General features: G+C 37.4%; 20 protein-coding genes across 34 annotated transcripts in view; 11 read left to right on the top strand and 9 right to left on the bottom strand.

Annotated features, from left to right (window-relative positions):
- The first annotated feature begins 22,051 nt into the window (after positions 1-22,051).
- LOC143152285 (transmembrane protein 209) lies at positions 22,052-24,997 on the top strand. Its single transcript, XM_076322233.1, has 8 exons — positions 22,052-22,191; positions 22,276-22,401; positions 22,470-22,771; positions 22,845-23,165; positions 23,241-23,374; positions 23,456-23,782; positions 23,840-24,061; positions 24,156-24,997. Exons 1-8 carry the CDS (start codon positions 22,145-22,147, stop codon positions 24,282-24,284), a joined length of 1,608 nt encoding a protein of 535 aa, XP_076178348.1. The 5' UTR covers positions 22,052-22,144; the 3' UTR covers positions 24,285-24,997.
- On the bottom strand, positions 24,506-31,066 carry LOC143152257 (uncharacterized). The gene is made up of 4 exons (XM_076322175.1): positions 30,398-31,066; positions 29,798-30,140; positions 28,225-29,731; positions 24,506-28,139 (listed from the first exon to the last, which is right to left on the bottom strand). Exons 1-4 carry the CDS (start codon positions 30,572-30,574, stop codon positions 26,150-26,152), a joined length of 4,017 nt encoding a protein of 1,338 aa, XP_076178290.1. The 5' UTR covers positions 30,575-31,066; the 3' UTR covers positions 24,506-26,149.
- A 2,077-nt stretch (positions 31,067-33,143) lies between these two features.
- Positions 33,144-35,582, bottom strand: LOC143152291 (lariat debranching enzyme). The gene is made up of 5 exons (XM_076322247.1): positions 35,103-35,582; positions 34,681-34,972; positions 34,470-34,570; positions 33,513-34,351; positions 33,144-33,436 (listed from the first exon to the last, which is right to left on the bottom strand). Exons 1-5 carry the CDS (start codon positions 35,297-35,299, stop codon positions 33,354-33,356), a joined length of 1,512 nt encoding a protein of 503 aa, XP_076178362.1. The 5' UTR covers positions 35,300-35,582; the 3' UTR covers positions 33,144-33,353.
- Mettl4 (Methyltransferase like 4) lies at positions 35,249-37,895 on the top strand. Its single transcript, XM_076322259.1, has 5 exons — positions 35,249-35,813; positions 35,897-36,261; positions 36,591-36,765; positions 36,852-37,023; positions 37,101-37,895. The coding sequence occupies exons 1-5, from the start codon at positions 35,559-35,561 to the stop codon at positions 37,289-37,291; spliced, it is 1,158 nt and encodes a 385-aa protein (XP_076178374.1). The 5' UTR covers positions 35,249-35,558; the 3' UTR covers positions 37,292-37,895.
- Positions 37,330-40,635, bottom strand: LOC143152300 (UDP-glucose 4-epimerase). Its single transcript, XM_076322271.1, has 7 exons — positions 40,246-40,635; positions 38,758-39,007; positions 38,531-38,644; positions 38,276-38,452; positions 37,920-38,100; positions 37,547-37,828; positions 37,330-37,485 (listed from the first exon to the last, which is right to left on the bottom strand). The coding sequence occupies exons 2-7, from the start codon at positions 39,001-39,003 to the stop codon at positions 37,391-37,393; spliced, it is 1,095 nt and encodes a 364-aa protein (XP_076178386.1). The 5' UTR covers positions 39,004-39,007; positions 40,246-40,635; the 3' UTR covers positions 37,330-37,390.
- Positions 40,636-40,787: 152 nt separating this feature from the next.
- Positions 40,788-42,686, bottom strand: LOC143152323 (40-kDa huntingtin-associated protein). The gene is made up of 7 exons (XM_076322307.1): positions 42,246-42,686; positions 42,066-42,112; positions 41,785-41,987; positions 41,498-41,699; positions 41,329-41,431; positions 41,141-41,259; positions 40,788-41,069 (listed from the first exon to the last, which is right to left on the bottom strand). Exons 1-7 carry the CDS (start codon positions 42,302-42,304, stop codon positions 40,900-40,902), a joined length of 903 nt encoding a protein of 300 aa, XP_076178422.1. The 5' UTR covers positions 42,305-42,686; the 3' UTR covers positions 40,788-40,899.
- Positions 42,687-42,727: 41 nt separating this feature from the next.
- Positions 42,728-45,849, top strand: LOC143152310 (glycerophosphodiester phosphodiesterase 1). 3 transcript variants are annotated; one of them, XM_076322300.1, is made up of 6 exons: positions 42,728-42,869; positions 43,041-43,623; positions 44,268-44,443; positions 44,516-44,717; positions 44,790-45,015; positions 45,128-45,849. In XM_076322300.1, exons 2-6 carry the CDS (start codon positions 43,288-43,290, stop codon positions 45,166-45,168), a joined length of 981 nt encoding a protein of 326 aa, XP_076178415.1. In that variant the 5' UTR covers positions 42,728-42,869; positions 43,041-43,287; the 3' UTR covers positions 45,169-45,849. The 3 variants fall into 3 exon arrangements, with proteins under 3 accessions (XP_076178415.1, XP_076178396.1, XP_076178406.1); XM_076322281.1 differs by having other exon boundaries at positions 44,790-45,019; XM_076322291.1 differs by having other exon boundaries at positions 42,827-42,935; positions 44,790-45,019.
- Positions 45,786-49,245, bottom strand: LOC143152265 (dystrotelin). 2 transcript variants are annotated; one of them, XM_076322196.1, is made up of 11 exons: positions 49,117-49,245; positions 48,895-49,024; positions 48,564-48,771; positions 48,028-48,259; positions 47,856-47,967; positions 47,605-47,771; positions 47,433-47,548; positions 47,122-47,344; positions 46,716-47,043; positions 46,338-46,637; positions 45,786-46,263 (listed from the first exon to the last, which is right to left on the bottom strand). In XM_076322196.1, the coding sequence occupies exons 2-11, from the start codon at positions 48,992-48,994 to the stop codon at positions 46,142-46,144; spliced, it is 1,908 nt and encodes a 635-aa protein (XP_076178311.1). In that variant the 5' UTR covers positions 48,995-49,024; positions 49,117-49,245; the 3' UTR covers positions 45,786-46,141. The 2 variants fall into 2 exon arrangements, with proteins under 2 accessions (XP_076178311.1, XP_076178302.1); XM_076322187.1 differs by having other exon boundaries at positions 45,788-46,263; positions 48,028-48,271.
- A 570-nt stretch (positions 49,246-49,815) lies between these two features.
- Positions 49,816-52,189, top strand: Riok1 (RIO kinase 1). 2 transcript variants are annotated; one of them, XM_076322220.1, is made up of 5 exons: positions 49,816-50,039; positions 50,097-51,131; positions 51,239-51,450; positions 51,559-51,843; positions 51,963-52,189. In XM_076322220.1, the coding sequence occupies exons 1-5, from the start codon at positions 49,997-49,999 to the stop codon at positions 52,062-52,064; spliced, it is 1,677 nt and encodes a 558-aa protein (XP_076178335.1). In that variant the 5' UTR covers positions 49,816-49,996; the 3' UTR covers positions 52,065-52,189. The 2 variants fall into 2 exon arrangements, with proteins under 2 accessions (XP_076178335.1, XP_076178326.1); XM_076322211.1 differs by having other exon boundaries at positions 49,817-50,039; positions 50,107-51,131.
- A 108-nt stretch (positions 52,190-52,297) lies between these two features.
- On the top strand, positions 52,298-53,753 carry LOC143152332 (DNA repair protein XRCC3). Of its 2 annotated transcripts, none has more exons than XM_076322338.1 (5): positions 52,298-52,493; positions 52,748-52,870; positions 52,968-53,098; positions 53,170-53,379; positions 53,457-53,753. In XM_076322338.1, the coding sequence occupies exons 1-5, from the start codon at positions 52,457-52,459 to the stop codon at positions 53,664-53,666; spliced, it is 711 nt and encodes a 236-aa protein (XP_076178453.1). In that variant the 5' UTR covers positions 52,298-52,456; the 3' UTR covers positions 53,667-53,753. The 2 variants fall into 2 exon arrangements, with proteins under 2 accessions (XP_076178453.1, XP_076178444.1); XM_076322329.1 differs by having other exon boundaries at positions 52,673-52,870.
- LOC143152326 (RNA pseudouridylate synthase domain-containing protein 1) lies at positions 53,687-54,803 on the bottom strand. The gene is made up of 4 exons (XM_076322318.1): positions 54,597-54,803; positions 54,285-54,528; positions 53,945-54,221; positions 53,687-53,857 (listed from the first exon to the last, which is right to left on the bottom strand). Exons 1-4 carry the CDS (start codon positions 54,801-54,803, stop codon positions 53,707-53,709), a joined length of 879 nt encoding a protein of 292 aa, XP_076178433.1. The 3' UTR covers positions 53,687-53,706.
- A 562-nt stretch (positions 54,804-55,365) lies between these two features.
- Positions 55,366-66,846, top strand: LOC143147806 (E3 SUMO-protein ligase RanBP2). Its single transcript, XM_076313418.1, has 11 exons — positions 55,366-55,583; positions 56,117-56,342; positions 57,232-57,408; positions 57,510-57,822; positions 58,005-63,517; positions 63,624-64,442; positions 64,512-64,742; positions 64,831-65,175; positions 66,065-66,456; positions 66,545-66,670; positions 66,745-66,846. Exons 1-11 carry the CDS (start codon positions 55,512-55,514, stop codon positions 66,796-66,798), a joined length of 8,268 nt encoding a protein of 2,755 aa, XP_076169533.1. The 5' UTR covers positions 55,366-55,511; the 3' UTR covers positions 66,799-66,846.
- An 888-nt stretch (positions 66,847-67,734) lies between these two features.
- On the top strand, positions 67,735-70,504 carry Yip2 (yippee interacting protein 2). Its single transcript, XM_076313529.1, has 8 exons — positions 67,735-67,870; positions 68,594-68,760; positions 68,850-68,981; positions 69,067-69,331; positions 69,403-69,578; positions 69,670-69,870; positions 69,944-70,098; positions 70,168-70,504. Exons 1-8 carry the CDS (start codon positions 67,852-67,854, stop codon positions 70,250-70,252), a joined length of 1,200 nt encoding a protein of 399 aa, XP_076169644.1. The 5' UTR covers positions 67,735-67,851; the 3' UTR covers positions 70,253-70,504.
- Positions 68,471-73,450, bottom strand: LOC143147847 (odorant receptor Or2). The gene is made up of 6 exons (XM_076313516.1): positions 72,288-73,450; positions 71,251-71,792; positions 71,064-71,163; positions 70,884-70,991; positions 70,659-70,814; positions 68,471-70,567 (listed from the first exon to the last, which is right to left on the bottom strand). The coding sequence occupies exons 1-6, from the start codon at positions 72,558-72,560 to the stop codon at positions 70,499-70,501; spliced, it is 1,248 nt and encodes a 415-aa protein (XP_076169631.1). The 5' UTR covers positions 72,561-73,450; the 3' UTR covers positions 68,471-70,498.
- A 455-nt stretch (positions 73,451-73,905) lies between these two features.
- On the top strand, positions 73,906-85,253 carry Su(r) (dihydropyrimidine dehydrogenase su(r)). 2 transcript variants are annotated; one of them, XM_076313438.1, is made up of 16 exons: positions 73,909-74,236; positions 74,318-74,428; positions 75,088-75,420; positions 76,174-76,482; positions 77,360-77,683; positions 78,065-78,275; positions 78,360-78,544; positions 78,626-78,841; positions 79,121-79,285; positions 79,359-79,511; positions 79,585-79,705; positions 80,370-80,626; positions 80,719-80,895; positions 80,956-81,180; positions 81,275-81,432; positions 81,506-85,248. In XM_076313438.1, the coding sequence occupies exons 1-16, from the start codon at positions 74,192-74,194 to the stop codon at positions 81,582-81,584; spliced, it is 3,069 nt and encodes a 1,022-aa protein (XP_076169553.1). In that variant the 5' UTR covers positions 73,909-74,191; the 3' UTR covers positions 81,585-85,248. The 2 variants fall into 2 exon arrangements, with proteins under 2 accessions (XP_076169544.1, XP_076169553.1); XM_076313429.1 differs by having other exon boundaries at positions 73,906-74,236; positions 80,719-81,180; positions 81,506-85,253.
- Positions 81,600-83,591, bottom strand: LOC143147855 (phospholipase A2-like). Its single transcript, XM_076313541.1, has 5 exons — positions 83,504-83,591; positions 82,990-83,294; positions 82,654-82,813; positions 81,990-82,142; positions 81,600-81,920 (listed from the first exon to the last, which is right to left on the bottom strand). The coding sequence occupies exons 2-5, from the start codon at positions 83,285-83,287 to the stop codon at positions 81,821-81,823; spliced, it is 711 nt and encodes a 236-aa protein (XP_076169656.1). The 5' UTR covers positions 83,288-83,294; positions 83,504-83,591; the 3' UTR covers positions 81,600-81,820.
- Positions 83,688-86,852, bottom strand: Def8 (differentially expressed in FDCP 8 homolog). Of its 4 annotated transcripts, none has more exons than XM_076313476.1 (8): positions 86,656-86,852; positions 86,132-86,328; positions 85,770-86,061; positions 85,527-85,697; positions 85,313-85,366; positions 84,965-85,203; positions 84,659-84,894; positions 83,688-84,587 (listed from the first exon to the last, which is right to left on the bottom strand). In XM_076313476.1, the coding sequence occupies exons 1-8, from the start codon at positions 86,669-86,671 to the stop codon at positions 84,341-84,343; spliced, it is 1,452 nt and encodes a 483-aa protein (XP_076169591.1). In that variant the 5' UTR covers positions 86,672-86,852; the 3' UTR covers positions 83,688-84,340. The 4 variants fall into 4 exon arrangements, with proteins under 4 accessions (XP_076169591.1, XP_076169610.1, XP_076169618.1 ...); XM_076313495.1 differs by having other exon boundaries at positions 86,132-86,214; positions 86,656-86,851; XM_076313503.1 differs by lacking the exon at positions 85,313-85,366 and having other exon boundaries at positions 84,965-84,987.
- Positions 86,803-89,288, top strand: LOC143147822 (gastrulation defective protein 1 homolog). 2 transcript variants are annotated; one of them, XM_076313451.1, is made up of 2 exons: positions 86,803-87,078; positions 87,166-89,288. In XM_076313451.1, the coding sequence occupies exon 2, from the start codon at positions 87,179-87,181 to the stop codon at positions 89,165-89,167; it is 1,989 nt and encodes a 662-aa protein (XP_076169566.1). In that variant the 5' UTR covers positions 86,803-87,078; positions 87,166-87,178; the 3' UTR covers positions 89,168-89,288. The 2 variants fall into 2 exon arrangements, with proteins under 2 accessions (XP_076169566.1, XP_076169576.1); XM_076313461.1 differs by having other exon boundaries at positions 86,803-87,082.
- A 1,735-nt stretch (positions 89,289-91,023) lies between these two features.
- Positions 91,024-110,926, top strand: LOC143144275 (uncharacterized). Of its 5 annotated transcripts, none has more exons than XM_076306553.1 (12): positions 91,046-91,233; positions 92,149-92,259; positions 93,478-93,629; positions 95,314-95,380; positions 95,968-96,218; positions 97,708-98,020; positions 102,113-102,599; positions 105,696-105,995; positions 106,136-106,194; positions 106,682-106,851; positions 109,371-109,533; positions 110,539-110,926. In XM_076306553.1, exons 2-12 carry the CDS (start codon positions 92,161-92,163, stop codon positions 110,593-110,595), a joined length of 2,118 nt encoding a protein of 705 aa, XP_076162668.1. In that variant the 5' UTR covers positions 91,046-91,233; positions 92,149-92,160; the 3' UTR covers positions 110,596-110,926. The 5 variants fall into 5 exon arrangements, 4 of the variants coding, with proteins under 4 accessions (XP_076162651.1, XP_076162668.1, XP_076162660.1 ...); XM_076306545.1 differs by having other exon boundaries at positions 106,679-106,851; XR_012991390.1 differs by lacking the exons at positions 106,136-106,194; positions 110,539-110,926 and having other exon boundaries at positions 106,679-106,851; positions 109,371-109,511.
- A 4,708-nt stretch (positions 110,927-115,634) lies between these two features.
- The window catches only part of LOC143151706 (PDZ and LIM domain protein Zasp), a 76,570-nt gene continuing 70,308 nt past the window's right edge, over positions 115,635-121,896 (top strand). Inside the window, exons 1-2 of the mRNA XM_076321070.1 lie at positions 115,635-115,942; positions 116,056-116,192. Coding sequence (XP_076177185.1) covers positions 116,088-116,192 — 105 coding nt within the window. The 5' untranslated portion in view covers positions 115,635-115,942; positions 116,056-116,087. The remainder of the gene's footprint in view (positions 115,943-116,055; positions 116,193-121,896) is intronic.

Genomic DNA, 121,896 nt, shown 5'->3' with positions numbered 1-121,896 from the left:
CTTTTTCTTTAAACGCGATCGAGTATTTCCTGGCACTCGTGCGGATTACTCGAAACATTCTAGGTGAAGGGATAGAATAGAATGTTTCGAGAATTAATATTTGGCGAGGTAACTCACATTTTTTACAAGTCTGGGTACTTTGATAAAGATGTTCGAAGGTTTTCTCTTGGCGTGATACTGAACACTTGGGTAGATCGTTTCTTTGCGTTTTTAGTGACTGATTCGATGTAGTTACTGTTTATTTTTAAACGTTGAAATTTTTGTTTATGAAAGTGGATTTTGGGGTGTAAAAATTTGGGAAATTCTGGACGAAGCATCTATAGTGTAGAGCGTAGAGTTAGTTTCAAGGTGCGAGACGTGATTGTTGAGAAGTCGTATTTTCAATTGGTGGGCGTCGATACAAAATTTAAGAGCGACGAGTCATTTTCCAATTGGTAAGAAAATTTAGAAGTAACGAATCATTTTCCATTTGGTGACCAAATTTAGAAGCTAGAAGTCATTTTCCAATTGGTAACCAAATTTAGAAGCTACGAATAATTTTTCAATTGGTAAGAAAATTTAGAAGTAACGAGTCATTTTCCAATTGATAACAGAATTTAAGAGTGATGATTCATTTTCCAATTGGTAACAGAATTTAAGAGCAACGAGTCATTTTCCAATTGGTAAGAAAATTTAGAAGCAACGAATCATTTTCCATTGGTAACCAAATTTAGAAGCTACGAATCATTTTCCATTGGAAACCAAATTTAGAAGCTACGAATAATTTTCCAATTGGTAAGAAAATTTAGAAGTAACGAGTCATTTTCCAATTGGTAACAGAATTTAAGAGCAACGAGTCATTTTCCAATTGACAACAGAATTTAAGAGTGACGAGTCATTTTCCAATTGGTAACAAAATTTAGAAAGTAACGAGTCATTTTCCAATTGGTAACAGAATTTAAAAACAACGACTCAAATGTCCAATTGGTAACAAAATTTAGAAGCAACGAGTCATTTTCCAATTGGTAACAAAATTTAGAAGCAACGAATTATTTTCCAATTGGTAACCAAATTTAAAAGTAACGAGTCATTTCCCAATTGGTAACCAAATTTAAAAGTAACGAGTCATTTCCCAATTGGTAAGAAAATTGATAAGTAACGAATCATTTTCCAATTGGTAACAAAATTTGAAAATGATACGATGATATTTTTTACTGAACTTTCTTTTTATTATAAAATAACCATTGTAAGTGAATAATCGCGAAATTTTACCGTGAAATTTTATTTTCAAAACATTACCTTTTTCAAAAGTGGGTCTTTCTAAAAATTTGCAAAATTTTAATCCAGACAAAACATCCCCACAACAGCCTAAGCTCCCGAGCTAATTTCGAGGTACAGGACGTGATTGTTAACAAGTCATATTTTCAATTGTTACATGTGTCGTCAATCCAAAATTTAAAAGCGACGAATCATTTTCCAATTCCTAACAAAATTTGAAAGCGATACAATAATACATTTTACTCAACCATCTTTTCAAAATAACCATCGTAAGCGAATAATCGCGAAATTTTACCTCAAAGAAACTCCCTATTTCAAAAATAAACCTTCCAAAAAAAATTTGAAAAACGTCAATCCAAAAGAAACATCCCCAAACGCCATAAAGTTCCAAACAGATTCGCGACGAACCAGTTCGCACGAACGTACGCGTTACGTCGTTCGAACGATCCGTATCGTCGGAATTTCTGGATGATCCCCGCGACCGTTCCTCCCGGGTCGCCACAGGGTCCCGGTTCGACGCTTTCGAGTTATTCGTGGAGATCTAAAGATTTGGAACGCACCGCGGCACCGAATTTGCATAGTCTACCGATTCCGATGCTTCCCGCGCCTGGCTCCCTCCATCCAGGACTTAGTTCTTTCCACCGTCTCCGATGCAAATTACAATATTCCCGTGCCATTCGTTCGGATATGAAAATATATGCGTCTCCCGATCGAAAATAACGCCCGTGTCCCCCAACCCCCCACCCCCCACCCACCCCCGTGAACAAAGAACGCGAACGTTTCCTCGTTTGCGTTCTCCTTGGTCGCACCTGTAACACGGTTTACGAAAATTTTCAACGGACAATTCATTATCGATTGTTCGGGTAACGCGATTGGCTATCGTTTCCACGAATTAACCGAGGGGGGTGTGTGTGTTTCCGTATTTTCCGGATCGAAGGGTTCGCTCCCTTTGTGTGTTTTCCGACGAGTCTTCGTCGGTTATCCTCTAATCGCGGAATCGGTCGGACTTTGGGAAATCGGAGGAGGCGATCGTAACCCGCATATTGCAAATCCGGTTAGGTTTCATCGTAGTAGGGGAACGTTGAAGAGGGTGAGGCTCATTATGGTCAGAAATAATATTCCCCGCGGGGCCGCTCTGTGACGTTGCATAGGTGTCCTATCAATTCCTCGTGGCTTGTAATAGAATTTCTTTTTTTTTTTTTTTTTGTATTCAAGGTGTTAACAAAGTATTGGGTTGTTGGGAATGTCATTTCGTTTTCCAAATTGGAGAATGTATAATTTAATAAAATGTGTTTATACACTCTAAAAAAAATCGTGTTTCATTTACACCAAAAAAACGAAATGACTTTCCGAACAACCCAATAACTTCGATATTTTTTGGACTGATAGTACCGATTAAATGGTGGAGAAAAAGTATTGAATGAACGAGAAATGGAAAATTAATCTTAAAACTCTAAAATCTCGTGTTTGCAACAAAAGTATCACGGTGAAAAATTAACATTTCGCGAATTATATCGTTTTTAAGCAATACTTCGTGAGATAAAGTGTGCACTTATTTTATTCGCGTTCGTTTCTTTCTACGAAAGACTCGAAAGAACAAACTGAAATAGACACTAAATACTTTCGTATTTTAATATTTAACACGACCCATACTTTGGGTATACCCCGGTTATAGATACGAAAAAGGTCACAACCTCTACCTCTAAGCAATACTTCGTGAGATAAAGTGTGCACTTATTTTATTCGCGTTCGTTTCTACCTACGAAAAACTCGAAAGAACAAACTTAAATAGACACTAAATACTCTCGTATTTTAATATTTAACACGACCCATACTTCGGGTATACCCCGGTTATAGATACGATAAAGGTCACAACCTCTACCTCTAAGCAATACTTCGTGAGATAAAGTGTGCACTTATTTTATTCGCGTTCGTTTCTATCTACGAAAGACTCGAAAGAACAAACTTAAATAGACACTAAATACTCTCGTATTTTAATATTTAACACGACCCATACTTTGGGTATACCCCGGTTATAGACACGATAAAGGTTCTTCGCGAGCTGTGCCTCGAAGAACCCACTCAAATTTTACGACGAACCAAAATGGGTGGAAATTACATTTTGATGCCGGCGCGGTTGCTTCCTTTGTATCAGAATTAAATTTCGCGGCGTCTCGCGGCTACGGCTCGTCTGTTTCTCGATACTGCGAAGCTGTATACCCCGCTTTATAGATAAGGCAAGACGAGAAAACGATAAATCGATGCGCGACGCTTCCGATAAAATATTTCACGAGTCAAACGAACGTCGCGACACCGTCCAGAATCCATTATCGACTGTAGTCGAGCCTCGTTCGCGGTATCAGTCGTTTCATGGCAGAACAGGTCGGAGAGGAGGATTTATGCTCGGCGCTCGACATCGTAACGAGCCGAACGCGCGATCCGCGTCGCGTAGACGTCACGGTGGGGCCGCGCGCGCGTCCCACACCGTTGCGGAAAAATCGGTAAATCCAATAAAGAGTGAATAATGCTGCGCCAGTCCCTGGATTCGAGCGTCGTCTACTCGCGAAAATGGCGGGAGGTAAGCTCGAGAGAGGAACGCGGCTTCAACAGAGTGAAAAGAACGATCGTACGGGAATAGATGGAAAATTTAAATAGAGATTTTGACCCTTTGCGATCAGTGTTAAATTTGGGCGTGGGTGTGCTACTGGTCGGAATTAATTTCTTTTGAAAAATCAGTGATAGACATCATGTGAGATTACAAAGGACGAACAAGATTTATTGGTTCTTTTGCGAACTTTAAATATATGTTTGTACAACAATGTGTTTCAACGTAATGTTTTTAGGTAAAAATTATATTTTATAATTCTCCATCGTGCGGTATCTTTCAATTAATCTTTCCGTTTGAACATACAGAGCAGTCTTTACTTTCTTGCATCTTCATAGTGCCGCAATATATGCATTTTTTCATTAAGGAAAATCATTAAGCCTTCCCTCTTTACTGGATTTCGTTATCTCTAATAGGAGCACCGTATTGGTTCGTGAACAGATTCTTTAGACACTCAGGTTCGTTCAGAGAAAGTGTAAACTAATACATGGTTGATTAAAGTGTAAGATTAGTGTGGTTTTTTGCTGTGGCGGCTGAGAGCAGACGTACGACCACAAAGGGTCGCAAAGTCATTGGAAATCGAGAAAATTCACAACGATAGGGGACTATACGAAACGAACCGAGTTATTTTTATTAAGAAACTTATCTTTGTGTACTAGTAGAAGAGTTACTGAACAAGACAAGAATAGTTTAACGACCGATCGGTTGTTGATAACTGAAAATTAACCACGAAAGACAAATTTGAGAAATTACCAAGAGGTTGTACAGGTAAAATTGAAAAAAGGACACGAGTTCACAAGGAAGATGTCGAAGAAGGAAACTCGAGGAAGTTCTATTCTCGAGGCTCCCCTCCTGTGGTCGACAGTCGTTTTAAAATTCGGAATACCCTCTCTCCAATCAAATATTGAAAACTTCAAATTTCGAGCTTACCTCCCATCGTTGGAGAGAAAATTTCGAGCTCCGTTCTCTGCTAGAATATTGGAGATGTAAAATATTGTACGCCTCTCTCTTGAACAGAAGCTACGACACTTCAAATGTTTAATCCCTCCTCTTTGCCGGAAGATCAAAGATTAAAAATTTGAAAAGAATCGCAAGCCACCCGATTTTCGAGACAAAGTTTCCGATCGAGAAGACATCGAACGAGAACTCCTCGAAGATCGAGGAGGACGAAGCGGGGACGTTCAACTCTCGAGGTCTCCTACCACCGCGGCTCAGGAGGCAGGAAAACGCGAAATTTGTAATCGAGAGAAACACCCGTGAATATATGGCCGCCTTCCGCAACAGCGACGGGTTTTACTAATAACCGATACCCCAAGCGAACCGTGGAATATTATAATTGATTTATCGCGGGAACGACGCGCGTCGAATTTATCAGCGCCTCCGCTCGGATTCTGCTCGTCGTTGCTCTGTCCGCGGAACCGATCGAACGGAACGACGGCCAACGATAGACCGCATCCGGTTCGGCCATCGTCGGTGGTGTGCATTCATTTCGCGCGTCGTTTTGCGACACGTTCGCTCGTACGCCCCCTCCCCCCCCCCCTCCCACGCTCCGTTCGAACGCGAGCGCACTCGTGACTCGCGACGCGACGTTTCGTTCGGTCACCCGCTTAGGCTACCAAGCGGGAAAGTTCGGGAAGCATTTATTGCCGATAATCGATACCCGAAGCCAACCGTGAAATATTATAATTGATTTATAGCGGTAACAACGTCGGATTTATCAGCCGCTCCGCACCCACTCCGTTCTGCTCTGTTCCACTCCGCTCTGTGCCGCGGAACCGATCGAACGTAACGACGACCGACGATAGACCGCGTCCGGCGATGAAATCGCGGAATGCCCCGGTGCATTCGTTCGACGCTGCGTTTTGATTATGCAATTAGCCATTGTGGCCGAGCAGCCATCGGCCGAGCGAGATTCGTGAAAATCGACGAGCCGTTTGCGATTTTAAGCGAACGCGTCGAGATCGTGCCGCGACCAGACGTTTCGCGAGGGTCGATCGACGACAGGTTTCAGATAGAAACGTGTATCGAGGTGTCTCGGAGAATTACGAGGTATTTACTTTTGCGGTTTGATCGAAGAAAAATGCACTGGAACGTATGTTTTTTTTCTTTTGTATTTAAATTATTCGTTGACGGAATAATGTACACGAAAATAATTCGATTTGCCATTTTGTACGAACCCTTAGAATAGGAATGGATAAATATCCTGAAAATAGAGTATGTAAGTTGTAAAGTTCGCGCAAAAGAAAAAGAAGAGGGAGAAACTGTCTGGGATTAAGGAGAATGTGGTACTACGCGTAAGTAGAATGTGGACAGCGTCGAGTAATTCTGCCTCAGGAAGGCTGACTATAACGTCTGATCCGATACTCCCGTACGGAAGGTTTCTTCTCTCTATAGTACTTCGCAATAGACTTTTTATCGCGTATACATATCGCGAGACTATCGCGAATACATTGTATTTGACACTCGTGTGATTCTACGAATTGCAAACATACATCAAAATACGCAAAGAACACCCACGCACCGTGCTTTCGCTCGAAACGCATAACATTGATAGACGATGCACACGAAAGCGACGCGACTGGGGAACGACTACTTGTATCGGTGCATTTTAGGGAAATTATAGCGAATATCTTGTAGTAGGCACTTATACGATCCTACGAATTGCAAACACGCAAAGAACACCCACGCACCGTGTTTTCGCTCGAAACGAACAAGATTGATACACGGTGCACACGAAAGCGACGCGACTGGAGAACGACTCCGTATATAGATGCATCTTAAGGAAATTATGACGAATACCTTGTATTAAACACTCGTACGATCCTACGAATTGCAAACACGGATCAAAACACGCAAAGAACACCGACACACTGTGTTTCCCCTCGAAACACACGAAAGCGACGCAACCGGGCAACGACCCCGTATACGGGTAAATTTTTGAGAAATTCTGGCGAATATCTTGCATTAGGCACTCGTACGAATTTCGAACACGCGGAGACCCACGGACCGTGTTTTCGCTCGGAACGAACAAGATTGATACACGGTGCACACGAAAGCGACGCGACCGGGGAACGACCCCGTGTATCGGTGCATCTTGGTGAAATTATGGCGAATACTCACGGATTGAATTTCACCGGGGACTGTACTCTGATTTACTTCCGACCGCTTCGCCGGGAAATCGAATTACCTCCGCCGTGAGCGCGGCGGAGAAACCTCGAATTAAGAAACACTGAGACCTGCGGAAAATATCGAGCCGATATAAATCAAGGCCTCCCGGAAACCTTCTTTTTCTCGTCCCGATTCCACATTCATTATCGCCAGGATCGATTCGTTCGTCGCGTCCGCGCTAACAAACAAGCCCTCTCCCCCCCTTCTCCTCCACTTTCCACACCCACCCACCCACCCACCCCCTCGTCCGGTAACGAAAGCACCGCGGTACCAAAACTCTGTGCGAATAAAACGAAAGGAGCGATTTTATTAATTGATCGGCAACGTTCCGCGCGGCAACGTTGGCCCACCGAATATCGCTCGTTCCTCTCTCGTGGACACACGGATATATCCTGGTGGCTTTATGTCCCGGAAAGGAGGAACATCTAGACAGTTAAAAACTTGGTTCGATTACCCATAAAGCCTGCTCGTTCGGCATTCTGTTTCTAAGGTACTTAGAAGCGGAGAATTTTATTTCGTCCCCCGTGCTTTACGACCGCGATATCTCTATCGTGTAAGTTGATTCGGGATTCGAGGATTTTCACGCATACGTCTCTTAGGGCGATCACGAGTGTCCGTAGGACGATTCGTGGAACCGAGGGTTGGGATACTCGGGGTCGTTTACAACGCGCGTGTAAAGAAGTTTACAATACTCCTTTGGGCGAACACGTCGCGGAACTCCGGGCTTCGAAACGCGGTGATTAGACGAACAACGATAACCGATGCGTAGATACGCAAGATGTTGAGTACACAGGGTGTCCGGAAAAGTTCGTGTACAATTACATCCGGAAATGATTTATTGGTAAATTACAAGCGTTTGAAGATGATTATCGATTGTTGTGACAATTGTAACAAATGTTCGAAAGTTCTTTCTTTTTACTTAAACGGTTTACAAATACGGGGTATACGAATACCAATCCCTTTCAGATTTAAAAAATTAAATCTTTGGCGTTAGATTGTTCGCTACAAAGACCTCTCAATTATGCATGAATAACGTGTATCTTGATTATATCGATCCCCAATTTTATATCAACATTCGACAGCCTGTGAAAAATCCTATGTTAATTCGTCGAAAGATCAAAAGATTCTATAAACCAGCGAGCTCTAAACGATAATTAAAGACCCATTTGTCTCGTTTTGAATGTTCGCGTAGCGCCGAACGAGAGAGGTCCAACGCATCTCACTGTCTTTAAAGTCGGCGCCGAGTGTTTTGGCCGCTCAAGGTCACCGGTGCGCAACCCTCTTCCCCCCACTCCTCGACCTTGCGAAGTACCTCTGAATTATAGCACACGGGTTGGTAAAAAGCAACCCCGCGATAAGGGATTGATACGACGGAATTCTTTTGCCGCCAAACCGATCCTCTTTTACCTCTTAGCGGGTTTAAAGACCCGGCCACTCGTGGACGTGCCAAGTTAAGGGAAAGTAAGCGCGCGGGGCGTCCTTCGCAGGATCCTGTGCTTAATGGCGCTGAATCACAGATTGCGCGCACCCCTAAATTTGAATTTATCATCAACCCTTGCCCGGAACGAGCGCTCGTGCCGTCGGTTGGATGGCGATCGTACGGTCGAAAGAATAATTCCCCCGCGTCGTCGATCGAGGCTGGTTTCTCTCGTCTCGCGTTTCGAGCCGGAAGTGCACAAGTTTGCCGCCGAGATCGTTGGTTTCCGGTGGAAGGGTGAACGCTTCGCGTTGTAAACGTTCGAAAATTGTTTTCAACGTTACGAAAGTGGCCACGACGTGCACTTCTTTATTTACTTTACATTAATTTAGGCATACCTCTACACTTAGATACGAGAGATGTCGAATAAGGTTAAAGTCGAAGGCAAAGTCGAGAAAAATAACTGAACCACTCGAAATCGCATTAGAGGGCACTGGGATAAATCTACAGGTCGTTCAAAAATAGTTACAAGCGTAATAGGGGGATATTTATTTACTACAGTCGAGTAACCTTGAACGGCCAATTAATTTTGGTGCGACTGTCCATTAGATAATACTGGAGCAGATCCAGAGGCCAAGCGCTCGTTTATTATTTGTAATATTTCGGAAGTAAACATCACAAACTGTACTTTTTACTTTGCTTACTTTATATTAATTTATGTGTACAATAAATATTCACGCTTGGATAATAAAAACGTTAAATAATTGAAAGGGTAGTCCTTGGACTACGAGAGATTCCAATAGACAACACTAGGGTAGAACGAGAGGTAGTCTGTCGCTCAGAAATAGCTACAAACGCGATAGTAGAATAGTCTTCAGTACAGTTGAGTGACCTTGAGCGGCCAATTGATTTTGCCCCAACCGAGAAAAATTTCTACTCGAGAAGTTGGTCCACGCTCGTCTCCACAGTGTCCAACGCTCGCGCTCGTATTTTCCACGATTTAAGGACAATTTCTGGAAAAACGAGTCCTCCTATAGGTACTGTAGTATTTTCGGTGATCACGGTCTCCAGCGTCCGGATCCATCGCGATACCCTCCATCGCATGTGCTCGCGGATGTTCAGGTCCGAAGGACGTCCGAAACCTTCGTCGCGATGACTCGAAATACGGCGTGAAAGTTTTTACACCACGGTGGCTCGGTTACAGCCATATTCCCGTAAAGGGTCAGGATCGAGTCAAGGGATATCGATACCGGGTGGCTACCTCGCGTGGAACAGCCTCGAGCTGCGGCTGGCTGATAACAAAAACCTCGAGCGAAGCGTTTCGGTCAAGGGAACGAGAGGAACTCTTCCTCGAGGAGGATTCTATTCTAATATAAGGAATAGGAGGATGGAATTCCGTTTTTAATTATCGCGTAAGAAGGTCTACGTGAACTGGAACTGAGGTCCAGGAACCTAGCAGAGTAGTAGTCCTCGAAAAGAACATTGGGAACAAAAAAGTAGCATAGGTGAAGCAATTTGGTTAAAGGAACATAATGAACTCTTCGTCAAGGAGGAATCTATTCTAACACAAGGACTAAGAGGACGAAATTCTTCCTCGAGATGGATTCTACTATAACACCAGGAACATGAAGACAGAACTCTTCCTCGAGAGGGTTTCCATCAGATACACGAAAACAGAAGTTTTCCTCAAAGAGGTTTCTATTCCACTGCGAGAGACCTCTATTGCTAATTACAGCATCGCGCAAGAAGCTCGACGTGAACGAGAATAAAGGTCCTGGGACCAAATGGAGTAGAGCACCTTGGAACAAACGTTCGAAACGAAAGAGTTCCTCGCGCTGAAGTCCGTCCATGAAACTTTCGGGTTTTGAGGATTTCATTCACAGACTTCGAGAGGGTTCGACGGTTCGTTAATTCGTGAGAATTCCCTTAAACACGGGATTCCGTGGCCGGTTAACGATCCGTCAGAAAAAGGAACGCTTGGCAACGTACGCTCCTCTTTTCCCCGGCCCTTAGTATTCCGGTGCGAGGTGATCGTCGAGAAGCGATTTGACCAAGTTTAACGGATCCACTGAGCGGTCCACCCTTGCCCAGGCCCCCCTCGTGCGAGACCATCCCCCCATCCCTTGGCCCTGGTCATCCTCCTTTAGCCTAAGGTGCTCCTTCGCAAATCCGTCTGGCTACCGCGGAGACCGTCAGCGGAATACCAATTCCCAATTTGTCCGGGCATATCGACTGGGCACTCAAGAGCGTGACACAAATGCCAGATGCAATCAGCAGCCTCTGAACGACGCCGCCGAGAGTGCAGTCCTCGTCTTAATCCCCGTAGCGACAGCCGCCGAGCCGCACTACGAAAATCTGGACCTCTCGCGCGGGAAATGCAACAAACGGTTGTACTCTCTTATCTTTCGGGATGGTGAGATTCGTTCGATCGTTCGTAGAGCTGCGAAGGTTGGTATGGGTCTATTACTCTATTGGCTCTATACTTCGTTGGTGTCTGGATGAGACGAAAGAAAGTTTTGGGTTGCGAGGAACGTTATGGATTTAGGGTCTTCGTAGTTGTTGGATGATATACACTTCTACGGAGATTGGATAGGTTTTAACCAGCTTAATCCAAAGTGTGAGGAAGCAATTTTGTATGGAAAGAAACTTTCTATATAATAAAAATGAGCTCTCCTATGTGGGGGATGGTGATATTAGTTTGTTGAACTGTGGAAGTGTTTAAGTCTCTATTAGTGTTTGCATGAAAGAAAGTTTTGGGTTGTAAGAAACGTTATGGATTTAGGGTCTTCGTAGTTGTTGGATGATACACACTTCTACGGAGATTGGATAGGTTTTAACCAGCTTAATCCAAAGTGTGAGGAAGCAATTTTGTATGGAAAGAAACTTTCTATATAATAAAAATGAGCTCTCCTATGTGGGGGATGGTGATATTAGTTTGTTGAACTGTGGAAGTGTTTAAGTCTCTATTAGTGTTTGCATGAAAGAAAGTTTTGGGTTGTAAGAAACGTTATGGATTTAGGGTCTTCGTAGTTGTTGGATGATATACACTTCTACGAAGATTGAATATGAGAAAGAAATTTTGTATGAGAAGAAACTTACTTTCTATATAATAAAAATGAGCTCTCCTATCTGGAGGATGGTGATATTAGTTTGTTGAACTATGGGAGTGTTTGGATCTCCATAAGTGTTTGCTTGCAGTGAAAGAAAGTTTTGCATTGAGAGAAACACAATAAATTTAGAAACTTCGGGGTAGTTAGATTTTAAAGTTACAGTAGAACTTTTGTATACAAAATGAATACTCTGTATCCTCAGAAGATATAACGTACAACTGCTTAAATTTCATTTTGTCAATATTGCACTTACAAAATCGAAGCACCCCCTTACACGCATAGAAACATTGAAGATAACCTTGAAAACTTACAAGAAGAAGAATCAAATATCATTTATTCGTCCACTATTTGCAAACAAAATTGAGCCGAGTCAGATGGTCCACACTCTATACTTCCTTTTACCTCAGATTATAAAATTACTATACCTTCGAAATAGTTGAATCTTCAACCTGGACAGTTATCGATACTCTATCTCGGATTTACGAGTCTCCATTTTCGTCTTTCGTCGATTTCTACATTCCTTAATAAATATTTTCCCCGAAATCAAATAAGCAATCTTTTCTCTTCTAACGTTCAACGTTTACTTTGGATTGTTCACGAAGTCGTTTCGTTTTTTTTTCAGTGAAGACGAAACACGATTTTTTTAGAGCGTATAAACATCTCATTAAATCACATATTCTCCATTTTGGGAAACGAAATGACTTTCCGGACAATCTATTTACACACGTGGCCCACTCCGATAATTCGAAGGAACACGTACCACGACACGGTTCGAAGAAATGGCGAAAAGAAAAGGAGGCCGATGACCCGAAATAGATATCCACTGGCGCGGAGAGGAACGAAATCCAGTTGGTTTTCTTCGAGGCTCCCGCCCGCTTCAATATTGTCGCTATCTCTTGTATACAGTTGCCGCCATATTCCTGCGGGGAAGCCGCCATATTACCAGAAACTTCCACCCCCTTTTATGCGGCTTGCCGCGGAAACCGTCTCCGCGAAAACTACCCCCATAAAAGTTGACGACTTAAATCGCGGGGCGTATGCCCCGGCTGAAGCGGCCGCCGCCGCGGAAACGTCGAACACTCTTACGATCCTGCGAAACGCCTCGAAATATTTCGTCCTACACCGCCCGGAAGCTCCAGCCTTCCCGGATGAAAAAGGAGGGAACGAAGAACCGACCACGGAATTCGAGAAGACTATCTCGATCGAACGAACACTCGGGGATTCCGCGAAACGTTCATAAAAACGAGCCTTAACCATCGTTGAGAATTTTAGGGATCGCTACGTCGTTCTACGGTCTTGAATTATTGTAAAATTTCGACGGAAGGAAATAATTGTAAGGGAAGGCTCGACGATCTTGAAACATTCTAGAAATTTTTATCGTTTGGAGAGAATTAAATATTCTAATCTAAACTGTGATTTTTTTTAATATTTTCTGAGAATTTGAATGCTTTGGCCCGGAAGAAAATAATTATAAGGAAAGACTCGACGATCTTGAAACATTCTAGAAATTTTTAAATATTCTAATCTACACTGTAATTTTTTTTAATATTTTCTGAGATTTTGAATGTTTTTTTCTTAAAGAAAATAATTGTAAGGAAAAACTCGACGATCTTGAAACATTCAACGGAATTTTTATCGTTTGGAGAAAATTAAATATTCTAATCTAAATTGTAATTTTTTTTAAATATTTTCTGAGATTTTAAATGCTTTTATCCAAAAGAAAATAATTTTTAGGAAAGACTCGACGATCTTGAAACATTCTAGAAATTTTTAAATATTCCAATCTACACTGTAATTTTTTTTAATATCTTCTGAGATTTTTAATGCTTTGTTCCAAGTTGTAAGTAACAATAAATGAGGAGCCGTTTGAACGGGTATTTCAATCCAAATTACAATTCTTTAGGCGTTCCTTGAGATTTCTTTCTTAACAAAATCTCTAACACAATTTTTCTACGAGGTTTCTACGTACACTTTCGTCTACATTTCGGAATCGTGCTTGATATTTTTCCTGTGTAAAATTAAAAATTACAAGAGTCACAATTACTTTAGAAAAAATCCAACAATAACCTTCGATGGAAATATTATACTTTTGAAAGAATATACATTGAGCAAATAAAACGAAACAAAACCCGATTCATCGAAAGTACTCCATGCTAGAATACACCTTTACAAGCTCCTACTTCCACTAATTTTACAAATCCAGGTATACATCCATCGACGAAAACATTTTCCAAAAAAATTCAATAAAAGGATCAATTTCTCGAAATATCCACGCTATTATCACTTCCCGAGGAGTCACTCCAGGATTTCTCGAGACATCGACGATCATTTTCCCCGATCGTCTCCCAGCAAGTTCGCGATCGTCATCGTCGCGATTCGTAATTCCCCCTCCAAGCGTCCCTCACGGAATAAGAAGAGTGGGGGTACGAATTCTCTATTCGATCGAGCGAGTCTAACGAATCAAGATATTTTCGATTCCCTCGGAATATTCGCGAGCAGAAAGGACGCAGACGCTTGTGATTTTTGTCGATTCGGGGGGGAGGGTACTCGGGGGGGGGGGGGGTCTGTCGAGTAGGGTTCGAGGGATTCGGAAGCTCACCGAAGGCATTCCGTCTGACATTCAAATGTTCGGTTTCGCAACGTGAAAAAGGATACTCCGTGGCCCGACGGCCGCCTATTCATCGCTCAAAGGGATCATTTATCAACATATTTGATATGCTCCTGGCCGCGTTACTACCGACGCAGAGGAACCTTGCCCGGTCTTTCCACCCGGGGCTCCCATAGAAATAATATGCTAATCGCGCGAAGGAGGAGTTTAAAAAGTGCTCCGATAAATTCTCGAGACTTTTTGACGTAATTTCGCCCTATCCCCCCTCTACCCCCCTTCGCGCAGCCACCGTCTCGAAAGATTCTTTTTGCGGGGTTTCCGACGTCTTAAAAGAGACCAACCGCCCCCCACTCCCCTCTAAACCCCCATCCGCGGTATATCAGACGGCTGAATATATATTTTTTCGCGGATCCCGGCCGGATGCCGCGACCTGCTTCGCGGGTTAAAGGATTTTCAGCTGAGGCTCTCGACCCCCTCGTATGGTTCGCGGAAACCGCAAAAAGACGTTCCTGGTGTACGGGGAGAGTGGGGTGAAGTGGGCGTAGGAATTAGTGTTGAGGGAAATGAAGGTGAATAGAGTTTTTGGGAAATGTTTGATGGAATAATAGAAATAGAGTGACACTGATATATGTGAACTATAAGTTAAGGTATCGAATAGTAAAAGAATGTTCATGGTGTAGGGGAGAGTGGGATGAAGTGGGTGTAGGAATTAGTGTTGAGGGAACTGAAGGTGAATAGAGTTTTTGGGAAATGTTTGATGGAATAATAGAAATAGAGTGACACTGATATATGTGAACTATAAGTTAAGGTATCGAATAGTAAAAGAATGTTCATGGTGTAGGGGAGAGTGGGATGAAGTGGGTGTAGGAATTAGTGTTGAGGGAACTGAAGGTGAATAGAGTTTTTGGGAAATGTTTGATGGAATAATAGAAATAGAGTGACACTGATATATGTGAACTATAAGTTAAGGTATCGAATAGTAAAAGAATGTTCATGGTGTAGGGGAGAGTGGGATGAAGTGGGTGTAGGAATTAGTGTTGAGGGAACTGAAGGTGAATAGAGTTTTTGGGAAATGTTTGATGGAATAATAGAAATAGAGTGACACTGATATATGTGAACTATAAGTTAAGGTATCGAATAGTAAACGAATGTTCATGGTGTAGGGGAGAGTGGGATGAAGTGAGTGTAGGAATTAGTATTGAGGGAAATGAAGGTGAATAGAGTTTTTGGGAAATATTTAATGAAGTAATAAAAATAAAATAACAGTAACATACACAAACTAAAAGTTAAGGTATTGAATAGCAAAAGGATGTTCCTGGTGTAGGGGAGAATGGGGTGAAGTGGGCGTAGGAATTAGTGTTGAGGGAAATGAAAGTGAATAGAGTTTTTGGGAAATATTTAATGGAGTAATAAAAATAAAATAACAGTAACATACACAAACTAGAAGTTATGGTATTGAATAGCAAAAGGATGTTTCTGGTGTAGGGGAGAGTGGGGTGAAATGGGCGTAGGAATTAGTATTGAGGGAAATAAAGGTGAATAGAATTTTTAGAAAATATTTAATGAAGTAATAAAAATAAAATAACAGTAACATACACAAACTAGAAGTTATGGTATTAAATAGCAAGACGATGTTCCTGGTGTAGGGGAGAATGGTTGAAATGGGGTACTGTAGGAATTAGTATTGTGAAATAAAGGTGAATAGACTGTTTAGGAAATATTCAATAGAATAATAGAAATAAAATAACAGTGTCACCAGAAAACGAAATTCGTGGAATCAACAATAATATTATTTAAACTCTAGCGAACTGCCTAAAGTTTCTATCGATAAAAGAACGCGTCGCCTTAATTTTTCGTTTCATTCCTAAAAAAAGAAATATATAACAACATCGAAAAACCAAAGTATCGTCCAGAATCGAAACTGTGTCTCACTCCTTTTCTTGCGCACAATCCTTGTCTTTTACAAAAGAATTAACTTTATCTACTTCCAACGCTAAAGAACTGCATCAATTAATATCTCGTGGATGAGTTTATCCTACTAGTGAAAATACTACGGAATTCGCGATAAAGATATTACCAACAATTAATAACGCCTCGGTTCCTTGCGTTTCGTATTTGTAACAAATCGCTTATCGCGAAGCGGAGATGAAATTTGAACAATTCCGTTGTAACAATTGTACAAACGATGCGGAAGGGTTAAATTTAGCTTCGATTTCACCGATCGAAATCGTACCTCGAGAACTGTACTCCCGATTTTCCGTCACGATTGACGGAAGAGACGTTAAGATCGTTTACAAATCCCCTCATCGGCACTTATGCGTGCGGTGACGCATACGCGCATATTTATGCACCCCTACCCTAAACGTATTCGTGCCCTCGTACATACATCGGTCATATTAGCCGCAAAGCGGACTACCCCGACGGTTCCGTTTATTTAACCCAGAGTCCTCGGTGTCGAGTCGTTACTTACTTACCGGGACTTGGCGCGGAAACGCGTCGTCACTTTCGATGATAAATTGGAATCCACACCCTCGGAGTGCAAGATGGCGTGGAATTTTCTTCGAATCGACGCAGCACAGATCGCCAAAGTAATCGACGCTCGATTCTTCGAAGAAAGAAAGAAGAACCGTGTCGCGAGAATTCGATTACTGCAACACACTTCGAAGCTCTCGAAGCGTCAAACACCTTTCGAAGACAACACGATTTACTTCCGGTCGATTTAACACTGTATGTAAAATTTTGCTATTTATTTTCAACATTTCTCGATATTGTCTTCGCGATTAACCAACGATTGTACTCTCGACGAACAAATCGAAATCCACACCCTCGGGGTGCAAGATGGCGTGGAATTTTCTTCGAATCGACGCAGCACAGATCGCCAAAGTAATCGACGCTCGATTCTTCGAAGAAAGAAAGAAGAACCGTGTCGTGAGAATTCGATTACTGCAACACACTTCGAAGCTCTCGAAGCGTCAAACACCTTTCGAAGACAACACGATTTACTTCCGGTCGATTTAACACTGTATGTAAAATTTTGCTATTTATTTCCAACATTTCTCGATATTGTCTTCGCGATTAACCAACGATTGTACTCTCGACGAACAAATCGAAATCCACACCCTCGGGGTGCAAGATGGCGTGGAATTTTCTTCGAATCGACGCAGCACAGATCGCCAAAGTAATCGACGCTCGATTCTTCGAAGAAAGGAAGAAGAACCGTGTCGCGAGAATTCGATTACTGCAACACACTTCGAAGCTCTCGAAGCGTCAAACACCTTTCGAAGACAACACGATTTACTTCCGGTCGATTTAACACTGTATGTAAAATTTTGCTATTTATTTTCAACATTTCTCGATATTGTCTTCGCGATTAACCAACGATTGTACTCTCGACGAACAAATCGAAATCCACACCCTCGGAGCGTGAGATCGCGTAAAATTTTTATCGTTCGACCACGTCGAATTCGATTTTACGATCCATGGAGCTCTCGAAGTATCGACCCGTTTGAAGACGATGTTATGATTCCCGTCCGATTGATACTGTACTGCGCGTTAAATTTTTTAATTTGTTTTCAACCACTCTCGTACAACCATCGTCGCGATTGACAGCTCAGAATTGTGACGTTCCTTGAGAAAACGAAATCAACTCCTGCGGATGTAAAAATTTTCTCTCTCCGCGATCGTGTCGAATTTTCTTCGTTCGATTCTACGACGCTCAGGGTTCTCCATGTGGTCGGCCATTTTAAAACTGACGCGACGATTCTTTCTCAACTGATACTGCAGTAAAATGTGCATCGATAATTCAACCATTGTTGATTAATTGTTGATTAATTGTGAAAATGTATTATAGAATTTTATCATTTGTTTTCAACTCATTCAGTATCGTTTTCGCGATTGACCAACGATGATACTTTCGATGACAAATCGAAAATCTATCCCTCCGGGTGTAAAAATCGCGTAGAATTTTTATCGTTCGATTTTACAACCCCTAAAGTTCTCAAAATGTCAACTCCTTTGAAAACAACGATTTCCACCCTCCCGGTGTAATATTCAAAAATTTTTCTAACTTTTCTTTCAACTCCTCTCGAACAACCACCGTTAACATTTAACGAGGGTTTACTATAAACGAGAATGATTAAATTATTAATGGATTTAATATACTCGGTACGTACACGTGTTTCTTGTTGTAAATGTTAATCTTACAGACTAAAAACTAACTCACACCGTAGGTTCACTCAACACTCATCCTTACACACACTCATACTTCCACACATGGTACGTAAATAACAAAGGCAAAGATGTACCAACTTTTAAACCTTACACACACATACTCATACTTCCACACTTGATATGTAAATAACAAAGACAAAGATGTACCAACTTTCAAACCTTACACACACATACTCATACTTACACACATGATATGTAAATAACAGACAAGGATGCTACTAACCTACAAACTTTACACACACATACTCATACTTTCACACATAATACGTAATAACAAAGACAAAGATGTATCAACCTTCAAACCTTACACACACATACTCATACTTCCACACTTGATACATAATAACAAAGACAAAGATATACCAACCTTCAAACCTTACACACACACTTTTATATTTCCAAACAAGATACGTAAATAACAAAGACAAGGATGTTACCAACCTACAAATCTTACACACATACTCATACTTCCAAACAAGATACGTAAATAACAAAGACAAAGATGTACCAACCTTCAAACCTTACACACACACTCATACTTCCACACATGCTACATATGATACATACAACATATAAATAACAAAGACCTGTGTTACCAACTTCGAGACGAGTCAACACGAATGTAAACAAACATAAACGATCGACGCACGGATAAGACAACCAACAACAAACTCACGGTTTGTCCCCGGTCTTCTGTTACGCGAACTCCGCGCCCACGTCCCTTTTATTATTTTCTTTACCTATACTCCTCTCTCTCGTTGGACCGAGATGTATTTCTTCGCAGTTGCAATCAACCACCGTGAATTTTCTAAAATATCGAAAAGGAGAATCGGAACACTTCTCTCTTAACTCTCTCCTCGAAGAAAAGTTCCCCCTTTTATTTCGTATCGTCGAACGACGAACGACGTCGAAGACCCAATCCCCTGGACGTTCAATTACGAAACGCCACGTCAGCGAGACACTTTCAAGCATATTGAGGCTGGATCTGTACCCGGTCGCCATTCGCTTTAAGCCCTCCTTTCCATATTTATCTTGGTCTCCTTCGTTACAGGCCACTTCGGATCCACCACCTCTCTCCTCTCCCTCTTCTTTCCCTTTTTATCGTTGGAACATCCACTGGATCCTCCTAGTTTCTCTTCTTCGAGTCTCCGTTACTACTGTTCGAAGAACGAAGACGCAGATTGCTTCGAGCGGGAGGGGGAGGGGGGATTTACGACCGGCTATGATAAACTCCCGACAAGCATAATCGAACGAACGTCTTTCACGATAATTGCCGCGGGGGGTCTGGTTGGATTAATCCGTATTCGCGCGTAGGTGGTTTCTTTCTCGATGCGATTGAAACGCACGGGAAAGAAAATATCGTTTTCATCGAGCGGGTGAAGGAGGGGGGGTTTTTAATTATTTTTGGTCGGTTAAGATTCGGTATTAATTTCCGTCGGGACAATAGAAACGTTAGAAATCTTTGAGAGAATTTTTGCAGAACGATCCAGGACTGGACTTGTAAGTATTTTCGTAATTGAGACTTGGTCCGCAAGAAGAACACCAAGATGCGTATAATATCCTGATCGAGTTTCGTTGCAATATCTTTAAAATTAAAAAAACAGGAGAGAGGAGAGATTTTGTAGTACAACACAACCCTCCTCTCAATATACAAATGTCGAGACTCACTGTTTTCGTTATTATTATTAAAATTTTGGCAGTCGTAATTTTTGGTAATGAAGATAAAGAAAAGAAAGCGAGAACCAAACGTTTTTCATCCTTGCAGGCCCTGCCTTATACGCCGGAACGTTGGGTGATCGGTAAGGGACCGTATATATATCGATCGAAGCAGATACGAGAACTTGCGACAAACGATCGGCGGTCAGTTTCCCTCTGGTGGCAAGTGAGAGTAGTACCACCACATTGTAATCGTTGGAAACTTGTGTATAATAATTGCTCGTAATGAAATGATCAATTTTAACGAATTATTAGTACGTTTATTGTGAACACGATAGAGAACAAATTAATAGGATTTTATTTGATTAGTAAGATATGGAGATTAATGGGATATCGTTGTTTGATATGTTTGTAATTTTTGTAGCGTCAAAAGTAGGTAAAATGATAACGAGCTTGAAGTAACCTTGACCCTTTCGTCTGGAAAAAAGCAAATTATACCGGTAAGTGAGCCTCCTTAAATACGATAACTTTATCCAAGAATAATTTCTTTAATATCGTCAATATTTTCGATGATATTCCGTTGTTACACTTTTGGCGACTCACCTCGTACACTCCACGCAGAGAATGATGTTGAATCAGGTATTCGAGGTTGGAAATGTTTTCACGGATCTCGTTCAAGTATCTCCGGGAGTGAAAAATGGCTTGGTAATTTCACGGAATACCTTTGATCTTAGATTCTGAGTAGAAAAAAAAAGAGAAAAAAAGCGCAACTAGTTCGTGGCAACGGTCACCGATGCAAAACAGTCGGATTTCCGTTCTGCCAATCAGTTCTGACCAACCGCCCTTTGACAATCTCCATACGATTTCACGGTAAACGCGAAGAAAAGAGAAACAGAAGGACACACTTCCAACGTTCGCTGAAAGTTTTTTCACCGATGCTACGCTGTCGATAACTATCGACGAATTAGTGGACGAAACGCGGCGTCGGTCGATAAAGATTTCGAATAAATCGACGGCCCGAAATTGCAAAAATACGGGGAAAATCGAGCGACGCGGTAATATTTTATGGCATTACACCACGTACAGGAAGAGGAAGGGAGAGAATTCGAAATATTTGGGCTCGATGTTTAACAAATTTTATCGTTCGATTGTACTTTACGGGCCGCGAACAATAACGTTCTGGCAATTAACATCATAAAAGGAGAAACACACGTCAGAGAGCATAACGAGAGCAGAATTAATTTTCCGAGCGGCGAAATTAATTGTTAACCAAGCGTTACGAAGGGGGGCGGCTGTAGTATTGATGGCGACAGTAACGCGAAATTCGTCTTCCAATAACGGATCTCTGCATTATTAACGAGGAGAAATCGTCGATTTTATCGTCCGAGACCCCCAAATGCGGAGGAAATGCTACCGGCAGTGGATAAGTTATCGACCGATCGTTTCCACCGATAGATCACGAAGAATTGTACGATCGTATGGAATCACGACATTATGATAATTATTGCGAGCCAGGTGTGCCGCTACCGAATGAAATTTAAGACCGTTGTTACGAATAAACAACAATCGTAATGTTTATTGCCGTAGAGTATGAATCGGAGAATATATTATTGGATTCTTTAATTAATTCAGCAAGTATCAAATAGGTTCGTAAATTTATACAGTATTAATTCCAAAGCAAAACGTTTTATTGTTCTCTTCCAAAACAGAATCCGTGAGTTAGACTCTTTGACAAGACTTTATAAAGTGAATTCAATTTTTAACAAATTTCTTATAAATAGAAATATAGTTCTTTGAATCAACGTTCTTAAACGAACAAGTCGCTTGAAAACCAATAATATTTTACAATGTCGGTATTAACGCGAAGGAACATTACTTACCTGTAAAGTAAAAACTGATAATGGTAATTGGTGGTGCCATCTAGCAATAAAAATTATAATAAATTGTGCTCGTAGCAGAAGTGCTATGTCCACCTGTTGTAAATAACTGAATTGTTTGAATCACAGTTTGTTTGCAATTGGTGAATGCGCGCCAAACAGATCGAACAACAGCAAAATTTTTTTAAACAAATTGATAGAGTAAACCAATGAAAGATGAGTAGTTTTCGGTCTCCAATGCGATGTATTTCTCCCAATGCGAGGTAAAATAGTAAGCTTAAAAGAATGATTTAAAAGAAGGTTAGAAAGCCGGCTGTTTGAGTTTTGTATGATAATTTTATTTATAGAGTTTTAACTGCCAAACCCCAGGTAGAGCAAACATTGGACGTAAGACAAGCACAAAATAAAGCAAGAAATAGTATTACATGGTTTTTCATCAATACTTCTTTATTTAGTATCATCGTTTTTGACATGTAAGAGATTTATAATTCTTTATGAATAGTATAAACGACGTATATATTACATATCGTATATATTACAGATTATATGGAGGTGCAGCCTATAAACCATTTTGTTGGGTTGAATGGTGTTTGGCTTCTATATTTGCATTGAATGCTCTTTATCATATAATAAGATATACATGGGCAAGTTGTACTTTACGACCGGTTATACTAAGTCCTAGACAAAGACGTTTATTGGGAGTGTCCGAGGATGATCCCATTTTTAAGAACGAAGTTCCATCACCTCAGAAGACATCGGAACCAATATTTCCTTTGAACTTGTCATGTATAAACCACAATAGGCGGTTGACGTCTCTTAGTTCTCCAGGATTAAGCGATTCCAGTATGAAAAATTTCATTCTAATGTTTCAATGCTGTTAAAAAACTTTTATATTGTATAGAAATCTTTTTTTAAGAGAATTTTTCAACATCGAGTCCATTCTTTAAGTATGGTAGTCCAACATCTCAGAAATCAACATGCAGTCCCAATGGATCGCTCAATAAGTCTTTTAATACTTCAACAAATGGAAATCTATCTAGCGAGGAATTGATTCAAAGTGAAAAAGAGTTACAAAGTTATATGGACGAAACTCGACAAAGGAAGCATGTTTTATCCACAGACATCGATCAGCCCTCTAATTTGCTTAGTTCGTTTTGGTCGCATCCTGCGATTAGAAGTCCCGGAGAAGTGTCTCCATTGTTGAGGAGATGCGCATACCAACTAGCACCTATTATCGGTAATACTATAATGAAACTTCTTGTACATAAATGAAATACAAGTATGTTACAATATATATATCCTTTGTTAATAGATAAGTCCAAATCAACCAGTCCTGGCACAGAAGAGGGAAACTCGCCCAGAGGTATGTTCGGTGTACCCGACGTTTGGAGAAAATACAGAATCGATCCGAACAAAGTGAACGAGTGGACAGCTAATCTCCGAATGGCAAGTGAAAATGAATCAATTTTAAACGACTGTCAAACTAGAATATTATTAGTCGTTAACGAAAGGTTCTAACTATTTCAGTGGATCAGTAAAACGGTCGTGGAACGAGTAGCTATTGAAATTGATAATGTCTGTTTGGCTCTAGTACGACACGGTTTGAGCGATTCTCAACCAGGACACGTTGGATTAGATAGATTGCGGAAAATTGCTCAGGCACCATTTTTAGTGACCGCTATTCCTACTCTACCAACTTTGGTGCCTTTTCTAGAACTTTCCAACAATCAGGAATATTTGGTCAGTAGAATTAAGGTTCTTGCAAAAGGAGGTTCTATGAGCGAGTTCAAATGGAACAGCGGAGGATCTCATAATGGCAAAGAGTGGGATTCCAGTTTGCCGACTGATTCAGCGGTAAATTGATATCTGTCAAATGAATAGAATGTTATGATAACATTGTTATTTCTGCAGATAATTATGCACTTGGTATCAACGTACATGGACACGCAATTAGAAGCTCCATTGGATCAACCAGATGCTCGGCCTTTTACATCAAGATACATGGCTAGATCTGGAATGACATTACCGCGTAGCAAAGGACCCTTGATAGTGTGCCAATGTATGAATCCCCCGCACTATAGTTTAGCACATTCCGGAGATTCGTCACCTAACGATTATGAAGAAATACAACGGGTAAGTAAATTTAGTGAAATTTGAAACATCGTCGCTTTTCTGTGTTTTCATCATATTTCTTGACCGCTGAATTGAATCTTTTTTTTATTTTCAGGGTAGAAACAACTTGTTTCATACGCTTCTGTTGTTCTTGTACATTATCAAAACGAGAGATAACGGAATGTTAGGTCGCGTTAATTTGGGTACCTCGGGTATAAACGTCTTATGGGTAATCGATAGTTGAATAACACTTTGGAATAAAAACGAAGACATTATGCCATATTGCGAACCAATCATCGAACACATACAATATATTTCTCTTAACAATGTTAAATAGAAAGTTTTTCTTCAGTGTGCATCCCTTTCCTAACAGTTTTTAAATCCTTTTCTTTAATTCCATACAACCATTACAGAAACGCTCGTTTTATTATTACCTAAGTTGGGCCAAAAACAAAAAGAAGCAGAAACGTTTCAATACTACGAATGCTTTATTCACAATACTTACGTCTATGTACAAATAAATCATAAAACACGATCCGCATCTAGTGAAAGTAAATTCTCACTTATTTGATACGCTGCAATATAACAAATGTATGGCCGCTGTTGGCAGGCCCCTTTTTTTTTGTTTCGTTCCTTGTATTTTGCAAATTATTATGTGTTCATATTGTATGTGCGACACGCACAAAAAATAAGACCTGCAGAACGCTTTGCAGGATTTTTAAGAATGGAACGAGTCGATCGAATAAATGCGTAGATGTAACGGATCGCAAAAATATCTGCATTCCTATTCATTGCACTTGCATCGTACCACATTGGGAATGCATTTGTTTCTAGCGTTATTATCGATGCAGTATATTTTTTGTACAATTTTATATCTCGTTTTTATTGTAGTCTAACGACCGAAAGACATGTTTCGTAAAAAATTATTTTACACTTTTCGTGCAATTTATAATACAATCTTTGGATAACGATTCTCGCATGCTTAAAAATCAATCAGTATGTACACCAAAGTCATACATCGTGATACAATTATAATGGCCTATCCAACGTATAATTAAAAACCAGCAAATTCGTTCGCACACGAATTTGCATCTTGTTTTGTTTTTTCTTTTCTTTTGGATCCGAAACAAATCACGATTTCATAAATAGACGATACTTTTTCTTGTTGAATACCAATTCTCGAATTGGTATTTCTTTGCGGTATCAATGAATCGATGCCTTCAGAATGAATTCGGAAGAGAAATTACTGCTATCGAACGCGCCACATTTGAATAACCGTAGATTCGCGCCGTAAAATTTCGCAAATCTTAAACGTTCCAAAGGAAAGACAGCGAAGACGGAAGAGAAATGGAAAAAGAAAAAATAAGTTCCTATAAAAATCCTGTACGATCTTTCGTTCAAACGTATGCATTTACGTGCACACGTTCTACAGTGTGATCATCGGTCGACGCTAATTCCTTTTCTTTTGCAATTAGCCAGGAACGAGAAAAGTCACAGAAAGCCAGCCGAAACAAAACCGGTTCAGTGAACCGATGGAACTCGTGTTATTCTTCGAACAATTAAAGGGAATATCTGTTCGAAGACACGATGTTTGACTCGAGCGATAAACCTTACTCTTGCTATACTCTTCTATCTGAACGCGCGAAATCAAAATAATCGAAATAAAAATTAAAAAAAGAAAAAAGAAGAAGAAGAAGAAGAACATTTCCATTCTCTATCATTTTTGCCGTTTCACAATTTTACTTTACCCCATCCCCATTAATATTTATCGGCTTGTCTCGTATTTAAATATAAACAGAGATATACAACGTATAATACAACATTAAAAACGTTATCTTGGATGTTTTTCGATTTCGCTGTTTATGCGTCTCTCTCTCTCTCTCTCTCTCTCTCTCTCTCTCTCTCTCTCTCTCTCTTTCTCTCACTCACTCTCACTCTCACTCTCACTCTTTCTCTCACATATTTTGATTATCAAGAGAAACGTTTCGCGAGAGGTATCAAGCATGAATCAACGTTAGGGAGAAAACGAATTGATTGAACCGATTTGCTATCGAGAAAGATCGGCGATGCGAATCGCACGAGAACACACCGGACGAAATGTAATCCAAGTTAAGTCGTCGTGTACAATTTGGCCCCCTCCGGCAAGATAACTTCCTCGCTGATGTCGGCGACGGTGACGGTAAGTGGAAAGATCAGGGGCATTATTATCTCCTGATGTTGCGTGACCTGCTGGGTGGAAACGGGATCGGGTTGTCTGGTGATCGTGATAGTTTTAATGTTTTGCGTTTTCACTAGTTGACCTTGCCCGAGAGCAGCCTGCTGCAACACCCTCTGTGGATTCTGTACCGGCTGCACTTGCGTCAACGGTTGACCGCGATTCTGATTCTGAACAAAGTTCTGCTTGCACCTTTTACTGTGAGCGTAACGGCTCCCGTTGTTGTTGAACCGTCGGTCGCAGGTTGGACAAGCGTAAGGCCTCTGACCGGTGTGAATGAAAACGTGCTCCTTGAGGGATTTCAAACGACGGAAGTTCTTCGGGCAATACTTGCAGTGATACTTGGCCTCGCCGGTATGGGACGTTAAATGATTGGCGAGAGTGTCGGCTCTGGCGAACGCGCGTGAACAGTACTGACAGATGTACGGTCGTTCCTGGGTATGCGTTCTCATGTGCATCTTTAGGTACGCGTTTGTCGTGAACGGTCGGGAACAGACCTCGCAGACGTACGGTTTGATACCGTTGTGAGCCCTGAGGTGAGCTATCAGTGTCGTCGACTGGGTGAAACTCTTCGAACAGATCTCGCATAGGAATCTCTTGGAGCTGTCCGTTTCCTTGTTCTTCTTGAAGGTTCGATCGTGTTTCGACAAATGATTGGTCAGTTGTTCCTCCTTGATGAAACGTTTCGAGCAGCGTGTACACTTGTACGGTTTGATCATGTTGTGCTTGGCCACGTGTATCTTCAGATGCTCCCTACGGTAGAATTTCTTCGGGCATATGTCGCAAAGATACTTCTTACCCTCGTGGACTTGAATGTGACGCAGCAGACCTTTCCTCGAAGTGTACTGCTTATTGCACTCGGTGCACTCAAGACCGACGATATCGGTTCTCCTCTTCCTACCGATTTTCTCGCCGGGTTTCTTCTCCTCGGGTCGCGGCTCGATGTCTCGAAGATCCTCCTCGGTGAGAATCCCCTCGGTAACATGTTTCGATCTGTGCTCCCTCAGTATCTCGTTGTTCTCGAAACTGTCGCCGCAGATGTTGCATTTTCTCACCTGGTCCGGGTTCTTCTCCGAGCACTTGTCGTAATGGGCCTTCAGCTTGTCCTTGCGGTAGAATTTCACGTTGCAGATGTCGCACTCGAAGTTCGGTTCCTCATGCAACAGCTGATGCCGCAACAACGACTTCTTCGTACTGTAACGTTTCTTGCACTTCGTACATTCGTGATTGTCCATCGGCCAATCCAAACCACTCTCGAAGTCCGAGTCGTAATGGTCGTCCTTGATCGCATCGTTCGCGTCGATTCCTTCGTTGACGCAGCTCCTCTGTCGTTCTTTTTTCACAACTGGTTGCCGTTGCTTTTCCGACTTGCCCGTTTTCTCATCCTTCACGTGCTGCTCCATATGCTTGGCCAGCGATTGCTTCGAACTGCACTTTTTATTGCAACTCATGCACTCCAGATCCTTCTTGTAAACGTGTTTCTTCTGCGAAGAACTGTCCCGTTTACTTCGACCGTAATTTCGATCCACATGACCGGCAGTACGGTCGAGCATCTTGTCGTCGTTCTCCTCCTCGTCGTCGTAATCCTCCAGGCCGTCCTCCGTTTTAATTTTATCGATGATCTTCTGCGCTGCTTTCGCGGCGACCCGTTTGATACGTTTGTTGGGATCGTACTCTTGCCCGTGAACGTAAGTCTTGTGATCGGTAGCTATAAGATGATTCCGCAGGGTGAGCTCATTACCGAACGTTTTATCGCATTGCGTGCATTTGTAGGATTTAACGCGTTCGTGTTGTTCCGCGTGCCTCTGCAACAGATCCTTTCTGGTGAATCGTTGACAACACACCTTGCAACAATAGTCGAGCCCCGAATGTGTCTCCGTGTTTCTAAATAAGACGATAGACATTGTCAGAACGGTTCGTCGAAACGACCATTTCGCAAAATACTTAAAAATCTTGTCTTCCTACCTACCTGACATTTTTCTTTGACGCGTTCTCTGTCCCTAACGATTCCGCTTTATTCCCCTCCTCCTCCTCTTGACTTCTTTCTTCCTTCTCCTTATCTTCGCTTCCGTAATCATCCGTTTCTTTGCCCGCTGGACACTTTGCATCGGCTTCCAGATCTTGCTCGGTCAACACACCCTCGAGCACGTGCTTTGCTCGATGGTTCCTCAGTTTCTCCAACGAATCGAATTCTTCCTCGCATACGCTACATTTAAGAGTAGCGTGGGATACCGCGTGCTTCCGTAAACCCCGTTTGGTATAGAATTTCTCCGAGCACTTGTCGCACGCAAACGGTTCCGTACGGACGCCACGTTTTTCTCGTTCCCCGATTCTCTTGGAATTATTATGCCGTTCCTCGCTTTCACCGTTCGCTTCCTTCTCGTTCTCCACATCTTCGTTCTCCTCCTCCTGCTCCATAACGTCCCCCCCTTCATCCTCGATATCCAACTGCGATCGCTCCTCCTTCTCCGATTTCGCTCCGTTCGTACCATCTCTTCTCCTAGCTCTTTTTCGATACTCGGAATCGAAATGATTTTTATCCGCGTAATCATCGAGATCCAAACTGTGTTCGTCTTCGTGAAAGGAAATTTCTAATGGCATCGATTCGTCCTTACCCTCGTCTTTCTCCCTCTCGTGTTTCTTCAGATGCTTACTGTACGAGATTATGTATATGTACTGTTTACCGCAATAAGGACATTTGTTCAATCTTTTTCCGGATGGTGGGGATTTAGACATACTGCAGATACTCTTCTGTGACTTTTCTGGAGTTTTTTTTAAAGATAACGCCCTTCTTACTTCCTCGTGTGAGTGCATGTGTTCCCTCAAGACGTTCTTTGATAAAAATTCCTTGTCACAGAGATAGCACATGAAAAATACTTTGTCCGATTTATCAGAGGCTTGAGCTTTCTTTAGCAGCGAACTCAAATTCAAATTCTCAAAATAATTTTCCTCGTCGGAATCTCGCGTCGATTCAATGTTTCGTCGAACCAATTTACGTTTGCTCCTTCTCGTTTTATTCTGACAATCTTGTTCTACCTTAACGTCCGTTTTTATGATATCCGATTTTTCGATTTCCTCTTCACCTTCGACCTCAGCTACGTCTTCGACCTCCTGATTCGTCGCATCGGCAGCTTTCACGAGCAAATTGACATATTCCGCGCAATCTTCGCGCGGAAACGTTTCTTCCGAGATTAACTGTTGCTGTTGCTGTTGCTGTTGTTGCCGCTGTTGCCGTTCTCTTTGACTCTCGTTACCTAATATATATTCCTGTTGCAGTATATAATCATGTTCTATTGTCGGAATATTTTCGATGCAGTTTCCATTGCTACTTATGTGTTTCAGTGTTGCTTCATTCTCAGGTGTATCAGCAACAGATTTAACATCATCCTCTTCCCGATTTGGACAGTTTCCTGACTCTTGTTCCGTAGTAATCACTTGATCGATTGTTTCTTCCATTACCGGACCATTATCCTGCTCTAAACGCAAAAGAACTTTTAGTATGACAAACAAAAATTTAATACTTTAATAACATTTTCATTTACCTCTCATTGACTGTTCTTGTTCATCTAACTTTTTCACTTGCAACAAAGCTAATTGATCCTTCAGAAGGGATTTTTCTTCCCGACATATTGATCCGAGAGTTTCTACGGTAGTCTGATAATCGTGTTCCACGTGTATCTCTCCTATACCACCGCTTTGATCCCCTGCCTCCAAATGTACTTCGACCTCGTTAAAGAACAATTCTTCCTTCATATGCATGGTAACGAATCGTTCTCTGAGAACCGTATCGGCTTGTTCTACCTGCAACTTAAACTCGTATGCGGATTCCAGTTTATCCGCACATATGCAACATACGCGCGTTGGTAAGCCATCCCCAGGTAACATCTAAAAGAACCAAATGATTCGATTAAAGCAATTCTTTTATCGCAACTAACAGTTTACGGAATGACGAAAACGGTAAACAAACTACAGGCGTGAAACTGAGATTGGAGTTAAAATGTATATTTACAAACATTAATTTTCTTTTTTCCTATAATTATGAAACGTGAACAACGTGTACGATGTCGTACCGATATTGTGAATAAAAATTTATTTTAGACGATTTGCGAAATTCAACTTAACCTCTAAATTACGTGTCTAACCTTAACATTGGCAAAACTCATCGCTTTTGCCGAAAGAGAAGCAACCTCGCTTTCTAGAAACAAATCTCGCATCACCAGGTTTCCAAGAAGACATACGCGACATATTTCCACCGTCGCCACAATGCCATCCTCTTCGTTTTGCGGAGAATCGGACGCATTTATTTCTACGGCGTCCATGTTTTGTTTGGTGAACTAGCTGGCTCGTGCCCGTGCTTGCTTCCCGCAGCCCGCAGCCCGCAGCCTGCAGACTACAGTCGCCGCTCGGTCTTTTGCTCCCTCCAGACTGATACCAACCGTCACCCCCGCCCAGACCCCCAAATAACCGCGCTATAACAATCTGTCAAATACAAACTACCGACCCCACGATTAAAACTTAACTGCTACTATTCCTCTACACCATTCTCCGATGCCTCGTCAACCGATACTAATCTAGCGTAGATATATACAGTCGCGACACTTTGAATACCGTTTCACGATTTTCATCCGTATACTCTTTGCCACTCTATACCCGTCACGCGGCTCACATTTCACATTACATTGTCAGCATCGTTTCCTGAAAGTCGAAGTCACTGTCTCAGAATTATTTCAGAACGTTTCGATGAAGCAAGTGTTCGTCAGCCTCGATAGATGGCTATTACAATCATTGAAACCACATCTTACAGTGACCTGTAAATGATGTTTGCAGCAAAGGAAGTAAAAAAAGGAAAGAAATTTGCATTTTGCTGTGTCTGCTACCTAGAATAATAATCGGTAACGTTTACCTGTATATCAGAATTTACCTTAGACCCGGAAACCTTTGGATACGAAAAGATCCATTAGAAGGCTTTAAATTAAATGGACACGAAAGTTGTTCTTGACTTTGATTGGTTTGTATTCTAAAATCTCAACCATTAACTAGTATAACTACACTTTTTTTATTAGACTCTCATCAATAATGTATACTATAAATATTTGAAAATAATGTTGCGTCAAAGGGTTCCATCTGCAGAAAATTAATTAAAAAAAAAAATAATATATATTTATAAACCGAAAATAAACGAAATTAGTTAAAATGAGAGTCCACGCTTTATCAGTATCGTGCACCTGGTACTTCCCACCTAAATGTAAGTTCCGGAGTTTAAGGACCATCTTCCATTCAATCCTACTTCCAAGGTACCAAAATTACAGATAAGATATAAAATAGATGTTTCACTTTACAGAAGTTGGTATCATACAATCTGAATTACCGACATCATAAAATATTAGTGACATATTCGTCTATGATAATTCACCTCCAAAGTCGATAAAGCTGGTAAATGTAAAACACCGTTCTTGTCCATTACATGAGGTTTTACCAAACCTATTTGTCACAGAAAATATAGTAACAATAAATTCCATTTTATTCCACAAATGGAACTTGAAATACTTTACCAACATGAAATTAAGAATATTTTCAAAGCTTCACCTACCTTACAGCTTAATAAAATTGTTTAAATTACATTTACTCACAGACCACTATTTTATGTAATATGCGTATCATATATTGAAAGAAAGTAACGGTCAAACAAAACTTGGAACTGTTATATATCATTCTTTGACTCATAATGTAAAATTACATAAAGAGAATGGAAGTAAAAAAAGGAAAGAAAGAAAGCTACTCGTGTTACTCGAAACGAATTTATTGAAATGTATTAAATATAATTTAAGAAACTAGTCTAAATTCACAGTCGATTAGCTCAACATTACCCGCAACCAATAATGTTTTGTCGCGAGTAATACCGATTACTAGGTCTCACCACGTGGAGGTTGCTGCGAGCGGAGACCCGGAGGGAGATAGATGGAATCAATGTTCCATCGATCTCTCTCGTCGTGCAATACAAACGAAGTTACTAAACCAAGGAGATGGAAGGAATCAAAGTTCCTTCGATCTGTTTGTTTAGTTCTGCCGAGCAATTACATTACGGAAAAAACGAGGTAAAATTGGGAAAGACGCAACACGAACCGTGGAGTTGGTCCTACTAGGTCGATCCCGTTTCCCCTCTGTGAGCCCGATTGAAGAGGATCTTATGCATCTTATTTATGCATTACAAATGATTGATTTGTCTATAAAAATTAATTTTGATCAAGATCCGAAGTAAAAGATGATTTCTGACATGTTTCTTAAAGTTTTAAAACATGAAAAGTAATAATTGTTTATTAGATATATTAATTTCATATTTGTTTAATTCTTATAACTTACACATTACACGTAGAAGTTACATTGTTTACATAAATGTAGCATTTATCATTTCTATAGCACCCGAGTAACAAACGAAAGGCGAACATTAGGATGGCTTGAAAATGCAGAGTTTCATAAAATGGCTGTAACTTCGTAAAAAATCATCATTTTTTCTTACAGTTTGTCTTGTTTTAATAGGAAATAATTATACTTTATGCAACCGTAACTAATAAATTACTAACTTTATTTTTGTTAATACTACGATTGCTTCAATCTCGGACAATTTTTACAATTTGACAGCTCCATTTTCAAGCGGTGATTTCTTTAATTATGATAAATAAACATCAAAATATTGCGAAATCTATGAAGGAAAACTATTTTAGTGAATGTTTACTCTTCTATGCGATTGTTATTAACATTTACAAATGTTCCAAATATTAATGTTACAATGTGTATCTTATTTATGCATTATAAGTAATTAAACAACCTACAGTAATGAATCTTGATTATAATAAAAATATAAACGAGCAATGAATTAAAATGTATTTATTACATTAAAAAAAGGTGATATACAACTATCTTTCTAATATTTTGTTTGTATTAATATAAAATGATTTCCTAAAAGAGACAATATAAGTATTAATTTTATGTACACATTCATTTATCGCACAATTCATCAGAATCCATAACATTTAACAATGTTCTAACTGGAAATACGACATTCCAAACTTAATTGTTTAATAAAATATTCAATTGTATTTAAAGTGTATTTGAATATATAGAATAATTCCGCCGTTTAAATTTCTTGCAATTTGGTTCAATTTGTATAAAATGTTTATTATCTGAAATATAAAGACTATATATTACTGTTTAACTAAAATAATGTTATATATAAATTATAGTCTGTATGTTACTCACTATCATCTGTACAATCAAAATTAACTGCTGATGTTAAACTATTTGAACTTCCATCTAAGGCGTCTTTGCTACTATTTATTTCTAAATCTTGTTCTTCACTATTACTTTTAGGTGATAAATTTAATGGTGATGTTCGATTAAATAAATCACCACTTATACTTCCATCAAATGTGGAGTTTAGAACATTGTCTTCCTCAAATGAAACAGAAATATCATTAGAATCTGATATTTGTTCATATGATGGTTCTGTTACTGATCCATTTGATTTTGATTCTTTTGTGTTATTCATTAATTGTAATAAAACAGACGGATCATCAATACCCAGAGTGTTACAAAACTGTGTAGTTTGATTATTTATTAATAATTTTGGTGGTTCAATTGAAATATCTGAAGCATCAGGACTGTACACCTTCGTGGTCTGTATAAAATTTAGAGGAATTTCTAAATTGCGGTTAAATCTTTTTAAAATATTTTCTTTTTCCTCTATAGTTGGTGTAAATATCCATCTAGTATTGCCATATTGCCCAGGCATATAATGAATACCACTTTTAACGCTTAATAAATGATTTGTCAAATATAATATTGTTAACCACTCTAAATCATAATGTGGTTTCAATGATAAATTTTGATCGTGTTCTAATTCGAGTATTTGAAGAAATTTTCTTTTTGGAAGACATTTATCTAGAGCTAAAAACTTAGTTACTTTTGTTCCTTCCTTCTCAGGAACAAGAGCTGCAAATTTACAATGTAAATGTGCAGAAAACCAATAATTTGGATAATGATGTTCCAAAAGTTCCATACTTGGTGGACTACCAAGCATATTATTCTCAATATCATTTCTGTAATAAAAAATTGAACATGTTTAAAACATTATAAATAATACTGATTAGTGTTTTAAAAATTATGTACCTGTAATGAGATTTACTACGTCTTATACAGTAATTTTAAATAACTTACTTGAAAAAAGGTTTTCCTTTCAACAACATATTTTCATTTCCATATTTTGTTATTCCTGCTGGCCAATCATGAGATAAAAAAATATCAATATTGCCAGTAAGCTACAAAAAAATGTATAGCATAATGAACGAATTTATATAAAATGCAATTGGAGTATTAGAATAAATTCAATACACCTAAAATAAAAACCTGACACAAAGATGGATATTACCTGCTTTAATCTAAATATTTCTAAGTTTCTAATGTGATATACACTTCTGATTGTATTTTCATTATAAGGAGGTTTTTCGTAATGCCCCTGCATCAAATGTTGACCCTTATAAATTCCTGATAGCCCAACGATTCTAATACCACCTATTGTTATTACACCAGCATATCCAAAATAATAAATATTAGGTGCAACCCATCCACCATATGGCAGTTCTTGAAGATAATTTGATGCTTCATGATTTCCTCCAATAAATATTGTTAACACAGGGGCAACTTTTTCCCCAGAGTAATATCTACATTGTATTGTAGAATGAATTTCAATTTTATAGAAAGAAGGATTTTTAAACTTTTGAGAAATATACACATAACTTTAAAACCTGTTAAACGATACCTATTCGAAATAATATAGGCTTCGTAACTTACTTATAAAAAGTACACATATCCTTATATTTATCAGGTACAGCCATACAATTTAAATCGCTCAGATTTCTTGTAGATTGAAAGTCTCCACAACAAATGAGTAAATCTATTTTCTTCCCATCAGCTTTTTCCATTTCTTGGATAGTTTCATAAATAATATCTAATTCACCATGTGCACAACCCTCGACGGCGATTCTCATCTTTACTTTTATAAGTGCTCCTTCACTTTTTACAATAATTAATACGTTTACCTATTCTTGACTTAATTGTCTAATTACTGAAACATTAAGAAAAACAAGTACAACAATCACTTATCCTAACCTAACAACTGTCTGACATAGCCGCCATTTTTTTTATTAATCGAACGTTGTTGTCATAACAACGCTTATACGAGAAAGTTTACTCAAACTTAAGGATCTCATAATTATAAATACATAGTCCGGTACGCCTGAGTTAATTATGAGCTTAATTTTTTCTACCGAAGAAGGATGGATTATATCTCATTTACAATACCTTAACGATATTTACAAAACTGTAAAGAATGGCAATACACAGTGTAGCCTAATTTTTAATGAAACATTATTTGAAATAAATTCTCAATATTTACGTCAAAATCAAGTAACTCAATGTGATCAACATGAAGGAATTCCATTACAACATAAGAGTCGAAAAAGAAAACGGACGAAACTTTTGCCAGAGGAAGATTTAAAAGAGGTATATAGACAAATATAGAAAAAATAAAAAGTGTAATATGTAATAGCTAAGAAAGTTAACATTTATTTTTATGTACAATATAGATAAATTATGTCAAACAAGCATTTAATCAAATAATTTCATCTGCCAAAGCAGGAGGATTATTCTCCTCTAATGTAATGTCTGATAATAATGAAGCTGCACGTTTGGCATCGCAAACATTTTATCAGGATACATTTTCTGGAGAAGAAGAATACTTTTATGGTTGCAATGATATGGATGTAGCTATTATATCAGAAGCAAAAGACAAAAAATATGTATTCCCAAACAAATGTAGCTTTTATTGCTATGATGTGAGAGACGTTGCCAGGAAGTTGGAGTTAAACAATCAATACGATTTTATATTGTTGGATCCTCCTTGGTGGAACAAGTCCATAAGAAGGAAAAAAACCAGATATTTAGAAGCTAGGTGATCTTGTATGGTTCAGTATAAGCCAATAAAAAAGCAAACTCTCTGAACAATTTAATGAGAATAAGGACTTTGATAATAGTATAAGTTTTCCTTGTTCTCAGTTTTGCGAGCATATGGGTAAATAAGTTTTTAGATGCAACTTTTCGACATAAAAAATTCTTGTTGCACAATATTAAAACAGTGTTGATACATTATGGAATCGTTTTAATTTTACCATTTTTTGTCAGAATCATATATTTTTGCATAGAATTGCCGACAGTCATCTTCTATAAATTACACCCCATATATATTGTGTAAATTGTGTTTTATATTCTTATATTAAACAGTTATAAAATGATGTACAACGAGGAGTTAGCCAGGATACCAATTGGGAAATTATTATGTTCAAATGGACTTGTAGCAATTTGGTGCACTAATGCACCCAGTCACCTACATAGTATTTTTCACAATATATTTCCATCATGGGGTATTACATATAGAGCAAAATGGTACTGGATTAAAGTGAGTATATAATAGCTTAAGCTTCATGAACTGCCAGAAAATGTAGTTTGCAGTAAAAACAATTTACAGTTTGATTTATATTTTAGGTCACTCAAGAAGGAGGAACAACTTGCAACTTTAATTTGGCACTGGGTAAACAACCTTATGAATTGCTGGTGTTGGGATCTGTATTAAATGGTAATGAAATAAACATTCCTGATGGGAAATTGTTAATTAGTGTTCCAAGTGCAGTACATTCTCACAAACCACCACTTACAGGTAAGTACCGGTAATAGTAATTTGTATAGAATAAATATGACAAAAAAATTATATAAAATCATTACTTAAAATTCTAGAAGTTCTGCAAGAATACCTCCCAAATGAACCAAAGTGTTTAGAAATATTTGCAAGATATTTACTCCCTAAGTGGACAAGTTGGGGCCTTGAGGTTTTAAAGTTTCAACATTTGTCACTATATACAGTCATAGAAGAAACAAAAGAAGCTCAAAATAGCAATAACATGGATGTAAATAAATTGATTAGTTAGGATTAAACTTTACAAAATAACAAATATTTCAATAGTACTGCTTTTTTTTTTATTTTTATTATAAACTAATCAAGCTTCAATAGCAGTTAAATTATATCATTATGAAGTGCCGTTCACATGGTCGCTTACTCCACTTTTTATGGTAGCACGGTAACCATGTGGATTCATTGTCTGCCACCTCCAAAAATCTTCACCTATATTAAAAATATTATTAGAAATACATCAAATATAGAATGGAAGTACTATTTGACTTACACATTTGTTCAACATTATATTTGGTCCTCCATCCTAATTCTTTTTCTGCTAAATCTGTGTTAGCATACATGGATACTATATCACCCTCTCTTCTATCTTTTATAATATATGGTACTATTGTTCCTGTGATATTCTCAAAGGTTTTAATTAATTCAAGTACAGATACACCCTTGCCAGTACCTAAATTGTAAATTTTTAACCTCAAGTGTTGTTTGCGCAAAGCATTTAAAGCTGCTACATGACCAGCTGCTAAATCCATAACGTGAATGTAATCACGTATACCTATGAAAAAATAAATGTTTTCAAGGCACTGTGTAAATAGTTACAACAATAAACAATTCAGCGCTATATTTAAAAAATTGGTTATATGTACCTGTACCGTCTTTCGTAGGATAATCGCCTCCAAAAATGACGAGTTCAGGTTTGTGCTTCAAAGCCACTTGTGCTATATAAGGCATTAAATTTGTAAATGGCTTTGTAGGATCTTCTCCTATTAAACCACTCGAATGAGCACCTACTGGATTGAAGTATCTTAGGGAGATGATATTCCAATTCTATTGAACGAAAATAACTACGTAGATATTTTGTTTGTAGAATTTTCTTTGTTAGAATGAACTTCTAAATAATACAATTTTTGCGGCGTTCTTGAGTTACTTTAAATGTCAGAGTAACTGTTCAGTCAACTACTCTAAATAGTTAAAATTTGAATTCTTATCGCTTTAAACACACCTTTTCGGCCCTCGATACATCTTTAAGCATTTCTTCGATAAAATATTTTGTTCTACCATATACGTTTGTGATACTGCCAGTCGGATGTTCTTCTGTAATTGGAAGTTCGTTCGGTTCTCCGTAGACGGTACAAGAACTACTGAAAACAAGTTGGAAACACCCAGCAGCTTTCATTACCTGGAAATAATAAAATTTATTTATTTTTATATGACACGAAGTGACGTGGACATAAAAAATTATTAAAATGCTCTTTACCTCTAGTAAATTAATAGCACCGATAATATTATTTCGGTAATAATGAAGTGGTACCTGCATGGATTCTCCGACGGCCTTTATCGCCGCGAAATGGATTACGCAATCTATTTTATGCTAAAATGTAAAACATTGCATTGTTTAACCAATATTTCAAAATTTACTACTTAAACTACATTAACTAGTAAATGTACCACTACATTAAAAGGTGTGTCATTATAATTTGTTACCTTATTGAAGACCGCTTCGAGTTTATCCCGGTCGATGAGATCGCAATTGTAAAAGGTAACTTTCTTCCCTGTTATTTGTTCAACTCTTTTAAGAGCTGCAGATTCACCATCACTGCCAATTACGCTATTAGCAAAATTATCTATCACTACAACATCGTATCCACTTTCCAAAAGTTCTACGATACAGTGGCTACCGATGTAACCGGCTCCTCCGGTTACGAAAATTGTTCTCCAATTTTTGGTCATTATTCTACCAAAACGAAAAAAAGAAAATGTTAAAATTATGTACACTTCTCTGAATTTCTTACAGTTTTCGAAGCCTATCTTACAGGCATCTTTAATTCAGTAATGTTAAAAGGCCAAATATAAAAAAATTCTGTTCTGCCCGCGTGAAGATATAAACGTTCACCCTTCGCTAAATACTTGATATTAATTTTTATACGTTTGTGTTGGTGGTTTCAAATTGAAAATAAATCGTTTTCAAATACACACGATATAAAATTATTGTAATAAACAAAATTATAGTAAACGTATTATAGTAAATATGGTTCTTTACGCAATGTGAAATAAACAGGTGCTTCGGACGTTCACCTGCAATGAACTGTGTAGAGTTCAAGGTCGATAAGACACGTGGTAAATCATTACATTTATGGCACGTGCGATTAGTAACTATTTTTAATATGTATTCACCCAGTTAAAGCGGAACCAAACAAAATCATATCAATCCTTTGAATTGAACGTATTTTGACCAAATAACACTTTCAACTTACCATGTAATATTTTATACACTTCACGATAAACCGAATAAAATGATACGATATTTAAAAAAAAAATTAAGTAAAAAATAAGCGGTAAAAAATACTATTTTTATTACTCTCTGCGCGAAAATAACAATTATTGAAAGTTCAACCAGTACACCGGTATACTTAACGGTACTCGAAGTTCGTTAGACACCTTTGGCGTATTCGAACACTTTTACCGTACTCTACACCATAGAAATTCAAACGAAATATATTCAATTTAAAAAAATTTTTTTTTTTAATTTTTAATTCTTAAGTCGAAAGACAATTCGATTTAATTTTTTGAATCAAAGGATAATTTAATTCTTTTATGCTTTTAATGTGTGAATCTTTTAGAATGTAAAGATACAAAAAATAATTCTTATGAGAAACGTGACCTGCGACCTTTAATATTTAATTACATAACAATACATTAATATTTAACAATACATTACGTTAGCAATCCTCGAAAAGGCAATATCTTTTTTGTTGCCACGATTTTCATTATTTTATAAAACGACCAAAATTTTTATTTTGTATGGTATTATAAAGTGTTTTAAGCAATGTATTCAATAAATATTTAACTTCCTTTGTTAAAGTATATTTTATAATATACGCAATACAAATACACATTTAAAAAAGTATATATATGTATATGAATAAAAAAAAGTATATGTATGATCGTATTTTGAAGACAACTAATTGTTACCTTGATAATGTAAGATTTTGAGTAACGAATACATCAAACAAATTCCGAAGGATTCGAGGACGCGCCGCGTAATCACCGTCTCCGTCCCGATCACTTGTGTTGTCCTCTGGTATAGGAAAGTAGAGTTTAGTATATTCGTGGAACGCGAGTCATCCCCTCTTCTACACACCATCGTTGTATCATTGTGGAGGCACACACACTATATATTTTGACCCTCTCGAGTCTTTGCTTTCTGCTGCAATAAGTTCTTCCTTTCACACAGGCAGTAGGTCTCTACTTGCCCGCCTTATTTGTGGCAGGAATGGGGGAAGGATGGCACACGTTCGAGACTAACAGTTACCGCTTGCATCATCGAACGATTTGTAAAGCAGTGACTCATAAAAGTGTAATTAGTTGAAGCAACACCTATTTCATCAAGGAAACTTACTATAGTATAAAAATGATAAGTGCAATAAATGAGGAAAATGAAATGCAAATACTTTCTTAGAATGTCGTTTTAGTGTGATTAGATTAATTGTAAAAATAAGAAAACATGAATTCGAATAAAAATATTACGAAATTTCAAGAATTTAAGACACTTCAAGTATTTATTAAAATATTTACAAACGTAATGATTGTGTCTTTATTATTTATATACAAAATTGAATTCTTCATTCAATGTGCTGTTAAAACTTGAATTAACTTATGCAATAATTCTTTTTGTTCTGCATCTAAGTAGGGCCACAATTCACCTTCCAGCTCCAGCAATGCTTGATAATCATGAGATTGAGATGCTAATACCAAGGATTGTAACAATAACAATTCATCTTCACTCATATTAAAATCTGCAATACACTTTCTATTAATCTATTGAAGTTTATTTAAATTCGTAGAAGAAAAGTAGAGGAATACTTGCCATTATTTGCAGTTTTTTCTATCCAAGCATATTTCTCCAAAACTTGAGCCAAAGAAGGTGCAAGTCTTTGTGGTAATGGTTGAAGTATAAGTAATAAAAGTATTCTAGTGACTTCATATCTATACGTGAATGTAACTTTTATTATTTTTATTACAACATAATTTTAAACTTTTAATTGTATTCCATACCTATGTAATATAACACTGTAGTTGCCTCTTGCACCAGTATTTATATAAGTCTTAATAAATTCAACAAACTCGTTGAGAATTTGTAGAGCAGATACATAATCACCTAATTAAATAATATTTTTATTAATATTATTTCTAGTTGATTATAATTACTTAAATAAATATTTACCTTGTTTAATGTGATAAGACACCAATGTACTAATAGCTTTTGCAGTTGGAAAAATATCAATAGCTTTACGTAATTGTTGTGTGCCAGCTGGAGTAGAATCTAAAGCTAATGCTAATTCTAATGCTAATCCAGAAGACATAGTGTTGAATCCTGGTTGATTCTGACAACGTGCTAAAGCATGACCAAAACAACTTATAGCAGCCTAAAATAAATGATCATAACTTTAATACTTTGTGTATATAAATTCATATCATTGTCTATGAATCCATGTGGAAAAAGTAATAAACCTGTGTATTTTCTTGTCCTATAGAAGGGCAACCAATATCTTTATCTTTTCTATCGGCTACAAGAAATTCTCTACCTGCTTTTACTAAAAAATTTAATTCAGGAAAAATATTTTCTAATGTGCCTTGACATCTAGCTGCAGCTAATGAACACAAGCCTGCATATTGCCACAGCTCTTTTTGTTCGCATTCAATAGCCAAGGCATCTATAAAGTAATTATTAATTTTATATATTTTAAATTATATATTTATAATAGCCATTGCAACATTTTTATGTAACATACCAAATTGATCACTTGCTTCAGCAACATTTGGTTTCCTCAAAAAACGTCTAAAATAAAGTTAACAGATATAACAAAGGAGACTATTAATAATTATCTTTAAAAGAATAAAATAGTCAAACTAAGTAAAATAAATTGCTCAAAAGAAAGAAAAGATTTACACATATTTAATAATATACTTACTTTTTTAGTTTATTAGATATATTGTGGTACTTTGACAAGAAATCTAATGAATCTCCCATTATCTGTCTTTCATTTAAATATACAATTTTTCAAAATTTTCAATTCGATTTTTATTAATGTATTTTTTCGTTCACATAATTGGTTATACAATATAAAATATGTATTTCTTTTACTAAATAATAATAATTTTTCAATGCGTACAATTGCAAGTAATTAGACTGGCACACTGATTAATTGAACTATTTGTAATTAGCCGAATAATTAATTAATCAATGTAACTTTTGATTTCCTTAATTCAGTACTGTCAGTAAAAACAAACAAATGCTTTATATATTTTGCAACTTTGACATCGTAAGATCGTAAGTAATTTTTAAAATACCCTATTTATACGTACTACGTAATCGGTAATAACGTATGGAAGCCGCTAAGCTTCATCTGACCACACTGTATGGAACATCAGTCGTACCAATGTGCAAGTTCGTATAATATGTAGAGTGTGTTTTTTGTAACAAATAACTGCTTAATGTTGAAACTGACATTTTCCGTGTTGTATTGTAACGATATTTGTAGTTTACAAAAAGCATAGTATTCATCGAGCTTTATTCCGGTTCAAAGTGCAATTTGGTAAAGTGTGTTTTACATCTATCATCGCTGCATTGTGATAAAGAATAAAATAAATAGAACATGATTGTAATTAACGATTTAAGAAAATTAACATACAATAGTTTCATGCTTAATAAATATAAATTTAAGATTTGAATTACGTATTATTATAAACTACATATTATATTTCAGAAGTATAAAAGTATTGAATTATTATTCTATTAAATGTAGACAATACAGTATACAAACGAATATTGTCAAGCACAATTATAGAATACCAAGCTTAAACAGTGTCTACAAAAATATGCAGAATTACATACTTAAGTAATATGCAATGTCGCATGAGAATATCATGATCAATGTTTTTGTATGCGTAGAGATAATTGCTCGCATCTTTTTATAAAAAAAACGTTAACAAGACTAAAAGTTCCCCTAAAAGATGCATGGATTTATTAAACTAATTTTGAGCAGTGCTTTATTGTGGATATTTCTACAAACTATCTGGAGCATTTTAATAAGTGTTTTTTATCATTTCTGCATACCATGGATTGTTTGGGGTTCTATCATTATCACAGTTGGATTAAAAATAGCCAGGATTCCACAACCACATTTACATATTGTACAAGAAGTTCTTGGTGTGAATCCCCTTTCACTGAAAAAAGATAATAATGTGTCCAAGGAACATGGTACTGGAAAACAGTTTTGCATGCGAGTGGTGGCTCATCGTGGTGGAGGATACGATTTTCCTGAGAACAGCTTAACAGCTTTTCGTAATGTAAAATCTTATATATAATAATGGTTTTTTTACATTTAGAAGTTGCTCCAGAAAATATAACAAAGTGACATGTTTCTTATTAGCTAGTTTGGAATACTAGGTACCTTCATAACAGGAACAATTGCTTACTTATTTTATAATGTAAATAAAGATACTAAAATTGATAGCAGCATTATAAGCATTGGCAAAGTTGAATAGGATCTTCGTATCTCAATTGTCTTCTCACAACAAAGTAATTCTGAACATATCTTATGATCAGTGTTTTGTACAATAAATAAGAAGACATAGTTTCATTATAATAAAATAAACTATATTTATTTAAGTGTTTCTTAATAGTCATATTATGAAATTATTTATTACTATTTTCAATAATATTTGCTCAAATTTGTACGAGGCTTTTATTGAGGCTAAATGTAGGTTAACACACTACGAAGTGCTAACAAAAAGCTGACATATATGCTATGAAATAGTAGTGGCTGAAGATGGGTACATGACCAGCAGATACTTACAATGCTGCTCTCAATTATAATGTAGTAGTTACTAACGAAAGATTTAGTGCTTTTTTGCAAAATGAAATTTTACTTTGCTTTTTACGAGCTAAATTACAAGTAAAACAACAATGAATTATGAACTATATTTTATAGAGTAAAAATAGAGGTTGCAATGCAGTTGAACTTGATTTACGGCTTACAAAAGATAATATACCTATAGTATTTCATGATGTAACAATTGATAGAGTTACTGGACAAACTGGAGTTGTTAAAGACATGACATGGGATCAATTAAAGACATTGGATATTACTCACAATCATCCACTTAAGTAAATTAATAATTTTTCTATTACAAAACACTTACAAAATGCAAAATTGAAACAACTTTTTACTTGTTATAGAGACAAATTTGTTGAAGGTGAAAAAATCCCATTACTTAATGATGCTTTAAATGAGTGTCTGAACAATGAACAAAGAATTATTATAGATATAAAAGATACAAGAATTGAAATTGTACAAACAGTTCTGGATGCATATAAGAAGTATCCAAAACTATTTCAAAGAGCAGTTGTATCCTGTTTTAATCCAATTGTTATATACATGGTAATAAAAAAAAAGTTACAAATGATACTGATTAATGTCAAAATTGACTAAAAATAATGAATTTTACTGCAGATTAGAAGAAAAGAACCTCAAATTGTGACAAGTCTTGCTTGGCGACCACAATATTTTTCGAGAACTACATATTTAGGTTTTGATAGTCCAGGGCCAGTACGATTTAGTAATCCATTTAAACACATGGCAGCTTGTTTACTTGATCATATATACGAATGGGCGTTTTACCATTTCGTATACTATGTTGTGGGGATGTCTGTTTTTTTGGCTCATAAAGACACAATAAGTCAGTATGTATACAAATTCCTGTATTATTTATAACAACATATACCTGATTGTTACCTTATCAGGTACAGTATCATAAAGAAGAAAATATTTTTGTGCAATATTTATTTCAGGCGTGTTGTACAAGAATGGAATAATCGTGGTATTCGTGTAATGGCATGGACAGTAAACTTACCATCAGAAAAATTACATTTTTCACGATTACTTAAAGTTACTTACTTAACAGATACATTATTACATGAAAAAGATATGTAATATAACTCAACAAGTTTAATAATATCCTTGAGTTAATGGGCTGGGCATGCAGTATTGAATGATTGGGATGAGACTAAGCAAATAGACTATTGCTTTGACCTATAGTCTAGATAACATATGCCATCTGATAATTTTTATAAAGAGAACTATGGAAAGATAACAAGGACCGACATTGAACCAAAACCAAGGATCTTATTTAAATTGTTGAGCTATTTATGTCATATATTCTATATAACATACACAAGTATATTTTATACTATTGACACACAGACCATTACATTCAATAATCTAGTCTATTCATCAAAATGATGAATTGTATTTATATATTTTGTTACAATTAATTTGGTGTTTATTTTAGATGTAAAGACATTTTTTATTTACATTTCAAATCTGAAAATATGGACACTGATTCTTTTATCAAAAGAAAATACTATTTTTCTGTATTAATTAATATATTGGCTTATTATGTATGCGTTTTTATTACATATATTTAACTTGCATATTAACTTGCATTTAAAGTTATGTAAATAATTTATTCTAATGTTACAAAATTTTTAATAAAAAATTAAGTACGCACAAATTTGAATTATTTAAAAATTAGTATTTTTAAACTACTTATAAGCTTGTATCTAATACTTAGATTTATAATGACATCTCTAATTTTTCAAAAATATGTTAAAAATTATTTTAATGATTGCCAGCATTGCACATTACTCTTACATACTACGTTTACATAATGTTTTTTACTAGCATTGGTATCAATAATTTGTAATTAAACATAATTCAAACTGTTTTACTTCGCGGACGGAAATATTTATTTCATAAATATTTACTTTAAGATTACAAAACATTGATTGTAATTTAGAAATGTATTATACAATAGTGGTGAGCTTACTTTTACGGGATTCCATACCCTGAATAAGTCCTGTTAATAAATCTTCCATTTCTGTTGTAGCACGTTTTAATTTACAATTATCATTAGTAACGTAAGAATCTATAATAATAATTTGTATAAAAATATTTATTTATAATAAGAACAATTTATATCACTATAATGTAATAACTTACCATCAAGTAAACAGTCATCTGCAACCATATTTTGTAATCTATCTAGTATGTCATTTAAGTCTCCCTGAATATTTTGTAAACTACTATGTTGTGAATGTTTATCAGGCCTTTGAAGAGAAGATGGTGTATTATCCCTATGAATGCCCATAAGAGAGTCAGAAATTATTAATGGTGACTCATTTTCAGTGCTAACTGTCATAGTTTTCATTGAATATTTTTCTTTCTTGCACCCAGAATTACTAGGATTCAACCACTGAGAAAAACCACTATCAGTGGGATTTATTTCCGAATTTTTTGTTCCTAGCAATTAAAAATCTTAACAAATTAGTATTACAGTCTACACACATTTCAGAATAAAAATTAATAATGAGAGTGTACCTCCAATCCAAGTACTCAGTTCAATGCGAGTAGGATCTAATGCATTACCGAAACTTGAGCTGGTGGATGCTTCTCCAGAACAAAAAACATCATGGTTTTCTTCAGCAATACATTCTACAGATAATGTTGGATTAAAATTATTTGTTTGCAGTACATCTGTATTGTTCGAATTTGAAATTTGTTCTATATTTTCTTGGCGAATAATTGGACTTAATTCAAAATTTATAGGTAAAGCTGCTAGTCTTGATGATAAAGGTGGAACCATAGGTGTACTCTGCATATGATTAATTACTTGAGGCACGTGAGTTCTATCAGCAAACAAATATTTCTACAAGTAATTCAGCAACATATTTCAGTTATTCATTAAGATTTTCATAATACTGTAAATCATTAAAAAATAATATACTTTTAATAATTTTAGACGTTGTAATTGTGATTCAATAGTAACTCTATGACGCTGAAGTCTTTCTGCTCTGGTACCCTGTATATCAAGCAATTCAATTTGTAATTGTTTATTTTCTTCCTCCAAATGAGTGATTATACTTTGCAATTCTTTTTGTGGATCACTTAAAACTCGTTTTTTCATTGTACCTCTTAATGACTCATTGTCAATATGTGGTACTTCGTTGCTATGATAAATATTTAAAGAAAAAATTAAATACACATAATAAAACATTTCTGTAATCTTTATATGTTATTTTTTGTATGTCTAATAACCTAGTTATATGTGGTATTTGGTCCTCAATATTCATTTCAATTGACCTGGCAGGACACAATCTGAATTTGTTCCTTATTAATTCAATAATTAACTTTGTTACTTCCCGATTTGAAGTCTAAAAACATACTGCATATAATGTTTTGCACAAAAAGATAAAAGATGATAACATACCTTGGTACAAAATTCGCGAACTGGATGCTTCAACTTGTGTTTTCCTGATATTTTACTATATAAAAAGCACTGTTGACACTGATGATACACTGTACATTTTAAGCATGTGTACCGTGGTCCTTGAATAGTTGTTGCTTTGCAGGAAGAGCATCTAACATTATGTATAACTAAAAAGAAGAAAATTTATAAATTTGACAAAATTCTAAATTATGCATTTTAAGATGCATAATAAATTTAATATGAATACATACTGTGTTCTGCTGATTTCATACGATTAAATGTTGTTATCCAAACAAGCAAAGGAGGTTCTTGCATAATCCATGTTGCAAACTCTGATTCAGTAACTCCAAGACAACCTTGAGACTATCATCAAATTTTATCAAATATAAATTAAACATATTTTTAAACTTTGTTTTGTTATACCTTTGAAAAACAACTATCAATGTGCGATTGAATGTTTTGATATCCATATGCTGCACTTTCTTCAAGTATTTCCGTGATTTTACAAATATTTGTTAATAATGTATGCAAACTAGCTTTAGATAAACATGCGTTGTGATCAGCTAGTTGTTGGTAAAGATAGCCATATTTCTCTTGTAATCTTCCGGAGCTCATTAATATTAAAGCAATTTTTACAGAAAATACTGAAACACTTCTAGTACATTGTCTATAATATTTATTAAAATTATAATAGTCAAACAGTATATAATATTACTTGAATTTTCATTAGTAAATATAACATATTCCATGCCATACAATTTTTCAGGTTTTCTATAGAATATTAAAAAGTAACTAAACAGTTAAATTGCAATATTCAATTGGAAAAAGAAAATGATAATACTAAATTCTTTTTAATTTCATATTCTTGTTATCTCATTTACATCATTATAGCTTTACTACATTGGAGTAACCCACATGGCATAGAACATATTAATAGCAAAATATCTGTGATAACATACTTATCAAATGTAGTTAAAATGTAATTCACAGCAAGTTTTGTTGTAAGATCAATATCAAAATTAGTATTATTTTCTTTACATGCTGCAAAATAAATATCAGAAAGAACATCTTCAATTTCACTTGGATCTAAATTTACACAATTTTCTGTAATTGAAAGCCTATGGCGTTCAAAAACCCCAGCAATTAATTCCAATTGAATGTACTGCACTATAAACAATATAAACTTGTTAACTTTCAAATCAACTATTATTGTACAACATAAAATACTATTACAGTATTAGATACTAAGCAATGCTACAATATTAAATACTATTGCAATATTAAACTTACTACTAAGTTCTTTATGTAAGATTTGCAGTTTTGCAGCAGTTCTATACGATGTATATCGAATGGCATTGCATTCTCTTAAAGATTGTATAATACTTTGCATCTTTAGATACTTTTTATTTTAAATAACAACCTATAAGAAATAAAGAATAAATTAATATAGATTATTTTTCTTTGTAGGTTTACATTACAAATTTTATTAATACTTAATAGTTTCTTATGTACTTGTAACAATTGAAAATAATGATGAATTTAAACTAAGTCAGTTCCAACTAACAATATAATTCCTTTTGTTTATAATTTTAATAAACTCTCACAGACTTTTAATGTAGATACATAATGTTTAATTAAAATAGTCATACTTTTAAACATTCTCATAGAAAAGTACAAGCCTATAAAATCTGAAAAAGAAGTTATATTATTTCTATTGTCAAAAGTTTTAAATAAAATTGCTCCTCATAAAATCGAATATTTAATGCCATTAACACTTTAAATTAAAAAAGAAAAATACAATACTTTTATAATTCTTCTGTTCCCCATTTTGTAATTAAACATAACAAGAATGCAAATAAAACTTTCAATTTTGTTTTTTTACATTAAATATATTTCTATGATCTTACTTAATTGTTGTTAAAAACTTAATTGTTCTTGGATGAAAAATTACAATAAATATCTTACTCTCTGTCATTGCAACGTAATTTTACAATTTAAATGGTGATACATGTAAACAAAATGTTTTCACACGTTAATCATAGATAATAAAGACTAAAGATGGACAACTCCTCTGAATAATTATTAATTCTTCTAACACCTAAAAATAAATTAAAAATTTTCTTTAGTATATTATATTTATAGTTAAAACTTATTTATCGTGTAAGAATACATATATTGACAATATCGTATTATGGATCTTCATATCTAAGAAATTATTTTGTTATTTAAAATGCACCTTAATACGTCCAAAGTATAACCCAACTTTTGTTTAAGATTTAAAAAAACGTGACTAATAGTTTCATATTTTGACATTTACCTTCTTGTAAAATATTTGTTAATACTTTAAAAAAAATAAACGTTACAAAACAAACTTTCATTATGTCTGAACAGAATGAAGAAGGTCAATTCAGTGATGCTGATGAAACTGAAATATCGTAAGTATATTATTTAATTATATTATCTTTAAAAATAGATGTATGTTCTGATTATAGTTTATTATAGACAAGAGACATGCAAAGGGCAACCATTGTTTCATTCCGAACTTTTCAAAGATATGAGTCAGTTACATATTTCAAATAGTGAAGAAGAAGAAGAAGAGGATTATAATGATGATCATTTAGATGACAATAATTTCATTTGGAATGTAGATGAGAACAGAATTAGTTCAAAAAATATTGTAAAAAATATTCAATCTCAAAATATTAATGCTCAAAATATTTTTAACAAGATTACTAATTATCAGCCATCTGATAAATTATTTCGTCGCTATGCAAATAAAATCAATATTGAAAAATATGAAGGTCCATCTTTACCAGGACATGCAGCAAATCTTCTTATTGAAAATGATAAACGTATCGAAAAAGAGAGACTTCGAATCAAAGACAAGCATGATCGTGCAACTGTTGAACAAGTTTTAGATCCTCGTACAAGAATGATATTATTTAAACTTTTAAATCAAGGTATAATTGCAGAAATCAATGGGTGTATTTCAACAGGAAAAGAAGCCAATGTTTATCATGCAACTTCAAAGACAGGAGTAGAATTAGCAATAAAAATATATAAGACATCAATTTTACAATTTAAGGATAGAGATAAATATGTTACTGGTGAGTTTCGTTTTCGTCATGGATATTGTCGTCACAATCCACGTAAAATGGTACGAATATGGGCTGAGAAAGAATTTCGAAATTTGGTGCGTCTTCAACAAGGAGGAATAAATGCTCCAAAACCAATTTTATTACGTAGTCATGTACTACTAATGGATTTCATAGGTACCAATGGTTGGCCATCACCTAAATTAAAAGATGTTGTTCTTACTTCTTCTAAACCAAGAAAACTATACAGAGAATGTATTGAAACAATGTGGAAATTGTATAATAAGTGCAAACTTGTTCATGCTGATTTAAGTGAATATAACATGTTATATCATGATGGATCCATTGTAATAATTGATGTATCTCAGGCCGTTGAAAATGATCATCCAATGGCATTCGAGTTTCTTAGAAAAGATTGTACAAATATCACTGGTAAGTAAAAATTAAAATTTACTATAGAAACATCATTAATGTACTTTATAAAGAATATAATGCAAAATTAATATTTTGTTATTAAACAATTCAAACAATGTTTCTAGAATTTTTTAAGAAGAATGAAGTAGGTGTGATGACGGTCAAAGCATTATTTGATTTTATAACAGATCCAACAGTAACTGAAGAGAATATGGATCATTATTTAGATACTATATCAGAACAAATGACACAACAAAATGAACAAGAAGTCGATCCCAAACAAGAAATAGAGGAACAAGTATTTAAGCAAGCTTATATTCCTCAAAATCTAACTCAGGTAATGTGGAAGAACAATAGAATATACACGTGCAGAACGAGAATATACGTGAACTTGTGTATGTATATTAATTTTCACAGGTATACATTTTAATATAAGCATGTTTAGGTAATTGATATTGAACGGGACATAAAGCTTGCAAAATCTGGAAAAAAGGATTTAATATATAAAACCCTTGTTGGCTTAAAAGCAGATTTATCCAAGCCCGTTGATACTCCCGAAATTCTTGCTAAAGATTTTAAGGGAACCAATAATCTAGAAGAAAAGAAAGATTTATCTGAAGAAATTGAATCTGAAGAGGATGAAGATAGTGAAGAAGAAAGTGTATTAGAAAATGAGTCAAAATTTGTGAATTCGGCTCGGCCTCGAAATGAGAGTTTAGAAAGTAAAAAGGTAATGTAATTATATTTTTAGTTTTTTCGTTTTTTAAATATTTATTTGTCTACATTTTTAATGCAATATGTTACTAATAAGAAGCTATATAAAGTGCACTTAAGTAGATATAATTTCAGGCTCGAAAAAAGGCTGTGAAAGAACAGCAAGCTGAAAAAAGAAAGATTAAAATAAAGAAACATACAAAAAAGCGGAAGGAAAAGGTTCTAAAGAAAAAATAATAGCTAAAATGACATTGGTAGAGTAAGGAATACAAAGAAGTCATACAAAAGAATAAACATTTGTTTGTTTTAACTTCGTTTTTATAATACTGTAAAAAAAAATTAATAAAATTATGTTTTCTTTACATTTAGAATAGAAAAAAGTATAACCCATTCCTTGTGTGTATCCCCATTATTATTGTACAAAATTATATAAATTTACACGGAGTATATATTCATTGCTTTCACATATACTTCACAGTTAATGTTTTGAGGAACTGCCATCTACTTAGTTGTTGGTAAACTGAAAATACTCTATAGCATATAGGGTTTAGAATGTATCAAACAATTCGCAAATCTATATTATAATCGAACTTCAAAGTGTTATTAAAGAATAAAAATTATTGACAGATATGTGTGAAACAATTAAATCAATGGAAGATTATTTTGGTATTATTATAAATATACTTATATTTTATGTAGACAATCTAAATTTTCTCTTTTTTTCTCTTTACATGTGTACATTATTGTATATACGAGTATTTTGTGTTTTGTTGTTTTTGATTTTGTAAAGTTTTTGTTTTAACAATAGTATATATTACAATTTTCATATTGTTTTATAAAATCAGAAAGCGCGAAAGTAATGAAGGGACGTGAAAATTTTCTTACAACGGGCTGCTCAAAGTTTGATAAATTCCTTCAAGGTGGTATCTCTACACGCGGGATTACACAAATTTACGGAGCAGCCAGTACAGGAAAAACTCAATTAGCTCTACAATTATGCTTGACCGTACAACTTCCTGTAGCAGAGGGTGGTTTTGCTGCTGGTAATCTTTACAATTCATGTTTTATAATATCTAAGATAAATTTTTAATTCTTGTAATATTGTGTTTTTTAATTATATCCATTTAACAATTAATATAGGTGCTGTATACATTTGTACTGAATCTGTTTTTCCATCAAGACGATTACAGCAATTGATACAAAAATTAGAAGCTACAAAGAAATATGGAATAAATGGTGACTTAATATTTGTGGAACATGTTTCAACTATTGTAATTATAATTTAATTTTCAAGTTAATTTTAGAAGTTTCTAAAATCATACTTAATGTTTTATGCTTACAGGATAAATTGGAAATATGTTTACTTCGTAGAATTCCAATATTAATGTCTACATACAAAATAGGATTAATAGTTGTAGATTCAGTTGCTGCTCCATACAGAGTAGAAGATTGGAAGGATGAATCTAACAATAGGGCAAAAAGTTTAAGAACAATTGGACAACAATTACATAAATTATGTAAAAATGATGTGTGTATAGTTTGTATCAATCAGGTAAAAAGAATTCCAATTTTCATTACAATATTTCACAGCCCAATTTTTATATGACTATATAAAAAGTTTATATACAGGTAACAGCAACTGTTCATAATAGTGTACTGTATGATAACTTGAGTGAGCGGCCATCTTTAGGAACAACATGGCTAAGCATGATAACTAACTCCATACAGTTTTATAGACTAGATTCTCTTAGATATGCTTGTGTCAAATTATCATCAAATTTGCCAGAAATAACTATCCCATTTGAAATACAAGGATCTGGAGTTAAAGCAATTGATTAAATAATACAAAATGCACTGTAAACCAATTAAGATGACAGTTTTATTGCATAAGATTATAAATATCAGAAAATATATTCTCGTCCAAGACTCGAGTAATATTTGTTGGTGACCATTGATTTCTTGGGTCAGAAGCTTGAAATGGATCTGTACTTCTTACATCTAAGTTTTCAATATCATTATTTAGTATCAATCTTAAAGGATGCATAAATATCAATATTATTATGAAAATGAGTAAATATTAATGTACAATACTTAAATGAAATGTACAAATATAATACCTGAAAGAGTGAAGAAATGTCCTGTAAGGTTCTACATCTTTTCTTTCACTATATGTGTAATCTCCTATTACTGTATGACCAATATGACAACAATGTACTCTCAATTGATGCCGCCTACCGGTTTCAGGACATAATAATACTTTAGTAGCTGGTTTTCCATTTCTGAAACCTTGTTCGAGTACTACAAGTATTGTACAAGATTTCCGTGGTTTTTCACAAAAAATGTCATTGCTAATACACATTTTATGGTTTCCTTTTTTTTCTCTTATATCAATTCCTGATAAAAAGACATTTTTTATAAGTTATGCTTTTATTAAAATGTTTTTTTTCAATTACCAACCAATTGCTTTGTCTATTATAAGATAAGGCTCATTAATATGGCCATGAAGTAATGCTAAATAAAATTTCTTTGCTGTTCGGGTTTCAAATGCATTTGAAGCAGCTCTTGCTGCTTTTTTATTTAATGCAATACATATAACACCACTAGTTGCATAATCCAATCTATGTACAAAATGAAATTCATGAAATAAATTTGGATTGGCCAAATTTGGTAAAATTTTTTTCAATTCAGTTTGAAGTGTATCCTATAAATTTAAACATACATCAATGTAACAGATATTTATTCATATTTATAAGTATGACCTTTTCATACCTTTTTTTCTGGATTATTACTATTAATATACATATCATATGGTTTAGATACTACTAAAAAATTTTCACTGCGATGCAATATATCAACATAATTCTTGCGTTTAATTTGCAAGAAATCTTGTAGATGCAATTTTAACAACTTTATAAGTATTTGTGTTAATTTTAGAATAAATATACTACAATTATAGAGTATTTTATTTATATTCATTGTATACAATATTCTATTTTTATACGTGAACTTATACATTTCTAGTTTTGTATTTTGTAAACAAAACACAAAATGTGTACGTGTGCACTCTCTACAAATGTGTATTCATACACACTGGATTAAATTTTAATTGCAAGAATTACATATTCTACATACAATCGAAATAAATTATGATACTGCATTCTGAAGTAAAAAGAATTCATTATTTTTAACGTTATTCTTAAAAGAGTGCATTGAACGAAAGAAAACAAAGATAAATACCGGTTACCATCTGTGGAATACATTTAGTTAAGTTTTTGTGTTGTCTGCCTGTTTTACATTTTATAGTTTGAATTAAACTTATAACTTCACACCGATTGCACTTAATAATGCAATGTCAATTTTCGATACACAACAATTTTAATAAGGTATTTCTAATCCAAAACAATGATTTTAATTTACAAAAAAATTAAATAAAATTCATAGTATGTTAATCATTTTCTACATAAAATTCCATGAAGTTGTATAATTGAAATATATTTCAGAAGGTAGTGCACAAGTTGGCATTCCTGATTTCGATGAGACCGTTTGAAAGAGATCTGCGGTACGGGAGAAGTTTTATCGTGGAGTTTACACCATATAATAGTGTTTGTAATTTCATTTTAATCAAATATTGAACATTAATTTGACACGTAAAAGTTGAGAAAAGCTTCGAATTGACCTCTGAAAATGTTTCGATCGAAGAAGGATGTCGACCGACATGTGAAAGACATTTTTATCAAGCTTAAAAGCTCGGAGGAGGTAAGGTTATTTTTCTACGTAAAAGTCGTTACTGCTAAACATTGCCGGATATCACGGTTCATTATATTGCACTCAATTGTTCTCTGGTATCTTTGTAACAATTATATTGATATTTTGAATGAAGTTCATATAAATATTAACATATAACAGCTTTAATCTAATGTTAAGTGTATTGTATAGTACCGAAGACCTTGACTTGTTTCTGAAAACGATACATACACATATATGTATTAACCTCTATATAACGGTTTAGCGACTTTTTGTGGATCACATAGGAATATGATTTAAAAAAAAATATTGATATTGTATCTTTAGTAAGATATAATTTTTCACCTCATGTTGTTTTCAGTAGTGTTTCAGGAATAAATAAAAGTGTTTATATGTATTAAAACATAATATTTTACCATTTTCTTTTATTTTAAAATATTATATTATAAAGAAGTATATTTGTATATGGAATAGAATTTAAAGATAATATAATAATATTACATTTATGTATAATTGGTATATATTACTTTTATATTAATTTATAGAAAAATCTTCGATCTTATAACATAGCAAAGCTATATTATCAAGTTGGAGACTATGAATCTGCAAGAAAATATGTTTCTAATTATTTGGAAATACGAGATAGATGTGCAGGGGCTTATAAACTATTGGGTCAAGCCCTTGAAGCTTTAAAACACAAGGAAGAAGCTTTCATGCAATATAAAACATCCCTCGAATTAGAACCGAAGCAAGATGATCTTGTTTTGAAAGGTTTAAAAATAAAATTAAAATTGATTGTTAGTTAGAAAACCAAATTAAGTATGAAAATAGTTAGTACAAGGATATTATTGTTTGTTTATAATAAATTTTTTGATCTTGAGTTTAGGTCGTTTTAGTACAAGTGTTTACATATTTAGGAACAAAATTAGACAAGAAACTAAAACAATTATACATGCAAAAATTTAGAATCATAATAAGACTCATAGGTCTGGGTCAAGTGTTTGAATCAAATGGATGTAAAAAATTATAACGTTACAAAAGAATAAAATCAATTTTTTTATATTAAATAATTTATAAGAAATGTTTAAAAATACATAACATAAGATAATTGGAACCAATAAATGAAAATAAAATAATGAATTAATTAGTATATACATCTACACCATAAACAAGAAAGAAGGTAAATATTAATAAGGGAAAAATAAGAATAAACAAGTAACAGAGTATACCTGAGGAGAAAAAAATTATTTCTTATATTTAAGAGACTATTAATATTTTTTCCATTAAAAAGTACTAATGGTAAAAACCACTTATAGGTTCTTGACAGGTAGGAATAGATAAACACAAGCATGTGCTTTTAATCGTTGTAACAACAACAAGTAGCACCAATAACAATATAATGAAATGATCATAGAATAGATTCATTTATCTGATAAACACTTACAAGAAGACTATATAACATGTTATGCATAGATTTTAATAAAACTTTGTATATAGATAGAGAACTATGATATAGTTCTTATCATAAATAAACAATATGATTGTACTAACAATGTTTCTATTTAATTTGATCATAAAAGGAACAACTCAATATTTTAAATTTATATTTTTCTGATAGTAATATATGAACATTAACATTATATTTCATTATTTCAATTAGTTTGTGAGCTTCTGACTAATGAGGATGTCAAAATGGATATGAATATAATTAAATATTGGGTAGAAAGAGCTGATAAAAAATTTCCACATCATTCAATAGTTTTTAAATTGAAAGAGAAAATGTTAACCCGAGAAAAATCAAATGGTAGCAATGAAGATCTGGAGAAACTTATTACTTGTATGTAGAAAAATTTTTATTCTGTACCTATCAATAGTTTGTAGTTTGATTAACATTAACAATTGCTATATTTATTCGTTATATTAATATAATTTTTCTAGCTGAATTATCAGTACGACAGACTGATGTGGATCTTCAAGTTAAATTATTGAAGCACTATGTACGTAATCATAGACTCGAAGATGCGTATAATCATGCTGCTGGAATCGAAGCAAAGCACAGTCATAGAAATAGTATTGATTGGTATCAGTCACTAAGTAAATTACTTGTAGAGTGTAAAGTGAGTAAACAGTCAGATTGGACATTTTGGATATTTTACATTTCTGTATTAGAAAGATATGCAGCACTTTGTTTGAAGGAACAGGGTTATAGAAAGAAAAAAAATATATCAGATGCTACACAAGCAGTATTCAAGTAAGAATGATTTCATTAAGAATGCTATATAAGTAGAATATGACACATAGCTCTCTCTCTCTCTCTCTCTCTCTCTCTCTCTCTCTCTCTCTCTCTCTCTCTCTCTCTCTCTCTCTCTCTCTGTATGTGTGGGTGTGGGTGTGGGTATCTAATATCACTCAATTAAAATATTTATGTTGCAGTTTTGATCAAAGTTTAACTGAATTTAAATCAAAAAACATCTCTAATCATCCTACTTTTATTGAAAACATGTTATTACACATGTGGGGGCAGTTACATTTTCATCTGGCATGTTTATTTTTCCGGAAAACTAAAGCAGGAGAAGATTGTTGGTTTGAAGCAGGACGATTGTGTGCACCTCTTCTTTTAACTGCATTACACATAACACCTATAGATCCCACTGCTGTATGGACTATGCATTTGAAGAATCAACTTAAGAATCAAGTGCACGTATGGTACAGAGAAGGATCATATAGATGTAGTCAAGCTGGTCATGTACTTCTAGATTATGATCGAGATAATAAAAAACTGTTGAATAAGATTGATAATTTTTGCACGAATTTGTGGCGAGAAAGAGTTTATCAGAGGATTTTTATTGGTCGATTGTATAAGGATGGAAAAACAACATCATATTTTTCAAATTTCTCAGGATCAAATCCACCACTACGTTTATGTTCGCATTATGAACTAAAACGATTCGACGAAATCTCGGAGGAAGTATGGCCAGATTCGCTGCATCATCAGGTCTGGCTTGGTTTAAGATCTCGACCTCATAATTCACATAAGAAAAGCAACGAGCCCTATCCAAATCAAACATCGCGTGTGTTTTGTGAATTACAATTTTCCGTCTTCAATCTAAATCAAGCATCTCCTGATAGTTTAAGTCGTCTCGATATCGACGCATTCTTAAATGCAGCAATTTTCTGTGCTTCTGCAGAAATCGAAGAACAACAAATAAGTGGGTTCTTAAGTTTTGAAAAATTGCCTACATTGCCGGCAGACCTTACTAATACTCTTTGTACTTGCGCTCAAGAAAAGTGGTGGTCCTCTGCTTACAAAGTATACTCTATGGACAAACAAAGACCATTGGATGATGATCTTGGAGAAATAAGATTGGAATTGCAACGAGTTCTTGAAGTCGTTCGTTGTATCGGAAATCACGGATTGCATCCTGTTCTACTAGTTCATTTAGCACGAATATTTCACCATAGAGCAGAAACGTTAAGAGAAACAGATCAGGAAAGTAGTGAAATACCAAGTTTAGAAGCACGCTATGAAATGTATTGGTCAAATGCGATTCCGCTTCTCGAAAGACTGCAAAATAATCAAATTCTTCGTATGACTAATTCAAAGTTCTTCAATTATCAAGGAAAAGAAATGAATAGTGCGGAATTAGTTAAAGCTTTAGAAGAAGGTAAATTACTTCTGGCTCAGCGTTACGTACGAGCCAAACAGTATGAAAAAGCTATTGATGCATTACAGGCCTTGAAATGTCCGGAGGCTTCGTTCCAACAAGGAAAAATGTATGAGATGCTTGCAGATGAAATTGTTAGTTCAATGCCGAAAGAAAGTTTAACATCGGAAATAAGATCGCAGCATATCATTATGCTTTCAAAAGCTAGAGAATGCTTTTACTTAACTTTAGATCGATTGCGTAGTCCAGGAACAAATCCAAAGCATCCTTTGAATTCTGAACTTTCCACACATATTGCTGATATAGAAAATAAATTGAAAAAAATTGATCCAGATTTGTCACGCGGTGACCTAAGTAGAAACGAATGTGACGGAATGTCGGATGAAAGTTATTCCTCTGCTCATAGTGCTGCAGATCAATCGAATGCAAACACATTACCAACATTTACAGGATTGAGTAGTTCAATCAATGTGCTCAATACACCGCAAAGGAATGTTCTTCGAACCCTTAAGCAGACTAGTACACCTTACAGACCACAACATCAAGACATATTGGATTTGTCCCGAAGTCGTTCGGAAGCACGTCCAAGTCCTGAACGTCTTGATGCTCAGATTCGTGCAATTAATCAAACGCTTCATGCAAAGGATAGTATGATACAATCGATAACAGAACAAAATAAGAATATACTGGAGAAGGTTGAGGAATTGGCAAAAGAAGTAGCAGAGTTGCGAAAAGAAATGCAACGGCAACATACTCAAGCAGTTAATGTTAATCCCACCCTTGAAGAAGATTTATGCATTTTAAGTGAAGAAGATTACAACGACTTGAATTACAATATGAATCAATCAGGTCCCGCATCCTCGATATCTGGAAATATGTTTTCAGCATCACATAGGCATCCGTATTCTCAATTGGTATATCCTCCAACTGCTGCGTTTCAGGGATATTATCCAGGAGCTATGTCATTTGCCGATCCAAATGCACAGCCTATTCCTTCTTTATATCCGCCAAATGTTTATCCAATGCCAGTGCTATATCCTAATACCAGGCCAAAAATGCCAGAAAACATACTTCAACAGAGCCTATTTACAAGGTTGCCAACACAAATGCCGGATTTGATGCCACCAACGAATCAATCGTTGCAAACTATTCTACTTCAAAAGGCAGAAGCGGCGAAAACCGAAACGGTTATAAAGGATGCACCTGTGAATAAAGTACCACCAGTTAATGTTGTTATCACTACTTCTGATACTCTTCCGACTACAGTACCGGTTGTTCAACCGACACTTAGTGTAACGATTCCTCCACATTTCAGACAAGGAAGTATTTCTACAGCAGCCACAATAGAACAATCAGTTCCCCACTGTTATCAAATTTCAATGCCTTCTCAAGCTACTATACCAACGACAGTTAATCTTCCACCTTTGGCAGCCACTCTCACGACTACTCCAGTGAATATTTCAATGACTGAGACACCAAAGACGGATAATGCTAATATTTGCTCAGCGGGTTCTCCAAACAGTTCAGATTACGAACACGATCCAATACCCGATTTTGTTCCTGTTATACCATTGCCTGCAGAAGTTAAGGTCACCACTGGAGAAGAAGGCCAGGAAACGTTATTCTGCGCTAGAGCTAAATTGTTCCGTTTCGTAGAGAATGAATGGAAAGAACGTGGCGTCGGCAATGTTAAACTACTCAGAAACGAGGAAGGAAAGGTCCGCTTACTTATGCGTAGAGAACAAGTATTAAAGGTATGTGCAAATCATTATTTGGCACCGGATATGGAGTTGAGTGCCAAGTCGAACAACAAAAATGCCTGGTTTTGGGCTGCTCACGATTTTTCCGATGGCGAATTAAAACTGGAAAAGTTTTGTATTAAATTTAAAACTGTGGAAGAAGGTATTTCCTTTAAATCGCATTTTGATAGTGCTAAAGCAAGTCTCGCTCAGTCCTTTGATAAGTCGGTTGAAATTGCTGATAAAGCATCTACCAAAGTCGACATAACTGCGACTAATGTTGAGAAAAAGGAAGGGAAGTCTGTGGAACAAACAAGTCAGAAACAACCTGTTGAAATAACGACTTCGGAAATTTTATTGGAGAAATCAAAAACTAATTCAGCAACGACAGTTATTGGTGGATTTTCATTTACGTCAACGCCAATTATTCAAAAAGTGGCTACCTCCGAAACTGTGCAAGCTCCTAGTAAACCTAATGGCAGTCCATTTGCGGCATTTACATTTAACAAAACTGTAACAACCGTTGAAAGTTCTACAACTGCAACGCCGAAGAATGCGATCGCTGGACAAACCTCTCAAGTGGCTACCTTTTCGTTCGCGAAAACAACTACGCCTTCTCAGGTGGAAGCTACAACGGCAACGACTGTTACTACTAGTAAAAGTATTCCTACAAGCATTACTCAACCCTCGCTTAGAAGATCACATGCCCCTTCACCGAATACAGCTGTTGTAGGTATTGAAGGTACAAATGTGACGACTGAACATGAGGAATTATTGTCCGAAGATAAAGTGAGTCTTCAGTATTATAATAATAACACAGAACAGTGGGATAATAGAGGTACTGGACAGATGAAAATTTTGTGGAACTCCAAGACTGGTAGAATTCGATTACAAATGATAGAAGAGAACAATTCAAAAGTTTGTTACAATTATAGTGTTTTAGCTAAGATGCCATTTACATTCAAGAACGGTAGCAACACAGTCAATTGGACCATTCAGTATGGAGCGGATAATAAAACGGGAATGTTTGCAGCGACATTCAAAATGTCCGCTCAGGCGTCTCAATTCTATAATACGCTTGTTAACAACCAACAAAAGATGGTGAAAAATAGCGTTTCCGCTGAGAATCTGAAAAAACAGGAAAAGGCCAAAAATGTGCAGACAAATAAAGCACAGGTTTCCTTGGCCGAAATGTTCAAACCACCATCTGGTTCATGGGAGTGTAACGCATGTTATACGAGAAACGAAGCGACAAATACAAAATGCTTAGCTTGTGAAACGCTACGTCCTTCTGCGACTGGTAGTAAAGAAAGTTCTTGGAAATGCAAATGTTGCGAGATCGTTAATTCTATTGGGAATAATTACTGCGTCGCCTGTGATACACCCAAAGATCCATCCATTCCACCTAAACCAAAAACTGATGGTTTTGTGATAGGTACCTCTACCACCGGAGCTACTCCAACGTTTACTTTTGGCATCCCACAAGATGTTAGTAAGAAAAGTAAAAGTGGATTTACATTCCGAATATCCTCGTCGAGTGATACTTCTACCGATTTTAAATTCGCATCATCGGCGAAATCGGAACCCGAGACGAAAACAGATTTCGTGTTCGGAAAGCAACAAAGACCAAGCACACCAACAAACAAAGAGTCTACATTCACATTCGGATCGCCAAGAAAATCGTTTGGTTTTAATTTTGTGGCCAAGTCCCCAACAAAGTCATCTGGAGGAGGTGAAAATAGCGAAGAGGAGGTAGTCGAGAGCGATGATATTCACTTTTCACCGATAATTCCGTTACCGGATAAAATTGAAGTTAAAACGGGCGAGGAAGATGAAGAAGTCCTTTACAGTCATAGAGCAAAATTATTCAGGTACGATAAGGTGGCGAGTGAATGGAAAGAACGTGGTTTAGGAGACATTAAATTATTACGAAACAATCAAACAGACAAATTGAGACTGATAATGAGACGAGAGCAAATCTTGAAGCTCTGTTTGAATCATTTTGTCCTTCCTGATTTGGAAATAAAGCTGAAAGATGAAAAGACATGGATGTGGAATGCTTTCGATTACAGTGAAGGGGAAATCGAGTATACACTTTTCGCATGTCGGTTTAAGACTTCTGATATTGCGAAAAATTTCAAGACTGTAATCGACGATGCGAGAATAAAATACTCTTCAACCGTCGAGACAAAGACAGAAGCAAAAGCAGAAGTAGTTCCGTCATCTCAAGATATAAAAGTTTTGTACGAAATGAAAGTAACACCCGAGGAAAAAGACGCTGCCCTAAAATTGCAGCTCCCAGAAAACTTTTATGCGTACAAACAGAAACCAGATTGTCCTGGATGTAGAGGCTGCAAGGAACCAGCTATACCGTTATTCACAGATGAAAGTTCTGTAACAGTAACGTCAGCATCAAAAACAGCAGATATAGAGAGTCGAAAACCTACAATTACTACGTCTACGATACAATTTCCTACAAAAACTAATAGCACAAGTGTCACAGTTAGTAATGTTACAACGCCTGTTCCAACACCTATTTCAGGTACTGATACAAGTATGCACAATACAATTTTGTAATCTGTTTATTTCTAAATCTGGACTACAAGGTATAAGTACAGTATAATTTATAACGAATTCTCTTTTCACAGTCACTCCTTCCACTATACCATTTGGAAACAGTGATCCCGAAATGTTGACTGACAAGAAGACTGGCTTTTCGTTTGTAATGTCCCAAAGTCAGCCGAGCGTTGGTGAGATGCAGAAACCTGCAAACGACGAACAAAATATTCTGCCAGTTGAAAATTTAAAAATCTGCAGTCCTATGGTTTCTCAGGGACAAGCAACATCTATCACCTCGTCTTCTTTCAGTACGCCAGTATCAACGACATCTACAGGATCCATATTCGGAGCATTTATGACGGATAATCCATTCAACTTGAATGCAGGAAAGAATATGTTCGGTGGAACGTCGAAAAAAGGCAGTCAAGGATTAATTAAACCTAGTTCCTTCAATGTTAGTGCAAATAATCCGGAATCGATATTCTCAAATAGCTATAACCTTCAGCCAAAAACAGCTACAAGTACTACAACCACTGCAACGACTGTATTTGGTACGAATGCTCCGATTTTTGGATGCCCTGTAATTGAAACTAGTTCTGAAACAACTACCAATAATTCGTCTCCGTTTGTGACAAACACTACGACAACGTGTCTATTCGGAGCGTCCGTTAAACCTACTAATACAGTATTTGATAATACGTCCTCATCGTTTCCATTTAATTCACTCTTCGGCGCATGTACAAATGAATCACCTTTTGGAATATCAAATACTAAAGTAACGAACATTTCCGAAACAAAAACATCAGAAAATGAACCTCAAAAAGAAGGTGGTATTAGTTTTCTTCCAGCGGCAGACGTATCATTCTCAGCCTTAGCGGCAAAAACTCCACAGCAAACATTTAAAATAGGTATAGCGTTTTAAGATAAACCAATGATAATTTAGAGAATTAAAGATTAATTATATATCTTTTTTGTAGATCCAAACTTTTCTTTTTCTGGTGCTGGGTCAGCTGTGTTTAGTTCTAAATCATCGGTTGCCAATAAACACGCTCAAAAAACGAAGGATGGCGGGCAAGAAAAAAATGCTGAGAAAAAAGAAGGGAGTGCTGAAAATGAAAATGAACAAGAGCACGATCCTCATTTTGAGCCTATCATACCGTTACCCGATGTTATTGAGGTGCATACTGGAGAAGAAGATGAAGAGAAAGGTATGGAATTCATTTAACTATTTGAAAGAAGAAAATGCTGATAACTAATGTCAACATTAGCGGTTAAATGATTATGTTTATGTTACAGTATTTTGTGAAAGAGCCAAATTATATAGGTATAACAACGTAGAACATGAATGGAAAGAGAGGGGTATTGGAGAAATGAAAATTTTACACCACACAGAACATGGAACTTACAGATTATTGTTGCGTAGAGATCAAGTTTATAAAGTGGTATGCAATTTCCTGCTAAAACCAGATATAAACTTCAGCAGATTGTCCACTTCGGATCGTGCTTACATTTGGGCAGGCATGAATCATGCTGAAGAACAACCATCTGTAGAAAAACTAGCAGTTAAATTTAAGACTTCAGAACTGGCCACAAAGTTTAAGGATACAGTCGACAAAATTCAACAAACACTAAGCGAAATTCGTAAGGAATAAGATGCAAACCTGTTTATAATGCTTTCCTCAATTTATGATTATCGCTTCTGGCTGCATGATACATGTATATCCATCATAAGTTACATACATAATATAAAATACATATATTTTTTTTATCGTTAAACAATGTTAATTATAGATTTATTTTTACTTATAGAACATACTATTATGTAAGAGCATTATAATTTGTGATAAAATAGGCTACGAAAAGTAATCGTACGAAAATCGGCTTTAAGGAACATTTCATTGTTTTTTCAAAGATGTCATGTTATGCTTCATAAATATTTTTTGATCTATATATTTGATTTTCAGCATACTTGTGATAAGTGATCGTGATATTTAATCTTAATATAAAAATGTGTAAAATTGTTTTACTAAATCATTTTTCATTTCGAATAATTCTTATATTTCTAATTAAAAGGAAAGAAAGATGTGTAAAGATATAAATGTTTTAAGCTTTATCATAAATAAAATTTTATTACGAAGTCAGTGTATTATTATAACAAATTTTATTGATAATCGTGTATGTATTTGTTAACAGTTCATACATAATTTTTTTTCGCATATATCGATTATATAAAGTAAGTTGTACGAATAAGTCTTTTAATTGCTAAACACTCGAATAAAATGTAACAATACAAAACACAATTTATACATTTGTTTTTAACTAACTAACATAGAAACTTGTCTTACTGCTAAACGTATTCAGTAAATATCAAAACATATCTGCGTATATTTTATAAGGTAATTTTATAAACATAACACAAATAACAAGTAAGCTTACGTACATTTTTGCTTAACTAGCATCTCTATTACATTCGCTTGTTTTTAGTATTTATATATTATATGTCATATTCATATTATTTGTATGAATGCAGGTGAAAAAAGTACTGAAGACGGCCCAGTGGTAGAAGAACCAGAAGAGGAGGAAAATGAAGAAGGTGATGAAATAGAAGACGAAGAAGAAGAAAAGGAGGAGGAAGAAGAAGAAGAAGAAGAAGAAGAAGAAGATGAAGAAGAAGAAGAAGAAGAGGAAGAGGAAGAAGAAGAGGAAGAAGAAGAAGAATATAATGAACATAAGTTATGCATTTTTGTAAAAAGAGCTACTTTGCTTGCAAAAGAAAGTAAAGAATCCAAATGGGAGCTTGTGGCTTTAGGAAATTTATTTATTTATTATGACTCTGATAACTTACAAAATATAATATTGAAGGCAGATGAGACAAATGAAATCGTAAGCAATACATCTATCTGTATGAACACACACATGGAGGTAAAAATATATTGATTATATCTATCATCCTATTATAAAATTCTATAATGGCTATCTGTGATGTTGAAAACTTTATTATTTTTGCAAGGTGAATGGAAAAGAATGTGTTTGGGCAGCAATCGATTGTGCTTTAAAAACAACAAAAAAACGCACTTTGAAAGCAATCTTTTCCTCCGTTCAGGTTGCGCAGCAAATGTACAAACATTATCAAGCCGTAAGTAGGAGTCCGTGTAAAGTATGGAAGCGAATTAATGACGAAGATAAATTATAATTCATTTATTTTAACAGGGAGTGGAAAATGCGAAACAGGCAGATTTATATGAACCAGACCTTGAAGAATAAAGTTTTCTTGTAAGATTTCTTGTAATAAAGGATATTGTATCTCTTGTATACATCAAATATTTGATTTTAGTCTAAATTCGATTTATAGAAGTTACGTTATTTTTAATTCAGTCCATTTTATGGATGCACTGACGTAATTAATGATCGTATAAATTATTTAAAAATTTGTGAATGAAAAACAAATGAAGTTTTATTTAACTTCAGTATGTCTTTCTTATAAGAATATATACATGATAATTGATAATAGAGTAAAATATTTAATTAATAAAACAAGGTGTGCCAAACATGCTGGATTTTTTGAATTTTGTAAAAGACAATTTTAAAGGGAAATATTATATTCTTTATTTTTAGATTATTTATGAGTATCTTATTTAGATTTTACATAATCAAAATAAGTTTTATTATAATTATTGAGGATTAATTATTGTAAGGGAATTTAAGTCGGAATTTTGGATACTCAACCAGCACAGTAACATTGAGCGATCTACCTGTGATAAAACTAGTAAATACAAGGATATTATGGAAGAAATTTGAACGCACGATTGGATACATAAACGTACATTGTCGTGAATACATAATTAAATAGATAAATAGTTTTAAAACCATGATTTTATGCTTTTTGTATTATTTAATTTAAAAAATTAATAAGATAAGACGTAAGAAGTATTACACGTGTTACACGAAATAGTGTATAATATTTAACGACGAAAAAGAAAATAAAAAATTTTTTTGAAAAACATGTTTAAGTATTGTATATTTAATTGTTAATTTCAATTCAACATGTAATATTACGAAAAGTTGATTAATATTTGTGAAATCCTTTATTATAATAAAGAGCACAAAGTGTTTGCAGTATTTGCAACATACAAATGACGGATAATTAAATCGGTGTAACGTCATTGAAGTAATCCCCACTCTACCTTCACGATGTAGCTGCATCAAAAAAGTAGTTATACTTTGAACTGAACCGGATTACGATAAGGTTTGGCGTAAGGTTTGGACCTTCTCAGTGTATTTAGTTTGATTATTGCAACAAAAGATTTTGCTAGCACGATGTCCATTGCAACGAAAGGTACGTAAAAGCTTGTAAATTTATTGTACTGGAATAAAAACTGCTTGTTCAAGTTTTGTAGTTTGTCATTAGCTTATTTTCTTTCACTTTAAATGTTATATGTAATAAATAAACATTTGACGCTTTATTTATAAAATAATTTTCCATTTTTAAATTATGCTTCTTTCAATTAAGTATTCTAATCGATTGAGAGAAAAAAAATGATCAGTTTCATAAAGAAAAATTTGTATAGAAAAACATTCGATATATTTTGGAAACTTCATTTTGTGTAGAAATACAAATAAATATGTACATGATCGTAACTTTTATGACAAAAATATAACTATTTTGTATAAATAAATATATTATACTTATATAATGTATGTATTTAAACAAAGTGGGATTTATACAATATTAATATTTAATAATATATGCATTCAATAACATAGCAAAGTGAAATGACAAATATTTATTTTTTTACTTCATTATATTTATCTTATATTTATGCTAAATTTGACAAGATTGGTTTTTGATCTTTGTACTCAGAATTCTTACAATGATGTCAGTGGTTCTCATTCAATATACGAAGAATAGAAGAGCCATATAAATGATAAATAAGCTACTCATTTGTAGAAAATCGTTAAAATAAATATTAAACTGTATATTAAAACTTATTAGTATCTAAGTTTAATATACTAATATAATATATAAAAGTATTACTTACGTGTACCTTGTATGTTGTAGGTATTTTTATTGTTGCTGCAAAACGTACTCCATTTGGTACGATGGGTGGTGTATTTACCAACAAAAGTGCAACTGATTTATCAGTGGTTGCTGCATCAGCTGCTCTACAATCTGCAGGATTAAAACCTGAAAAAGTAGACAGTGTTATTTTTGGTCATGTATTTGCTGTATGTATATAATTAGCAAATATATATATGTAGTTTTTAAAACAATCAAATATTTTTTTTAATTAATGTTTATGATTGTGTCTTTGAAGCTATCATCAAGCGATGGAGGTTTCTTGGCACGTCACGTTGCATTGAAGTCTGGAGTACCTTTGGATAAGCCAGCTTTTTCAGTTAACAGATTATGTGGTTCTGGATTTCAGTCAATAGTCAATGGTGCACAGGTAAAAATTTGTATAACACTATTCTGTTAGAAAAATTATATAATGTAATTTATTTATGATAAATGTTAATGTTTATAACTTTCAGAATATTTTAACAGGAGAGTCTAAAGTGGTTCTAACAGGAGGTGTAGAAAATATGAGTCAAGCTCCTTTTGTTATAAGAAATGTTCGTTTTGGTACAGTTTTAGGGCAAACGCATGAATTTGAGGATAGTTTATGGCTTGGATTATTAGATACTTACTGCAATTTACCCATGGGTATGACTGCAGAAAAGCTTGGATCTCAATATAGTTTAAAAAGAGAAGAAGTAGATGAATTTGCTCTAAGAAGTCAACAGCTATGGAAAGCTGGTAAACACCTACTACTGTTAAAACCTATATTGTTTACATTAGATATTAAGAATGAGTTTCACTTATTTTAGCCAATGATGCTGGTCGCTTCAAAGAGGAACTTGCACCTGTAACTGTGAGGGTGAAAAAACAAGATGTTGTCGTTGACACAGATGAACATCCACGTCCTCAAACGACTCTTCAAAGTTTAGCTAAATTAGCTCCTGTTTTTAAGAAAGAAGGTTTAGTTACAGCAGGTTCCGCGTCGGTGTGTTAAGTTATACTTTTTTGAAATTAACTGTAGTATGTTATAATTATACTTCGTATTTTCTACATATATCAATATTATGATTTTGCAGGGTGTTTGTGATGGTGCGGGGGCCGTGGTTTTAGCTAGCGAAGAAGCTGTTAAAACAGAAGGACTTACACCATTGGCACGTTTGTTAGGCTATGCAGTTGTAGGTGTAGATCCTAGTATTATGGGAATTGGTCCTGTACCAGCCATTAAACAACTTCTTAAAATCACAAATAAAAGGCTCGATGATATTGAACTTGTAGAGGTAGAAGTTTTGAAAAATGTAATATTTATTCATTTTTTTATGTAAATTAAAATCGTATTTTTTATTCAACTAGATTAACGAAGCTTTTGGAGCTCAGACACTAGCGTGTGTTAAGGATCTCAATTTGGATATTAATAAGTTAAACGTGGATGGTGGTGCTATTGCTCTTGGACATCCATTGGCTGCATCTGGTAGTAGAATTACTGCACACTTAGTACATGAACTTAGGTATGTTGGTAATAGAATCGTTTTTAATATTAATGAAAATACTAACTATAAAAATTTAATGGTTTACAGAAGACGAAAAAATGGAAAATTAGGAATTGGTTCTGCCTGCATTGGTGGAGGTCAAGGAATAGCTGTAATGGTAGAAGCTCTTTAATAATTCATAATCATGAATTGTGATAAAAGATATAAATTGTGCAATTAAAATCAATGAATATCAAGAAATATGTATACTATCAAATAATTGTTCAATTTTATATTTTTGATATATTATACACAATGACAAAAACATTAAAAAAAAATATTTCTATATTTTTATGCGGATATAAATTTTATATTATACTATTTACAATATTAATAAGAATGTAATATGCTTACCTATGTTTACACAAATATAAACTTTTTAATATTTTTCTACGAGAAATTTTTTATACTTCGTAACAAATTCAAGTTTCTGAAGAAGTTTGCAACACTGTAAAAATGGAATACGACATACGCAAAATCTAAAAGATAACGTGAATAAATAAAAAGGAATTTATAACATTATAAGTATATACACTTACTCGAACAAAAGTCTGTAAAGATAATTCCATTATATTTCCCACGGTTAAAATACAAGGCCGTTGGGCCCTTGATATTATGATTTGTATAGCTCGCTTAAAATTTTTAGTATTATGCCACCAATCATTAGAATAGGCAGCAAAAATTATATTCAGGCTCTGTAAATGTGGTTTTTGGGCAGAATTTTATTACTTTGAATGAATAAATATTATAGGACGATTACGTACGTGAAGATATATTTCGTTTCCATGCCAGCAGTATATAAATATTTGGTATGTCATACAGGACATATACATAACCATGCCAAAGAGAACAGACGGAATATAAACTTTCATCTGTGAACGTAATAAATGCAAAGCACAACTTCATACATTGGATAAAAGAGCAATTAATCCATTAAAATATACCTGTGTTATATTGAATGCTATTAAACAGATAATAATACAATTTACTAGAAACTGAAGGAATATTATAGTGCCGAATATACTCTGGATCTCTTTTAAGAAACTGAAAGTATTAGGTAATTTGGTTACAGGTTTAAATAATTAGAATCATGTGCTACAAGCAGATCTTTATTTTTACTTATAGACTCACTCAAATATCATATTACTATGTACGACGCAGAGTTTCAAATCTTCGTACGTTTCATTGCGAGCATGCGCTGTAGATTTGTTGGCATCAAAGGTATCTTTTGAATCGATTGATCGTTTCTCGGTTTCACTATTCATCGAAGCAATGTTCTGGTTTAAAAGCGTTAACTGACAACAAGCAATCGTGATAAAACCTGTTATCAGAGTATCTATCGCCACATTATTGAAACAACTGATAACGCACGTTATTGCTTGATACAAAGAAGTAATCTCAAAAGCTGGCGTAACTGTTACGTTATAGGGATACCATCCTTCTACTGGCAATTGTTTAGATCTTCCTGCAAGTAGATCTGCAATAGGCGTAAAGCTCCAACAAAGTACAGCCGTTCCACCGAGACTCTGATAAGCAATGTGATGAAAAATTCCTTGCCAAGTATAATGCGTCACAATGTACTCGTATTTCACATTGTCGCGGTTAAATATTTTGCTTTTCGTCACGTCTATAAGATCTTGAATACGTTTATGTCGATAAAGAAGAAACATTACCTACATGCAAACATAATACGTGACTAATCGAATATCTATAATTTGATAGATAAATAAATTAATTTATACAAACGAATGGAAAGAAAAAAAAATATTCTGCTATATACTACATATTTGTCACATGTATTTACAATATATAAAAAGTCGATTAATACGAGGAATATTTAAAATCAATTTTTTAAAAAATCAACACTCATTGAAAAATAAAAAAGATTGTTTCGTTGACTTCGCACAAATATTGCTTACTTTAAATTGTGATTCACAAAGCACTTTTCAGATTTCTAATTGCCTGTCATTTTTAAGAGAGGAAGGATGTCTTTAACGTTTTAAATAACAATCGATTTTTTTTTTAATAAAAGTTGTATAAACAATATTAAAAGAACTTTATGAACATAAATATTTAATGCTTTTTAATTGGTATAGCAATTGACCTTCGCGCTTACATATTTACATTTTAGTAACGGGGTGGATCGAGAAGCGTTAAATAAAAATTACCTTACAGACATAGGTAACATTCGTCATGAGAAGAGTTGCACTTGCAACTAGTTTTTCCATATTTCCCCAATTCACGATAAAATATGCCAATTCAGTGATAAGTTGAATCCCTAACAAAAAAATGAAGTTGCAGACAGTGTACAGAATATACAAATGTGAATATTTGACCTGCGTGGGCCACATGCCCATGTAGTAAATCATTGACAGGCTAATTTTCAAATGTTTGTTCGGTGTAATATTTCTCAACCCTGTTTGTTTCGGCGCAAATACCATCCTCTTTTATACGAGCCACTTGGGCCACGATTTTACTGTAGACTTCGATGTTCGACAACGACGATGCAGTCGGACAATTTCGAGTACATCGAATACTTGTTGGCTTTTGTTTTCGTCGCATTATAGGGTTGGAATATGTCAATCCAGAGACCACAAGATTACAGGTAAGATTTTGCGATATAGTAGTCTGTAATCACGTTGTCCGTTTCTCTTGTGTTTCCACTTAATTGAATGCTATTCGATAGGGACAGTTGCATTATGTTAGATTACAGAGGATACATCGCTGTTAATGTTTAACGACAAATCGATACGTGTATCCCAAGATAAATGTTATAAATCGGAGTACAGTCCCACTTATGAATTCCGTTCAGTTAGATGTTCTCGTTTTCGATTCCAACTGCGCAATAAACGTAATAAACCTAAACTCCGTTAAGTTCGAAATTGTATGCTTGTTGTATTTTGCAAACATTTATCGATGTTTCGTTAACAGATATTTGTTCGACTAATCAAAAGTGAAGTATTTATCGATATATGTCACGTGGAATTATTCCGATATTAATTTTGATTAGATGCATCGATTATCGATTATTTCGCATTATAGGGTTAGAATATTTTAATCCAGAGACCACAAGATTACAGATAAGATTTTGCAATATAGTAGTCTATATTCACGTTGTCCGTTTCTCTTGCTTTTCTACTTAATCGTATTTTATCGCGAAATATAAATCAATCTTTCTGCAGCGCTATTGAAGACCAAGGCTTCGGTTTAATTATTGGAGTAATGAGGAGGGAAGAGGAGTTTATCTTAATCGAAAGTTTATACCTCGAAGATAATATACGTAGTGATTCAATATATTGAAAACATAGTTTTTGAGATATATGGATGGGTGTTTGATTCGTACGTATAACATATGTAAAAAATATGAATCGTATACTGTTTATATATGTATTAATAAAAGAAAGTATATTTTTAGTAGAAATTATCATTGTAATTTCCGTCGCTGAAACGCTGACAGTATTTCTTAGATATAACTGAACCCGAGTTTAGTAGACAGACTGTTAGCATAGATAAATTACCAAGCAGAGAGGGGAGCGGCTGGCACGCGTCTGATTGCATATGTGTGCACCAATCATGACAAAACGTAAAATAAATACTAATATATTTTTTTTAATGTATCAAAAATGATAAGTTTTCGATATTTTGGACCTTCAGCATTACAATCCTTGAGGCATAAACTTTCGATTAAGACAAATCTTTCTCTCTTCTAAAACGTAGAGATTAGTGTGCGTACGTGCATAACGGACAAATGGTGGGGATGAAATACTCCGTCACGTTTTCCATCTAATCAGTGTTGCCACTTCTTTCGTAGTTTGCGCAGTATTAGACATAATTCGAAGACCACTTCTTATCACAACATTCGATATTGAGCAGACAGTTCGTGCGTGTGAAGTGTTTAAATATTCAACTAGCTAGAGTCTTGTCGCTCCAAAAAAAAACAGTACCAGTGAATTTAATTCGTTTGTCACCGTAACTCGTAGTAAGTTGCTTCGGTTACCAAACATTTCACGCAATTGCAACTTGTTTACAATTGGAACTATTACGTGCAATTTTATTACATTACTGCAAAATTATGGCACCTACCGTGGTAGTCAGTAAAGATGTCCCTGATATTGAAGTAAGTATCGGTGATGATTCGCTTCTTAAGATCAACTATGGCATATTTTTCGATCTATCTGAAATAAATGCCCGTCTTTAGAATATTATGAACCTGAATCCGAAGATACAGTCATTTGCAAACCTGATTCCTTCGGCGTGTACGAAAGAGAATAAGAAGAAGTGGAAGAGGAACATCTATGAGAAATGCAACGTAAGAGATATCTATGTACAGATATGATTTTCTAATTGACAGCAATTTAGGACTAGTTATTGACTTTTTCGTGAAAGCGGTTGAATGTCTCGAAATTTCTAAATAATTACTGCACTTTTAATTTACGTTCTTGTAATTCTTGTCATTTATGTTTTCAAACCGTATAAAAAAGCTGTACATTTTGGCATCAATTAAATGTGTTTTCTTTTGAGTGAGATACATGTATGCAGTTGTTCATCGACTGTCAATTTTGTTGCTGATTTCAAGATGCTCGGATGCTTAATATTTTAAGTAGTAGCGATCTCAGCGAATCATCTCTTTTTCTCATTTTACTTATATTTTTCGAAACTCGAGAAACGTTATGTTAATTATGTTATGTTAATAATTTAAATATTCCAATTATAACTTCTTCTTAATTGCTTTGTTTTCCCTTTTACCGACAAGGATTTATTTTATCATTTTACATAAAATTGAGCCCCGCCTTCTCTTATCGTATTAATTGCACTTACAACTACGTACAATAAATTTTTTTTGTGCATACTTTTTCAAGGTTTACCCAGGATTTTAAGTGAAACAGCTTAGGTGATTGGTTAGGTGGCGGTGAATGGATCCTTTGTGTTAAAAATGTCTCGTTTATTTACAAAATTTCGAATCTACAGATATGTCCGTCACTGATGAACAATTTCGAGGACATCAAGCACACCACGTTGAGCGAGCGGGGCGCGTTGAAGGAGGCTGCGCGATGTTTGAAGTGCGCGGACGCACCGTGTCAGAAATCATGCCCGACACAGCTGGACATCAAGTCCTTCATTACGTCCATTTCGAATAAGAACTACTACGGGGCGGCGAAGGCGATTCTGTCGGACAATCCGTTGGGTCTTACCTGTGGTATGGTTTGCCCGACCAGCGACCTTTGCGTGGGTGGATGCAACTTGTATGCGACCGAGGAAGGGCCCATAAATATCGGTGGTCTCCAGCAATTCGCCACGGATGTAAGGGATCGATGAGTGCTCGATTAACGCTTCGCGTTGATTTTTACGGCGATTAATACATCGTGCACCAGCGTTTCTTTCCGCGAGGAAAGTTCCATGCGCGACAAATTTTTCGAGGTGATTGCCGAGACGGAAAGGGGGATCACCAAAATCTTTTTAAACGAGAGGCGGTATTAATTTTTTATCATCGAGGTGTAGATTCGATAAGTGCGTGAAATCCAAGCACTTATCATTTTAAACGTTTAACAAAATAACGCTATTTTGATATTTTTCGTTCAAGCCGCATCCCTTTAGTTTCCTCGAGGTAATTTTCCGCTATAACTAATAAAAAAAGACGGTTCGAGTAAATGTTATTCGGTTTAACGAGAGTTACTTTCATAACGGAAGATTGATACCGTCCTCCGTTTTAAAAATTGTTGGGGACACCACTTGCACCCTTAGCAGTCACCTCGATAAAATTTGTTACACGCTCAAAGATTAGCCCCCTGTACTATTTAACTATAGCAAAACTGAAGTCTGAGGAAAAGAACTTGTAACACTTTACTTGGCACACTCTCTGTGTAAACGAAGAATAAATTTGTTGTAGTTCTGCAACCACATGCATTTCAATGTTAACTATCGAAGCCGCTAATAGAGAATTGTCATGTTGAACGAAATCGATAAAGATCCTAACTAGCATTATTTTCATACAGAATCCGTTTTTCTACTTTAATTTTTAGATATTGTCATAACAATTATTGTTTCGCCTCGTAGATTTTCAAGCAGATGAAGATACCACAAACGAGAATACCTGGACAGAGCGTTCCTCACGCTGACACGAAAATTGCGCTACTCGGCTGTGGTCCCGCTTCCTTATCGTGCGCGACGTTCCTCGCCCGTCTTGGTTACGACAACGTTACGATTTTCGAGAAGCAAGACTACATCGGCGGACTGAGCTCCTCGGAGATTCCGCAATATCGACTACCGTACGATGTTATCAATTTCGAAGTGGATCTCGTAAAAGATCTGGGTGTGAAGATTGAATTGGGTAGATCGTTATCTGTGAACGATTTAACGATACAGGTTGATACACCTCTGCTCGAAAGTTATCGGAAACCTGTTAACACGTTGACTGCCACCCGCGATTCCAATGAAATCTCCGTCAGGCCACGAGTGCCACTGCACCAAGCGTGAAAATTTTATCAACAGAACACACGATTTCAGAGAAACATCAGACGCGCGTGCAAACTTTGTTATGCATATAAAAGACGTCGAACGGACCGATCACACGGTTATGGGTGACGCGGCCCGACGCGAAATTTTCTGTCACCCGAATATGGGTGCCGCGGCAGTCAACGTGTTAAAACGTCACAGAGACCTAAAAAACTAATAGAAGTTGTTCAAAGTAATATTTTGTACCGAATCTCACCAACATCGTTAACAAGACTGTCCGACAAATTGAAACTTTTTTTCTGCCTTCCAATAATCAGTGGATGATTCTTGTAGAACTATACTCCCCAAACAAGAATACAGAAGGCGAATTACTGTATCGCACCCAATTTTCAAAAAACAAGAGTTTTTCCAAAAACCTAGTATTTTCGGCAATAATGAGGTATTACATGAAAAGTAAAAACGTTAAAAAGTTCTAATTGGCCCTCAAGAATAGAAGAGAGTTTCTCGAATATACTGGTATACAATTTATTAATTGCGTTTGGTCCTAAATTTACTTTCATTCATCTCGTTGAATGAACATTTTTTTTCAATAATTCAAATTTGTTTCGCATTATTGAGAACATTTGAACGATTATATATATATTTGTTTTCGTTATTAACAATTTCACCGTACAAGTTGTGTTATTTAAATTTTTCACGTTGATTTGACAAATATCTAATATTGAGAAGGTAATAGATTTTTTAATTCAATGTGCCCAAAGATGTTAATAAGTTGCAATTCTCACAGGGTCTCAGAAATTCCGGATACAAAGCCATCTTCTTGGGAATCGGTCTACCGGAACCGAATAGGATATCAATTTTCGAGAACGTTAACGAGGAAATGGGATTCTACACGTCGAAGAGTTTCTTACCGCAGGTGGCTAAGAGCAGCAAGCCAGGGATGTGCGCGTGCAAAAACAACGCGTTGCCTAACTTATACGGAAACGTCATTGTTCTTGGTGCTGGCGATACAGCTTTCGATTGCGCTACCTCTGCCCTGAGATGCGGCGCGAAGAAGGTGTTCGTGGTGTTCAAGAAAGGGTTCACCAACATTCGCGCGGTTCCTGAAGAGGTAGCGATCGGTTAGACGAAATTATATTTATCGTATCATCCAAACATTCATTAATAAGAAAAGGACTTCGAGTGGTCCACTTCGATGGCATAGTATCGAGGATGACCTCACCTCACCTTGGTGATATATATCAAATCATCAAAATCCCTGAATTGTCCCCTAATGTAAATAATTGTCACCGAATCTTTCAAAATTTTATAAACGATGAGCTTCAATTATAATTTGCTTTCGTAGCACAATAGCATGTAGGTTCCTAATGATATGCTCAAAATAATGAATTTCGTCGCTCGATAATTTTAAACATATGTGAAAGTTGCAAATGTTGTGTTCCAAACTTTTGCAGCGCACATGCGAATGTATGTCTATTCCTGTGGATTTCAGTTCGACTTGGCGAGAGAAGAAAAATGCGAGTTCGTTCCTTTTCAATTACCGAAACGAGTGATCACGCGTAATCAAAAGATAGTCGCGATGGAATTCTGTCGAACCGAGGAGAACGAAAACGGTGAGTGGGTGGAAGACGAGGAACAAGTATGCAGACTGAAGGCGGACTTCGTCATATCTGCTTTTGGATCGGGATTACAGAATTCCAACGGTAGAAATCCAAATCGTATTTTCCAAAAACATTAATTTGAACTCGCAACAACGATTGGTTAAAGAACATTTTCTTTTCACAAAGTGATTCGAGCAATGGCACCCGTTAAGATGAACGCGTGGAACTTACCAGAAGTGAATATGGAGACCATGAGCACGTCCGTACCTGGTGTCTTCTGCGGTGGAGATCTCGCAGGTGTTGCGCAAACAACCGTTGAATCTGTGAACGATGGAAAAATGGCCGCCTGGTACATTCACAAATTTATTCAGGTCAGATATTTAAAAATGCAATTCCGTTCTCGTTCGTTGCAACGACGTTTCTCAATACATATTTTGTACTTTACTCGATAGAACTCTCACAACTTGGAAGTGCCTGAGGTACCCCAATTGCCGAAATTCCACACAGCGATCGACGATGTCGATCTGTCCGTGGAAATGTGCGGCTTGAAGTTCGAAAATCCCTTCGGGCTTGCCTCTGCTCCACCTTGCACCACTAGCGCCATGATCAGACGAGCTTTCGAAGCCGGTTGGGGCTTCGCCGTTACGAAAACATTCTGCCTGGACATAGTAAGCGAATTCGTCGACCGTATAAGTATGTCCTCGTGATACAAAGTGTATTATTTAAATGGTAACACATAAATACCTCCGTTATTTATAATTCTATGAAAAAAGACTCTTCGAGACATAGGTGTACAGTTTAAAGGGGCATGCGTAACGATAGTATTATTTTTCCAAGCTTTGATAGTTCCTTGTCGGTTTCGATGTACGAAGATTCTTCAACGTTAACTTTTTTGAACACCATATTCTCGTTTATTCGAATAAACAAATAATAACGTGACTTTTCAGAACCAGATCACCAACGTGTCACCGCGGATAATCAGGGGTACGTCTTCTCGGCACCTTTTCGGCCCGGAGCAAGCCAATTTCTTGAACATCGAATTAATATCCGAGAAAACGCAAGCCTATTGGTGCGAGAGCATCAAGGAATTGAAGGCAGACTTTCCGACTAAGGTTTAAAGATAAATTCCTATCTTCGGAGCTTTTCCGAACAACGATATTACTGATCATCTACGTTCCTTGGTAGATTATTATAGCCAGTATTATGTGCACATACAATAAAGAAGATTGGACGAATCTTGCTAAGGAAGCCGAAACCGCCGGTGCCGATGCCTTGGAATTGAACCTGTCCTGTCCGCATGGTATGGGGGAGGCTGGAATGGGGCTGGCTTGTGGACAAGTACGTTCGTTATAATTCTAAACGCTTTGTCGACGATTTGTTAAGAATCGCTGTAAGTATTGTTGGGTTCAAGGATCCTGAATTGGTGAGGAACATTTCGAGATGGTTACGAGCAGCCGTGAAGATACCATTCTTCGTGAAGCTGACACCAAATATCACTGACATTGTTTCGATAGCTGAAGCAGCTTACGAAGGTAGTCTATTCGTGAACTCGTTGCCAAAGGCTTCGGACAGGTTATCTCCGCAGAAAATAAATCGATATTTAAAAATGGAAAAGTATTTAAAATCCCGATAAGATCCATAGAGATTGTTTTATATTAATTTATCCTCTGCAGAGGAAAGCGTTAAATACAAGGTGGAAAGAAAAAAGGATTCATAACTTTTAAGGTAGATAGTACCAACTTATCAAGTGGAGCAGAGAGGTGTTGATAAATATAGGTGGGAAAACTGACATTTTTGACTCGAACAACAATTTTTTGTTTGTAAATATTAATTTTTCTAACCATGTTTATCAGAATCTTTCCACTCCGTGTGGTAAATACTATCTATCCTAAAAGTTACGAATTCTTTTTTCTTTCCGTTCTGTGTATTAAATTAGTTCGTGAAAGAGCAACTCCAACGCGATAATAATCAGATTTTATTATATATTCGATGATCGTGTATATTCAATGGTCTTTCGCAAGACGATATTCGATACTTTCCTTCGCGGAAGATAAATATCTAATTATAGCTTATTTAAAATACCAGTGAAAAAAAAGAGAATCAGAGGAATGTGATAAAACTTTACTAATCATTCTTAGAAGCCACGTATCTTAATAGTATTATCAGTTAATAATATAATTATTCCTAATGTTATAGGTCAAGCTGACGGAGTGTCTGCCATAAACACCGTGCAAGGTTTTACGGGTCTGCACGCCGATGGAACACCTTCGCCAGCCGTTGGTGATTCCATGGTCTATGGGGGTGTGTCGGGTAACGCGATAAGGTCACAAGCTCTACGAGCGGTTTCCTCTATCGCGAAAAAGCTCCCCGGATTCGCTATACTCGGTATCGGCGGCATTGATTCTGCGGACGTTGCTCTTCAGTTCCTTCATTGCGGGGCCTCGGTTTTGCAGGTGAACTTGAACGATTTACAGTAACGTCTTCGCGAGTTCTCCGCATTCGCATTATGTTTCACATTGAATTATTCTCAAACGTTGACAAATAGGTCGGCAGCGCAATACAGAATCAAGATTTCACCTTGATCGACGATTACCTAACTGGCTTGAAAGCTTTGCTGTACTTAAAGAGCCTGAAGCAGGTGAAAGACTGGGACGGACAGAGTCCGCCGACCTTCAAGCACCAAAAGGGAAAACCGATCTCCTTGCAACACGCTCTTGGCAAGGTATTCGATGCTGAGCGATACGCATCGTTGCGTGATAGTAACAATCGGTTTACATTACAGAATATACCGTACTTCGGCGAATACCAGAAGCTTCGGGAACAGAAGATAGCGGAAATCAACGCGAACTTGGATCCACTCGACAAGCCAATCGAGGTTACAAAGCCAGCGCTAAAACCGCTCGCACCTGTACCGATGATAAAAAACATTATCGGCAAGGGTGTGAAACATATCGTAACATTCAAGGACCTGGACGTTACGCAACAAGTGGTAGCATTAATTGACGACGTATGTCCTGATCGTCTTCGAATAACGTTACTCCGAGTTTCGTTCGTTTCTCGTCGTTGTACGTTGATTCTTAACCGGTCTTTTCTCTGTTTAGGATATGTGTATAAATTGTGGCAAGTGTTACATGGCGTGCAACGATTCCGGTTACCAAGCGATCCATTTTGACAGCGAAACTCACATTCCAAAGGTGACCGACGACTGCACCGGTTGCGCACTTTGCCTATCGGTGTGTCCCATTATCGATTGCATTACGTAAGTTCCCTACCTCTTTCACGCTCAATCGTTCAAGATCGAGTTTTAAGAATTCTATACTGTTTCGTTTCAGCATGGCGCCTAAAAAAATACCCCACGTTATTAAGAGAGGAATACGACCTTCCGTAAAAATCGAACACGATTTTATATAAAAAGAGTAGACAATGTTTCTTTTGCTATTATTTGATTATATTACCTGCCACAAGAATTATTATCAGTTTTATTCAATTTTCATTTTGTTTACATACGCATCACAAAATGTATATATTGTAAAAACAATGAAAGATAGTTAACGGAATAATTGTTTTTATTTACAATTTTGTTTTCATCGATACTGAGAACGTGTTAATATATTATTAATATATTATATGTTAATTTATCGGGGCAACTAAATGACGATAAAATCCGGATTATCGAACCATTCCAATCGTTTCGATTCATTATGTTTGTATTCATATTCCGAGCACTTGTCGTCTATTAATCGTCGCCTGGAATTCAATTCGAATTGTACACCTGTTACAAAGAACACGAACGATTATTAAGAAAATACATCATACCCTGCGTATTTTCTGCAACCCGCGGTGGGATAAGACTCTCTAAAGCATTGCGGCCTTAAAACGTTGAAATACGTGAACCCGATTTTGGTAGCTACAAAGCTGCGGGCTCCCTTCAAACAATCGTAGAACTCTTTATCGCAGCTGCAGTGTGACCTGTTTGTAAATTATATAAGAATATTGCTTTAGTTTCCAGTCGACAATGATTTTGAATATGTAAAACGTTGTTTCGACACTAGAACTACCGATAGACTTCGGTATATTAAGCTTTTTCTCATATGTGTCTCAGGAAAAACGATGATTCTAAAAAAGAGGAACTTATGAAATTGTTTACACGTATAAAATAGAAAAAGTCCTGAGGTCTTTTGAAAATATACTGTAGAATTTAAAGTAAATTTCTTTGTAAATGCAGTTGAAACCAGTGATTTTTACTGGTTGGTAAATCTAGTGTTAATGTCTACTTCATCGTTGTGAAAATATTGTTCGCAAATATCTCGTGAAAATACCATTGTTCATAAATACCTCGTGAAAATACCATTGTTCACAAATACCTCGCGAAAATACCATTGTTCACAAATAACTCGCGAAAATACCATTGTTCACAAATACCTCGCGAAAATACCATTGTTCACAAATACCCCGCGAAAATACCATTGTTCACAAATACCTCGTGAAAATACCATTGTTCACAAGACCGCCTCGGGTTCCTTGCGCTGGAATCCACTGCGAGCAAGAATCGTGAGCTTTGCAACAGGCGTCCGTCCTTTTAAACAAACCGAAATTACTGTTCTTCGAGGATGCATCACCGTCGCCGCACCAATATGTTCCTACGATTAAAAAGAACAGCGAGTTGTAGCCAATATAAAAAATGCAACGCGATGTAATATCGCTCTATCGTGATCGCGCTTTTATAGTTCAACGTATTGTACACTTAATCAAAGGAAAAGAGCGTGCGGCTCTTCGTTGCGAAAATCTCGAAATTTACGAAACACGCGTCGTTTACCTGGATAAATTGCCTTGATTCTGAACTTAAACGGATTCAGCACATCCCCGATCGTTGGTTTCTTTACGATTGTATTATTCGGCTGCGGCAGGAAAGACGTCAGTGACCTCAAGTCGTTTTTAAGAGCTTCGACCCCTTGCTCGAACTTTCGTCCAGATCTTATCAATAGCCGAATTGTTTCCTCGGCCGGGCTGACATAAGTTTCTCTTGGTTTCTCCGATTCGGATTCTTCCGTCGCTCCAAATCCAAAGATCGAAGAAACCAGTATGAGAACCAGAAGTGTCTTTATCCAAGTCATTATATTACTGCGCATAAAATAACTCGATTATAAAATTATTCTAAGAGTCGTTTATTTTTGCATAATTTAGTTTTTATGAGCTTTCCGTGACTTATCAGAACAAAAGTGTCAAAGGTCTTAAACACATAAGGTCTTATGAGAGTAATAAAACTTTGAAAGTTGATGTATTTAGAAACGGAAACGGAAACAATTTCTTTTGATGAAGGATATCGATACCTTGGTGCGATGCTGATGGTACGTTCCTTTGAACAACACCACGACTACTCGTTTCATCGCCATTCCGCGATGTTTTATTCGTTTAAACCTGCTCATCATACGCAGAAATTAAACACACAATTATTCGACATCTGGTTAATTGATCTACAAAACAATGCTAACTGATCGTAAAATTAATAATAGGTATAATTAAACATCTGCATTTTATTGTTCGTCATATAACAGTATTGACAATTTTTAGATGTTACGAAATACACTTGACGCGTTTCAACGTTTTCCAGCGTGATCTATGGAAAAAACTTAAATCAAAGATGGTCGTACCAAGTTACACAATGAAATACGAATTTATTTTGTAAAAAAGTTGCAAGCAACGTAATATACACACATCAGAGTAATAACACCATAGTTATAATCCGCTTCGTCAGAAATTTGGAAAACGATCTTTGACACTTTCTCAAATTTAAAACATGTTCGCCATACACTTCACAAATGTTTTTAACCGTATCCGTAGTTGAACTACCTTTTTTAAATTCGTATAGCATACAATGCCGCAAATGAAGTTCGCACACGCTCATTTTTAAATTTTTTTTCAAGTGAAAAATGTCGATCAAACTGCTTCGAATGCAACCGATAGACTGTCGAGAGAGCACTCTTTAGGCTACATAGAAAGAAGTTTCTATAAACACATTGCCGAGATGCGATTCAAGTGTTTATTTAAAGTACGGTAAGAGACGACATTATTTATGGATGACCTAATATTTGGGAGCAAGCATAAACGACATCGACTTGTCAAAGATTTGAGAAATGTACATAAGACGAAAGATATATCTATACGGTTTAAGTTTCGTCGCTTAGGGACTGACTCGTATTCCATCCGTCTTCCGTAACGCAATCATCTGTGTCCGGTGTTTGTTCATCTTGTATGGCACGCCGCTTTTGAAGTCTCGCGCATCGTGGGCAACAATGATTTCGTTTTGACCAGCACATACGGTGATAAACAGCTGTACATTGATGGCAAGATACAGAGTTTGTATCCCATGGATATATAATTTCGTCGTTACCACATAATTCGCACAAGTGACCTCTATAAACGTAATTAGAATTCAATGACTAAATTTAAAAGCCTTGGAGTACACTTCGCCCGTTGAAGTTTACCTTGCTTTACACAATTGACATTGTTCTGTGATGTGAGCATGCATAGTGTCGTATACGGCACGAATTTCTTCCTGAAGAGTTCCATTGTTAAGATCAAGGATATCTTTGATGGAATAATTCTCCGAGTTTTCGATCAAGTGAGTACGGATTCCAATTTTCCATGGCAGTCCTTGATTACTTGCTTCCGGGCACAGAACCAAATAGTGCTTCATCATCTGCATTTCTTCTCGTATCCTCTGTTCACAATTAATCTTGAGTTCGTAACTTAATTTCTTTCTTCAATTATGGAGATGCGATATATCCCACCTTCACTAAAGACAGGTCTGGAACTAAAGTGAATAATTTTGGGTTTAATTCTTCTAATGATAAAACGGAACGTTCCTCTAAAAGACTTAAAAGTTGCGCTGCGGCACGAGAGACGAGTCGCGGTTGCATATCCCAATTTCTAATTACTCTTGCAGGGATTACCATTGCTGTATTCCAATGGCATCTTTGACAGTAATATAATCCACTGTAGTCGCAAAGTCGTGGCTCGAACCATGCATCTGTATTTGTGAATTATATTTTACATTGTAAAAAATAGAAATGAACAAAACTAGTTTTTAATTTCAGAAACATATTTTTTAAATTTTGTTTTTGTTTTACATGTGTTACCTGTATTCGTGAAAGAACTTCCAAAACAAGATAAGGATAATCCTTTCGAGAAAGCTTGTAATGAAAATATAATTTAATCACGTAATAGAAAATATTACTTGTACAAATAGTTAAGTATTATCAAATAATAAAAGCATATATAATTGTGTGTCAATGTTATTGTGTTTGCAGAAATTTTAGCACGAAGAACTTGTTTTAATTTAATTATACTTACTAAATGTTATTTTTACTTTACATTCAGCACACCGATAACCCTGATTTGATAAGCCTTGTTCAGGACAAATATCTTTTGTGTAAGTGTAACCACCTGCTTCACTGGCTACTACATGGACACACACTCTGCATATACTATTTAAACATTTCCAGTGGCAACAAAATTTGCAATCTATGAAAATGCAGTTGAAATGCAATACATATTTGAATAAAATGAATAATATGTAACAAAAAAAAATCTCACCATTGCACATATACCATGATTGAAGCATAGTCCAAATTGCTCCGCTGCAATGATCACAATACACAGGTCTAGGAACAGTTATAAGATATTTCTGTGGTACCAAATGATGTCCTAGAGTTACTTGTGTTTCGAGCAAATTTGGTTCCGAGGTTTCTCGTAGTTCTTGCACTCTCAAACGTAATTCGATTAAACGTCTAACGAGCCACTTCCGTTCATTTGAACATTCTGCACTTTCCAATACCATTTCTTTACACTTTTCGACCATTTCTTTAAGATCCTCTTCGGATACCTCCTGGAATACGATATATTATATGTATGGAATAAGCAATTATATAAAAAATACTTAAGAACTTATTTTGTACCTTGGATAATGAAAGTATAGTTTCTACTGATCTTAAACTGAAAGGTATTATGCTTCTGCTATCTGAACTATCATCTGCTTCTCCTGTCATAAAATCAGATGATGAGGAAGGTGTTGATAACGCTGTGCCAGAGCCATCAACTTCCCTTCTTAGTTCATAATTACAATCTTGTATCTTGTTTACATCATCTTTTATGTCTACCATTTTTTATAGATAATACAGTTTATTAACTGTGTTTATTAATCGTTATAAAATATTTTCTTATTTCACTCTTTGAAAGAATATATGAATACTATACTCTTAATATTGCCAAATGTACTTGGTTATGTACCAAGAACAGTGTCTCAGTATTGTCATTAATTTTAAATTATTAAACTATTGACAATGATTGTTGTATTATTTTATAATTCTCAAAAGGTGATACTTTCTAAACACATTTTGCTGATACCTGTTTAAAACTATAAAATATTTAAAACAAATAGGAACAGAGTATTCATTTTCTTCTTTTTCAAACTAATGGTTACCACCACATCGATGCATGTAACTCCATCAGTATGTTACATTATATAAACAATATTCTTTTAATGTAGTTACACAGCAAATTCCATTTCACACACTCTTGGAAAAAAAATATATCAAAGTAGGTCTTTCATGATAAAACTTGAGAATCACTGGTACTGTCACGCAAGTGTCAGATGCGTATTGACTATTGCCATTTAATTGTGTAGACTTGTTTACTTCTAAAGCTTATCAAGAATATTATAAACATCATTTTGCTACGAATTAAATAGTTTTACTACATGTTTAAGAATATGAAAATAAATAATCATGTCGATCGATTCATTTTATATTGATCTTCAATATGAATATTATGAATGAAGTGTCATAACCTTAATATATATTGGAGATTTAATATTTAACTTATTTACTTTATTTACCATAAAAACGTAGGTAATAAATCTTCTATAATAGAAGATATATTTAAATTCAATAAAAAACATTTTGTATAATTTTGTGTATTAAAAAAATTACAGATAATCTACAATCATGAACACAAAAAAAATTATAACTTTCGGGAAAATTAGTAAAGATTTAAATCGAGAACAGTCTCAAAATACAGAAGCTGTTAGTTCTGGATTTGGGACATTTGATAAAAAATCATTAGAGATAAATGTAACAAAAATGAACGAGATTAAACCAGAAGATGAAGAAGAAACTCAAAATTTAAAACAAGTTATGGGCATAACAGGCTTTGGAAAAAAAGCTAAAGCTTTTGATGTGCAAGAAATGTTGGAAAACATTACAAAAACTATCAATAGTAATAAAGCTATTGCCATTGGAAAAGAGACAAAAACTTTAGAAGTTATTGACAATCTTTTAGAAGAAGAAGCTGAAAGTTTTGACAATGATAGTAACCAAGAAAATGATAATAACGACGAAGATGAAGATTTAATTGGGCCTCCAATACCACCTGATCTTGAAAATTCAGCAGACATAGGGAAAACTTCAAAGTCAAAAGATAACAAAGATGATAGTGATGAGGACGACGAAGAGTCTGATACGGATGAAACACAATTGAAAGATAAAATTCCATGCAGTCACGAAGTTACAATGACTCATGGAACAAAAGCAGTAACTGCTATTGCAGCAGATCCTTCTGGAGCAAGATTGGCTTCAGGTTCTATCGATTACGATGTGTGTTTCTGGGACTTTGCTGGTATGGATTCATCCATGAGAAGTTTTAGAACTTTACAACCTTGCGAGAATCATCCTATCAAATGTTTACAATATTCTATGACTGGTGATGTTATATTAGTCATATCGGGTACTGCGCAAGCAAAAGTTTTAGATCGAGATGGGTTTGAGAAATGTGAAACTGTCAAGGGTGATCAATATATTACAGATATGGCACGTACAAAAGGTCATACAGCTGGATTAAATAGCGGCTGTTGGCATCCATTTACAAAAGAGGAGTATCTCACCTGTTCACAAGATAGTACATGTAGAATATGGATCTTATACAGACCACGTGCTCATAAACATTTAATAAAGTGCAGAGCACAAAATGGAGTCAAAACTATACCAACTACTTGTGGCTATAGTCGAGAAGGTAATGTAGTTGCTTGTGGTTGTATAGATGGTTCCATACAAATGTGGGATCATAGAAAAAACTTTGTTAATCCGTCATTGATTCAGAGAAATGCACATGCACAAGGTGCTGAAATATCAAGTTTAAATTTCTCCTATCTTGGACAAATGCTTGCAACTAGGAGTTGCGATGATTCGTTGAAACTTTGGGACTTAAGAGCATTTAAATCACCAGTCTTTGAGGCTAAAAATTTATATTCGCGATACGATACAACCGATTGCATGTTTAATCCAGATGATTCGATTCTTATCACAGGAGAGTCCTTGAATAAAGGTCAAACTACTGGTAGAGTTTTATTTTACGATACAAAAACTTTTGATGTAGTTAACGAAATAAGTGTAACAAATTCACACGTTATCAAAACATTATGGCACCCAAAATTGAATCAGATATTCGTTGGTTGCGGAAATGGTATAGTTAAAGTATACTATGATTCAAAAAAGAGTTTGAGAGGTGCAAAATTATGTGTTGTAAAGTCACATCTTAAACAGAAGCATATAGAAGTAATGTCAACTCAGCAGATTATAACACCACATGCACTTCCATTGTTTAGACAAGATAGGCCTAAATCGGTTCGCAAACAAATGGAAAAAGATCGCCTGGATCCCGTTAAATCGAGAAGACCAGATTTACCAATTACTTCCGGACAAGGTGGAAGAGTTGCTTCTTCCGGAGGCACGCTTAGTTCTTATGTAATACGAAATTTGGGATTAAGTAAAAGAATAGAAGATGACCAAGATCCTAGAGAAGCTATTTTGAAGTATGCAAAAGTAGCAGAAGAAAATCCATATTGGATTGCACCAGCATATAAAAAAACACAACCGCAAACAATTTTTCAAACGGATGATCCAGACGGAGCGCCAAACGCAAAAAAACAAAAAACTTAAAGAATACATATTATGTTATATAAACTTTTATGTTATTGCCTGATATGTAACAATTTTTTTTATGTATATAATATATAAATACTACTAGATAGAAGGAAATAAAAATTATTGGATTAAAAGAACTAAAGAAAAAAAATGTAATGATTATTGATAAAAGAATTATAGGAGCGACAATAATTAATATTACGCTCTTCATATTTTACTAGAAAATTAAAAATGGTTTTGTATTACACAAGGTACATTATATTGAAGAAAAAATAAGTTTTAAATTTATTAGATATTCTGTTAAAAGAAAATAAATTCTTCGATCAATAATTGAAACAAATTGTCATTGATAAAGACCTTCCTGCTTAGAAGAGAATTAAATTAAATGCTAACTTTTCGTATAAATTAATTGGGTTTATAAAGAGGAAATGGAACCAATCTAGTAAGATCAGCAAGTTTGCCTAATTTTGTTCAATAATGTAATTGCTTGGCAGAATTAAACGAAGAAATCAAAGGAACCTTGATTCCATCTATTTCCTTTCGAGTCCCCCCTCGCAGCAATCTCCTTGTGGTGGGACTTGGTAATCGATGTTACCCACGGCGAAGAATTGTTCGTCGCGGGTAACACCGAGGTAATGAACTGCGAACTTAGATTAACTTTTTAAAATATAGGAATTAAAGTATTGTTGCATTGAAATTCTTTTCTTCCTTTGTCTCTATTTCCTTTTGCGATTTTAAATTATTATGAGTGAAAGAAAGATGTTTAAACGTTCCAGGCGTTGTTTGATCGTTCCTTTTTCAGAATATAAAATGATACTTGAGAAATTTTATTAAATTGCCAGGATGATTATGACTTTGAAAATACTTTTACTTTCATATTCCTAAAACGTTGAATGGGACTTATTATTATATTTGTTGAAATCGGTAAATTTAATAAAACCACAAACTCTGTACAGGGGTGTTTTGTACACTTACTATCTTTACCGACGTGGTTGGTTCTGTTCAATGTAGTTCCTTGAATCAGCGTCTCTAAACGAAGAGGACCGTCAGAAACTAATGATATTTTACGAGGTCGGTATTTCAGATCGTGTGACACCAACTTCCGTAGGATGAAGCGTCTATCTCGTTTGTGAGAAAAGTAACTTTAGCAGTGGTTTAATCTGTTTACCGCTAGATGACTATACTATTTCACTACCAATTCTATTTGGAAATAAATTGTCGTTCCAAGGTTTAAATTATTTTTTAATAAATACGTATTATTAGGTTTTGAAAATAAATTTCAATACGTATAATGTGTACGATGTGAACTACGAAATTAAAAACTCTCAACGGTTTTACGATATTTTAATTTTATAATAGGTTATCGATCCAACGAACAAATTTTTGCAAAACATGTATCGTTTCGTTTTCAGAATAAATTTCGGTACGCGTAAACAGTATTTTGCGTATTATATTTAAACGACGTGTACACGAGTCTATTGAAATACAATGATACGTATTTAACAATAATAATCCGTTAATGTGTCGATAACCTGTTAGAAAATTTATACAAAAACCATTTAGCGTTTCAACCCCGCGACAACTCGAAGCTTCTGGAGAAGGGGATGCGTTTGGCGTGCCTTATTCCCTTCGAACGGAACGAACTAATTGACCTCTGTGTATACACCCGTTACTCCACGAAGGAGGGTATATAGTGGTGAAGCGAATCGCCGCTTCGTAGGACGACGAGGAAATCGAGGACCCGAATCTAAATAAATCGATCAGTAAATAGATCGAGCCTGCTTCCTCCTACTGTTTTGCGATTGGATAGCAAGGGGTGCATGGGTCGGCGGTGTTGGGGGGAGAAGGGGCCGTGTATTTGTGGCGTTCGAGTCGGCAGCTGCGATCGCCTTCTGGCAAACTTTATCGTGACACCGTTTTGTGCGTTGTTCGAGAGTTGGCCGGTTCGTTCGTTCGATCGGTTGGTTCCGCTGTGATCGATCGGTTGGCTTTTGTGCTCGATGAATCCAGTGATATAGCAATTATACCCTGTGCATCGTGGTGCATCGTTCCTGCGACGATCCCTCGCGCGAAACTCACTGGCAAGTAACCGAGAGAAGCGAATCATTGAGTAAATTCATCGTACCGCTAGACTATATTCGTTTCGGTCGACGCGTGCAGCCACTTCCGCGTACATACTACGAATTCCTCGCGGCAGCCGCCGCGTTCCGACGCGTCGCTGTCTATACTTTTTTTTACATTTTTTTGCTCGTTTTTTACACCACGAAAAGCGAACACGTTCTATTCGATCGACTGGTATCGATAACGCACCGGAAATCACGATCGCGTCGACGAACGGTCCTTTTCTCCGCTTACTCCGTCGTTAAGTTTAAATTGGGGGTTAGGTTTCAACGACAGCATTTTTGGTCGAGTCTCGTTTAGAGTAATTTTCATGAAATGTGTATATGTATATATATTTATACTTTTATTCAAGCGTGCGCGATAAAGATGTGTAATAAAATTAAAAATAATAATAATAAAATCCGTGTTACGTAACGGGGGTGAATTTTAAGGGAATGTATCGCGTCATCGAGTTCGTCTCGCGTTTCTGCACCTCGTTGTATCTATCGATTAACGATTACGACCGTCTCCTCTATTCGACCGTTCGTAAGATCGAGAACGTCAATGTCATTATCGATTCTGTTGCTCTTCACCGTAGAGCGCTATGAACGGAAATCGGAAGTACAAAATCGTCGTAGCAAACTTGCGCGCGAATGATCGTGCATCAAGATCGTAGGGGCTTTCGGATTCGAATGCACGCGGTTACGAGACAACGGGACGTACGCATTCAACGCGTTCCACGAAACGGCTCGAGGAAATTCAAGCTCGTCGAACTAATTTTGTTTGTTTCGTGTTACATAATCGATCGAATCGACACGGAAATCCCTTTCGGGACTGATCTCTCGAACGTCGAGGTCACGGCGATTTCAACGTGTTCGCGAACACACGATTTTCAGATGTAGAACAACATGGCTGTCAACATAAAATTCACGAAATTCGACAACACGCCATGGGGATTTCGATTGGCGGGTGGAAGCGATTTTCCACAACCACTGACTGTCATCAGGGTACGTATTCTTCGTTGTTAATGCAGTTTTTACACTACTCGAACGCACTATAGCGAATGCTAATATATCCTCGTGACAGAAAGCGATCCGTTACGAGATCTATCGATCGAGTCACGTATTATAGAAATATCGTACAAGTTCATTTGAAGGTTAGGAATTAATAAATTGTCAATACCTGTACAGGTTACAATTCTGAATTTATACGTCGATCGCGAAGTACTTCTTAAGTATGTGTAAATTTTGGTACCGATCGATCGATGAGACGAATACTATCATAGAGATTCAAACAAATTGTCAATAATCGAATGATTTGACGATCGAACGACCATCAGGGCTGCAATTCAGCCGATCATTTGATCGATGTTTCATCCACGCGGATGTCTGCGCGAATGCAGTAAAGTACAAACGGTTGCATGCTCGTAGGAATACACGCGTACGAACTGTCGATAAGGTAGAAACGTTTAATTCCTTTGGAAATTTGTCTACCGTATCGACCGCGTGTTCGCATACGTAGGTCGCTACAAAAGCGTCGCAAGTCGTTTTCTCGGAAACTACTAGGGACGCGGTACGAGTTTTCTTTCTTGCGTTATAAAGTCTTACTTTGCACGCCACGCGGCGTTGTCATCGACATACGTGCGCGAGGTGGAAGTAGGCATCGTCCTCGAGATTTCAAAAGCAGCGCATCGTTGTTTTCGATTCCCATGGACAATGTTCGCGAGTTTTCCATGGCTTTATTTATTTTATCAGTGATTTATTCCCGATAACGCCCACGTCGCGCTATTCAGCTGATCAGTTCAAAGTCCAACATCCGTGTTTGACATCTCTCGAGATGAACACGTTGCGATTCTTTTTCTTCTTTATGGACGCGAACGACGTTAATAAATAAATCGCGTTCATAGCGAGTTAACTTAACTTCGACCACAATTTATACGCGTACAAGGTTATCGTGTATACGTGCAATTCGATATTCTCATCTCACTAAAAAAGAAAAGAAAAAATTCAACTCTTTCTCGTGAAATTGTCCGTGAAAAAAATATTTCGATGAAACGACTCTTTGATAAAACCAGCGAATTTCGTTCCCAACGAGATACAATTTCCTCGATAGTTCCCCGGAAGGGAAATCCCCCAACTGTTCGATGGTTCACCCCTGCGTCGAGCTCGCGAATTCCCTAGACAGATCCTCCGATCTAGATGGAAAAATATTCTCCGTCCTCGCAGGTCTTGGAGGGAAGCCTCGCGGAATGCATGGGCCTGAAAGTCGGCGACGTCGTGGTGCGTCTGAACGATCAACCCATCAGCAGTTTGACCCACGGTCAGGCGCACGAGGAGCTAATGCGAGCGGGGAATAATTTCGTGCTGGGCGTGCTGAGGTGAGTTTCGCGGCTGGTCGATAACCAAGTGGACAATTAGCTGGACCAGGAGGGGGGAGGGGGGCGTTGTGGCGACTCTTGTCGGAGGAAGTGAACGTTGGGCAAGTTAACCGTGAAAACGGACCGCGTCCCAATGTCAACGACACGTTTGTTGCATCGCGTCCCGAGCCCCCCTGTTGGACCGCGTAAAGCTTAACTTGAACTACTTTCGACACGCGAGAATTTTATTTCGATTACGCGCCTCGATGATTCACGGTCCCGGCGGCGTTGTTAACCGCAGAGACGTACCGATTTCTATTACAATAGAATTATATATGTATATATATATATATATATATGTATGTATTATATATTTTTTTCTATCGACGACGAGCAACCGTTTTTACCGGGGAGAGACGGTGGCGATAGTACCGATTTCTATTAGAATAGAATTATATATTTTTTGTTTCTATTAACGACGAGTAACTATTCTGACTGGGGAGAGACAGTTGTGATAGTACCGATTTCCACTAGAATAGACTTATATATTTTTTTTTTCTATCGACGACGAGTAACCATTCTGACCGGGGAGAGATGGTGGTGATAGTACCGATTTCCATTAAAAGAGCCTCATATATATTTTTTTTCTATCGACGATGAGTAACCATTCTGACCGGGGAGAGACGGTGGTGATAGTACCAATTTCCATTAGCTTAGAATTACATATTTTTTGTTTCTATTAACGACGAGTAACTATTCTAACCGGGGAGAGACGGTGATGATAGTACCGATTTCCATTAAAAGAGACTTATATATATTTTTTTTCTATCGACGACGAGTAACCATTCTGACCGGGCAGAGACGGTGGTGATAGTACCGACTTTCGCTAGAAGTGATTTATATATTTTTTTTTTCTATTAACGACGAGTAACTATTCTAACCGGGGAGAGACGGTGCTGATAGTACCGATTTCCCTTAGAATAGTCGCATATACATTTTTGTTCTATCGACGACGAGTAACCATTCTGACCGGGGAGAGACGGTGGTGATAGTACCGACTTTCGCTAGAAGTGATTTATATATTTTTTTTTTCTATTAACGACGAGTAACTATTCTAACCGGGGAGAGACGGTGGTGATAGTACCGATTTCCCTTAGAATAGTCGCATATACATTTTTCTTCTATCGACGACGAGTAATCATTCCAATCAGGGAGAGACGGTAACGATAGTGGGGGGGTTTACAGAATCACCGTGCACCATCGTACGCGCGCGCGGTCCCCTGCGCGCTGGCGTGTACATTATAATAATATTCGTCGGAGGCCAGAATATCCCGGCGTACGGGCAACGTGTGGCAACGAATTGCAACACTTATAAATAGGTGACCCAGAATGAAATCTGTTTATCATTGGTCGGCGATTTTATTGCTGGCATTTACACCAGCGCCGCGCGTTTGTTCCCCCGATCCCTCATTACCCTTTCGCGCGCGGACCGGCTCAGAAGGCGTTCTGGCCTTTGCGAGAGAACGAGTTTAAAATCGTCGTTTCTTGCGCGGAGCACCCATCGATCGGACGTGTGATTCTCGCGCGCGTCGACGGAAAAATTCGAACGAACAAAAAAAAAAATAAAAAAAAAATAAACAAACAAACGCGACGAAAACCGCGTCCCGAGCGGTAAGTACGATTAATCGGCACGGTTGTTGCGCAGAAAAGAAGATTCCCTCAAGGCTTTGGAGGCGCTGTCCGAGGAGAACATCGTCCCGTACAAGATCCCAGTAGGTACCTCGACATCAATCGCGTGAACGATCCGTTGAAATTTCAAGTGTTACAATCTCTGTTCAACGTACGGTATTCTCCTCCCCGGTGAACGTATAACCTAAGACGATCGAGTAAGTAGAAAAAGAACAAGTTCCTTCGGGGCGGTGGGGGGAGGTCTGCCTATCTTACGCTAAGAATCTCCTCGCAGGGAAGTATAATTTCGATTCTATGGTGAGAAGTTTCGAATGGAGAAATTTTAATGGAAATATTCGATACGAGTGGTAAAATCTACCGGTGTGTTATTTATTAATATTCTCTTCCACGTAGATACCCGAATGGGGTGAGACAGGGAGGGGGGTAGAAAAAATTGTGCTCTCGAATAATCGTCTTGCGGTTGTATTTTTACCGAGGAGTACCAAAAATATAACGACGACGATTAACTGTTAAAAGTCTTCGTTAAAGACACCGCTAACGAGAAGTTCGATTTCTGATTCAACCGACGAGAAATCACTCTAATTTCGTTCCCCTTTAAAATAGACGCGTAACGCGTTGGAGGGGGGTAGGTAGTATTCCCTCGATATTTGTCGTTAATCGGATTCGTTAGCTCGCAGACTTGCCGCCGGTGTTCCCGGAGCAGATCTTGAAGGAGGAGACCGTGATAGAGCGGTGCGAGGTGACGACGACGTACGAGGAAAAATTGCTCGAGGAGGAGGTCAAGCCAGAAGTGGAACCGCTCCCGGACAAGCCCAAAGACGCGAACAGCGAGATCGTGCCCAATCAGAATCTCACGGACGACGAGATCGCGCAGCTGATACTCGAGGAAGAGGAGCTATTGAACGATAAAGGAGTTTTGGGGTACAGACTCGCTCGTTACCAAAATTATCGCTGACGAAGCCGCCGGTGTTCGCGTGGGCGCACGCGGAAATGATCTTCGGCGGGCTGCGGTACATTTTTCCATGTATACGGGGTGTCACGCACGAAACGGACCGCCCGGTTCGCTGTTCACGAGCTACGCGATGTCTGTTCTCGATCACGGTGTGTTCCGTGTTACAATCCCGCGAAAGGCTACGCGAAACGATTGTACGATTGTATTTTTCGCGGGCATTCCGGGAAACGCGTATCTGAATTTTTTTGTTAAGATGAATAGAAAGTCGCAAATTATAGAAATTATTATCGTCGAGAACGCGTTACTTTAGAAAACACTGTGATCGAAAACGCAACGAAGTTCGCCAAGATTCAGCGTTCTTACGATATGTACTGTTAGCGTTTCAGAAGAATGCATTCGCCTCACTGGCAGGATTGATCAATTTCTAGGGTACTTCACCGAGCAGATGTCTCAGTTGGTACCCGTGGAACCGGTGATTTTCCTCTCCGAGAGAAAGAATTAATGGATTCGGAACGGTGACGCGGAGGCATTCTTTTCAAACGCGTAGTGTACAAGTACAAATTCTCTGTGAAAATATTGCGATTACCTCGAACCGCTCTGAGCAACGTACTGCGCAGAGATCGTAAATTGCCAAGTCTTTGTACACCGAACGACTGGATCTCCACTAGGGATTCCCCCATTTAAATACTAAGCTGTCTCACTGCATAGGTGTAGAGAGTAGAATCTTCGTATTTGCAGAAAGTATACAACACCTCGGGTTTGTATACGTTATTGCGCGAGAAAATTCTTCGTGTGTATTTACCAAATTAAGAGTACTTCATTGTACAGATCCGAGTGAAACTATTGGGTTGTTTGAAAAGTCATTTGGTTTTTTCTTTTGGTGAAAAATTTAGAGCGTAGAGTGTACATCTACACTCGATTTTTCTAGAGTGTACAAACATTGTATTAAATTATACATTCTCCATTTTGGAAAACGAAATGACTTCCCGAACAACCCAATAGCACGCTGTAAAGGAGTATCTTAAAAAGTGATCGAAATTTAAGTAGTTTGCTCTTAAAGTATCAACAAGGGATAAATTTGCAGTGTGCGCGAGCAAGGAAATTTAACTCGATGATAACACTCGTTCTTGTTAACAATAATTATCGCGTAAAATGAACCAGGATCGCGTTACGAAACGTATGATAGATGTTCCCGTTTCGTAAACAGTAAATATTCGGTGTCCGTGTCTACGCCAATGGGTTCCAGTCGACTCGTGGTCGTTTCGAGTGGTTCTCTTTCGATGGCTCACCTACGCGAGCTATTCGTCACGCGACAGCATCGTCCAATAACGAAAACGCGTGCGAGGTGGGTGGATCGAATCCGATTGGTTGGCAAGCGACGATCTCCGCGCGTTACACGCACAAAGTGGTACACCCGTATGAAAAAGATCACGATAAAATCCGGCGCGGTGTTTCCAGGGTGAACTTCAAGAAGCTCCGTCCGCGTGTCACGGTCCTGAAGCAGTCGAAGGTGGTAGAGGAGCTGCAGAATCTCGCGACAGAGGAGGCACCGTTGGTCGAACAACTGAAACGCACCTCGGTGTTCCTGCAGAAGCCACAGCGACCGATCCCGTCGCCCCGTAAAAAGCCCGAGGAACAGGAAGAGACCGAGGTCGAGTCGTACAAAGTGGTGATAAAGAAGCAGCAAAGAAGGAACATCACCGACCGGCTGCTGGAGAGCGGCCTGCTGAAACCGGAAGGCGCAAAGACCCCGGAGCCCCCGACCCCCGAGGTAAACATGGACAGTAACGAAGTAAAGAGGGTCGAGGTGGACGATACCACGTCGTGTCCGCGGTCTCAGCATCAGGAACGAACCGAGCCACGTGCCACGTGTACGGAGGTGTTCACCACGTGTCTCGAGATCGGCCCGAGTCGATCTCACCACGACATCGAACCCGTTCCGTGTTCCCGAAAAACGGAACAGCTCGAGGTGTTCACCACGTGTCTCGAGATCGACCCGAGTCGATCTCTGCTGAACAACGACAACGTTGGTCCGTGTTCGCAGCAGCAGGAACGGTTCGAACCGACCGCCACGAGTCTCGAGATCGTCCCCAGTCGATCCCCTAACGTGACGGACACCGATCCGTCGTCCCAGCAACAGGAACAGTACGAGGGCACGATCCTCGAGATCCCCGATCGGTCCATCCTCGAGACGAACGGTGCCCCGTCTTCCGACGAGGAGCAACTCGAGTCCACGATCCACGAGGTCCCGGCACGGTCCACTCTCGACGTTGATCCTTGCCAGGAACAGCTCGTGGTGATCACCACGTGTTCTCTGGTGTCCCTAGAACCGGATAACGCGCGCGTAGCGACCGACGTCGCGACCACGTCGTTCAAACGCAACGAGACCTCACCGAGCAGACGCACGCCCGGCAAACGCAAGTTCAAACGTTTCTACACGAGAGCTCACTACTTCCGCAGGTGTCTGTTCGGTAAGAAGAGCCACCCCGAGGCCAAGAAACCCGCCAAAGCGAGACCCGCTCACAAGGAGCGTCCTCGTCGCGAGAACGAGACCGAGGAGTATCCGGAACCGATCGTTGACGAATCGCGTCGCGGTAGCCTGGAGAAGTCCAACCGATCCAGGATCAAGGGTCGTTACCTGGAGACCTATCTGAAGCGCGAGGACAACTGGATGAGACGTATGCTCGACGGATTGCTCGAATGCCCCGAGGGCATCACCGGTAGACTGTTCGAGCGTCTCGTGACCGAGAAAGGCGTGACGTCGCGACGCACCCGTTACGCGGAGAAGATCCTTGCACGAAGCGTTCAATACCTCGCCGCGCGTCTGCGTCGCGACGTGTTGGTCTATTTGGAGCGCGGACGTTCGCCAGGCACGTCCAGTCCCGCGTTGCCGAAATCTAGGGCGCGCGGGCGTTTGTACTTCAAGGGTCGTTACGTGCAACGCGTCCTCTGGCGAAATCTGGCCCGTTTGATGAACTACGTGACCGGTGTACCGAAAACCGTGGACACGAGACGCAGGAGGAGCTCAGGGATGATCAAGATGAAGGGTCGTTACGTGGAGAAGTGTCTGCTGAGGAACACGGGAGGTCTCTTCGAGTCTCGCGATCGTTCCGCGCGCGTCTCCACGACGACGACGACCACCTCGAAGAGGAGGAAGAAGAACATCTTGGTGCGCGCCCGTTACGCGGAGCGTATCGTCAAGATGCATCTCGAGTCGTTGGGTACGATCGTCGGTTACGTTCGTCGCCATGTCCTCCAGGGTGTCACCGATCCGTACGCGGATCGTTCGTCGTCCACCGATTTCGAGAAACGCGACGAAGGCGGTATCACCGATCTGATACGTTCCTCGAAGGACTTCATCTCCACGGAGGTGTTCCATCGCGGTAGCAGACGTCTCTCGAGATCCTCAAGGGGCAGCGTATCCGTTGATTCGCGTGGCTCGAGTCTACTCCGTAATTTCGCGTTCGATTTCAATTGGCTACCGTCGATCTTCGCCAAGGAATCACCCCATCTGGGCGAGAAGAGGGCCCAGGAGGGTGATCGCGATCGTCGCAGGTTGTCGTTCGTACCCACGGTCCTCTACGAGGGCCTGACCAATCGTATTGGCGTCGATTTCACGAGACTGGTGGCGTACGCGTTCGTGCCTTGCACCTCGCTCGTTCTGCTGTACATGTACAAGTAGTGGCCCGTCACTAGGGTACCGATCGCCCGATCGGGTTACCCCTCGTGATCGTACGGTCCTATTATAATTGCTTACGAATTATGTTTAGATTTATAAACGACGTCACATGTTCTAGGACATCCCTAACAGACGCTAGATCATCACATGGGCCATCTGTAAACGTATAGAAATGAATAATGATAATGAGAGAAACAAGTGTTCGTCGTTTCGTAAAGTGTGTGTTCTGTATCTTCTGTCCAGTGTAACCGTAACATGTTTAGCGTGACTAGAGGCCGCTGGTAGCTTGTCCCTTGTCAACGGAGGGGAGGGGCCGTGCGTTCGACCTAAACGTTGGATAATAATTCACTAATGTTTGTCACTGTCCTGGATCACCGTACGTTTCACAAAAGTAACACAGCATTACTTCCTTAACCCCTCGGTGTCGGAGGACCGCGACCCACGGTGTTTCGTGTAACACTGTGTTTCATGCAACACGGTGTTTCGCGGACACACGGTGGGTCGCGTAAATCTGGAATACGTTGTCTCGTGAACTAATACGTCTTGATTAAATTGAACGACTCGGTTCTGTGTAAGAGCGTCGGCTCTTAATAACAATCCTCGACGACTCTGAGGGGTTGATCGGTCATTTTTACGTATCGTTCTCGTTTCTTTTCGTCATTCTTTTTTTTTTTGTTTTTTCTTTTTCCGTTCACTCGTTTCGTCTCGAAACGGTGTCGCCAGAACGCACGGCCCTACAAGTACCACGTGACCGTAGCGCACGTACTTATGCAAAGTCGAAGATGATCGCACTCGCACGTCGAATTCATTCGCATCTAGTCTAACGAGTGTAGAGTAGAACTTTCGAATCTCGCGTTATCATGCACGCGCTGATCGATGCATGTATCTATCGTATCTTACAATAATTACACTTCATTGTCAATGTACGCACAAGAAATGGATTGTCGAGAAAAAAAAAAAAAAAAAAAAACGAAAAAAAAAAAAATACAAAAAAAGAAACAGTACGTTCGAAATAAAGAGCACATGTATCTGGTTGCACCCAATGCTAGAGTCTCGATAACCCTTTAATGCCAAAAAAAAGAATTAAAAAAAAAATTAAAAAAAAAAAAAAAAAAATTAAAAAAAAAAAATTAACGAAAGAATGGAGAAGCCGCGTTGGAACGCGGCTGTCTCGCTCGGAGAGACGATTATCCCGATATCCTGTCCGTTCTCCGGAAACGAACACGAGTACTAACTCACCGTATCGAACGTAAGGTACTCGTGACGATAACGAACAACCTAAATGCACACAGAATACGGAATCGGTCGTGATCTCGTTTCACGGTGCTCACGATATCGAGATGACGATTACTTTTGAATTTTTCGAGACGCACCAGGGTCGTTAAAATTGGAACGAGACATTGATGAATTTGTTGGACGAATATTTTGGCAAACTAATGCCGGTTGAGCGATCGTGTGCGTGACTTTAACGAGCACGGTTTATTATAAACGTTTTTCGGCTACGGGAAACCGCCGAGAGAAAATATCGAAGTTTTCACAATGTCGGATTTAAAGACCGGTAAATTTATCGAAGAAAGTGAAAGTTGAAGGACGACGCGCAGAAAATAACACTTTGTCGTCGAAACGTTCGCCCGATAAATTTGTTCGTGAAAAATCGTTGGATCAAAAATTTCTCTGCTCCGCGATTGTTCCTTCGGGGTAATAATAGAAAATTTTTTATTCAGAATACTTTCTCAACGTCTCGAATTGAAAGAAAAAGAAAAAAAGAAAAACATCGTTATTCGAGCATACGTTCCGAATAAAATTCAATTTACAATTTACCAATTTTCACTTTCTCGATTCGGTGAAATTGTATTGTACCGATATTGATCCATACGACATCGCTTATCGAACTTAGAAATTACAGATATAACTCTTAAATTCTCAGAAATTACGATTGTAACGGAGAAAAGTTTCGCTCGTATTTGAATTTCGCGGGTAGTGTACGGCGGTTGATCGAAAGATTCGAAAATTTTGATTGGCGACGATTTCGGTGTTTGCTCTTCCATAGTTATATTTCGTCCTTAAAACGAGGAGCGGGTAGTCGGTTCTGTGTGCATTTCAGCCCCGCTTCTTTGCACGACCACAACCAGAACCTCCGCCGTCCACGATCCCAAAATTCTGTAGCTGTTTGTCTGAATTTAGGCGACTCCGTCGGCGACCCCAGACCCCGGCTGTAGATCGGATCAGGAGCACGAGGTCGAGTCGCGGCCCGAATCGAAGGCAGAGTCCACGAGACCGGAGGAGTCGGAGGAGACCGAGGAGAGACCGGAAGTGGCCACCGCCTCCTGCGACGAGGAAACCAGCGAACAGGAAGTAACGCGGGACGAGGAGGTACACCAGGAGCAAACGAAACGAGAGAGCGTACTGAACGAGATCGAGAGAGAGATGGCGGACCTGGCGTCGAAGGTCGACAAAGAGAAGATCAAGGAGCTGGTCAGCACGGAGATCAACCTGGAGAAGCAACTGGAGAACGTTCAGAGACAGCTGCTGGCGCTGAAGCAGCTACCGAGCGAGATCGAGAGCCACCTGAGAATCGTCTCGGAGCAACTGCAGAAGATCATGGAGCTGAGCGGTGTACAAAACGGCGCCACCAACGCCGGTGACGACGACACCGTCGAGAAACGCCGAGGTTAGCGTTCTCGCTTGCTAAGATTGTCACGCTTTTGGGCCTCGATCGGTATCCAGCTCGTGTGCGCGAATATTTTCAAAATTTCACGCGTTCGTGGAGGCCTTTTGACGCGCTGCCAACAGCTTTGGCACGCGTGTGCGTGTACCACCGCGTTACCGAAGAGGGGTCGAAGCGTGCTCGATCGCCGAGCTCTCTACCTGTCCATCGCGCGTGACCATGATGTTAAATCGTGGAAAAGTATTTTATTCAATCGGTCGTTTTTTACACAATTTTTTCTCCATTTTTTAGAGACGGAACAATTTTTTATCAATTGATATTATTTTATGGATAAGTTTTCCGAGCGATGATTTTACTTCGAAAAATGGCACGAAGGATTTCAATTGTGGAAAGTTGAAGCTCGATTCTTTTTTAGAGAATTTTTTCTCGATTTTTTAGAGACGGAGGAATTTTTTATTAATTGGTATTACTTTGTGGACAACTTTCCCGAGATATGATTTTACTTTGAAAAGTGGCACGAAGGATTTGAATTGTGGAAAGTTGAAGCTCGATTCTTTTTTAGAGAATTTTTTCTCGATTTTTTAGAGACGGAGGAATTTTTTATTAATTGGTATTACTTTGTGGACAACTTTCCCGAGCGATGATTTTACTTCGAAAAATGGCACGAAGGATTTCAATTGTGGAATGTTTGTATTTGCTCGATTCTTTTTTAGAGAATTTTTTCTCGATTTTTTAGAGACGGAGCAATTTTTTATTAATTGGTATTACTTTGTGGACAACTTTCCCGAGAAATGATTTTACTTCGAAAAATGGCACGAAGGATTTGAATTATGGAAAGTTGAAACTGGATGCTTTTTTAGCGAATTCTTCTCGATTTTGTAAAGATGAAGGAATTTTTCATTCATCGATTTTTTTAGCGAATTTTTCTCGATCCTGTAGAGATGGAGGAACTTTTCATTCATCGATATTATTTTTACAACTTTTCGGAGCGATGGTTTTATCTAAAAAAATGGCACAACGAAAGATTTGAATTGTGGAAAGTTTTTATTCACTCGGTTGTTTTTTTAGCGAATTTTTCTCGATTTTACCGAGACGGAGGAATTTTTCATTTATTGATATTATTTTGTGGACAACTTTTCGGAGCGATGGTTTTATTTCGAAAAATGGCACGACAGAGAATTTGTATTGTCGAAAATTTATATTCGATCGATTCTTTTTTAGTAAATTCTTCTCGGTTTTTACAGAGATGTAGGAACTTTTCATTTATCGTTATTATTTTGTAGACAACTATTACAGTCGATAATTTTAGTTTAAAAAATGGCACGATGAAGAATTGAAAGGATTAGAATTTTTCCAAAATTCGTATTCGCCTTTTCATTTTTAAGCAAATTTTTCTCGACTCGAAATTTACATAGGAGATATTTTGTAGAAAACTTCAATTTTCGTCGCAATTTGTTTTAAAAGTATACGAAACGAACAGTCAACGCGAAAGTACACACATAGATCACATAGTGACCAAAAAGTTTCCACGGACACCCTAATATATAACCCTATTCTTTTTCTACGATCGATGTTTTTAAATATTTTTCGACTCTCTCGCTGTATATTATACAATGAAAAACACGATTTACGTCCGAGACATTTTCAATCCAAAGACTTTGAGCGCACGGTTGAATGGAAGAACGCTTTAAAGTGAAGGGTACAAATTACAGTCGTCCATTGGCGTGATAAAAATAATCGAATGCGTAGCTTCAACGAGCGTGGCTCGTTTCTTCGTAAACGTCTCTTCAGCTTCTCTTCAATACGATACGAATCGATAAATTATTATATTTTCATCGCGTTTAAATTTATAACATATCGGACATTTTTTTGTCGCCTACATATATTTTCACACTGTAGGTTAAAATAATGTTTGTTGTTCTTTCATCTTACCGAGAATCTAAATTTGTGGAAACATTCACGAAGGAACGAGCTCGAGCGTACACCTTGAAGCTACCTATTCGATTGCTTGGTTTTCGGATACGACGAGCAATCAGTGGCGTAACCAGTAATTTCAAATGGCGGGGGCAAAATTTTCTATGCTCGCGAAAACAAATAATTACTCTTCTCGTTGGTATATTCGAAACTTTATGAACATCAAAATACGAAATAGAAAATTTAAAAAATTCTTTCATCAGGAAAAGGGATAACTGTTCCTAGTCACGCTGCTACAAAGGATACACAACTCTGGGTTAGGTCTTGCTAGGTCTTATCCATGTTAGACGATTAGGTCTTTTTCTATTCATATAAGAAGATTCATAGCTCTGGTTTGGGTTTTGTAGTATACACACATTACAAGAGATACACAACTCTGGGTTAGGTCTTACTAGATCTTATTCATCCTAGACGATTAGATTTTTTTTTATCCATGTGAGAAGGTACACAACTTTGAATTAGGTCTTGTAGTATACACACACTACAAGAGATACACAACTCTGGGTTAGGTCTTATTAGATCTTATCCATCCTAGACGATTAGGTCTTATTCTTTCCATATGAGAGGATACACAACTCTGAATTAGGTCTTGTAGTATACGCACACTACAAAAGACACACAACTCTGGATTAGGTCTTGTACTATATACACACTACAAAAGACACACAACTCTGGATTAGGTCTTGTACAATACACACACTACAAAAGACACACAACTCTGGATTAGATCTTGTATCATACACACACTATAAAAGACACACAACTCTGGATTAGGTCTTGTACAATACACACACTACAAAAGATACACAATTCTGGATTAGGTCTTGTACTATACACACACTACAAAAGACACACAACTCTAGATTAGGTCTTGTAGTATATACACACTACAAAAGACACACAACTCTGGATTAGGTCTCACTAGACCATATCCATCCTAGACGATTAGATCATATTCTACCCATACAAACACAAATAATTATTCGAAACCTCGCGTACATCGAAACCAGAAAATCCCCTATGTTCGTTCGCAGGGGTAAGTTGGCAACTGCCACTTGCCCCCCGGTCTGGTTACGCCGCTGGAAGCAATACACAAGTACATACGAGACAAAAACGCTATTCCAGAGGCCGAGGAGCCAACCGTGGAGGCGAAAGAATCGGAGGACGAGGATCACGAGGAGCTGGATGTAACGGAGGAACAGGACGTGACGGAGTTCACCGAGGACTTCTCGTACACCGCGTACTACGACGAGCACAATCACACGCGGATTGTCGAGCAGAGCGTGGAGGAGGAGGAGGAAACCGAGACGCAGGAACTGGATGGAACGCTGTCGGTGAAGAGCGAAGAGGGAAGCAGGGTGAAGAAGTTCGTTGTCTCGTACGAGACGAAAGTCCTCAAGTCTCCGAGCCCCGCGCCCTCTCACGGTAAATATTCTCCCTGGGATATCCCACCCTGAACCTTGTACCTCCAATCGATTTTAGAAAAGAAAAACAAATACAAATACAAATTTTTCTCGTTTCACCCTGACGACCGGTAACGTAAAACGAAACGTTGTGTATTGTAGGAAGTTTCGAACCAGATCCGAATCTAGCGCCGAAAGATCAAGTAATACAGGAGTTACAGGTATTCCGGAGGACAATGTGGAATGTATACGTTATATACCCGTAGGATTGTGTACCTTTTAATCGCATCGATGTCTCGTGGATTCCACTCGCTCTGTACGAGCATTCTCGACTTCTGTGCCCCTTCTTCCTTTTGGTTTCCCCCCCACCCCCCGTCCACTTTCTTTGTGTTTCTTTAAGAGACCACGAAAACCGTTTTAACAACCCGTTCGTTAAAAGTCTTGCAATTTATTGCGTGTAACGCTGAATCGTTTCCCTTAGGTGGCGGGACTATCCAACCACGATAGTGTTGTCCTCGAGTTTAAGGTCCTTAAACTTCGCGAAGTGAAAGTATACGTGTCACACTTGCACGTTACCCGGTTTATTTTAATCGCGAGGCACGTGAATTCCACCCGGTAAACCCGTGTCGTGAAACGTCGTTACCCGATCCCGATTTTTTATTTCTTCCCAATGCACGTGGAATGACGATTTCTCGCATCTTGCAGCAGAGAATGCAACAAAGAGGGAGGAAACCTTCGCAAGATCTCTGGCCCCAGGCTAAGCAGGTCGAGCTCACTCTTGGACGCAGATGGAGGTGTCCGAATGATTTCTTCAACGATGAAATGATCGCCGAGGTTCTATCTTCCCAGGCGGAAGTTATTCGAGGCAGAGCCCTAGGGTAAGAGGCTCCCCCTTTTCTTGTCGATAACGCGAAGCTTTCGATCACGGGGGCAGGGGATTTGTTTTTTTTTCTTTTTTTTTTTGTGGTGCATTTTGACGAAGATTCGAGACTCGAGAAAATTATCAGAGTTTAATGTTATGTTTGTTTGAAATTTTTTTTTCTTTTCAAGAACGATTCTCGATTAAAATGATAAGGGATTTCTTTTCTGTGGAGATTCGAGAAAATTACGAGAGTTTAACTTTATTTTTGTCGAAATTTTCTTTTTTATTTTAGAACGATTTCTATTAAAAAGACAAGAGATTTTTTTTTATAAGGGATTCTTGTAAAATATAAGAACAATTCTCGATTAGGGATTTTTGTTTTTGTAGAGATTCGAGACTCGAGAAAATTACGTACGGTGAAAGTTTAACGTTATTTTTGTTGAAATTGTTTTTTTATTTGAGAACAATTCTCGATTAAGAAGACAAGGAATTTTTTTCTTTTTAAATTTCTGTAGAGATTCGAGACTCGAGAAAATTATTTACAGTGAGGGTTTAACGTTATTTTTGTTGAAATTGTTTTTTTATTTGAGATAAATATGTTCTTGATTCAGAAGACAAGGGATTTTTTTGTGGATTTCTGTAGTGGTTCGAGACTCGAGAAAATGATGAGAGTTCAACGTCATTTTCTCGAATTTTTTTTTGAAAATTTGAACGAGTTACGTGGAAACGCTTTTTGGAATTTCTATGAGAAAATATTTACTCAAAGAGTGGACCATGAATTCAAAGGAATTGAAGAACCTTTGATTAAGAAGGGAAGGGATACTTTTGTTTTTTGGTGCATTTCCCTAAAGATTTGAGATTTAAGAGAATTACGTTCGATGAAAGTTTCACATCATTTTCGTCGAAATTGTTTTTTGAGAATTCGAACGAGTTGTGCGGTGAAAATATTTGTCCAAAGAGTGGACCATCATCGATCGGTGGAATACTTGCATTTCTTAAAGCGATTTAAGAGAAACGAACAACTTTCGATTACGAAGGTGGTTTCTTTCTTTTTCTTGATGCATTTTCATAAAGGTTCGATAATCGTAGAAATTATTCTGAAAAGATTCGTATTGCAATTTTTGAAAAATTAACCTGTTGCAGGACTTTTCGTATGCTCTAACACTGTACGCCGAAATTTTAACGCCATTTTTATACAAACGCTTTTTGGAATTTCAATGAGTTAATGGAGAAAATATTTATCCAAAGAGTGAATCACCATCGGGGAATTTTAATCGAAACGAACGACGAGATCGAAAGATTGAATATTTCTGATCGAAACGGTGCTTTTTTTTCATTATTTTTGTATTTTGGTTTCTTGGCGATTCGCTCGATGGATAGAGTAATCTAGATTAATAATTTTCTTGATTTTTGTTCGTCCGATTAACGATATTTACCTAAAATCGTGCACACCGTCGAGGCAGATTTTTTTTTGCTTGTCATGCTTTGAATTAAGAATAACAACGACAAAACATTGTTTTGAAAAAACAATATATACATATATAAATATATATACATATATCTCATTAAACTACATTACGCAATGTATATGTCTACTAATTTTCATTCTCATCCAATCATTCCTTCGCAGGACAAAAATACGAGAACGAACGGCCCCTGATTCTCCACTGCAACCCTAAACGGGTTGTTTCTAAACATAAACATTCACGGTTCTTTAAAAATCGATTAGAGGAACCGTACGCTCGAAAAATTAACGCTTCCGCTACACGAATATTGGAAAAATTCAACATTGTCAAAATGCTACTTCTGTCGTCACATATTCGCATAGAATAACTCCGAATAAATATTCGGTGACCTTTTTATCCAAACGTTGCAAATTCGCCTCTAAAATCAAACTTTTTCATATTTACAATTTTTTTTCTGTCTCAGCTTTTGAGATTCTTCCAAACATTTCTTCATTTCATCGTTCGCAATTTCGAGGGTATTTCAAAATTTCATCCTCGGAACACGAATATATATATAAAAAAAAAAAGAATATATTCAATACTCGAAAATCATTCCTTTGTCCAATCGGAAGAGTTAAATTCCTGCAGCGATGAAAATCCTCTATTCCCGTTAATTGCCGCGCGAGTCTCGCGGCACGTTATAACAATCACCGCGAGTGTTCGCGAGGTGGAATATCAATCGCTTGAACGCTGACGAGCGACGTTACTCTTAAGTACGTCCGTCGGTCCATCGATCGACGGGACGAGTCAGAATTGTTTGAAATTTTTTCGAGACATCCAACGTGACGTAACCCCCATTAATTCCTTTCGTTGGAAATTCACGCGCGAGCACACCGCGCGGCTCTCTGACTCATCGGGTTCCCGATAGGATGATTGAGTAAAACGATGCGGCGCATGTGTAAATTCGAAAGTCGCTTTCACGATTTACCGCGTGCACCGATAGCCGTGTCCCGTGCGTTAGAGGAGCGCTCGCGATTAATTACCCAGAACGTAGTACGCATTGGTAATCGTCGATGATCGATTGGCGCAGAGTGAACTTCAAGAAGTACGAGAAGACGAATCTACCGAACTACGATCACTTGATGAACTCGAGCGTCTATAAGATGATTCATAAGATGGACCGTGAACCGAAGAAAGGAATTCCAGCTAGACCCGCCAAAGTGAACGCCGCGGAGGACATCATCGAGAGGGTCGTACGTATACCACGCGATATTACGACGGTTGCCGGTGTTGCCGCCATTTTTCGCTTTTTTTTTTCATTTGCAACGGTCAAAATAGAAATTTTTGTATCGTAGAGAAGACCATACTTATCGAGTCAATTTAGTCTCTGTCGTTGAATACGCGTTATGAATATTTTCTTTTATTTTTTAGCAAATTCAAATAGTGATTTGTATCAATATATTTTGGTGTTGGTATTTTTAAATATATTGTTTAGAGGTTCGTAGCTTTTATCTTGAAAAGTTTGTTCAGGAAAGGAATGAAAGTTTGTACAAAGTAGGTTACTTTATATTTGACAATGTTGTCATTAATCTGTTTGGGACAGTTTGAGGACATCTGACCTGAAAGTGTAGCAACATTTTCATTCAAAGTGGAATAACACAATGAAAAAAAATCGCATACTAATTTTTGTAGGGTCGTTTTAAAGAGGATGCTTCGCTTTCCAAATTCATGTTAATATTAAACGCGTGAAAAATTTCTTAAACAATTGCTCCCAATTTGAAGGTTTCCAATTCTTTTTGAGAAACTATCTTCACTTTTTCGATCGCTTCTTGATGTACGAAGAATTTCATGGGAATTCATCTTAGAGACTTGAAAGTTAAAGGTTCGATCTTTAAAATGACCCCAAGAAGATCATCGTACGACTATGTTTCATAAAGTTACAACTGTTCAAAGATTGCTACCATTACGATGTCCTCGAACTTTCGAGGGCTAGTGTACTTGAAAGATTACAAATTTTTCAAAATTTTCAGAGTGGGAATATCGTAAAGTAGAACCATTCAGTCAAAAATATTGGGTTGTTCGGAAAGTCGTTTCGTTTTTCATATAATTTAATAAAATGTATATAGACTCTGAAAAAATCGTCTTTCATTTTCACCGAAAAGAAACGAAATACCTTTCCGAACAACCCAATAGTTGGCAATCTTGGTACAAAGCGATCGGCGAAGGTATATCTCACGTGTGTTTACTTCTTGTTCCAGAAATCTCCAGCGCTGAGCGTCGCGGACGACGGGAGTACTCGAAGCGTCAGTCATTAATGCCCGCGGGGCACCGACGACGACGACGACGACGAAAGAAAGAAAGAAAGAAAGAAAACAAGAATTTCTTTCCCCTCCGATGTGAGAATACGCTAAACAAATACAGCCGAACGCGACTCGTCGACACCGAGGCCGACTTTTCAAACGATTACGAATACGTGTGCGCAGCGATCGAGAGTGTCGAGTACAAGTGTAACGTTAACCATTAAAGTACGTGTGCGTGTCGTATATACATACATGTCTCCAAACTGCAAGCATTGTCAAAAACGTTTATGAGGATTAAGTGTTAATAAAAAGGATTGATTCTTTTTCGTAAAAAAAAAAAAGAAAAAAAAAACACACGTTGTCTCATATACGTCGTCGAGGCACCACCTCTGACACACCGTGCCGAACAAAGAGATCCCAGGTCCCCCCCCCTCCCCCTCAATGGCAATTCGCACGCAACAAAGACCTTTTGTTCGTTTAGTTGGTAATTTCGATCGCTAAGCTTTCGCCCAGCTGTTCTCGGTATCGAATTGTATTTACTTCCGACACGAATAATTCTCGTTCACCTATTGTGGGATAAAGTCGTGATCGTTTCTGGCACTCTTTGGAATCAATGCGAGAAATTAATCTAAAAGAACAACGCGATTGTCGAGTAAAGGAGTATGTAAATTAAGGAACAATGTAGTTCAAGTGTACGTCGAAACGTGTGTATGTACATCTTAAATGTTTCGACCTTGGTTCGTTACCGAGTGATCTTCGGTAACAATTGGATGAAACGTAATTTCGTTCTATGAAGAAGCGAAGAAGGGATTAAATGTGACGTACAAACGGAATATTGTTCTTTGTACGAACGAGGGTGCGTTGTAAATTGAAACGTTACAAGTTACCGATGTTACGACACATTGTTCCTTTTGAATTAATTTTTTGCATCAAAGGGACCAAACGATGAAACGCCAGGAGCAACCTTGTCTTGTGATACTTTGCGTACACCGAGCTGTAATTCATACTTTTATGTCCATTGACCTTCCCTGTCCTTCAACGTCGGGTCGACGCTTGTCTTGTCAGCCATCTTCCGCAAGGATCGTAAAGTTACGTCTTAATCTCGCAGTGAAAAGTACACGAGTCTCGTGAGAAACATAACAATTAGGAGCTTGCTCGTAAAAAATTATTACTCACTTTGGGCAAGCTTCAACAAACTTTGGTACATTCGTAACGTTCTGGGCTGGAATTTCAATCTTTCGTGAAACAGAGAATAAGAGAAATAAGGAACGTGTAACAATTTTTATACAGTATACGCAAAATACTATTTATAGACAAGAGGAATTAAAAGGACAAAGATATTGCGTCACATGTTTCACAGCAGATTGTATCATTGCTTGGCACAAAATGGAGTCATTTTGAAAATATGCCACGAAGACTGTGCAGGACTATTATGCGATTACTTAGTTTTCCCATCCCTTACTTTGGAAGTAGCGAAACCGAGCAAATTTTTAACTTTATTAAATATTTTTTCAAGATGGAGATTGATAAAAAAATATTCCACAAAGAAGTTTCTTCTATAAAAAATTGTTTCTCGAAACCGAGAAACTTTTGTATTCGACGTTTGTCCCGAAAGTGCGTTCTTCTCGAGATAATCGGACGTAAAGTTTGCGAACACCCTCTAGGTGATGTTTCCCATTACTAAAGGGAAAAATTTTACGCGAGTATTATCCACAAATCTATCCTCTCTTTCCGTGTATCCATTTTCGTGATACGTAAAAAATTCCTCTCGCTTTTATACTCGTCTTCGTTATCGCGTAGTTTTCATTACCATCACGGATGGCTGAAATTCCAGTAGGGAACGCGGTAAACGCGTATTGGAAGCTGGTCGAAGACTTTCGGTCGGCACGATCTCGTGAGAAACTTACCGACTGCAACGATCAGCGCCGCTTCATCTGGGTCACGTTTCGATCCCCAGCGTCCTGACGCAACGACCGACAGCCGCGTTCTACGCAAGATCCTTTCGCGGAATCGGATATCCGAGGACGAATCTAACCGCTCTGGCGGGATGAGTCGCGCGCATACTTTCACCTTTCCGGTGTTTCCGACTCTCTTTCGCCGGTGCCCTCCCCTCTCGTCCCGGCCGTTCCCGCGCCTTACCCCCACTCCTGACCATCACGGTGTCCTGGTGTCCCGCGTGCGTGCGCGGAGAGGGCTGAGTCACTTCTGCCTCGCGGGCGACGAACGTTCCTTCTCCGTCCTGCTCGCGGTGGTGTCGCCTCGCGCTCGGGGTCCGAGAACGTGACGTCGGTCCCGAGCAATTTATGTAAAGCATTCTAGGCATGATTCACGAACTAGTTCGCGCCCTCGTGACCGCCACCGGCGCAGAAAATGCAGCCACGTCGCTCGACACCACGAAAATCGCCGCTCATCCACCGTTTTCGCGCGACCGCGAGATGAATTTCGGATCTCGCTTTCGCCCCCTCCTTCGGCGATCTCCGGTCACGATCGCCGGGAACGACCAGGGATCCGACGTACCCGTGGTCGCCCGCGGGGCTCGGATTTTATTTTCGTACGATCGGAAGTAACGCGGCGAGATACCGGCTTTCGCGTGGGTACTTCTAACCTAAAAAAAAATCACCTCGATCGACGACCACTCACCGTAGCGAAATATCAGCTGTGCGCGCGTGACGTGGCGAATTGTTAAATGGAAATCCCCGTTCGAGAGACGATTCGAGTTCTCGAGAGGTTTGGAAACGAGCCCACGGGGCTTGTGCCTCGTTCTCGCGATTGTTCGACGCGTTGCAGGCTTTCTTTATCCCCGGCGATAAAGATATTATCGATCGATCGATCGATCTTATCCGGGGCGTCGATGTTGATTCACTTTCGACCGTGTGGCACACGTCCAGCAAAGGGAGAGGACTCGCGTTGCCCGTTAGCCGATCGATCGTCGTTCTGGCTGCGATCGCGAATGAATTATGGCGAAGAGAACTGCATGGGCGGACGGTGCACCGAGCAAGGTGCTTCTCGCCAGGGTCGAGATACCGGGAGCAACGACAGAAGGTGGAGCGGTAGGAATCAGCACCGCTGGAGGAAGAAAGGAACGTTGGGAGGAGAAGGACGGAGAGAAATGTCGAGAATGCCATCCCGATAGCCCGCATCTTCCTCTTTTCCCCTCCGCTGGAGCCAGCCGCTGGCACTCTTGTTTCCTGGCTCGGTGTCCTTTTCGTTTCGATTCTGGTCCTCTTATCGTTTCGGTTGTCCTTGCGGTGTACACCCTTTTTCGCGGTTCACGCGCGACGCTTCTCTGTTTACTTCAGTTTTTTAGACCGTACACGAACAAGGGGTACTTTTCTCTCACGAATCTGTAGACTCCATCGACGCAGATAACGTCCCTTTGTAGACATCGCGATCAGAATGTAATCTATTATGTAATATTATTTTGGGCACAGAAAATTTCTTTTCTTTAAGGTCGTTTTTTAAAATTCATAACTTTTGAGTTTTACAATTTTTGAAATATGTATTTAGAGCATGGGGTGTAAATTTTTTTGAAAGGTAATCCCTAATGAAGAAAAAATGTTTACGTCCAAGATGAGCGATAGGTTCCAAGCGAAAGAAAAATATTCTCTCACACTTTTAAAGTTCGATAACTGTGTCCTCCCGTATTAAAGATTTTCTTGACCACCCTTGAATCGTAACGCGTCTCTCACTGAGAATACTGATCTACGCAACACGATGTGTCGCGTTACGCAGAAACTCCAAGCCGAAGATAAAGAATATATAAAAAGAAGAAAAATGAAAGGTGTTTAACTTACGTAACCGTTGTTTGACCACGGTATCTATTGACTTATCGTACGTTGCATGTGTTTACATTCGCGTGGTTCGTCTTGCGCGTCTATAGGCTCTAACGATAAACATTCGATTGCCAATATTTTCCTCGGAACTGTTGGATCGCGATACAGGTTTCACCCTAGCATCTCGTCTCTTTTAATTCGATTCTCAGCTTCGCGAGGTGGTGTGCCTCGAAGGAGCGTTATTCGGTAGAAATAAATTAATCTTGATCAAAAATTTATTTTTTCCGTCACACTATTCCATCTAGAAACTTTCACAATAAACATTCAATTGTCGATATTCGCTCTCAGATTATGACACGGTTCACCATAGAATCTCAGAACCTCCCTCTTTCGTTCCATCCTCGATTACAATTTTATAAAGTGGTTCACGTTGAAGTGTGGTACCCAGCGTCAATAAACTTAATAAACAATCAATTACCAAATTTCTACAAACACCATAGGACCACGACATAGGCTTTACCCCAGAATTTCAAAACCTCCCTCAACTACAATTTCATAAGATAATACACCTTGAAGTGTTATACCTAGCGTCAATAAACTTAATAAACAATCAATTACCAACATTTCCACAAACACCATAGGACCACTATATAGGCTTCACCCTAGCATTTCAAAACCTCCCTCAGCTACAGTTTCATAAGATGGTACACCTTGGAGTGTTATACCTGGCGTCAATAAACATTAACAATAAACAATCAATTACCAACATTTCCACAAACACCATATTCACAAAATTTCCCCTAGGATCTAAAAACCTCTTTGGTTCCATCCTCGACCAGAATTTCCCAAAAGATGGTACTCCTCGTGATACCTCCAACACTCTGTAAACATTAACAATAAACAATTACCGATATCTCCCACGGAATGGTCGTTTCACCAGTGTTCACCCAACCACCGTGAAACCCTCCCCCGATCGTCGAGCACGTTTCGCCGGTACGGCTCCTAGGAGCGTTATTCGTACTACATACGGCCGAAATAGATAAATCCTGATCGGGGTTTCCTTCCTTTTTCCGCCGCGCGGCGCTCGCCCTCCCCCTCCCCCCACCCACCCACCCACCCACCCCACAGTTCCCTTCCCCTCCCGAACCGAGCCGCCGTCGTCGTCCGCCGCCACGGCTTCCCATCAACCCCCCACCCATCGCCGATTCCGGATCGCGTTCTCGTTCCTTCCCGCGTGCGTTGGGTTCTCTATCCCCATCCCCGCCCCTAGCCAGAGCCGCGGCAGAGTCGAATCGGATGGAAGGAAGGCAGCCAGGCAGGCCCCGCTGGCCGACTGACCGTCCTCGACGTCTGTTGTACCTTTACTCCGGTCTGCGCGTTCTTCAGGAACGTACGTGCCGTTCTACCTAACACGCGCGACACACACAGAACCGCCTCCTCGCCAAAAGGCAGACGTCAACCGTGACCGACCCGGTGCAACGTGCATTTTCGCTCGACCGCTCGAATCTCGCGGTCCACAGAGAGAAGAGATCCGTCTACGAGCCTGAGAAAGGCTCTCGTACGTTCGCGCGGGGAAACTCGAGGATTTGGTATATATATATATATATATATATACATATATATATATACATATATAGAATTTTTTTTCTCACCGGGTTTCATTTTCTCTTCTTCGTCGCGTATCGACGACCCTGGTGAACAGGTATATATACACACGCGCGTATACCAGTGACAATGGCCCAGCTGATCAGCGTCAAGCTCTCCAGGTTCGACGGATCCCCGTGGGGCTTCCGTCTTCAGGGTGGCAAGGACTTTGGCACCCCGCTCGTCGTGCAGAAGGTGAGTGGAAGCTTTCTTTTGAGATCCACCGACCTCGGTGACCCTCGAGAGAGAGAGAGAGAGAGATCAAGAGTCTCGGTGGAGATCGTTCAGGGTCGCCACTGACAGCTTCGATCGGCGACTATGAGCTTTTCTCGATCCGCCTTCGGGTGACATCGGATTTGTTTTTTTTTTCTTTTTTTTTTTTTTAAATTGAGGTCTCGTTTAAGTGGACGTCTTCGTTTCGCGAATTATGGGATTCTCATTGGGGGGATCGGTTTATTTTATTTTGATTCGTGATCGGTGACAATTGCTCGATAAATTTAAATCGTGGAATTTCACGATCTGCGCCGACGGACGAATCCTCGTCGACGATTGGCGAACCAAGACCTCCCGGCGATTGACGGCTCGGTGATCTTCGGGAGGCCATCGAGGCGAGTACGAGATCGATGAAATCACTTCGCGAGAAACGAAGAAAAAAAAAAAAGAAAAATTACGATTTATCCGGATCCGATAATTTATCGGGTTCGATCGACAGGCAAGTCTTCGCGCGGGTTTCTTGTGCAAATCTCGGGAGTGGATCCCATTGCTGACGTCACGATCGGTATTACCGTGCGTGTGCATGCGTGTGTCTGTGTGTGTGTGTCGCGGTTCGACTTGCACGGTGAATCGAGGGACTGCATAATTTTGGTATTTAATTATCGCGAGTAAATAAACATGGAAACCTTAAACTCGATACGGAGGGAATGTTAATTTATAAATACAGTGGTATATGTGCGAGAGGTTTGGTAATCTTCGGTATTTGGGATACTTCGTTCTTGTGGAAGAAAATAAAAATACTTTTATCGCGCCGAAAGTTTACAACGCGGAGCAAATATTTACGATCGATTAGAAATATAGAAAAAATATTCTACTTTATCGTCTCTCGATTAAAGATCGATAGATAAATTAGATCTTCTCGTGTCACGGGGTATCTCGCAATATGGAATATCTCACGGAAGAACTAAAAATATCAAAAATATATTCTCAGGAAGATTGTTTACCATTACGCGATAAAAATGATTACTCCACGATCGCTCGTTAATTATTACACCGTGTCGAGATATCTCTGTATATCACCTCGTAAATTCATATTCCCCCTATAACCGCGACAAAATTTCTATCACCGATAAGTACCCGAATCGCGATGAATTCGTCCACTCTCTGTATCGAACAATATTCGGATAAATATCTCTCCTCCTTACCACCAATATCTCGTTCAATCCTCTTACACAGTTTGCCTTACATCACTGGAAAATATCTCACGGAAGAACTCGAAATATCAAAACTATATTCTCAGAAAGATTGTTTACCATTACGCGATAAAAATGATTACTCCACGATCGTTCGTGAAATATTCCACCGTGTCGAGAGACCTCTGTACATCACCTCCTCGTAAAATCATATTCCTTCTATAACCGCTAAAAAATTTCCCATCACCGATAAATACCCGAATCGCGAAAATATCCGAAGAAACGAGTCAAGCTGGCTGTTATTTTCGAATCGAGCGAGTCTCCGGCCACGATTGAATTTCGTTCGTGAAATAATTCCCTTCCAGGCGTGTCAATTGCAACGATTCAACGGTTCTGGTCGCGTAGCCGTAGCGACGCCCGTGGCCGAGACGAAGAAGCTCCACCCGAGCGAGGGGATTACGTTCGGGCGAAAAAACCGATGTTTTACGAGCGCGAGGCCCACCGATCGTCCTTTTCCGCCGTTACCGTGTCTCCGTGGTGCCGAGCGGTTGCATAAGCCGCCAGCAAACGCCAAATTATTTCACGCGCATCGGTAGAAATCGCTGCCAACTACGTGCGAAACGCGCGGCTCGACGTCGCCACCGTGTTTTGGCGACGTAGGCGCGCTGTAACACGAGAAGCCTTTGGCTTAGCATCGCTGCCACGAACTTTCGTGCGAATTTTCAAAACTTTCTTCGCTTCGCGGGAATAGACGGCTCCGCGGCCGGCCATGCGCCGCGGGACTCGTTACGAGATCGCGCGCCACGATGATCCACGCGGGCGTATCCTCGCCCCTTTGGCCGCCTTATTCGTTTTCACTGTCACGTTTATTATTAACAACGAGGGTAACAGCTCGCGCGATATTACGCGAAATTATCCGTGGTCTCCTACGGGATGAATGGATCGAACAGTGGAATAGGAAAATTTCTTCAGTCCAGGGAAACCGTTTGAACTTTCTTCTTCGGTATATATATATTATTAGAAGTAATTTGTATACTATAATTTGATTTAAAAAATCAATTCTTTTGTCAGACATCTAATAGGGCAAAATAAAAAGATTATAATTGTAATAATTTTAAAATTACATTTTAATGTTATAAATTTAACTGATTTATATAAATTAAATTTGATGATAAATTTAAGTAATAAAATTTAAATTATAATATATATATATATATATATATATATATATATATATATATGTATGGAGAATTTATTAATTTTTATTCTTCTTCCTGAGTATACGTGTATGGGTAATTTTAAAGTAACGGGGAATTTTGGGCAATTTAGGGTAAAGGTGTACGGAGTGAACTTGATTATTGAAGATTACACATTGAAGATTAATACCGTTGCATTAATTTTGGAAATTTTATACAGATTTTGCATATATTTTCAAACGTGAGAAAGAAAAGTGGTAGTTACAGAGTGTCTCTATTGTATTGTGCCAAAAATGTGTTTGTTAAATATTGATACGTTTTGTATCCCTTTTTATGCCAAGAAACATTTGTAAGAACATTTTCGTAATACCACTGAATCTCGTGAGATATTCCACCGTGTCAAAACACCCTGTATACATGTGTTAAAGATGGATTGTCTCTGTTCTTTCGATTCTTCTTCTTTAAAGATACTATGTATTTAAATGTTTCTGTATATTTTCACTTTTCTTGAAATTCCTTTTGAAAATATTACAAATATACAAATCTTACCGAAAACTATAATCTTCGTTTCGATAATTGAACAAAATTCGTTCATGAACATTACATGTGTACAACATACGAAATTTTACCCACTTTTCATTGCTTTTGAGTTAAAATTCCCTTCGAGAGTATTACAAATATACAACTCTCACCAAAAACTATAATCTTCGTCTCGATGATTAAAGAAAATTTCTCCAACTCGATTTTCCACAATTTTTATCAACCATGTTAAAATACCATTCGTTCACGAACATTACACATTTTTCATTCCTTTTGAGTTAAAATTCCCTTCGAATGTATTACAAATATACAACTCTCACCAAAAACTATAATCTTCGTCTCGATGATTAAAGAAAATTTCTCCAACTCGATTTTCCACAATTTTTATCAACCATGTTAAAATACCATTCGTTCACGAACATTACACATTTTTCATTCCTTTTGAGTTAAAATTCCCTTCGAATGTATTACAAATATACAAATCTCACCGAAAACTATAAACTCCATCCCAATAATCGACGAAAATTTCTCCAATTCGATTTTCCACGATGTTTATCAACCTTGTTAAAATACCGTTCGTTCTCGGCCGCGATCGTGCATTTTCATCTAGATCCAGCGCGCGGTGAAACCGGTGCGGCGCGTATCGTGGAATTTTTACGCTCTCTCGATGGTTCTGGTTCGATCGTGGGCACGGGTGGTACCCCTGTTAACGAAAGACGTTTCGGAACAATTTTATCTCCCGATCGACGTTTCGAACTTGGCCTTCTTAGCCAGCACGTGCTCCGTTTATTTTACGAGGCCGCAAATACAACGTCCGGCCGCCCCTCGGTGCTTCTCGGAAAGGAGAGAAATACGAGTCCCCTGGATCTCGAGGACTCTTACCCGTAGGAGTGAGTGGGATTACGAATTAATCGCCCGTAATTGCTATAACGAAGAAACTCGCTATTTCGTCGCGGTGACTATTAACGAGGATTTATAGATCCCGACGCGTTCGCGCGAGCCTAATACCCCCACTCTTCATCCTTGAGCGAACCACGCGGGAAAGCTACATCTTGGGTGGATCCAAGGTGTCGTAAATATCGAGACCCACCCCGTTCGCCATTTTACAACATCGACAATTACCTGCATTCGGCTACTCGAAACGTTGTCAAGTGTTCAATTACGAAAGGAAGAAAAATGTACACGCTTTACGTAACGAACGATAGATACTACAATCTTTTTTAATCGCTTCTTTTGCCATGTTACGATAAATAAATTTATAAGAAATGTAGAAAGATTTAAAAAAGGTTTCCAAATCACTGAAATTTACATTTTCATGGAGAATCTATTAACAGTAGACGTAACAAAGGGTCAATTTGATTTGTTTCAAACTTCTTTTTAAAGTTACTCGATTGTTAACGGTGTTTTTATTTACAATGTTCGTGGATAATTATCAAAGTAGACAGGTAATGGTATTTGTTAATTAATTTGAGCTTTTCTCATTTAACTTCGAAGATATGTATCTGGTTTGATACAAATAGGAATAAGTTCATCGTCGGTGGTTTTAGTGTTAATATACTCCCTCGACAATGTGTCCGTGATTTATCGCCTTTGTTAGTTGTTCGTTTGCCAATGGTTGCAGAGACTCTTGGTCGTGATACGGTATAATGTTTCGGAAAGTTTCTCAAGTGTTTTGTAGTAAATTGTGCTTGGTATGTCGGAAAGTAGAGAGACTTAGTTGAAGGAAAATGTTTGAAAAGACTTTTTTTTTTCACTCTGACAGGAAGTTAAATTTGTATTGTATGTATTTCGATAAGTGGAGGTTTTGTTGTAGGATTGACTATTTTAACTTTTCTGTGTATAGGTTTCACAGACATTGCATAGAAATTCATTGTTTATTTAGAAGAATTACCACGTAAAAAACAACTTTATGTTTGTAAGGATTAAATAAAAATAGGTGCAAAGATATTACTATTCTTAAATTGGGACTCTTGTCTCCAATCTGTTTCAATGTGAAAGATAATTAATCTGCGTGCAAGGTAGTTAAACGATTAATGGTTGAAGCAATTTAATTTTTATATTTTAGGTTAGAAGTCAATTTTCTCATTTCATTGTGACAAAAGGAAGGGCTGTTATAAATTTAAAGAATCTTTTGATACCATTATCGAAAGGTACAAACGAAATAAGGTCCTTAAAGAAACCTGCAGTGCAATGTTAGAACAGCGACACATAGTTGACGTTAATAAAATATGATGTATTATGTATTTTTCAGTGAAAAAATTTAGCTACCTTGAGGAAATATGTATAAACAACGACGAAAAGTTTCGAACCCACAACATGGAAAGTTTTCACGCTATAAAATTCTAAATGGATCGTAGTGGTTCCTAGTAATTCTACCTCGACTGTAAATGCAATGGCGTACTCGCTTCTATTTCTACGTTCAATGTCTTCGATAAATCAATCGATAAATTACCATCATTAAAATCTCTTAGTCTGAAACACCTTCCCAATACAAAACGCAAAATCAAAGTTATTTTGCATATCAGGAAGAAACAAATATGGATCGAGTGGTGAAGAAAAATAATGGACAGTTATTTTTCAAAAAAATTAAAAATCAAAATAGAGAGAAAAATCTAGAAATCAAGAAAGAAGGACTGAAGCATAGACGTCTATTGTAACAGTTCTTAATAATCTTCTTTCAACTTGAAATGCAATGGCGTAGTCACTCGTATTTCTGCTCTCAAAGTTTTCGATAAATTATTCTTATTAAAATCTCTT

Source organism: Ptiloglossa arizonensis, chromosome 1 (genome assembly GCF_051014685.1).
Source record: "Ptiloglossa arizonensis isolate GNS036 chromosome 1, iyPtiAriz1_principal, whole genome shotgun sequence".
NCBI lineage: Eukaryota > Metazoa > Arthropoda > Insecta > Hymenoptera > Colletidae > Ptiloglossa > Ptiloglossa arizonensis.
This window is presented reverse-complemented; position numbering and strand designations above follow the sequence as displayed.

Excerpts from the sequence above, each read along its gene's own strand:
- LOC143152285 (XM_076322233.1), top strand. The coding sequence starts at position 22,145 with ATGAGTAGTTTTCGGTCTCCAATGCGATGTATTTCTCCCAATGCGAG. Across the intron at positions 23,166-23,240 it reads CCAACTAGCACCTATTATCG|ATAAGTCCAAATCAACCAGT; the intron begins GTAATACTATAA and ends CTTTGTTAATAG. Across the intron at positions 23,375-23,455 it reads GGACAGCTAATCTCCGAATG|TGGATCAGTAAAACGGTCGT; the intron begins GCAAGTGAAAAT and ends TAACTATTTCAG.
- LOC143152257 (XM_076322175.1), bottom strand. The coding sequence starts at position 30,574 with ATGGACGCCGTAGAAATAAATGCGTCCGATTCTCCGCAAAACGAAGAG. Across the intron at positions 30,141-30,397 it reads TGAGTTTTGCCAATGTTAAG|ATGTTACCTGGGGATGGCTT; the intron begins GTTAGACACGTA and ends TGGTTCTTTTAG. Across the intron at positions 28,140-28,224 it reads GCGTCAAAGAAAAATGTCAG|AAACACGGAGACACATTCGG; the intron begins GTAGGTAGGAAG and ends CGTCTTATTTAG.
- LOC143152291 (XM_076322247.1), bottom strand. The coding sequence starts at position 35,299 with ATGAGAATCGCCGTCGAGGGTTGTGCACATGGTGAATTAGATATTATT. Across the intron at positions 34,973-35,102 it reads GATATGTGTACTTTTTATAA|ATATTACTCTGGGGAAAAAG; the intron begins GTAAGTTACGAA and ends AATACAATGTAG. Across the intron at positions 34,571-34,680 it reads AAATATTTAGATTAAAGCAG|CTTACTGGCAATATTGATAT; the intron begins GTAATATCCATC and ends ATTTTTTTGTAG.
- Mettl4 (XM_076322259.1), top strand. The coding sequence starts at position 35,559 with ATGAGCTTAATTTTTTCTACCGAAGAAGGATGGATTATATCTCATTTA. Across the intron at positions 36,262-36,590 it reads ACCAGATATTTAGAAGCTAG|TTATAAAATGATGTACAACG; the intron begins GTGATCTTGTAT and ends TATATTAAACAG. Across the intron at positions 36,766-36,851 it reads CAAAATGGTACTGGATTAAA|GTCACTCAAGAAGGAGGAAC; the intron begins GTGAGTATATAA and ends TTTATATTTTAG.
- LOC143152300 (XM_076322271.1), bottom strand. The coding sequence starts at position 39,003 with ATGACCAAAAATTGGAGAACAATTTTCGTAACCGGAGGAGCCGGTTAC. Across the intron at positions 38,645-38,757 it reads TCGAAGCGGTCTTCAATAAG|CATAAAATAGATTGCGTAAT; the intron begins GTAACAAATTAT and ends TTTACATTTTAG. Across the intron at positions 38,453-38,530 it reads GTGCTATTAATTTACTAGAG|GTAATGAAAGCTGCTGGGTG; the intron begins GTAAAGAGCATT and ends TATTATTTCCAG.
- LOC143152323 (XM_076322307.1), bottom strand. The coding sequence starts at position 42,304 with ATGGGAGATTCATTAGATTTCTTGTCAAAGTACCACAATATATCTAAT. Across the intron at positions 41,700-41,784 it reads TAGGACAAGAAAATACACAG|GCTGCTATAAGTTGTTTTGG; the intron begins GTTTATTACTTT and ends CATTTATTTTAG. Across the intron at positions 41,260-41,328 it reads TACAGTGTTATATTACATAG|ATATGAAGTCACTAGAATAC; the intron begins GTATGGAATACA and ends ATTCACGTATAG.
- LOC143152310 (XM_076322281.1), top strand. The coding sequence starts at position 43,288 with ATGCATGGATTTATTAAACTAATTTTGAGCAGTGCTTTATTGTGGATA. Across the intron at positions 43,624-44,267 it reads GCTTAACAGCTTTTCGTAAT|AGTAAAAATAGAGGTTGCAA; the intron begins GTAAAATCTTAT and ends TATATTTTATAG. Across the intron at positions 44,444-44,515 it reads ACTCACAATCATCCACTTAA|AGACAAATTTGTTGAAGGTG; the intron begins GTAAATTAATAA and ends TACTTGTTATAG.
- LOC143152265 (XM_076322187.1), bottom strand. The coding sequence starts at position 48,994 with ATGCAAAGTATTATACAATCTTTAAGAGAATGCAATGCCATTCGATAT. Across the intron at positions 48,272-48,563 it reads ATTTTAACTACATTTGATAA|ACAATGTACTAGAAGTGTTT; the intron begins GTATGTTATCAC and ends TAAATATTATAG. Across the intron at positions 47,549-47,604 it reads TTCGCGAATTTTGTACCAAG|ACTTCAAATCGGGAAGTAAC; the intron begins GTATGTTATCAT and ends GTATGTTTTTAG.
- Riok1 (XM_076322211.1), top strand. The coding sequence starts at position 49,984 with ATGTCTGAACAGAATGAAGAAGGTCAATTCAGTGATGCTGATGAAACT. Across the intron at positions 51,132-51,238 it reads AGATTGTACAAATATCACTG|AATTTTTTAAGAAGAATGAA; the intron begins GTAAGTAAAAAT and ends CAATGTTTCTAG. Across the intron at positions 51,451-51,558 it reads TTCCTCAAAATCTAACTCAG|GTAATTGATATTGAACGGGA; the intron begins GTAATGTGGAAG and ends AAGCATGTTTAG.
- LOC143152332 (XM_076322329.1), top strand. The coding sequence starts at position 52,457 with ATGTGTGAAACAATTAAATCAATGGAAGATTATTTTG. Across the intron at positions 52,871-52,967 it reads AGAGGGTGGTTTTGCTGCTG|GTGCTGTATACATTTGTACT; the intron begins GTAATCTTTACA and ends CAATTAATATAG. Across the intron at positions 53,380-53,456 it reads GTATAGTTTGTATCAATCAG|GTAACAGCAACTGTTCATAA; the intron begins GTAAAAAGAATT and ends GTTTATATACAG.
- LOC143152326 (XM_076322318.1), bottom strand. The coding sequence starts at position 54,803 with ATGAATATAAATAAAATACTCTATAATTGTAGTATATTTATTCTAAAA. Across the intron at positions 54,529-54,596 it reads GTAATAATCCAGAAAAAAAG|GATACACTTCAAACTGAATT; the intron begins GTATGAAAAGGT and ends TTAAATTTATAG. Across the intron at positions 53,858-53,944 it reads ACATTTCTTCACTCTTTCAG|ATTGATACTAAATAATGATA; the intron begins GTATTATATTTG and ends GCATCCTTTAAG.
- LOC143147806 (XM_076313418.1), top strand. The coding sequence starts at position 55,512 with ATGTTTCGATCGAAGAAGGATGTCGACCGACATGTGAAAGACATTTTT. Across the intron at positions 57,823-58,004 it reads GCTACACAAGCAGTATTCAA|TTTTGATCAAAGTTTAACTG; the intron begins GTAAGAATGATT and ends TTTATGTTGCAG. Across the intron at positions 64,743-64,830 it reads AGAAGAAGATGAAGAGAAAG|TATTTTGTGAAAGAGCCAAA; the intron begins GTATGGAATTCA and ends TTTATGTTACAG.
- Yip2 (XM_076313529.1), top strand. Across the intron at positions 69,579-69,669 it reads TTACAGCAGGTTCCGCGTCG|GGTGTTTGTGATGGTGCGGG; the intron begins GTGTGTTAAGTT and ends ATGATTTTGCAG. Across the intron at positions 70,099-70,167 it reads CACTTAGTACATGAACTTAG|AAGACGAAAAAATGGAAAAT; the intron begins GTATGTTGGTAA and ends AATGGTTTACAG.
- LOC143147847 (XM_076313516.1), bottom strand. The coding sequence starts at position 72,560 with ATGGTATTTGCGCCGAAACAAACAGGGTTGAGAAATATTACACCGAAC. Across the intron at positions 71,164-71,250 it reads CATAGTAATATGATATTTGA|TTTCTTAAAAGAGATCCAGA; the intron begins GTGAGTCTATAA and ends TAATACTTTCAG. Across the intron at positions 70,815-70,883 it reads GAAACGAAATATATCTTCAC|AGCCTGAATATAATTTTTGC; the intron begins GTACGTAATCGT and ends CCACATTTACAG.
- LOC143147855 (XM_076313541.1), bottom strand. The coding sequence starts at position 83,287 with ATGACTTGGATAAAGACACTTCTGGTTCTCATACTGGTTTCTTCGATC. Across the intron at positions 82,814-82,989 it reads AATCAAGGCAATTTATCCAG|GAACATATTGGTGCGGCGAC; the intron begins GTAAACGACGCG and ends TTTTAATCGTAG. Across the intron at positions 81,921-81,989 it reads GGTTGCAGAAAATACGCAGG|GCGACGATTAATAGACGACA; the intron begins GTATGATGTATT and ends ATTGAATTCCAG.
- Def8 (XM_076313476.1), bottom strand. Across the intron at positions 85,204-85,312 it reads AAGTTCTTTCACGAATACAG|ATGCATGGTTCGAGCCACGA; the intron begins GTAACACATGTA and ends TCACAAATACAG. Across the intron at positions 84,588-84,658 it reads TGTCAATTGTGTAAAGCAAG|AGGTCACTTGTGCGAATTAT; the intron begins GTAAACTTCAAC and ends TTACGTTTATAG.
- LOC143147822 (XM_076313451.1), top strand. The coding sequence starts at position 87,179 with ATGAACACAAAAAAAATTATAACTTTCGGGAAAATTAGTAAAGATTTA.
- LOC143144275 (XM_076306536.1), top strand. The coding sequence starts at position 92,161 with ATGGCTGTCAACATAAAATTCACGAAATTCGACAACACGCCATGGGGA. Across the intron at positions 92,260-93,477 it reads AACCACTGACTGTCATCAGG|GTCTTGGAGGGAAGCCTCGC; the intron begins GTACGTATTCTT and ends CCGTCCTCGCAG. Across the intron at positions 96,219-97,707 it reads AACGATAAAGGAGTTTTGGG|GGTGAACTTCAAGAAGCTCC; the intron begins GTACAGACTCGC and ends CGGTGTTTCCAG.